This window comes from Mesoplodon densirostris, chromosome 2 (genome assembly GCF_025265405.1).
Source record: "Mesoplodon densirostris isolate mMesDen1 chromosome 2, mMesDen1 primary haplotype, whole genome shotgun sequence".
Classification (NCBI taxonomy): Eukaryota; Metazoa; Chordata; class Mammalia; order Artiodactyla; family Ziphiidae; genus Mesoplodon; species Mesoplodon densirostris.
Window position 1 is genome coordinate 101,812,204 of NC_082662.1, and position 144,179 is coordinate 101,956,382.

Genomic DNA, 144,179 nt, shown 5'->3' on the forward strand with positions numbered 1-144,179 from the left:
TTCACTAAGTCCTATATAACTAATCCTTTTTGTTAACAGTTTTATGAAGCCATACGGTTTTTCACAAGGATTCTTTAATTTCTTACCCAGTTCAGCAGTATGATCTGAAAGTTATCAGAAACCTGTACTTCTCAAAAAGCTCTATGAATCTTCTTGAAGATGTGGCATTTTTGCAAAGATAACAGAGTAAAACAATGACTGTCTATGAATGACAAAAGACTTTAAAAGGCATAGTTAAAAATCTGATTCAATGCAATTGACAAAGAAACTTAGTTATTGCTGTGACATACAACATTTTAAGATAGTAATTAGAATTATGATTGATAGCATTATACCAGGACATATCCAATTTTTAGAAATTTTATATAATTTCTAGAATGTTTATATCAATGACTTTTTATCCATACAATGCAAGCTAAGAAGTTTTATCTCCACTCAGTTGGCAATGCTTCCCATGTAACCCAACATACAGAATAATGCTAATTAGTTTAATCTCTCTCTCTCTCTCTCTCTCTCTCTCTCTCTCTCTCTGGGATGCTTCAGGGACCCTCTGAAGCATTCCAGAATTAACTGAAGGCAGGAGAGAATTTTATGTTTAAAAATATTCTTGTCCTCCTGTAACAAGGAAGAGCCAAATCATGTTGGATCTGTTTCTTTTACTTTAAGCTTTTCTTCCCATTGCTTTTGTTCACTAAAAGGATGTAGTCTAAACACAATGGCCTGCCTCAGGGAACCCTGCCCCTCTGCCTGAATGTTAAACCAGAGTGCCTTTGTTTGGGGAAACATCCTGACCCTGTCCACCTGTGGATGGCTGCAAGAAAGAAGAAATGAACACATCATCTCCCCAGGCTGGCCATTCCAGGGGACATTTGCAAATCTTATGGCCTTTTTACTTACTTCCTTATCTCCTCCCCATCTCTGTTCTATAAAAGAAACTGGCATCCAAACCCCGATAAGATGATTTTTGGAAGCATTAGTTTGCCATCTTCTTGGTCTGCCGGCTTTCTGAATAAAATCATATTCCCTCCCTCAACATCTCATCTCCAATTTATTGGCCTGTTTTGCAGCGAGCAGAGCGAGCTTGGACTCGGTAACACCCCCTTAAAATAAAAATAATTCTATTCCATCTATATATCTATAAAAATACACAAACGGTATTGCATGATGGGTATTGTGCATCATGATGTTTTTCACTTTCACATAATTACTATGGAAGTTTTTTTCATACCTATAGATTTATCTCATTGTTTTCAAATGTTACATAACATTTTACAGGATGAACTATAATGTATTGAGCTAGTGCCCTGTAAACATCTTTTTAAAAATGTTTATCTTTGGGGTATAGTGGCATCGTGGGTGACTTTTTCTGTCCTATATTTAGAACAGTATTAATGTTGCTATACCATTTCTATAATTTTTTTAATTAAAAAAAAGAACCATCTTTTAGGGTTTGTAGTAACAAAATTCAGTAGGGGACTCTGGGAGTCAGTAAACACTGAGAATGGGCATTCAAATCCACCCACTCAGGAGTAGATAATGGTCCCTAACTACATTTTCAATAGAGGTCAAAACCAAATTATTGGAAGTTAAAAGGTGAAGATAATTGCCAGGGCAGGTAATTTGTTAGAGGAGTTTGCCAAAGACTGGTGGAAACAGGAAAGAACCTTTAAAGAGCAGCAAAGTTGGGCAAAGGCTTTGTTCCAATGCGGAAAGGCACAGACGAAACAGGTGTAAGCTCTGCCTCCTTAGCTATTTTGATTATAAGCCTAAAGAAGACTTGATTAACAGTGGAGAGTTGGTAGCAGCCTAAGAGACAGCTTTCTTACCTTTTTCTTTTTGTTGTTTCACTTTGTAAAAAGTGAGTGAAGGTCAAGTGTCCTTATAAATTATGCTCTTGCGAGGTCAGTGACAGGGCATTGGGAAGGGGAGGAAGCCACTTGATTGTAAATCCCTCATGTTTCACCCATAAGCAAAATCTAGCTTGTGTCCATCTTGCTCTTTTGAAAACGTGGGCCGTGGGAAAATGTATGATATTTAAAATCCTGAAATCAGATTTGCCTTGGTGAGGGTCTTTTTGTTTTTGTTTTTTTGGTTTTTGGTGGGGGGGTGGGGTTTGGACGCACCAGGCGGCATGCGGGATCTTAGTTCCCCGACCAGGGATCGGGGCTCGGACCGAACCCCCTGCAATGGGTCTGTGGAGTCCTAACCACTGGACTGCCAGGGAATTCCCCTTGGTGACAGTCTTTTGAAGAAAACGGAGAGAACAAAATAACCAGAGAATAATGATTAGGTTGATACACAGAAATGCCTTAGGTAAAATTACTGAGTTTGACAGTTACCCTTTTCCTGTGTGGTTCTGGAAGTAATGTCCTCATCTTTGCTTAGCATTAGGGTTAGCCCTCACGAATCGGGGTGGGGGCGGGAATTTCCTGCTAGGTCAAAGGGGAAGGTGGTACCTGGCCAGTGGAGATATATTTTGGACAAAGCATTGGATCTTAACACACTTCCCAAATCACACCATTGTGGACAGGGAGTGTTGCCTGCTCTCCCAGTTCTAGCCACTGCAGCACTGACAGTATGCCCTGAGGGGAATTCAGGATGGAGAAAAACAGGAAGCATTCTGTGCTTTGGATATTGGCCCTAGATAGTTAAGATGCATATCTAAGGAGTAATTTCAATGAACCCAGATCCTTGCATCTTCCCCAAATAGAAAAGCGCTAAAATCATCAACTTGAGATACCTGTTTTTTGTGATTAGCAGTAATCTTTTGATGTTTGACTACATGTTTGTTTTCCAGCAAAAAACTCATATACCCTGGCTTTTCCCTTACCTCTTCAGAACAGTTCCTCACAGTTTTCTGAGAAGCTGTCTCCCAGGAGGGCTGTAGTCCTCAGTAAGAGCTCAGAAACAACTTGAAAGTTTTAGGTTGTGCATTTTTCTTAAGCTGACACCATGAAAAGAGCATTCTCTTCTAACACCTAGAACGCTCTCTGTTTAGGCTGAATCAAGGTCTCTGGATGCACTGTGGTGGCCAGGCTGGCTGTGTGTGTGTTGGGGGATGTGGTGGTCGGAGGAGGGAGGAAAAAGTGACTTTTTTCATGTTACATCTTTTGTATCTTTTATTATGAAAATAAATCATTTTATTCAAAAAATTAAGTTGTTGTTTTAAAGACTTGATTGAAGCTGAGAAGAGAAATTTGGTTTTGTTTTCTGGTCAGCATGGCCTCCTGGATTTACTTCATTTCATTCCTACTTCTTCACTTGCTCTGTGATTTCACAGTGTGATGTTTTAGTTTAGGGCCCTCTCCCTGCAAACCAGGCCCCTGACCCAAGTTAACTAATCTAATCTAAACAAGTCATTTATGTGTAACATCTTCTTTTCTTCCACCTCACTTTTTGTTTCCCATCAGCAAACAAAACATCTTGTTAAACAATGATTCTCCACCTCAAGCTTGAGATCTGAGTAACAGGCAGATGCCAGCCCTGCCTGCTATTTATCAGCTGCATGACCTTCAGCAGGGCTCTCATAAAATGCTCTGGAATTTGGTTGCCTCATGTGGGTCCCTGGAAGGTGCACTCACTAGGTCAGAGGTCAAAGGGCGTGGGCTAAATTTTCGTTCTGCCACTGTTGCTGTGTAAACCTGGGCATGCTGCTTGGCCTATGAGCTTCAGTTTCTAAAAATGGCGATAAATCTTCCTTCCAGGGGGGTTATGAAAGTGAGACAAGATATGTAAAAAGGCCTGATGTCCAGGACAACTGGGCTCTCAAGCCATGTTAGTGTCTTTTCCTTCCTCTTCACCTTATTTCCACTTTTGATTTGTTTTAACTTTGTAAAATGGGAATGGTGAACTTTGTAAAGCCTGCCTGTTACTCAGGCCCCCTGCCTTTCATAGTGCTTTGTAAACTGTGAAGCAGAATATGTGATTGTTTTGGCACCAGGCAGACATGGGCCCCAGGCTGTGAATTTCTCTGCCCTCTCTAAATTGTGTTTGAATTCCAGAGGAGAGCTCTGTTTTTCTAGGTGGAAATTAGGTAAACTTTTCCAGGAGCTCACCCCAGGCAGTAAGCTGGGGGCTGGGAGCTCCTTCTGGAAGACCTTTCCATCATTTTCACAGGGCTCAGCATTACAGAGCCACCTGGGGGGAGTCAGGGAAGGGTATTGTTCTTAGAAGCCACCTGGATGCTGGCTTACTCCCTTAGGACGAGAGAAGCTGCTCAGACCTTTGAAACACATTACTGAAAACCAATTCACACTTATATGGAAGCCAAACTGATGAGGACGGCGATGATGACAATGACTATAATAATGATAATAAACCACACCTGCTGTTCACTACGTATACTGTGCTGTGGGAGAAGAGAGGATGCCCTCAGCCCAGTACTTGATTTGACTTTTTTTTGGGGGGGGTATGGGGGCCTCTCACTGCCTCTCCCGTTGTGGAGCACAGGCTCCAGACGCGCAGGCTCAGCGGCCATGGCTCATGGGCCCAGCCGCTCCGCAGCATATGGGATCTTCCCAGACCGACACATGAACCCGTGTCCCCTGCATCGGCAGGCGGACTCTCAACCACTGCGCCACCAGGGAAGCCCCCAACTTAGGAAGCCCCACTTGATTTGATTTTTAAAGCTTTTATTGCATTTCTATCTCCTCTGAAGTTTTATTCCTATGGCACATGGAGGTGTAAAATAAAAGTTTTAAACTTAGACATACTAAGAGGAGGGAAGAGAGAAGACAGTTAAACTAAAAATGAGTAATTTAGTCAATTTAATTAGTTTAGAAATGAGCCAGAGGTACACATGGAGGTTTAGAAGACTTCATTAAGACACTTGGGGGAGTTCCCTGGTGGCCTAGTGGTTAGGATTCTGGGCTTTCACTGCCATGGCCTGGGTTCAATCCCTGGTTGGGGAATTGAGATCCTGCAAGCCATGAGGTGCGGCCAAAAAAAAGAAAAAAATAAAATAAAGACACCTGGCATTGCCACTCAGTGGATTTGTAAACTGTGTTAAACAAGCAACTCTCCCAGCCCCTCAGTTTCCTTGTCTTAAGATGAGGAGGGGCTTCCCTGGTGGCACAGTGGTTAAGAATCCGCCTGCCAATTCAGGGGACACGGGTTCGAGCCCTGATCTGGGAAGATCCCACATGCCGCGGAGCAACTAAGCCCGTGCACCACAGCTACTGAGCCTGTGCTCTAGAGCCTGCGAGCCACAACTACTGAGCCCACTTGCCACAACTACTGAAGCCTGCGTGCCTAGAGCTTGTGCTCTGCAACAAGAGAAGCCACTGCAATGAGAAGCCCGCGTACCACAACGAAGAGTAACCCCCGCTTGCTGCAACTAGAGAAAGCCCACATGCAGCAACAAAGACCCAATGCAGCCAAAAATAAAGAAAGAAAGAAAGAAAGAAAGGAAGATGAGAAGGATTGGTGAAATAATATCAAACCCTTCTTAGCTCTAACTTTCCTAGGCCAGATGCTTACAAACTGAAGTTCTTTAGTTTCAACCTGTCTTGTTCCATGGACAAGGGGGAGGGAAGAAAGGGTCCTAGTTTTTATAGAGCAAGTAGCATACGCCAGCCTCCGCATGAGGGATTTTGTTTACATTAATATATACATTAACTCCTAGCACAGCATTGCTCTGTTAATTTGACCAGTGGTCTTAAAATGAGGGGTGGGAACACATGCCAATAGTAGTACCATCACAAGGCTCTCTTATTTCTATCTTATCAAGAAAACAAGAAAGTAATTGATAAACAGAAATGGGTAGACAGAAGTGTGTATATATATGTGTGTATATTCATTATAAATAACATATATATAAATTATATATTTATATGTGGTACATAATTTAAATTTTACACTGGGGTGCAAAATTTTTTTTAAAAAAGGAGTTGAAACATTATCCTAGACACTGGAAATAAGATAATTACTGTTAATCTACCAAACAGATATTTTACTTGGGGGAAATTGAGAGTTTGTAGTATGTCCAAATGAAGTTTCATGTATAAATCACAGGTGAGCTGTTTCTTAATCCATCTTTTCTGTGCTTCCTTCCCTACTTCCCTGGCGGTCCAGTGGTTAAGACTCCATGCTTCCAATGCAGGGGGCAATTACACATGTAATTCACTAAATCATTCTCATTGTAAAAGAATAAAAAAACTTAGAGCAAAGCCTTCTGGGCCATTCTCCACTCTGCCCTCCTCCCTGCCCCCAGTCCCTGAACTTACCCTCCTACCCAGTCCTCTCCCCGGAGATAACCACAGTTATCATTTAGATGTATATTCCAGCCCTATAAAAAGTAAAGTTTCCTCATTGCTATCCTTAAGTTGTTGCTTTAAGAAAAAAGAGATAGGAAAGAGTAAGGGGAAAGTGGGACTCGGTAACCTACAAAACGTTTTAGGCAGGATGCTTTTCAAAACCCAAGAGCAGAACTGGAACTTGAACCGCACGTGGTTTCCAACATGAGCATCTGGCCACCTCCACCTTGGTAAATACTGCTGATTGACTGGCTCTGGCTCTGGCCCACCTGCCAGTGATGGCCAAACACAGGAAAGCTGACAAATCAATAGCATCTTTCACTTTTTTATTTTTATTCTTTATATTCATCAGTCCCCCGTACTCTGATGATTGCCGAGAATAGGAGATTCTCTTACACACAGTAGCAGGGAGGCAGTTTCTATCCTCTTTCCTTTCTAAAGGACAATGTCAAGGACATGTTGAGGCCAGGTCAGTAAATGTTACATCAGAGATACTGCTGCTATATTTACTCCCACTTGCCTTTCAAGCAAAGCAATTTATATGATGAAAAACAGCAGAGACAAACTGACCTGGGTATCTTCAGAGAAAGAAAATATTGAATTTTAAAGCTGGGTATGATCTTACATTGCAGTAAATTTCTCTGGGGGCTAAATTCCCTTTTTCTCTCTCTTTCCACTTTTTAGAATTCTGTCTGAGGAGAGAGTTAAAGAGACATACTACTTCATCCCAGGCCTACAGACCTGCAGTTGCTATCCAGGGTTTAATTCGTTCTAGGCTGTCATCATAGCCTTGAGATGAGAGAGACTAAACAGGAGAATGACAAGCAGAATTACCACTGGATTTGCTTTGATCTGGAAGTTCCCATATCAGCTTCTGTCCCACGCCCACCCTGAAACCCCCTCTGGACCAATTACTTTTATTCTTCAAACCTCAGTTTTCTGCTCAGTAAAATAGGAAGAATCAATTCTGTTTCACTTGGAGGGGTATTGTTAGGAGAATGAATAAATATGAGTAAGGTCTTGTGGGGAAAGGAAGGTTATTCAGCACTGATTCAATTCAACAGTCATTTCTTTTTTTATTGAAGTATAGTTGATTTACAATGTTGTGTTAATTTCTGCTGTACAGCAAATTGATTCAGTTATATATATATTTATTTATATGTACATTCTTTTTTTTTTTTTTTTTTTTTTTTTACTGTTGGGCCATGCCACGTGGCATGCAGGATTTTAGTTCCCCAGCCAAAGATCAAACCTGTGCCCCCTGCATTGGAAGTGTGAGTCTTAACCACTGGACTGCCAGGGAAGTCCCTATACATTCTTTTTTTATATTCTTTTCCATTATGGTTTATCACAGGTTATTGACTATAGTTCCCTTTGCTATACAGTAAGACATTGTTATCTATCCATTCTGTATATAATAGGTTGCATCTTCTTACCCCAAACTCCCACTCCATTTCCCGCCCCTCCCCTTGGCAACCAGAAGTCTGTTCTCTATGTCTGTTGAGTCTGTTTCTGTTTTGTGAATAAGTTCTTTTGTGTCATATTTCAGATTCCACAAATAAGTGATATCATATGGTATTTGTCTTTCTCTTTCTGACTTACTTCACTTAGTATGATAATCTCAGTTGCATCCATGTTGCTGCACATGGCATTATTTCATTCTTTTTTATGGCTGAGTAGTATTCCATTGTATATATGTACCATATCTTCTTTTTTTTTTTTTTTTTTTTTTGCGGTATGCGGGCCTCTCACTGTTGTGGCCTCCCCCGTTGCGGAGCACAGGCTCCGGACGCACAGGCTCCGGACGCGCAGGCTCAGCGGCCATGGCTCACGGGCCCAGCCGCTCCGCGGCATATGGGATCCTCCCAGACCGGGGCACGAACCCGCATCCCCTGCATCGGCAGGCGGACTCTCAACCACTTGCGCCACCAGGGAGGCCCCCATATCTTCTTTTATCTATTCAACTGTCAATGTACATTTACATTGATTCCATGTCTTGGCTATTGTGAATAGTGCTGCTATGAACATAGGGGTGCATGTAACTTTTTGAATTATGGTTTTGTCCAGATATATGCCCAGGAGTGGGATTGCTGGATCATATGGTAACTCTATTTTTAGTTTTTGAGGAAGCTCCATACTGTTTTCCATAGTGGCCGCACCAACTTACATTCCCGCGAACAGTGTAGAGGGTTCCCTTTTCGCCACACCTTTTCTAGCATTTGTTATTTCAACAGTCATTTCTTGAGTACATATTAAGTGCTGGCAGAGAATACCATCCAGAGTAAAACATTGTACCTACCTTTAAGTAGTTAACAATCTGATAACTGGAAAAAAAAAACAAAACAAGTTTACAAACAATCTTAACCTCAGGCAGCAAATGATAAATTACAAATGAGGGAATAGGAGAGGATTAGGGGAAGTTTCAAAGGGAGAAGCTGCATTGAGATGAGAGATATGAAGAGGACATTCCAGATAGAGAAGAAAGAATAAAAAAAGGTGTGGAGGAGGCAAAACTCAGGATGAATTCAGGGGACAAGGAGTACAGCAATCTGGCATACGCCAGGGAGCCATGGATGGCAAGCTGGGTTCATATTGGAGAGGTTAGGAAGTCTATACTTAATCCTATAGGTGTCACAGATGTTTCGTTGAGGAAAGACACGATTAAAGTACTGCTTTAGGGCAATTACTATGGTGGCTGGGGTGTGGGTTGGGGAGGGGCAGCTTGGAGGGGTAAAAGGAACAGGTGAGGGTGATGGCAGAGCATCACAAAATCTTCCTTGACCCACAATGAATGTCTGCATCACATGCTGTAAAGGAAGAACTTCCCTCCTAGTATTTACATATTCAGCATTTACACTCACCCCAGTTTGGTTTTGGTGGGTCTCTTTTCCAAGCATGACTCCTGGCTCCCCATTCAGGGGGTGCTTCCTGAGAATAGGGCCTTTATTTGTTCTCTCCCTCTTTCTGCTCTCTGTGCCAGCAGCCCCAATGCCCTCTATGCTATGGCCAGCCATAGCCCTCACTCAGGGTGGAAAGACTGGCACTTTCTTTCTGCTTTTGTTTTAGGCATTTTTTAGCATCAACCAGGACATCCAATGAATTCAGAGGGTAAAAAAAGGAAATAATTAGTAGGCAGATGAGGGAGGAGGAGATGTACCAGTGTCATAATGAAAGACTAAGCTTTGGTTTTGGTCCTTTAAAGAAAAATTTAAGACAGCATTTGTTGAGCATTATTATATATCTTGTATTTCACATGCATTATCTCATTGCATTCAGTCGGCAATCCTATGAGATAGTTACTATTATTTACAAGTGAGAAAACTGAACAGAAAAGTTCGATAATTTGGTCAATAGCCCATAACAAGTGACAAAGTCAGAATTTGAATGATGTTTCTCTGCCCATTATCTTAACCACTATAGTCTATTGGTCCTGCATTGTGGACCTAGATACCGAGGTCAATTAGTTCTTCAGTCCATACCCTTCTCCTCCAGTACAAAGGCACTGTTGCTTGAATGTTTACTGAAGGAGTTGATCCCTTCAGGGTTAAGACTTTGTTACTGGAGATTAAATTGCAAAGCCCTAACCTTTTCAATGCTAGGTAGCTCTCAGGGGGATCTCAGTGCTTGGAAAGATTTTAGCCTGCCAGACAAACATCATTTATTAATTAATTCCATTTTCCATAAGACAACAAGACCTCCTACACTGAGTTGATGGGACTCCAGACAAAAAAAAAAAAGAAAAAAAAAGAAATCAGAGTAGCCTGAAAAGAACTGACAATTTCTATCACGATCCTTTGAAATGAAGAGAAGAGCTCTCAGGCCTCCTTGGAACCTCAGGGTAGTGGCCTGTGGGATAGTGAAAACTGAACCCCTGCTGGAAATCCCTGCTCCCACAATTTCTGTTAGATTTGCTTGAGTGTCTGGCATTTTGGAGATTTGATGGGAAGGGAGCCGTGAAAGGGAAGAAAGCAGAGCACCTAAGGAATGAGAGAGGGAGGAAGGGATGGTGAGAGAGAGGGAAGGAGAAATTAAGGGGAAGAGAGACTCTGGGTATTCTCCTGGCTTGAGAATGATGCCTGTAGCTTTTAGCTAATTAACTAAATCAGAGCCTGTTTTGGTTCAGTTGAGAAGGCAGTGTGATAGGACCTAAAGATAGGACCGTGGATTCTTTTTTTTTTTTAATATTTATTTATTTATGGCTGCGTCAGGTCTTAGTTGTGGCACGTGGGATCTTTCTTTCCCCGAGGCCTGTGGGATCTTAGTTCCCCAACCAGGGATCAAGCCTGCGTCCCCTGCATTGGAAGGTAGATTCTTAACCACTGGGCCAGGAGGGAAGTCCCAAAAGTGTGGATTCTGAAGACAGACACATTTGAATTTCAAGTCCTGCTGTTATCACTACCTGCATAACTTCTGAATCTCATGGAATAAAATAGCTATTTCTTAGGATTGTTATACATGAGAGTGGATAAGTTTTAAAAATTCCTGCTATTAATAGGCATTAAACGAAGGCCATTTATTCAAAGTCTTGAGAACTACCATTTTGTATTAATTTAAGAAGCCTCAGAATTAAACAATTTGCATAATTCACACCTTCTTTTGAATTTCAAGTCTGTTATCTCTAAGAAATAATTGTTGAATTAAACTAGAAAGACCTCAGATATTTTTAGGAGATGATAGTGGTCAGTCAAACAGAAGAGCATGACCTTAATGAATTTGCTGATCCACAGGAAGACAGAATGTTGACAAAGCCACCAAATTGTCAGAAGTTTTCATTTAGCTTTTCTAACATCATCTCTATCAGTTTTAGACCAAAATGTAATTCTTTTCAACCAAGGGTCACCAAGAATGAACTAAGTTGCATCGTTTCAAGTTAGGCCTTGAGACAAATATTTCTGGGGGGCTTGGGGTGGGGCGGGGGGCACCAGCCGTCTCGTGGGATCCTAGTTCCCCATCCAGGTATTGAACCCGCACCCTCAGCAGTGAAAGCTCGGAGTCCTAACCACTGGACCGCCAGGGAATTCCCCCCAATTTTAGTTTATTTCTGTTTTTAAGAGTTCTCATTCCAAGATCTTCTGGGTTGGAAGCTTGATATTTCAAGGTCCTAGTTTTCGGTTCAAAGCTTTTTCCTGACTTTCCTGTTTTGTTTTGTTTTCTCGCCTGAGGCCAGATGCTGAGCTCTAGTGCCAGGGTCTTATCCAAACACGTGACCCTATTTCTCTAATATCTCCAGGTGATGTGGGGAAGAAGCAGTGTTGGGGAGTCTGGCTCTCAAGCACTACTGCAAGTGCCTCCTAAGCAAGGCTATTGTGTTGGTGGGGAGTTGTTTTTGTTTTTTAAAATATTCCCAAGTAATAACATTTGCATATTCAATAGCTATTCTTCCTGGATTTCTTAGTTCCTTAATTTCAAAAAGTGTAAAATAAAACCATGTACCTCCATTGTAACCAATTTCAAAATTCAAGGAATGAGCACAATAGGTGTGTGTGCTCTCTTCCCTGTCCCACATGGAGATCTGTCCCCTTGGAAACTGGTTTGGTCAGGTAGGGGTGGATGGATATCTTTGTCTCTCCAGTTCAGGTATTACCCAGGGATGGGCGTTGAAAATCAGTGAAATTTGTCAGATTTCCCTAAAAGTAGTTAGGAATTCTACACATTAATATAATAAAACAGCAAGACCGTCACATGGTCAGGCAGGGTCTCGGCCTGAGACCTCTTTCCTTACATTTTCATTTGGTTAGAGTCAGCTCAGACATCCCCACCTCAGGGAAGCCTTCCCTATCACCTCTCCAATCACTCTGGTTTAGGGGTAGGCTCAAACTTCCTTCTCACACTGTCTTAACCTCTGTGTAGCATTGTCATCCACTGATTACAAGTTGATTGCTTTGCCAGAGCTTTTGTTTCTGAAGAGATTTTTTTCACTCCATCTATAGAAAGTAGTGGAGGACCTGGTATATGATAGATTTTTTTTTTTTTTGGCTGAGTTGTGTTTTCATTGCTGTGCGGGCTTTCTCTAGTTGCGGTGAGCCGGGGCTACTCTTCATTGCAGTGCGTGGGCTTCTCATTGCGGTGGCTTCTCTTGTTGCAGAGCACGGGCTCTAGGTGCATGGGCTTCAGTAGTTGTGGCATGCAGTCTCAGTAGCTGTGGCTCATGGGCTCTAGAGTGCAGGCTCAGTAGTTGTGGCACACGGGCTTAGTTGCTCCACGGCATGTGGGATCTTCCCGGACCAGGGCTCAAACCCATGTCCCCTGCATTGGCAGGCGGATTCTCAACCACTGTGTCACCAGAGAAGCCCTGTGATTGATATTTAATACCACTTTGCTCATGGAAGGAAGGAAGGAAGGAAGGAAGGAAGAAGAAAATGCATTTTGCATTCCCAGTTCATTAAATTTTATCTATTTACTAGGTCTCTTCAATCTGGCACTGAATAATTGAGAATGGCGGGCTTTCATGCACCAAACTAGCATATTTTAAAAATTCTCCCATTCCAATCAAAGCTTTTGATCATAGTCAAATCTAGCTCCCTGCAAGAAAAGTTGAGTGTTCTAATTCTGGTATTGATGCTGGTGGTGACTTGGGCTTTCCTTTTGTTTCAGTTTGTTCATCTGTAAAATGAGTCTGTGTTTCAAAAATGTGAGTTGTAATCCATTAGTAGCTTTTCTTATCAATTTAGTGGGTGGCAACTGGCATTTTAAAATTGAAATCATAGTGTAATTGTTTGTGGTAAGGTAAGGATTGCTTCATGAAACTTAAGGTTTTGGTTATTCTCTATGTATGCAGGTACTAGGTTGTGGTGTAAAATGTACTTCTTACTGTATTATCACAACAAAAAATTTTAAAAGAATTGAATTGGATGATAAATGAAGCCCCTCTAATCTTAATCTGTGTGAATTTGGCAGGACTGCAGTGTAACTACTAAAATAGAGGGGAAAGAGGGGCTGCCAAGAATTAAAGAGAGATCAGAACAGTTCAAAACAGTAAGCAAACTACAGAAGAGGAGGAACTGACAGAAGAGCACCAGAAAGGTTCAAAATAGAAATCCTTCAGAGAATTGTGCAATTTGGCCCTTCCCACCTTCTGAGCCTTAAATCTCTGACCTGTCTGTTGCCTTTGTTTCTATGAGTTGCGAAGAACAGTGGTATTTTCATGAGCTGTTCCCTCTAGCCCTGCCCTTACTCTTCTCCTCTGCTTATATATTATAACTCCTCTTCTTGCCTCTCGGCAGCTCCTCCCCGCCCTGATGCACCCACATGTGTGTGCTCGCACCTCTTTCTGTTCATGCTTGCTGGTCAGCTGCATGTACCCCACATGGAGCCAAGAAGTATGTGTCAGAATGTGGGGTCTGGACAGGGTGGGTGAAGGGGTGGAGTGATTCCCTCAGCATCCCAAATCTTTCCGAGAAGGCAGATCAGTATAAATTCAAAACACATATTTTAATCCCAAACACTGTTTCAATTCACATTAAAAGGACGTATCAATATTTATTATTATTAATTTTTAATCAAGAGGCACCATGAGCTTTAAAAGTTTGAGAATCACTGGTCAATAGAGTCAAAAGTGCCTCCCAGGGCTTCCTTGGTGGTGCAGTGGTTGAGAGTCCGCCTGCCGATGCAGGGGACACGGGTTCGTGCCCCAGTCTGGGAAGATCCCACGTGCTGTGGAGCGGCTGGGCCTGTGAGCCATGGCCGCTGAGCCTGCGTGTCCGGAGCACAGGCTCTGCAACGGGAGAGGCCACAACAGTGAGAGGCCCGCGCACCGCAAAAAAAAAAAAGGTGCCTCCCATTACCCACCAACTCCAATCACCTGTCTTTGTTTCAGGCTATTAAGGCCAGCCAGCATCAAGGAGATGCAACTAGAGAGAGATGGAAATGGGTCTTAGAAACCCTGCTGCAGAACGACTGATGGGAAGGGTTTGGGCCACAGAGCAAGGACAGTTTGATTTCTAAAGTCCCTTGTAGTTATCAGATTCTTAAAAACTAAGATTTTCAGGATTTAATGAACAAATGAGAAGTGAGAGGAGATTTTAGCAGGTACCTACTCTGTTTTGTGGTTGGGGGGCCCAGCCTTAGGACAAGGAGACAAGAGACCTTGGTGTATAAGCCTCAGCTCCCTATTCTGGCTATGGATGCTTCTGGACAGTGCTTAGCTGAAACCCATGAAAGAATGGATTGTTCTCAATGCTTGTGTCAGGAAAACGTGTTATGGATCATCCCTCCAGATTCTTCAGCAAGCTCTGAGTCACTGCTAGGAATTAAAGGTGGGTGGGCTGCATGCTGGCATCCCAGGGTTTCAGTCCTTTGCAACTGACCAATCAGATAACCTTTGACATCTGGCTTGACCTCTCTGTTTCTTATTCTTCCTTTTCTGTTAAATGAGTATTCAGGTAAGCAATAAAGACTTCCACTGTCAAGCACTTTTTAAGGTAACTTACATAAGTTAAAAAGAAGTGGTAGTAGTAGAAAAAGTAGTAGAAATGGAAGAAGCAGTAAATATTATTATTTTATAAATTAGAAAACTGAGGCACAGAAAGTTTAAATACCTTGCCCAAGGGTAACCAGGGATTTGTGTACGTGACTGAGTCTACAACCACCTGAGTCTGTGTGACTCCAAGGTGAGTAACCAGTGTTGGATGCTGGGAGCTGGGGTGAAAGGGACTAAGGAGGAACTGAAGACTGGTCTGGCCCTGCCCTGAAGAGTCTTGGAGTAGTGCTGAGTCACAGCCCTTCTAGGTTCCCCCTTTGGAAATGACTTTAGCCTAGAACTGGAGTCCTCAAATGTTTTTGCTCCTGTATCTTTCTGAAAGAGTTTTGAAAAACCATACATCTCTTTGTACATATTAAACTTGACATCTAACGTTTTTCATTGTAAGCTTAAAGACTTGTAAGAGTTGTAAAATGTAATTACTGGCTTTTGTAAATATCAATATAATAAAACTATGAAATCATTCTTTTAAGTAAATCTAAAGGATTCATAGAAATATCATAGTAGTTTGATATTACCATCATCAATTTCGCTAATTCATACTAAACTCTCTAAATTGGAAGTTTTATATTGTTTTTTTCTTTGAAATCATATTTTGATTCCTCTTTCAAGTAATCTTGTCTTAATATAATTTGGTAATTGAAAGCATTTTACTGATCCTCTATTATACATACTTTTCTGCAACAAAAATACATAAATTGACATTCATTTAAAGATATTTCCAGGGACTTCCCTGGTGGTCCAGTGGTTAAGACTCCGTGCTCCCAATGCAGGGGACCCAGGTTTGATCCCTGGTTAGGGAACTAGCTCCTGGATGCCTCAACTAAGAGCCCGGATGCCTCAACTAAGAGCCCGCATGCCGCAACTAAAGATCCCACACCTGGCAATGAAGATCTTGTGTGCTACAACTAAGACCAGATGCAGCCAAATAAATAAGTAAATATTTTTTTTAAAAGCTATTAAAAAATATTTCCACTGACAGAAGGTTCTAATGTTTAAAAAATATTACTGTTACTAATAGCATTTATCAAAACAACAAATATTACAAATCTTTATAATTAGTAAGCATTATTACTATATAATGCTTATAATTAGTTAAGAAGAGAAATTTTATTGGGAATTTGTCTCTTAAGGAGATGGAAAGAATGGGGAGGTGTTTATGGTTCCTTGGATTAAAATAATTGTGGGATTATCCCTTTGATGTCCCAGAGGATTTTACATCTTAGAGCAAAGAATGCATCATTTGGCTGGATTAGAGAAGAGGGAGAGGTAAACTTCTTTTTTTTTTGAAGTGGCAAGAGGGCAATTGAGAAAGAGATAAGGAAAAGAAAATCAGGGTTGCAGATGTCCTCTGAGGCACACCAATTTTAGGGAAGAACATGAATGAAAACTGAGGACCTGGAAATTGAGTCCTTTGAAACCACTATGGTCCTGTACCCTTTGGAAAGGATTTACATGCCCGAACCCCTAGCAGCCCTGTCTATCTCCATGTTAACTGGGTTCCGATCTCCATGTTAACTGGGTTCCCCCATGTGCCCAGGGGAAGAAACTGGGTCATGGTAGCCATAAACAAACAATGCTCTTTGTTTCCTAGCCAGTGTATTTAAACAACCTACCCTTCCTTCAAGGTCCTCCTGAGTCATTCTGGAGTCACTGGGCGTGGCTTTCTTGCGCTCACAAACTGGTCTGCTGGGCCCTTTTGTGGTTTCTGCCCATTTTGCTTAAGTTCTACAGTCTGGCACAGCAAGCTGCTAGCCCTTTAGATGCCAGAGCCAAGTAGATGGTCACATAAGGAAGCTGAGCATCGACCCTAGATCCATAGGCCTCTTCTGGCTCACACAGTGGCCTCCAGAGGGAAAAGTGACCCCACCCCCCACTAGTGTCTTCCCTGGGATAGAGGGGGTCTTTGCAGGGAAAGTACCTCCTGCTGACAGTTCTTACAGGAGTTTGTGAAACAAACCTTCCCATTTGGTCTCCTTTTTGGTTTAGTAGTGGTGATAAATGCCCAAAGTGGGCTGAAGTACCAGGCGCTCTGAAAGGGGACCCTCATCCCAGCCTGCATTTTATATTTCAGCATTTCCCCAATTCTCTTCACATCCCAATACCCAAATGGCTCCTTCTCTTGTCCTTGACCGTTTGTCTCCTTGGTGAACTCATATTTACTCATCAAATCTCAGTGCAATTTCTTCTTTCAGGATGCCTTCCCTTTCCACTGATGGCCTCAAGGGTGTTTTGCTATCTCTCTGCTCTTACTACGTTTTGGTAACATTTGGTCTTACATATTTGTTAGTTTTTCTCTCCAATTAAACTATGGGCTCCTTAAGGACTAGGACTAGGTATATCAGAGTTTCCTCTGTTATCTTTCTGTACACAAACAGAAGTGAGTAGCTCTCCTTAAGTCACTCTACTAGATGCTTTTAAGTGCTCAGCTCTCTGGAGGATAACCAGCTTATTCCACAACCTCTGTGACTATAGAGGTTCTGGAGTTTGGAGGATGCTGAGGAGGGGACAAAGGCCTCTGGGCACAAGCTATTGAACACAGCCAGGGTTGTGTAGATAGAGTCTCCAAACCCTGCCTACTGTGAAGGAAGGGCCTATGGGATTCTCCTGCCCTGTTGGGATGAAAGAAACAGTTAATGGAGAACCAGCCTATTATCTGAACTCAGCCCCCTCCAGACAATGCTCTTCTTGATACAGTCTCTGCTCCTTTTCCAAGGGGAGGGAACAAGCAGTGGGCTGAGCTATGAGATCTTCTGGCCTGGATTTGGAAGGATCTGGACTGCCTGTTCTAAGGGAGTTCGTTTTATCAGGATTTTATTCAAGCTAGCCCCTGATGCAGATCTGAATAGTCTATTCACTGCATTTGATGTACAGCAGTGCTACTCAAGATGTGGTCTACCACTGGCAGCATTAAAATATCTTGGGAGTGTTAAGAGTGTAAATTCTTGGGGCCCTCTCCAGACTTACTAAATCAGAATTCCTCAGAGAGGCCCTGGAAGCTGTGTTTTAACAAGCTCTCCTGATGATCTTGATGTACACTAAAATTTAGAAAGTACCGTTATATTGGATACACACACACATTCCTTCTCTCTCTCTCTCTCTCTCTCTCTCTCTCTCACACACACACACACACACGCACACACACACACACACACCAGCTGCCTACAGCTATTAATGCCCCTTGGTCATTTCCCTGTGGTTTCCCTCATCAGGGCCCTGGGATTTGTTTTTCTCCACTGTGGATCTTGTTCATTTCCTGCTGCTTCCAAGGGGTTGGGAGAGGAAAGAGCCAGCATGAAGGCAGCAGGGAGGAGGAAGGGGTTAGCTAAGGCAGTGGAGCTTTCAAGAATGAAAAGGAAAATGCTTAGTGACAATGTTCCTTTGTGAAGAGGTAGCTTCATGATGTAGCTGCAAGTCATTAGCGATCGGGCGCGCGCGTGTGCGGGCGCGCGGCGGGAGTTGACCCGGTCATTCTCCAGGGCCAGATCGCCCTCTGCTGCCGACTGATAAATAATACTCCGTGACTCAGGGACTGCCAAGGAAAAGAGGAAGAGTCCCTGGGGCTGGCTGGCTGGGGTGGGAGAGAGGACGTGACTAAGGCCAAGAGATCACAAAGTCACCGCTTCAGGCAGTAGAATAATCTTGTTCCAATCTTGTTTGCAGGAAGGACGAAGAAGCCAATTCAGTGGGTGTTTCCAGGACCCATCCAACAAACAGTGGGGTTCTGCCGAGATCTCCACCGGCTCCGGTGATTACAAACTCTCAGCTTGATTTGGCTCTGCAGCCACTCTTTCCCCATTACCTCACCTTGAAAAAAAAGAAGGGGTGTTTAAAATAGGAAGAGGGATTAAAAATAAAACAAAACACGAAAATTTTTTGGTGTGAAGGCATCTATGGACAGTTGGTCAAGGCTCAGACTTTTTAAAAAACCTCATTTTCTCAGTCTCTTTTTTCCTTTTGTCTCCATGAAAGCATTATGTCTTTCTATCTTTCTTCTCTTGCCAGGGAACACCTAAACCACAGATGTGGAATCAGCCATTCTTTATTGCTCCACTTTATTGCTGTTGGGAATTATGGTTCATGCAGGTCACTGGTGAAAAGAGCAAAGATTGTTCCTGGAATAAAAGCTCAGGCACAGCAGTTGTTCCTGCCAACCACTGGGCAGTGACCCATTTCCTCCTGGTTCTTGTTTTTGCCACTTCCCAGCTGTGACTGGAGCCAGGCACCCGTAGGCCATTACCCCCGTATCCCCAACTCTTGGGACTTCTGCAGATTATAGGACTCCTGCTGGGGAGATACCATGAGGGTCCAGTCTAGAAAATTACTTGAACTACCCTAAAAGGGGTAGGGTGGAGCAGAGGAAGGGAGGAGAAGGAGAGGGTGGGAGATTAGGGAGATGACGAGTGGGGGTGGGAGTGGGGATGGGAGTGTAGGTGGGGAGGAGATGAGAGCAGCAGCCAAAGTTTTCAGAATGTTCTGGTATCATGGAACATTCTGGCCTCTCCTCAAAACATCCTCATGTGCAGAGTAAGTCTATGTGATTCCAAGTCCCTCAACCAAAACATATCTTAGATAAATCTTTGGTTGTTTTCTTGATTTTTGGTCTACTTGCGACCAAATATCTGGATCTTCAGATAACCACATTTCGATGATGGGATCTGTATTATCCCAGATATATGCTGGTTATCTATTTGTATTAAAATCAAGGCACTTTGGGCTTCCCTGGTGGTGCAGTGGTTAAGAATCCGCCTGCCAATGCAGGGGACATGGGTTCGAACCCTGGTCTGGGAAGATCTCACATGCCGCAGAGCAAGTAAGCCCCTGAGCCACAACTACTGAGCCCGCATGCCACAACTACTGAAAGCCACGCACCTAGAGCCTGTGCTCTGTAACAAAGAGAAACCACCGCAATGAGAAGCCCATGCACCACAACGAAGACTAGCCCCCGCTCGCTGCAACTGGAGAAAGCCTGTGCAGCAACGAGACCCAGCGTGGCCAAAAATAATAAATAAAAAATAAATAATATAAATTTTTAAAAATCAAAGCACTTTATACACTGCCTTGTGGTTATGGTACTTGAAGGACAATTTCATCTCTCATAAGTGATCTACTTGTTTGTCTTCATTGTGAGCAGGGTTACATCTCTGGAGCAGTTTGTGCCTGGAGTTGGACTAGAATTCTAAGTACAAGGGGCATAATCGTAGACACTTTGGCTGGTGAGAGTGATCTGGTCTCTGCAAACATAGGCAGCTAGGGAGTTGGGTAGAGGAATTGTTCATAGAGGGTGTGACTGTAACAATGTATGGTGGTTAATTGTAACCAGAATTATTGTGGTGATCATTTCACAGTATAAACAAATAGTGAATCATTATGTTGTATACCTAAAATGAATATAACATTTTATATATATGCCAATTATATACCAATTTAAACAGTGGAGAGTGTGAGTAGCTACATAATATGCAAGGTTCATGGCAAAATGAAAACACAGGACCTCTGTTGGTTTTTTTTTTTTTTTTTGCGGTACGCGGGCCTCTCACTGCTGTGGCCTCTCCCGTTGCAGAGCACAGGCTCCAGACGCGCAGGCTCAGCGGCCATGGCTCACAGGCCCAGCCACTCCGTGGCATGTGGGATCTTCTCGGACCAGGGCACGTGCCCGTGTCCCCTGCATTGGCAGGGGGACCCTCAACCACTGCACCACCAGGGAAGCCCAACAGGACCTCTTGTTCAAAAAGTTATTAAGAATTTCAAGATGGCAACTGAAGAACATTAAATGTGGGCCCCTTGTAAGCGTGCGGGCCTGTGTGATTGCACAGGTTGAAAGCCCATGGAGCCATCTCTGGTAGAGGCTCCCCTTGGGAGGGTGTGGACTAACAAATTCAAAGAGCTGTGATATGTCCCCTCCAGTTTAGGTGTCTCTCCATTTCAGTGTCATGCCTTATGTGAGACTTAAGACTTCTGTCAGACTTTTTTTGACACCCGCTTGCTGGTCTCAGCTCTATTTTGGGGAGGGAAGGGCAGAGCCTGTGTCCATGTTGGGGAGACACACCTTGGGGAGAGCAGCAGCAGTATCCAGTGTTGGGGAGGAGATAGTGCCCAGATGGCATCCTGTGGCCTTGGAGATGTGGAACAGCAGCAAAGGTAGCAAATGTACCTGGCGAGGAAACCTGCAAATGCCAGGATCATGTTGGCTTTCTTCCGTGATTCCTGCCACAAACAAACAAGAAAGAAAAGTGGGATCCAGGGACTTCCCTGGTGGTCCAGTGGTTAAGACTCCACACTCCCAATGCAGGGGGCCTGGGTTCCATCCCTGGTCAGTGAACTAGGTCCCACATGCATGCCACAACTAAGAGTTCGCATACCACAACTAAAGGAGCCCACATGCTGCAACTGAAGATCGCGCGTGCCACAACTAAGACCCGGAGCAGCCAAATAAACAAATAAGTAAATAAACATTAAAAAAAAAAAAGTGGGATCCATTGAGAATCAGCTTTTCATATTCTAGAGAAGATGACTTGGAGTCATTGTATGTGTATATTTAAGAAGCGTGACCTGATTCTCTAGTCTTGGGCTAATGAAGTCTTGGGACACTTTGGTTTGCATAATCAGGCATAATTGGTATGACATGCCTTGTAGCTTAGGGTATAAATATAGTCTCATCTTTTGATTTTCCATTTATCACCTAGCCCCTAACTTTCTTTAGTGGCTGGAAGTCCAATATCTCCTTGGAGACCTTCCCACCACCCTTCTGAATTGTTCAAGAAGGTCTTCTGTAGGTCTGGCCAGGTCCTTACTTGGAAGGAGGAACAGCAGCAAGGAGAGCTTGAGAGAGCAAAGGAGACGATGCCCGGGTGTTCACTGAAGCTGAGAAAGCAGCACCCCCCCAAGTTCTACTTTATTTCCTTCCCCTCTTGGTTAGGATCAGGACTATATCTGTGGGTTAATGAGCCAATTACATCCTTCCTGACTTTTTTTTCTCAGAATTATGAAACCCTGATAAGCTTTCAAAACCTCACTTTTCAGAGACATCAGTCATTAAAATATCAAGACCTAGGCAACACACTGATGACATCTCATATTAAGGAAGTTAATAAAATATGTTTAAAATGTGTGCTTTAAAATGTGTTTAAAATATGTATTTAAAATGTTTATAAGTCTCAATAATTAAAATTGCAGTTTAAAATGAGAATTGACTGTTATAGCTTCTTCCTTCTAAGGAAGGTGACAAAATGCACATTGACAGGGAAATAAATCTCTGTCTTGGTTCCTGATCCTCCCAGGGGCTACTGGGGAAGAAGAAAGGAAAAGAGCTTTCTAAGTGGCCCTGGAGGGTTGGCTCTGGGAAAATGCTCATAGGTTAGCAGAGCATAGTCAGGAGTCTATCTTTGCAGAGAAGGCCTGGGGTTGAGTTAGCGGGTGGACAGGTCAGTTGTTTTGCACAACGGAGAGAGGGGAACTGAGTTTCTGAGAGGTCAAAGGAAGGGGAGTGGGGTCTGAAAATTGGATAAGCAAGGAGGCTTTGGGGGAGAAATGATGATCAAATTCAGTTTGTGGTGTTTGTGTTTCTGTAACGTCTCCGCAAGTCTTCAGTAATGTTTGCTACATGCATAAATGCCTTAGGCTAAAAACTAATGAAACAACAAATAATACTTGCTGTGTATCACATACTATTCTGAGTACTTTACATATACAAACTTATTTAATCCTCATAATAATCTTATGAAGATGGTACTATTATCCCATTTTTATGGATGAAAATACTGAGGCACAGAGAGGGTAAGCAGTTAGCCTAATGTCACTCATGGTTATTTTGAAATGTCACTAGAAATTAACATGCTTTTACTTATTTAAATGCCAGTAATTCAAAGGGTTCAAAAAATTATACATCAAATACCTGATGAATGAATTTTAACTTATCAAGTTTAAAATTAATGGAGAGATGTAACAAGGAGGAGTGTGGGCCAAGACTGATTTTTGTTGATTTGGCTGTTTCGTATTTTTCTTTCCCACACTAAAGAAGCACTGAGACCAAAACTCATCTACACTGCAGACACTGTAAGGTAGAAAGGGTCTGGCATAGCAAGTGTAAAGACATGAACAATGCTGAGAAGAAATTGAAGTCAGAGGGAGTAAGGAGATGGTAAATGAGCTTTTTTTTGGGGGGGGGATTTTTTTTTTAATTCAAACAAATTCACAAAAATTATAATCATCCTCATCAGTTCACTCAGTCCCATGTAATTAATTTTTTTTTCATCTTGATCTTTTGTTAACACTTTTATGAATTCATCAGTTTTCCATTAGAGTTCTGAAAATGCTTATTCATTCAGTTCAGCAGTATAGTCAGTTACCAGAAGGTACATGAGCTTTTTAAAAATGCTCCCCCCACAAAAAAAAGTTTTTAAAAAATTCCCCCAAATCTCTGGGCCCAGAGAATCATATTTCATAGTAGTAAAATAATTTGTTGATGGGATCATGGATCTACTAGCAATTTTCTATCTTTAAGCATAAAGTTATAAACATTTTAACTTAAAAAAAAACTCTTGAGAAGTTGTGGTAAAAAATAAAAGGGTGCCAGAAGACAGGAAACATGAAAACATAAATTTCATAAATGAGAAAAGGGCGGATTCCAGAACCTCAGTAGCAGAATGTTGATCACAGGAAAAAATCTCAGAACCGTGTGTTAAATAGTTATGTTGACACTTCATAAAGAAAGATGTTGGGCTTCCCTGGTGGTGCAGTGGTTGAGAGTCCGCCTGCCGATGCAGGGGACACGGGTTCGTGCCCCAGTCCGGGAAGATCCCACATGCCGCGGATCGGCTGGGCCCGTGAGCCACGGCCGCTGAGCCTGTGTGTCCGGAGCCTGTGCTCCGCAACGGGAGAGGCCACAGCAGTGAGAGGCCCGCATACCGCAAAAAAAAAAAAGAAAGATGTTGACACTTGGAATGAGTTTTCTAGGAATATTTCCTGTCAAATTGTCTCTATTTTATTTTATGATAAAGTTACTAGATGTGTGAATTAGGGCAATACAATAGTTATACTCTATCCTGATTTTAGCAAGACAGTTACAGAATTCATTGATATCATTATGGAAATGATGAAAAATGTGACAAGATTCTAATATGGTGTGCTGGGTTGTATAGGTTAAACAGCTCATGTCATTGTGAACTGATTCAGGGCCTTTGGTCCTATCCTCCTTGGTGTTTCTTTTTAAATTTAATTAATTAATTAATTTTTATTTTTGGCTGCCTTGGGTCTTTGTTGCTGCTCGCGGACTTTTCTCTAGTTGCAGCGAGTGGGGACTACTCTTCGTTGCGGTGCGTGGGCTTCTCATTGCGGTGACTTCTCTTGTTGTGGAGCACAGGCTCTAGGCACTAGGGCTCAGTAGTTGTGGCTCCCGGGCTCTAGAGCGCAGGCTCAGTAGTTGTGGTGCACGGGCTTAGTTGCTCTGCGGCATGCGGGATCTTCCCGGACCAGGGCTCGAACCTGTGTCCCCTGCACTGGCAGACGGATTCTTAACCACTGCGCCACCAGGGAAGTCCCCCTCCTTGGTATTTTAATCAAGGACTTAACAAAGTATTTTTATTAAATTGGTAGATGACAAATTTGGGAGCAATATCTAATGAATTAGCTGACAGAGCCAAGATTCAAAAAGATCTTGCTTTGGGATAATTACTCCAAATCAATAAGAATGTTACTGCATCCTGCAATTAAGTCTAGAAACAGATTGAACAGGTATGAGATTTTGGATGAATGGTTCTAAAGAAAATCCTATGAAAAACCCTGAGGAGAAGGGGTCTTCATTATATTTAGTATGACTACTAAAAACAGACATTTTTTCTATTATTTGTAATAGAAAAAGACTGGAAATGTCTCAAACATCTATTGATAATGAATGGATAAACATACTGAGATACATCCATACCATGGAATATTACTCAGCAGTAAAAAGGAATAAAATATTGATATACATAATAACATGATGGATCTCAAAATAATTACATTGCATGGAATAAGCCAGACAAAAAAAGAGTATGTTTTGCACTATTTAATTTACATAAAACTCTCGAATGTGTAAACTAAGCTATAGTGACAGAAGGCAGATCTGTGATTGCCTGTGGACAGGGTTGGTGGGTGGGGGAGTGAGGGATAGATTACCAAGGAGCATGAGGAAACTTAGGGGGAGCAATTATCTTGATGATGGTTATGGCTTCACAGGTGTGTATGTGTGTTCAAGTTGTACACTTTAACTATATGCAGTTTATGATGTGTCAGTTACACCTCAATTAAAGCTGAAGTTAAAAAAAGAAAATGTGTGAAAGGAAATACAGGAAATTATAAGCAGTAATTACCTCTGAAGTTAGGACTGGAGAGGCGATAATTTAATTTCTCCTTTTTGTGCTGTTTAAATTTTTATTAAAAAAAGATAAAAAGTAACACAAAATGTTTTAAAAATAAAACCATTTACACAAGCAAAAAAAAAAAAAGGCTGTTTTGAACCCAGAAATTAATGGATTTGGTGAAACTTTTCAGAATGGTTGCATGCAGAACAAAAAAGGCCACTGTAAGAAGCTGTTCAGAGGCGGCCTAGTTAGAACTGCAAAGGCTGAGCTATAAGCTCTCTCAAACGTTTCCTCATGTTCCTCTTCCCTTGGGGTCAAAGTCTTTGGGACTCAGCAGTAATCAGAGAATAGCATTCTGCCTCTCTGGGATTAAATTAGAGGTCTTCAGGTTAAGAACTCTGGTTGTTGTTCACTTTCAACAATGTGTACTTAGTACTTAGAACATGCAAGGGACTAGGCGGGGAACTGATTGTCTTTGCTGTTAGTTGTAATCATTGTCATAGCTAACCTGTGCAAAGAACTCTGCCAGAGGACTTTAGTTGCAGTATCTTGTTTAATTCTAACCATCATGTGTGATATGGATATTATTATTTTATTTTATTTTTATTTATTTATTTTTGCGGTACGCGGGCCTCTCACTGTTGTGGCCTCTCCCATCGTGGAGCACAGGCTCCGGACACGCAGGCTCAGTGGCCATGGCTCGTGGGCCCAGCCGCTCCACAGCACGTGGGATCCTCCCAGACCGGGGCACGAACCCGTGCTCGCTGCATCGGCGGGCGGACTCTCAACCACTGCGCCACCAGGGAAGCCCTGGATATTATTTTTAAACCCTCATTTTACAGATGAGGAAGTTGAGGCAAAGAGAACTATCTTACCCAAGGTAATAGAGCTAATGAGTGGTAGAGCTGGGATTTTAAACTAGGCAATCTTCCTCTAGAACCAGTTTACTTAACCATCACTTTATACTGCCTCTTTAGGGATACTGAGATGAAAAAGATAGAGACTCTGCTCCTGAGGCAACCATGATCTGGTGCGGAAGACTGGTGCAGGAACACATGGACCCTAGCATGTGAGAAGCACTATGATGAAGGTGTGTACAGAGGACCATGAAAGGACCAAGGAAGGCCCTCCTGCCCTGCCTCTGGAAAATGGGGAAAGTGATACTTGAGCTCGACCTTGAAGGTGGATTTGCCGTGTAGAGAAGGGGGAAAGAGTATGGCAGGCAAGGGGAACTGCATGTGCATAAGGCACTGGAGAATGAAACAAGAAAGCATATTGGATTTGGAGAATAGTAAATAGTTTGACGAGAGAATAGGGTGGTGTAGCGGGAGCTGAGAATGGAGGCAGATTGTAAGGGTCCTTAAGGGGTGTTGAGGAGGCCATGGAAAGTGTGTGAGTAGAGTAACAGCATCTGAGCTGTGGTGGTGATGCTGGTGTAAATGCCCCTCAACAACTTAACAAGGAGAACGTAAGACTTTTGCCACAAGTTCAAGAGATCCTGAGCTCAAACTGGTTATGACTTTATAAGAAGAGTAGTCACTGCTCTGTTTGTTTATTGTTTATTTGCTTTTGCTTAGGGAAGTCAACCTTGGGGTATGGGTTCTAGAAAGAGCAGGAAGAGGCTCTAGCAAAATACTTGTTATTTTCCTGTGAAATAGAAAGAAACACCAGGCATTCCTTGTCCACTCTTATTGCTGCCTACATAAGAAGTACTTTAGTGGGATGCTTTCAAACAGAAAAATAGACTTGAATAAGGAACTTGTCAGCTCATGATGTTAGGAAGTCCAGAGGCAACTAGCTTTAATTATTATTTTTTTATTTTTTGTTTTAAAATTTTTTGGCGGTACCATGTAGCATGTGGGATCTTAGTTCCCCTACCAGGATTGAACCCACATCCCCTGCATTGGAAGGGTGGAGTCTTCCTGCCAGGGAAATCCAGAGAGGCAGCTTAGCTTTAGATGAGGCTTGATGTGGCAATGAAACAATATCTTTCTTTCTTCTCTGCTGTCGTCTTACTAAAGCTAACTCCCTTTGGGGTCCCAAGATGGCTAAAAACAGTTCCCAGGGTTACCTGCTTTTTCATTCACACTCAGGACGAAAGACAGCATCTTTGTCCCAGTATTCCCAACAATAGTCCTGAAAGTCACGTGATTACAATAGCTTTGATCACATGCACACTTTAAACCAATCATAGTAGCAGTGGATAAAATGCAACAGCTACCTTAGCCTTCAGGGGTCTCCTGCTTGACCTCTGAAGTCAGGGGAGGAGTCAGCTTCCCTAGGACTACACAGATCTCCCCATGTAAAATAGGATTACAGGGAAAGTGAAAAGGGGTCAACCAACAACCATCCTCTACCATCAGGTGTCAGAGATTCAGACGACTCTCTCAGTTAAAGCGAGTTGTCTGAATATATAACCTCATTATATAACCTCATATAATATAACCTCATTCATTGATAACCTCATTCATTGATTCTTAGTAGCCCCCAAAACTTCACACACGTGGCAGTGATTCTCAACACCTTCAGGGATTCAGATTTCTTGGCCTAGCCATCAGTATTTTGTTTTCAGCTCATCAGATGATTCTAGTGAGCAGCCAGGGCAGCAGTAGAGAACTACTAGGTTAATCTTTCGTTATTGCCACTTCTTCAGTCATAGGCTTAGTTTTATGTACAGCTGAACTATGTTGAATCTAACAAATAGAAAGAATATAGGCAAACATATAATAAAAATTAATAATAACTACACTTACTGAGACTTATATGTTCCAGGCATATTACAAGGTGTTTTACATGCATTATCTCATTTCATCCTCTCAATAATAATCCTATGAAATAGAGAATTTTATCTCTTTTCACAGATGAGAAACGTGAGGCCCAGAGAACTTAACTTGGTAGTCCAAGGTCATGCATCTAGTATGTGGTTAAGTTAGGACTTGAACCCAGCTGTATCTGATTCCAAAATTCCATGCACTTAAATCCTGTTACACATTGTTTGTTCCAGAATCATGGCTATAAGAGATCTCATTTATAGTTCCTTTCCCAACACTTTTTAGTCTCTGACATAATTTTTTCTTCCAGTTTTATTGAGATGTAATTGACATACAGCACTGTATAAGTTTAAGATTACAGCGTAATGATTTGATTTACATGCAGCATTAAGTGATTATCACAAGAAGTTTAGTGAACAACCTTCATCTCATATAGGTACAAAATAAAAGAAATAGGAAAAAATTATTTTTATCATGATGAGAACTCTTAGGATTTACTCTCTTAACTTCCGTATATAACATACAGCAGTGTTAATTATTTTTGTCATGTTGTAGTCCCTGACATACTGTTTGTCAGGGCCTGCCAAGTGACATTTAGGCAGGGGTTTTATCTTTAAGCCACCTCTTAGTGTCTCCTGCACAGAATATATATAAAATCTACCACATTTTATATACATTGTATTATACATACAGAGATTACACCTAGTATATGTCTATTGGTATAAAATGGGGGTATAATCTAAATAAATGTTCACAAATTACACATGGTGCACTTAGTGTTTATATCTATAGACACACATATAAAAATTGTGGATGTGTAAGGGGAAGGACAGTGATTTAGAGTTCCACTTTTGACTGCCACTGTGACCTTAGGCAAATCACCCAAATTTGTTAGTCTCCATTTTATCATCTCTAAAATGGGGAGATAATTCTTGCTTTTTCTAACTGTATGATTATCTGAGGATCAAATGAGATCCCAAACCTAACAAGAAGAATCTTGACCATATATTGTTTTGCCTGCTAATGAGCTGTACATTTGAACTCTAGTCAATATATATGATGTGTTGGCATCACCTTTTACAGAGTATTGCATCTCTGTGTATCCCAGTTGATGAGCCATAAATTCCGCCTCCCCTTGTTTTCTCATCTACTGACAAACCTTTGGAATTCTGTGTAATATGCATGGGTCAGAGGTTGTGAATTTAATAGAAAGTAGGTGAAAGGACAGAAGGAAAGGGAAAGAGTGGGAGAGGTATTTTTACAATTTACATACTAACTTTTTTTTTTTTTACTACAAAGTAAGTCACAGTTGGCTAGGATGGAAGGAAATGTGCCTTTTTATACACTGTTGGTGGGAGTGTAAATTGGTATAACATTTTGGACAGCTTGTTGTCAAATCGAAGGTCAACATATCAATCCCATTTTGTGTTAGATAATAAAAAATAAAAAATGTAAGCTCATAGTTATGCCAAGATTTAGCATTAAAAGGAATGAAAAGATAGACAGCATATAGTTAGCAGTGGTTATGGTGGGTGGGAGTATCTGGGAGGGGAAGTTTCACTTTATATTTTATATTCTTCCATATGGTTTGAACTTGCCTTACAAGCATTTCTTATTTTTTGCAAAAAAACAAAAGAAGCCCAGAGCAGAGGACAGCTAGATATGCACTAGCTATGGACAGCTAGATATATCAGCTGTGCTCCTGTGTCTTTATTCTTTGGCTCTTCTCTCTGCAAGGCAGGCCCTCAGTCCCTGGAGCGCGCTGAACCCTGCCCGCCAGGCCCTTCCTGTGTTGTTTTGCAGTCCATTACCAGCTGCTTAAGCAGCAGGTTCCCAGTGGCTGGTCAGCTGGAACTGCTTCAGAAGGACAAACAGGAAGGACACAGCTACCAGTGCAGATTACCCTGCTGGCCTCGTTGACAGGAGAACATTTTTCTAATCTTAAAATGTTGAGGAAAACTTCTTGCTATTAACAACTCCCTCAAGTCTCTGCCTGGAGAGGGGAGTGAGCCGGATTTAGGTGGCCCTGAAGGAACACTTGGAGTTACATCCATTATAAGCTTCTAGACCCAGGTCCTGGCAATTTATCCTCCATGCTTGCTTGCTTAGCCTTCAGTTCCACAGGCTAAATCTCCTGGCCATCCTTATCCTCTAGGTCAAACTGGAGCTTCCACTAGAGAGAACTAAACCGTCTCCCCATTCCTGCAGCTAGCCTTCTCTTACATAAGAGGCCTGCAAGAGCTCAGGGCAAAGAGAGATTAAGGGAGGCAATGAAATAAGGTAAGAACTCAGGTAGGTGGAGAGCAAACCCCTGCTCTCCACCTACCTGAATTGTGTGCTCTTTGGCAAAGTACTTTACCTCTCTGAGCCTAAATTTCCTCATCTGTAAAACAGGGACAATAAACCTCCTTGTCTTATAGGGTTGAAGGTGCTGCTACCTATAAAGGGTTTAGCACTCTCTGCCTGAAATAGAGGAATGCTCAATAAGAGCTACATTTATGTATGCTTGAAGCCTTATTCCCTACCACTTCCCACAATGGCAGTAGTAAAGAGTCTGGGCTCTGTTATTCATTACAAGTATGATTTTGGGCAAACCTCTTTGGGTCTCATGGGCAAAATGAATGTAAAGATTCCCATCTCATATGGATCTTGTGAAGATTAACTGAGATAATGCTCCTAAAACAATAAATTGCCCAGATCACAGGCTTTCAGGAAATGAGGAGGTTGCAATTTGCTGATGAAAAATTACCATGTTTCCTATAAAAAGCGTGAGTGTTGTGAAACCATCCTCCAAATCCCTGCCTGCCCACTCCCCAAGCACATAGAAAGTGAGCCGCTCATTCCAATCTGAAATCTTGTCCTGAACTCCTGTACTGTAGATATTCCTGTCTTCATCCCCTTCCTTCTCACTCTTCCAGCTTCTCTTTCTCTCCCTGCCTAAGCTAAGCCTCTCATTAGTCCAGTTAATAAACTGTTGCTGTCATTTTAGTTCAACCCCCAGGAGCAGGGTCCCGTAGGGATGCGCATTATGCTGGGGAAGTGAGGCGGCACGGGAGCTGCAGGGACATCCTCATTTCCACAGGGGAGTAGAACAAGGAAGCAGAGTTGGCAGCAGATGGACTACCATGGGCCCCAGTCTTTCGGGGCATCATCAGGATAATCAGTGAGCACTTCATTATACAGAGTTAGAGTCTGGCTGTTTGGCAGAGTATCAGGGTCCCATTTAGGGACTGGAAGGTTCTGGCCTGGAGATAATGACCAGCCAGAAGCCTCTGGCTTTCTTCTATGCACTGGCCTTTGGCTCCCCCTTGGGCATGCACACACACACACACACACATACACACACACACACACACACACACACACGCAGGCACGTACGCAAGTTCCCTGGGTTTTAAGTCAGCTAAATAGTTTGTGGTACATTCCAGGCCTGGAAGGCTGGTGAACAGAGTGAAGCTGGAGGGCCCAGAAACGCACGACTGCTCCTGCTGATTGCTGAGAATATCCAAACCCCGAGGGTCCCAAGAGCCCATTAAACCATCACGAGTGCCTCATCCAGAGTGGGAGTAGGTTCCCTCCCAACCTGGGAAGGATAAAGGAGCAGGTCTGGGGAGTGGCTGTGCTGGCTGAAAACAAGCCAAGGGACTGACAAGTTAGCTCAGAAGCTCAAGCAGCCCAGGGAGAGATGGTTTGTTGGGTACACAATGGAGTCAGCATTTTCAACCCCCTTTTCCCCCACCATCAGGGTGTGAAACTGGAGTTTATACCGAGGATGGAGGAGGTGGGACAGTGAGGGTTGAGGGGAAGCCAGCCAAGTTACCCTCTCAGCCAGTTACATCACACATACCTGTTCAAGCATATATTTAGGGAAAAGGGAGTTCAAATCAAACTCATTCCACTGACATCTGTCTCCTACCTGCTGTACTGTCAGCACTCCCATTCGCCACCTAGAATTATGAGCTTCTGTGCTGGCCTCAGCCCACGGTAAATGCAGAGAATGCCTCATTTTCTTTCACCGCTTTGTTTCCTAGTTTCCCACAACCACAAAAACACATGTCCTGTGTATAATAGACTTTATTGTAGGTCTCCAAGTGTGGTTTTCAAAGTGTGGACCAGCTACTTCAGCATCACCTAAGAACTTGTTAGAAATGCAAATTCTCAAGGGTCACCCCACACCTGCTGAATCAGACACTCTGGGGTTTGTGTATTAACAAGCCCTTCATGTGATTGTGATTTGCTGAAATTCAAGAACCATTGTTGTATGTTTGTGTATAACTTGAAAAAAATTATGATGTAGGTAAGGAGACTAAATTAAAAGAGAATTGTAAATAGGACTGTTTGCAAGTCTATAGGAACATAAAAAAGGTCTTTCATGAAGTTTTTTTTTTTTAATTAAGTAATTTAATTAATTTTTGGTTGCGTTGGGTCTTTGTTGTTGTGCACGGGTTTTTCTTTAGTTGCAGTGAGTGGGCGGTGTGTGGGCTTCTCATTGCAGTGGCTTCTCTTGTTGCGGAGAACCAGCTCTAGGCGTGCGGGCTTCAGTAGTTGTGGCTTGCGGGCTCAGTAGCTGTGGCTTGCGGGCTCAGTAGTTGTGGCATGTGGGCTCAGTAGTCGTGGTTCTCAGGCTCTAGAGCACAGGCTCAGTAGCTGTGGTGCACGGGCTTAGTTGCTCCATGGCATGTGGGATCTTCCCGGACCAGGGCTTGAACCCGTGTCCCCTGCATTGGCAGGAGGATTCTTAACCACTGCACCACCAGAGAAGTCCTGAAGTTTTTTTTTTATTATTAATTAGTTTATTTATTTTTGGCTGAGTTGGATCTTTGTTGCTGGGCGCGGGCTTTCTCTAGCTGTGGTGAGTGGGAGCTACTCTTTGTTGCAGTGAGCGGGCTTCTCATTGTGGTGGCTTCTCTTGTTGCGGAACACAGGCTCTAGGCGTGTGGGCTTCAGTAGTTGTGGCTCGCAGGCTCTAGAGCGCAGGCTCAGTAGTTGTGGCACTCGGGCTGCAGTAGTTGTGGCTCATGGGCTGTAGAGCACAGGCTCAGTAGTTGTGACGCATGGGCTCAGTTGCTTCGCAGCATGTGGGATCTTCCTGGGCCAGGGCTTGAACCCTTGTCCCCTGCATATTACTATTATGTCCCCTGCATATTACTATTATGTCCCCTGCATATTACTAGTAATATGTTTGTACTTCTTAATCCCCTATCCCTACTTTGCCCCCCTCCTTTCCCTCTCCCCACTGGTAACCACTAGTTTGTTCTCTATACCTGTGAGTCTGTTTCTTCTTATTTATTTATTTATTTTTGGCTGCATTGGGTCTTCGTTGCTGCACACGGGGTTTCTCTAGTTGCGGGGAGCTGGGGCTACTCTTTGTTGCGGTGCACGGGCTTCTCACTGTGGTGGCTTCTCTTGTTGCGGAGCATGGGCTCTAGGCACGTGGGCTCCAGTAGTTGTGACACGTGGGCTGAGTAGTGTGGTCGTGGGCTCTAGAGTGCAGGCTCAGTAGTTGTGCTACACCGGCTTAGTTGCTCCGCAGCATGTGGGATCCTCTTGGACAAGAGCTCGAACCCGTGTCCCCTGCACTGGCAGGCAGACTCCCAACCACTGAGCCACCAGGGAAGTCCTCATTTCTTTTTTGTTATAGTCACTATTATGTTTTATTTTTCAGATTCCCCATATAAGTGATATTATACAGAGTCTGTCTTTCTCCATCTGACTTATTTCACTTAGCATAATGCCCTCCAAGTCCATCCATGTTGTTTCACATAGCAAAATTTCACTCTTTTTTTTTTTTTTTTTTGCGGTACGCGGGCCTCTCACTGCCGTGGCCTCTCCCATTGCAGAGCACAGGCTCCAGACGCGCAGGCTCAGCGGCCATGGCTCACGGGCCCAGCTGCTCCGCGGCATGCGGGATCTTCCTGGATCGGGGCACGAACCCACGTCCCCTGTATCAGCAGGCAGACTCTTAACCACTGCACCACCAGGGAAGCCCAAATTTCACTCTTTTTTATGGCTGAGTAGTATTCCATTGTGTATATACATATACACACACCGCACCTTCTTTACCCATTCATATGTTGATGGACATTTAGGTTACTTCCATATCTTGGCAATTGTAAATAGTGCTGCTATGAACATTGGGGTGAATGTATCTCTTTGAATTAATACTACACTTTTTTTTGGCCATGCTTGTGGCATGTGGGATCTTAGTTCCCCAACCAGGGATTGAACCCATGCCCCTGCAGTGGAAGTGTGGAGTCCTAACCACTGGACCACCAGGGAATTACCCCAAACCTATGCTTTTTAATTGCTACAACTTTAAAACCTATCTTGGTATCTGGTAAAGCAAGTTCTACATTTGTTTAATCCAAAAGTGTCTTTGCTATTATTTTCCCCTTGCAATACAACGTACATTTGGGGTTTTTACTGGGATTGCATTAAGTCTACAAATTGACCTGAGGGAATCCATATTGTTATAATAATCATTCTTTAAGTGTAAAAGCATAGTAAAACTCTCCATCTACTTAAGTCTTTTAAAAATACTTTTCAATAATGTTTTATAGTGTTCTCTCTATATTGATACTTTTGTTTCTTGCACTTCTTTGTTTGATCTAGGTATCTTTTAGTTTACTCTAAGATTCTTATAGTTTTTACTGCTATTGCATATGCTATCTTTTAAAAATTATATTTTATTATTCCTCACCTACTAGAATAATATTGATTTCAGTATGTTTATCTTGTAGGCACAAACTTGTTGAAACTTTTTACTAGTTCCAATAGCTTACTTGAAGATTTTTTGGATTGTTTTCTTCAGACAATCATATCCTCTGTAAGTACGGGTAGTTTTGTTTCTTCTTTTAAAATCCTTATGTCTTTATACTGGCACAGAAAAAAAAGAAAAAAGACACATAGATCAATGGAACAGAATAGAGAGCCAGAAATAAACCCATGCACTTATGGTCAATTAATCTATGACAAAGGAGGCAAGAATACACAATAGAGCAAAGACAGTCCCTTCAATAAGTGGTGCTGGGAAAACTGGACAGTTACATGTAAAAGAATGAGATTAGAACATTTCCTTACACCATATACAAAAATAAACTCAAAATGGGTTAAAGACCTAAAAGTAAACTTTTGCACAGCAAAGGAAACCATCAACAAAATGAAAAGGCAACCTACTGAATGGGAGAAATTATTTGCAAATATTGTGACTGACGAGGGGTTAATATCCAAAATATATAAACAGCTCATACAGTTCAATACCAAAAAAACAAACAATCCAATCAAAAAAATGGGCTGAAGATTGGAGAAGACATTTTTTCAAAGAACACATGCAGATGGCCAACGGGCACATGAAAAGATGTTCAACATTGCTAATCATCAGAGAAATGCAAATCAAACCCATAATGAGGGATCACCTCACACCTGTCAGAATGGCCATCATCAAAAAGACCACAAATAACAAATATTGGCGAGAATGTGGTGAAAAGAGAATGCGTGTACACTGTTGGTGGGAATGTCAATTGGTGCAGCAACTAAGGAAAACAGTATGGAGGTTCCTCAGAAACTAAAAATAGAACTACCATATGACCCACCAATTCCACTCCTGGGTATATATCCAAAAAAAAAAAAAAAACCAAACAAACAAACCAAAAACACTAATTTGAAAAGATACATGCACCCCAATATTCATTGCAGCATTATTTACAATTATCATGATACGGAAGTTACCTAAGTGTCCATGAACAGATGAATGGATAAAGAAGAAGTAGTATATCAATATGATGGGATATTACTCAGCCATAAAAAAAGAATGAAATTCTGCCATTTGCAACAATGTGGGCGGAACTAGAGAGTATTATGTTTAGTGAAATAAGTCAGACAAAGAAAGACAAATACTCTGTTATCATTTACATGTGGAATCTAAAAAATAAACCAACTACAGAAATAACAGAAAAGAAACAGACTCACAGATATAGAGAACAAACTAGTTGTTACCATTGGGAAGAGAGAAGGGGGAGGGGCAAGATAGGGATATGGGATTAAGAGATACAAACTACTATCTATAAAATAGATAAGCAAGGGACCTCCCTGGTGGCACAGTAGTTAAAAATCCACCTGCCAGTGGTTAAGAATCTGCCTGCCAGTGCAGGGGACACAGGTACGAACCCTGCTCCGGGAAGATCCCACATGCCGCGGAGCACCTAAGCCCGCAAGCCACAACTACTGAGCCCACGTGCCACAACTACAGAAGCCCATGTGCCTAGAGCCTGTGCTCTGCAACAAGAGAAGCCATCGCAGTGAGAAGCCTGCTCACAGCAATGAAGGGTAGCCCCGGTTCACCGCAACTAGAGAAAGCCCGTATGCAGCAACAAAAGACCCAACGCAGGCAAAAATAAATAAATAAATAAATTTAATAATTAAAAAAAAAGTTTATAAAATAGATAAGCAACAGGATATATTGTACAGCACAGGGAAATTTTGTAATAACTTTAAATGGAGTATAATCTATAAAAATATTGAATCACTGTGTTGTACACCTGAAGCTAATATAATATTTTAAATCATCTATAGTTCAATTTAAAAAATCCTTATACCTTTAATATTTTTACTTGCATTCCAACCTCTAGTACATTGTTATATAGAAGCAGTGATAGGCATTCTTGTCTTGAACCTAATGTGAAATAAACAGTTTCAATGTTTCACTATTAAGTATGAAGTTTGCTGTAGGTTTTGGTAAATACCCTTTATCAGCTTAAGGAAGTTCATATATTCCAAGTTGACAAAGAGTTTTCATAATGAATATGTCTAGAGTATTATGTTTTACACACATGTATATCTCATATAGTAGATATTTACATATCTTACATGGTATATGTGACCTATGTTATATAACATATACTGTACTAGTGTATGTATGTGTGCATCGAAGAAGTAAAACCATACAACTATTTCAGTACATATGTCTCTGTACTGAAATAGAGGCAATAGGAGGGATAATGGGAGATGGGACAGTTGAATTTTAAGGGGGTAGTGTTCATACAAAGGTCTGGTATTTATACAAAGGCCTGGAACAAGGGATCCAAAGTGAGCAGTTTTCTTGAGGAGTCTGGAGCTGAGTTATCTCTGCTTATAGGTCACACTGAACTCTAAAAACTCTCCCCAGGTACTTTGGCACCCAAGGATTAATTAGATAATTCTAGGGCAGTGAATACAAAAACTCTTTATTCCATTTTTATGGAGAAACAGATCACTAAACTCTTTATTTTATTTTTTAAAATTTACTTATTTAATTTATTTTTGGCTGCGTTCAGTCTTCATTGCTGCGCGCGGGCTTTCTCTAGGTGCGGGGAGCCGGGGCTACTCTTCGTTGCGGTGCGTGGGCTTCTCACTGCGGTGGCTTCTCTTGTTGCGGAGCACGGGCTCTAGAGCATAGGCTCAGTAGTTGTGGCACACGGGTTTAATTGCTCTGTGGCATGTGGGATCTTCCCAGACCAGGGCTCGAACCCGCGTTCCCTGCATTGGCAGAGTCTTAACCACTACGCCACCAGGGAAGTCCCTAAACTCTTTATTAAAAACATGTATTTGGTAAATCTAGTTGGCTACATGGGGGCTTACACTGTGATTTTCTTTATTGCTATGTATATTTTTCATACTAAGAAAGTTTTAAAAGAAAAAATTTTAGATAACTTTATTGAGTGTAAAATAAGCTCATCATCCAGTCATTTAACAAACATTTATTGAATGTTTATTATGTGGCAGTTACTGTGCTTGCTAGTCCATATGGGAGTACAAGGATATATAAGGTACGTATAAGTGCTATCAAATATGGTAAAAAAATAATGTGCAGAAGGAATTAAGAGCTGGGAGGGACTCCTAGCTGGTGTGACCTGTACCACTTATTGGGGAAGACACAGGATAGAGAGCATGAATTTCTAAAGAGCCCATAGGGAAGCTGTGAAACTATAATGCAGAGTGGTACTAACATGCCTCTCCCCCCTTTATTTTGTGGGTCTCTTGCCTATGCCCAGTTTCTTAGTGGAGGTTGTTAAGCATTTTCAACAGCCGGGAAAGTGAGGCTAAGAGTAAGTTTCACTCTGCTGTCTTGGTTTTTTGTTTTTTTAAAAAATTTATTTATTCATTTATTTATTTTTGGCTGTGCTGGTTCTTCGTTGTTGCGCAGGGGCTTTCTCTAGTTGCAGCGTGAGCGGGGGCTGCTCTACATTGCCGTGCGCAGGCTTCTCATTGCCTTGGCTTCTCTTGTGGAGCATGGGCTGTAGGCGCGCAGGCTTCAGTAGTTGTGGCACGCGGGCTCTAGAGCGCAGACTCAGTAGTTGTGGCACACGGGTTTAATTGCTCTGTGGCATGTGGGATCCTCCCGGACCAGGGCTCGAACCCGTGTCCCCTGCATTGGCAGGCGGATTCTTAACCACTGCACCACCAGGGAAGTCCCCTGCTCTCTTGGTTTTAAAAGTTCAGTTTGGATTGGAGCATTGTCCTTGATTCCAAGAAATATTTCAATATTAAGAAACAGAAAAAGGTTTTTAAAAGCATAATTGTGACTCCAAACCTGCCATGGAAAGAATGATTTCAGTTACTTTCTAGGACTACCCTATGTTCTAGGCATTATCATTTCCTTTTAACCTGCTCAGGTTTTTAATTTACAAGGGTCAGAAAACCCATAGTAATGCCAGCCTACCTCTGTTTCTGGCTAGGTTAGTTTAACCTGTCTGGGCTTGTTTCCTCAGCAGCAATAACTGTCTTGTCAATTTCACAGTAGTAGAGGGATAAAAAAATGTAACAGATGCAAACACTCCTTGAAGAGCCTAAAAGCACTAAATGTAAGTGAACTATCACTGTTATTTTTAAAGTCTTATCCATAATCTTGGGTATAATGCATAGCTGAGTGAGTCTAAGGTTGTAACTGAGTAGGACCTTACATCGCCTTCCCAGGACAGGCCTTTCCCCACATCCTCTGCTTTAGTTCTTCTCTGAATTACATAGATAACAGTATTTGATGCACATTTCCTGAGTTGTTTTACAGGTGTGAAAAACCCCCACCAAACGGATGATATTAACTACTTGATGACCATGAACACATAGCCCAAGGCCTCCTGGAGCCTAAGGACTGATAATGTTAACCCCTGTGACACTGCCCTGTTACCTCACCATCAGCCAATCAGAGAATTGTTCATAAGCTGATCACATGCCCTGCGACTCGCCTCCCTCATCTGGCCTTTAAAAATGCTTTGCCAAAACCCTTTGGGGAGCTCAGGGATTTTTTGGGCCTGAGCCACCGGTCTCCTTGAATGGCCCTGCAATAAACCTTTCTCTGCTCCAGCCTCCGACGCTTTGGTTTGTTTGGCCTCACTGTGCATCGGGCACACGAACTTGCGCTAACAAGGTGGCCAGACTTCACTGTTCCTGGTAGGTTTTCCACAGCCTCTGCTTCAGAATAAAAAAATTCCTTACATCCAGCCTTTACTTTGTTGGCAGTTCGACATCCTCTTTATCTACATGCCCTGCTTGCTTTTTTGAGAGTGAGTGTAAATATAGGACAGCATTCTCCAAAACAGAGGAAAGAAGAGTATTTTCCTTAAAGACATGCCTTGCAAGTGCGGCCCAATCAACATTTATTGAATTCCAAGACAACAGAAGCTGGAGGTACACAGATGCAAAAACAGGGCCTCTGCCTTGAGGAGCTTAAGAGCCCATCAACTGATAGAGGTAACCTGCTTCCCGTTAGGAGAGTGGGAGTTTCCTTCTGCTTGCAGGATTGCAGAAGCCGCAGACCAGGAGGGGCAGAGGAGGACCCAGCTCGGCTCTGGAGGCCGTGGGCTACATGAAAGCTCCCGCGCCCCCTTAGTGTTTGCGACTTGGAAGGCACCCCTTCTGCCATTCCCCTTTCTTGGTACCGGGAGAAGATAAAAGATCCTTTTCTATTACTATAGTAGATACATCTCAAATCAGGACTTAGGACTTCAGCACTTCAGCCCTCACTCCCTCCTAAGGAGCCACTGCACCCTCCAGCGGAGAAACGGCGGCGGAGCTCCAGGGGGCTCCCCAGAGAGCTGAGCACCTTAAAGTCCTCCTTAAGGAGCTCGCTGTCTCCAGCCCCGCCCCTCGTGGAGTCCCGCCCCCGACGCGACCTCGTCCTGTGGCACCGATTGGTTGGCTCCTGTGCGTGAAGACGTTGCGTCGTGGGGCGGGGCGGAGGAGCGTTGTCCGTAGGGCCTCAGCCCTGTGTCCTCGGCCACCGCCCCCGCTGCTGCCCCGTATCCGCCCCTCGCCTGCCTTTAGAGGGTACAGGCGACAGCAGTTTCTTTAGGTGGTCGAACAGCCGCCAAACGTCTCCCTCGAGCTGCCTTTTCTAGCTGGCGGCTCTTCTGGGCTGGGTCCAGGTCGGGGGGTGGGGAAAAATGGCGCCGGCGCCCCAAGGCGTCCGGGAGGAGCCGCTGCTGGAGTGTGGGTCCGGACTGCTTTCCCGGCTGCTCTTCCTCGCCCAGGCAGTCCTCCTCCTGCTGCCGGCCGCCCGGGCAGGCCTCTGCCCCGCGCCCTGCTCCTGCCGCATCCCTCTGTTGGATTGCAGTCGCAGGAAACTGCCAGCGCCCAGCTGGACGGCGCTGTCGAGCTCGCTGCCCCCCGACGCCGTCAGCCTGTGAGTAGAGTTGCCGGGTGGGGGACCAAAGGAAAGGGGTGCTCCCCTTCCTCGAGGAACAGGAGGGAAACGGGCCTGGTCGGAGAGCGCGACCAGGAGCCTAAGTTCTGAAGGGGAATGCCATCGCGATGTTCTGAACTTTTTTTTGTGGGGGGGGGGGTGGTGGTGGTTGGAGCCTGAAAACCTGGTGTTCAGGTTCTGGAGACTTGTACGAAGACCAGGGTTAAAATTCTTGGGAGCAGGGAGTCTCTGATTCCTGGGCTGGGAGGAGTTGGTGCGGCGATACTGTTAAGGGCTCACTGGCCCTGGGCTCCGGCATTGGCTCTTGAATGGTTGGGGCTCCTCGCTCATTTTGGGCTGCATCATCCTGTGCATCAGCTTGAATGGTCCCCAAGCACGTGATTTTATAACCACGATCATAAAGACTTATGAACTGTTTTTCGGCTGTAGTTCAGGTTTTGGCTAATTTTGTGCTGTATTTTTGACAACTGGGTTGAAACTTCATGTGTTAACTACATCCAGTACCACCTTGAACAAATATCTTTACAAATAGCATTTTTGATCTCATTTAGGATTCACCTTGTAAAACAGGGAAGGCGTATCTGTTACAAAACTAAGTGTTTTGTTTTCAGTGCATTTTCTTGTGGCAAAGAACTTAAAAAATCAGTCCTCTTTGTTTATGTATGAGAAGCGAGTACAATGGTTGGATGAATTCTTCCGGAGACTCCACTGCAGAGTGCTCATCTTGACAGGCCTGCGTTAGACAGTGGCACCTGGAGAGCTCATTAGTCTGAGTCAGCCTGGTGGCATTAGGAGCAGCAGTAGGTATTAAATGCTGCAGTTATGGGGCTTGTTAACCACTAACATACGATTATTTCTCTGCCGCTAACTGAGCAATGTATTTATTGACAGACTTCTAACAGAGTCATCTCTAAAAAAAGACCTGTCACACACACACACACACAACCTCGAGGTGTGATTAAAATATGAGGGGATGTTTGGATTTCCATTGGAAATGGAATACAAATAGAAGGTCCCTCTTTGCAGAGGTTAAAGTGTGTATACATTTGCAAATAGCTTATGTTAGATAGGAAAGGAAGCTACCTCATAAATTCCTTGAGAAAATTAAGGTAACTTAAATAACCAAATGCAGTAGCATAGATTTGCAGTGTAATAAGGTGTTTCCTGTTGTTTTATCATAGTGACACCTGTAGCTAATTCTGGTTCTGTTGATGCAAATAACATTTAGAAATTCACATCAGTTGCAGCATAGTCTGAATTAAACCTAGCATAACATCTTAGTAATGCAGTAACTACCTTTTTCTAAGAAATTCTTGGAACAACTACCTGATTATGACAAACTGAATCTGATTATGACAGACTAAATCTGGTGCAGGTTTAAAAACAACACAACTTCATTTAGCTGTAATTGAAATAAATGTGGCCTACTTTTTAAGATCCTCCATTGGTAGATAAATAATAATTAGAAATAGTTTTATGTAAGATACATTTATATTGTGTCTAGGTTTGATTTTTTTTAATCAAGACAAATTGCCTAAAGCCAAATGACATTCAAAATTTTTAAATGTCCTATAATGAAATTGACATTTTCAGTTGAAGTGAAATGCCTTGGAGAGCAATTCTCTTGTAGAAATGTAATTGGATGGAAGTCTTACATTAGCAGAAGAACTCTTAGAATAGTAAAAGATGAGGTTGTGCTGTTTTAAACTGAGAAATGTAATATTTTTCATCAGTTGCCTTCAGCTATAAAACAGGTACATGTGGTTTTCTTTATGTAATTTTGAATTTTTAAAACACATGCAATGCTTTAAATGTATTAGTGATTCAAACTCAAATGCTCAGACTTGCAGCAATCATCAAAAAGATGGTAGACAAAATTCCTTAACTCTGGGTTTTAAAATATGTATCTGCCCCCACTTACTGGCACAGAGCCCCTGAAACCCTTGTAATCAATAATTTCCAAAGTGATAGGAGAACTAGGAGCACCTTTACTTTTTCTATTTGGTCTTTGACCCTAATTCCTGGCACAGAGCTCCTACATCTCTTGGAATCTCCTGGGTGATAGGAGTATCTTTTGACCTAACGAGGTGACTCTTGGTGGGCTCCTGGATAGCTTCAGGATTGGGGTGGGTCACCAAGCTATGCTTAGAAGCTTGGAACTTTCAGCCCCACCCACCCATCCTACAGAAGAGGAGAGGGGCTAGAGATTGAGGTAGTAATTGATCATGCCTATGTGGTGAAGCCTCCATAAAAATTTTCGAAGTATGGAGTTCAGAGAGCTTCTGAATTGGTGAACACACCTACCAGGAGGTATGCTGTGAGGGTGGTGCATCCCAACTCCATGGAGACAGAAGCTCCTGCACCAGACCCTTCTGGATCTTGCCCTATGTATCTCTTCATCTGGCTCTTCATCTGTGTCCTTTATCATGTCTTTTGTTATACAGTTAACCAGTAAACATAAGTAAGTGTTTTCCTGAGTTCTGTGAGGTATTCTAACAGTGCTTGAGTCCAAGGAGGGGGGTCGTGGCAACCTCCAATTTGTAGCCAAGTTGGACAGAAGTTGTGGGTAACGTGGGGAGCTACTACTTGTGATTGGTTTCTGAAGTGGGAGGCCGTCTTATGGGACTGAGAGCTTAACCAGTGAGGTCTGCACTAACTCCAGTTAGTGTCAGAATTGAATTGAATTGCAGGACATCTAGCTGGTGTTGGAGAATTGGTTGGTGTGGGGAAAAAGCACACATCTAGTGTCAGAAGCACTGTGTGTGTGAGTAAAGGAAGAAACCAGTGACAAAAATTTTTTGCTTGAGCAAACTTTAGTCAGGCTCCTGAACCTTATCCTGGGCCATCTGTGCACACCCTTGTAAAATGCAGTCTTAGCAGTATCTCTGCTAAGTTAGTTTAGTAGGAATCCCCCACCCTCAATGTCTGATCAGATTCCTCCTCCTACACCATCCCCCAGGTGATATCTGAGTACCCTGGCCCGTCTTCAGCAAGAATCCTGTTGGGTCTGTTTAGTTAAAAACCCCCTTACTAGATGTTTTCTCTTAGTAATTTTCCATACACCGACCCCACTCTGCTCCTTAGCTATAAGTTTTCTCTTATTCATGGAGTAGTCAGAGTTAAGCCCAATCTCTTTCCCCCACTTTAAAGTTTCATTGTAGTGGTTCCTTTATGTATTGAGAAAGCCCCATCCCCCAAAGTCTTCCTTACCATGCTTTAACAAGTATCATTGAGTATTTTTTTTCCTTTTAACAGTTATGGTGCCACAACTCGGGATAGGATCAGATTCATCATTGGACCCCCGGACCTCTCACCCAGGACCCTAAGTGCGTACCTTTGAAGCCTTTATCTTCACTCCTGACTGATTGATCGGGGATCCATTGTTGAGTCCGACTCCTGAACCATTGCTCCGGACAAACGTCCGTGGAAGCTGGTAAGGACAGATTTTGATTGTTAAGAGTCTGAGTACAGTTGACCTTGAACAACATGGGTTTGAGCTGTGTAGGTCCACTTATATGCATATTTTTTTCCAATAGTAAATACTCCAGTACTACATGGTCCATGGTTGGTTGAATCCATGGATGCAAAACCCTGGATACAAAGGAACTGCACATATGGAAGGCAATTACAAATTATATGTGGATTTTTAACTTTGCAGAGGGTCGGTGCTCCTAACCTTAGTGTTGTTCAAAGGTCAACTGTATACTCCAGAAGTTGGGATAGAGTCCCAGATAAACACAGGCTGGGTTAGAGTCCCAGGTTTCTCTGTTTGTAAGAAAGCTCAGTTAGAGTCCTAAGCTTCTTTGTCTGAAAGGTACTTACTGGGTTGGAAATCTCTCCTTCCTGGCTCTTCTTTTCTTGAGTGGGGATTAGTTATTCCCTGACTCTTTGGGCTGGAAGTCTCTTCTTCCTTGCTCTTTTTTTATTATTCCCTGACTCTTTATGCTGGAAGTCTTTCTTCCTGGCTCTCTGTGAGGCCTCTTTGTTCCCTCTCTTGGGTCCTGCTTTTCCCATGAGAACTTATTAGATGGCTCAAACCCCCTTCTTGAACCCCTGCTGAGTATATTCTCTGTCTCCCTGCATTCTTGTTGGCATGCTTTTGTTGAGGATAATGTGGAACTTCACTGGCTTCTTTCAGAAACTTGTGATCTCTCCACACTGGCTCCGCTAAGACGTCTCCCTTCTCATTGCTTCTGCTCCTCTGCCCTCTCACCACCTTCAATCTTTCCTCCAATTTCCTTGAATACTGTGATATGTCCTTCTCAAAGCCCCTTCATCCTCCATCCCCTGCCAGACCTTTTTCCACCTCAGTCTTTATAGTCACTTGATCTTTGGACCCCCTGCCCTCCACTAGAGGCGGTTAAGAAACTTAGGGACCCCCCAAAACAACTCCTTGAAGCTGAAAAGGAAAAAGGCTAATTGGAAATAGACTGTATGTTTTCAGCAGTTGGATGGGCTTTGGAGACCTGCAGACAGCCTCTAGATGCCTCTAGGTGTCTCCTTGGTCAACGCCTAAAATTTGGTCCATAGCCTCCATAAGATTACATATCGGGGCAAGGGAAGGTGGTCTGTACAAAATTGGTAAACAGGTAACCTAAACTTGTCCCATTTGCCATAAACACAATTCACATAAAAACATAGAGTAGAGAAAAGACAAGAGATTATTATTTTATATAAAGCAGTGAGTTTGTATTACTATGTTTTACTAACTAACTCATGACTAAAATTTTCCAGTGAAAACTTAAGATCTCTATTAGCATCTGTCTGTATATATGTTGTAGAGGTGTGCTGTTTTTCTACTTCTAGATGGTATTACCAAATTAATTTATAAAATCCAATCCTGTTCAAATTAGCTTAGAGATAAATGAGCAGTTACATAAATTAAGTATTCCTGAAACTCTCAGAAACAGAGAAGCTCAGTGTTTTAAGTTTACATGATCTGGGATAGTTTTTCGTAAATAAAGCTAATTTGAAAATTGTTGGTAAAATAAGAACAGGCATGTCTTCAGAGTTGTCAGCATTAAATATAGTGCAGACATTAAATCTAAACTAAGAACAAAATGTACCAAAAAAATGAATTGCTTCCTGTATGTCAAGCACGGCAGTAAAATAAAAAAGGGGGAAATACCATGTATGTAACTTTTTAGGTTTTTGCTTTTGTGATGTTTGCCTAACACGCATGTGTTATAAAAAATAGTTAATAGGGAAATAACTTCAGATGATGGCTGGCTTTGTTTGGTGTCGTGTCTGCCTAAAATAAAAATCAAAGTCATTTGTAAGTAAGATAAACTACTGAAACATTCATTATTGAACCTAAATTTAAGTTTATATACTTTTGGCATCTTGTTTTTACATGTTATAAAGAAACAAGATATTTGGATCTATTAGTAAACATTCTTTTGCTACACAAAAATTGTACTAAGAGGAATCGTATGCCTCTAGCCTCTAGAAATTGCAAAATTGTGTATTCAGAAATATACTAGTCTACTACAGAAAACTGATACACGACAGACCACAATTGCCTACTTCCTAGTTTTCCCTGTTAAAAAAAGTTTATTAATGGTTAAAAATCATAATCAATATATGTAAATGAAACTACTAGAAACTGTAAGAATGAAGAGAAATAACTTTGTATGCAAGGTATGAAGGATGTGTTTTAGTTAAGGGAAAAAAAGATTTTTTCTAAGGTAGAATGAGTTCCAGAATGAGAAAGAGGAAAAACACAGTACAAAAACTGAATAGATATTAGAAAAATGGTTGTAGAAGATTTGCAGAACAGGAATTTTGTGTTTGGTTAAGTTGCTGAGATTGAATGGATTTATTTATAAGTTACAAAAAAAGTGAACTTCAATATCAAAAGTGTACTGGAATTCCCTGGTGGTCCAGTGGTTAGGACTCGGTGCTTTCACTGCCTCGGCCTGGGTTCAGTCCCTGGTGGGTTCAATCCCTGGTCGGGGAGCTAAGATTCTGCAAGCTGCTCAGTGCGGCCAAAAAACAAACACAAAAGTGTACTGATGCAAAACTAGAATCCCAAAGTTTTATTGGATTGTTGGTCTGTTCTTATTAAGAAACTGTAAAAAGGTTTACCTTTTAAGTAGTCTGTCTAGGAAACAAAGATTTTGTGTCTTATCAAAATAATTTCCTGTGTTTCATGTTGTCTTTATCAGGTCTTTGATTACTCTAAAACATTGAGTTTTCTCAATATTAGAAGAGCTAAGTTTTTTTTTTTAAACAACTATGTGACTTTCTGTATTTGCCTTTGAAATCTTTTGTCACTTTGTTTAAATGGATAACTAACTATTGTTTCACAGTGACCTGTGATCTTATTTAGTCAAGTGTTTAAACTTTTCAGTATTTTTGACAACTTCTCAAAATCAAATTCTAAATGGAGTCTTTTTGACTCCATTTAGAATGGAGTCGCGAACTAATTTCGAGACTTTCCAGAGGCCCCTGGAAAATCTCAAAGGATATGTCTCTCACGTTGTAAAAGGATATGTTAAACTAATTAGGTTTATTTGGTATTTTAAATTACATGAGAAGCATAGTCAAATAATGAGGACAAATATTCTTAGGTTATACACGTACGGATATATGTTACTAATAATAGGTATTCCAGAAAAGTATGAAGTTCATAGAGATTTGAAATAGCCTTGTCTGGTTATTATGATAAAATATTGTTTGCCACAGAAATAACTAATTTTTCTTATCAAATGAACTCTCATCAGAACTTTAACCATGGCCATTTTAAGTCTTTTTTCATTCATGGACAAGTTGTTTTACTCTCATTCTTCTCTGAAAGCATAAACCGTCAGCCACAGGCAAGAATGCTCCATGATGCCATCAGTAAGGCCATGCCACGAGATTGAGAGAATTTCCAGGAGTAATGAAGAAGTTGATGGATTTATGAAACTGTTAACCCAAGATCAAGTAGAACAAGAATTAATTACATTGGACTGAATAAACTGATGAGGATGGTTATAATTTTTCTATCACTCTTTGTTTGAAACATTACTCGTTCTTTAATGTTTTGTTCTTCAGATTTAAATAACCTTTTTCGGACTTCCCTGGTGGCGCAGTGGTTAAGAATCTGCCTGCCAGTGCAGGGGACACAGGTTTGAGCCCTGGTCCGGGAAGATCCCACATGCCGCGGAGCAACTAAGCCCATGCGCCACAACTACTGAAGCCCATGCACCTAAGCCTGTGCTCCGCAACAAGAGAAACCACCACAATGAGAAGCCCGCGCACCACAACGAAGAGTAGCCCCTGCTCGCTGCAACTGGAGAAAGCCCCCACACATCAATGGAGAGCCAACGCAGCCAAAAATAAATAAATAAATAAAAAACAAACAAACAAATAAATAACCTTTTTCTTTTCTCTTATGTTATCTATAGCTTACAACAGTAATCTGGTAGATAATACCTTTGTGAACAAAGATGAAACAATTACTTTTTCTCCCTACCTGATTCCTCCAGAATTCAGAAACTTTTAGCCAGTATTCTTATTTTCATGACAATATGGTAGTTTAAGTTCAATAAAAATGTGCTCTTGTAAGAGGATACAATTGGAAATATAGGTTATATTACCATGGCTTTGACTGAAATGTTATATTTAAGAGTGAACTGTCCATAGAATCTGGTTTAAGGGACTAAGGTTGCCTTCATGGAACCAGTGCTCTTGGAAAAACTGGCCTGCTGTCTGGCTTACAGGGTTCTGAGCCTCATAGGTGAGTAAGGAAAGTCACTTCCTGGCAGGCCCAGGAACCTTAGGATATCTTCGGGACATCAAGAAGACAGATATTCACCTGAATCTTTAGGAATGGGAGATGAAGTCTGGTGGCTAGTTCCTGAGCTGGCTTCCTAGCCTTGAGAGCCTTTTAAAAGCCTAATCTGAGATTCCTTATGAAAAGTTTCAGCAAAACCAACTCAAAAAGAGCCTGCCTATATGGTCAGTCACTATTCCTGCTGTACTTACATGAATAATCAGGACAAATCTAATGAGACCAGACTTATGTAAACAAGAAATAAAAGGTTAACTATAGAGGGAAGATTTTTTTGTTTCAGTGTAAAACTGTAGTGCACCCTTGTGGCTTCCATCTTGCACACTGGCCAGTCCTTACCACATTCTCAATTCTGGTTTCCTCCAGTATCTGACTCTAACTCTCCAAACTAATGTTTCCAGTCTTTTTTCCCCCCACCCTCCTGACGTGGCATCACTGAGAACTAAAATTGCCCTTTTCCTGAAATCCTGCAAGCTGAAGCTGGATGACTTGATATAAACTTAAAAAAAAAAAAAAAAGCACAACACATTGTATATGGGTAACCTTTGTGCCTCCTGCTGTGTGGACCACTTACAGAGTTCACCACAACATTTAATGCCATCCATCACCAGAGACATTCAAACTGCAAACCAGGAAACTTCTTCAGGTGGCCACTGCCATCCTCATTCTACCATTTAAAGATGCTTCAAGTTCAAATCTAAGAATCCCAACTGGCTACCCTCTGGAATGAGAAACTGGATCTCTAACTATTAATTTTGGCTTTTATTTTCATAGAAACTCCCCTCATTAAATATCTGACTGCTGGTACCATTGAGCAAATATCCTATAATACCAAGTCCTTACAGAAGGTTCACCTGGTCCTTAATGAGCAAAAGGCTACTGAATGAGAAAACAGACATATTGTTCAGAGGAAAGAAGAATGTCTCTTCTTTCCTTGAACAAGAAAGGGGCCTGACAAAGATTCTTTGAATAAATTTTAATTGACTCCTGAACCACCTTCATCCAGGCTCATCTGTATACTTCCTTGTAAAATGCAGTTTTAACAAGAATCCTGCTAAGTCAGTTTAGCAAGAAACCCTTGATACCTGATCACCCTTGATATCTGATCCGGTTTCTCATGTTTCACCATCCTCCAGGTGGTGTCTGATCACCATGGCTTGTCTTCAGCAGGAATCCACTTAGGTCTATTTAGCCAGAACCCCCCTTACCCTTGTTTCCAGTTTTCCATCCACTGATTTTGTCCACCCTGCTCCAAGGCTATAAATTCACACTTACCCATGTGGTATTTGGAGTTGAGCCCAATTTCTTTCCCCCACTGCAAAATTTCATCATAGTGGTCCCTATACCCTTAGAGATAACTTGCACCACCTTGAATAAAGTCTTACCAGGTTTTAACACGTGTCATTGATTTTTTTTTTTTCTTTTAACACAGAGTTTTTCCTAGATATTTGGTATCACAGGAGTGAGATTTGCTAGAGTGGATCTGGCTGATGGAAACGTGGTTTGGGAAGAGAGAGGATAAAAAGGCAGGGGATCCAGAACCTTTGATTCCTGGGTGACCACATGGTCACCCATGGTATGGAGCAGCAGCTGTGCTGCTCTCAAGTTACTAAAGGTAAAAGTTACCAATGGAATTTAGAGATGGATCCAATTCCTAGCATGTTGGTTCACTGGATGCATAAGGAAAGGGAAACGAGTAAGAAAAAGATGAACTGTTTAACCCCTTGGTTATTGTGGTAACCAAATTATAATAGCTAAAATTGAAATAATGTAATAATATAATAAGTAATATATAAAAGTGAAATTAAAAGAGAGTGCTGGGTCAGACCTTGATGCTGGACCAAGCTCAGATTTCACTAAGTCTGAGCTTTGGTCACTAGCCTCAAAGCTGCCCACCAAGGGAAAAATTAAGCAAGGACAACAGAAAGTACCTCTAAGACCTCTGGCCACCAAGAATGTAGTCAGTGTGGGGGGCGGAGGGCAAAATCAAGAAACTACTGAAATCAGGGAGTACAGTGTGAAGGAGTTGTTTCATTTTGTGGATCAGTAACATCAACTTCCTGAAGAACCTTTATTAAAATGGACTGTGAGGGACTTCCCTGGCAGTCCAGTGGTTAAGACCTCGCCTTCCAATGCAGGGGATGCGGGTTCAATCCCTGGTCAGGGAGCTGAGATCCCACATGCCTCACAGCCACAAAAAAACCCAAAAACATAAACCAGAAGCAATATCATAACAAATTCAATAAAGACTTAAAAAAATAAAAAAACAAAAATGGATTGTGAGAGTCATTAATTTAGGAGCAGTATCTGGTTTTAGATGCTGCAGTGGGGAAAAGCATGTTTGGGTTGATGGAGGATCCGCAGGTCACTATGGAACAATCACTGATGGCCATATGTGATCCAGACACAAAATAGTTTATTCCTGAGGGAACAGCCAGCCTAATGGATTGGGCAGAAGCCACCGTAAGGTCTGTTTATCCCTGAGAAAGAGGACTGTTCGTCGCCTCCAATAAATGCCAAGTGGAAGCAGATGATATGTTTTGTGTATAAGCCATGTGGGATTATCTTTATGATAATTGGGATATTCACTTGCTGAATGTGCCTGTTACCCAGTCCATGGTAAATGCTGTGATTAAGGGGAAACTGTTACATGGGCACCCCATATAACCTTACTGCTGCAAAACCAGGAGACAGTTGGGGAAGCCTTATGTATTGTCTGCCCCAGGTTCCCCTCTGGGTCTTATAAAGATGCTAATAAAAACATTAGGTTAGTTAACAAGAGAATGAGGAAAGGCAAAGGAGAGAGGGAACTGATCTTAGCAAGGTGGACATTTTTAAACAGTTATTAAGAAATAAGGTGAATAAAGCAAATATTGTTAGGAGCAAAACAAAGGAAATAGGGAAGAATCATGGAATTCAGCCCAGCAGAATGGAAGGCTTTAGATGGTTTTAAGAAATGGGATGAATAAAACAGACATTAGTGGGGTTAAAACAAAGCTTTTAATACTTCACTACCCAAGGTTGGGCAGGCTGGAAAGACCCCCTGACCCCTCAATATTAAAGGTCTCTAAAGAAGTCTGCTCTGTTTAGTTTGAAGAAATCTAAAAATCCAAAGACTGAGATTGCAGTGAGAAACTTGACCAGCAAACGCTTAGGTCATTGGTTAGGCAGATTAAATGAGATAAAAATTGACAAAAAGGGACACTTTCCTGGCCGTCCAGTGGTTGGGACGCCGTGTTTCCACTGCAGGGGGTGCGGGTTTGATCCCTGGTCGGGGAACTAGGATCCCACATGCCTTGCGGCACAGCCAAAAAATAGAAAAGAAAATTGACAAAAGGGCCAGGGTCCCTTGGCTCAACCCACGAAGGGGGGACCCCAAAACCTTTTGCAGTAGAGTGGATAAAATGGTCAGAAGGTAGAGAAGTTCCCAGGATTTCCTGATAGGAGATCATCTTGCACTGTGGTACCAAAACCCACTGGTGAGACCTGATACAGCTGAGAACATAAAAATATAAGGGTTGATAGGATTATGAAAGTTGGAATATTTAAGCAGGCTTTAAGTTGTATCTTCTTTACCTGAGTGTTTTATAGGAATGGGGGTTATGTCTGGATGGGGACTGCTTCCCCTACCTAGTATTCTACAACCAAAATTTGTTCATATAAACCCTAATGGAGGCTATAGTTAAGAATGTAAGGTGAAAGTTTGTAGGAGAATGGTGTATTTGATCAGACTTTTACCTGATTGTATAATGAAGATGGACATTGTATCTGGTTGGGGAATGTTTTCTCTACCTAGTGTTGTTAAACAGAGGGCATGTAAATCTACACTTCAAGCAATATTACTAATTGGACATGCTAAATGGGAACCAGTAAGGTGGCCCAAGCCCACATAGCATAGAATAGAAGCTGGAGTGTTGGTATGGGGAAATTCTCTGTGTGATAACCCTGTGTGTACTGGAGTGCCTCCCAGCAACAGCTTCTAGGACTTTGGAGAATTTCCGGTTGAAGGGTAGTTATTGGCTTCCTTTGGACGTTAATTGAAACTGCCAGTATGACTAAAAGTCATAAAGTAATCTTGAAAAGAATCTTGATGTCTTGCATAATGTCTGATAAACACTCCAGTGGGGAGGACAGTGCCCAGAAGAGTTTCATAATAAAATGGCAATGGTTAACACAGGATCATACTGTCTGGGGAATGCGAGGAGGAGATACTAAAGAATAGGGAGCCTCTTTTCCCTTAGGACTGACTCTGGAACTGTGTGAGGAGCTGCTGGATTATGTTGTCACTTGGAAGTGTCCTATAAACAGCTCATAACTGACCAAAAAAGAGCTGCTTGGTTTGTGAATGACAGTTGCAAGGTGAAGGGACAGCATCCTATTTTGAAGGCCACCACTGATAGAAGAAGGTAAAGACATTAGCTCACTGGGTTGAATTGCATGCTGTTTCCCTAGAGTAATGCAAGAATTGAACAGTGGTAAAGACCCCTATGTTTGAGTTTTTACTGACTCACGGACAACGGCCTATGGCCAGACCATATGGTCAGGCAGAAGAGCAGTGGAAACCTGGCCTATTAAAGGGATGCCCTTATGGGGCATAGTCCTATGGGAATTACTGTGGGAATTTGAAGGGTGCATTAAAGTAGGGCTTTGTCGATGTCCACCAGGAGAAGCCCCTTCTAAGTTCAGAAGGTGATTAGAATCACCAGGCAAATACCCCTGTGTGCTCACTTGAGATGGCCACGTGGGTCCATGAAATGAGTGGATATGGGGGCATTGCAGCAATGCAGAGATGGGCTAAATCCAGACGTACTTCTCTTGTACCGTCTGAGGCACAAAATGACAGTAAGTATTGACAGAATAATGTTCTGTCTGCAAGCAAAAGAGACAGAGATGGCAGATGGCTAAGTGTCAGATTCCTCTGGGGGAAAGGCCTTGAATACAGCTAGTAAGTGAGACTGATGTTGGCAGACCTGGGGGGCTACAAATGAGTCCTGATAGGAATAGACACTGACTCTGGACCAGGCTTTACTTACTTGGTGGTAGATGGAAATGTACAAGAGTGCTTTAAAACAACCGGAACAGAAGATAATTGTACCAATTTGGATGGCCGACCATCATCTCTTCAGAGCAAGGAATACACTTTGTAGCCCATAATGTCCAAGAGTGGGCAGAGAGAGAGCCTCCTCAGGGTACTAGTTTGATGGAGAACTAGAATGGGCAATTAAAACATTGGTTATCTAAAATGGGAGAGAAAAAGACACGAAGGGCTGGCTTATATACCATGAAAGTGTACTCATACTCAACATGGGGTGGGGCTAAAGGAGTGGCCCTACTGTATAGAGTCCTCTTTCTGGTGGGTCTGGGGAAGAGGGTGTGGAATGACTATGCAGTTCTTACTAAGGGAGAAGTATTCTGGTGTAGCAAGTGTACTTTTTTCTTTCTTTCCCCTATTAACTTTCTTCCCCCTGCTTGATGCAGTGGTCCTAGGACCAGGCCTGCAAATATAAGTGCTGGAAACAGAGATGATTCCTAAGCAAGAAGCTAACTGTAATTTTAAGTTTGGGGTCAAGATTCCTAAGTACCTGATGGGGTGGGTTGTGCCTTCACCCCATCTCGCAAAATTGAGGTTAACAGTGAATGCCACTATATTGCCTGGTGATAAAAATAGCCCAGGTAGTTCTGTAACTGTGTAACCTTACCCTAAATGAACGGTGGACTGAAGGGGAGGAACTTGCTAAACTAGTGTTGCTGTTTGCTGTCTAGACCAGCACAGTGGCTGAACCTGATGTTCCTTCCAAAGTTGAAAGAGTTTGGGTATACAGGGAGAGGAGGAGCAATAGTAGCTGAAGATCAAGAAACAAGTAAATGGGTTGTGTAGTGAGGGAAATCCAATAATAGCACCTCAAAAGGGCTCAGAGTAGTCGATTATATCTCTTAATTCAGTTACACCAGATGACTGAAAGAGTGAAACCATATGTTTGCCTAGACCACACCTGCATTTGGAACCTGACAAGATTAACTGGAAGCCTGCAAACCCGAGTGGCCTTACCTGAAAATTATTTTTCATACCATATGATGATGGACTGGTCCAGTTATTAATGACTGAATGGGATTCTAACAACATGCCAGTATCTTTTGAGTATATATATTGGTCTCTGCCCCTGGTTCCTGGCACACAGCTCCTGAAACCCTTGTAACTTCCAAAGTGATAAGTATTTGGAGTGCCTTTTGTTCTAATATTTGGTCTTTGACCCTGATTCCTGATACACAGCTCCTACATCTCTTGGAATTTTCTGGGTGATTGGGGTGTCTTTTGACCTGATGGAGTGACTCTTGGTGGGCTCCTGGATAGCTTCAGGATTGGGGTGGGTCACCAGAAAGACCAAGCCGTGATTAGAAGCTGGGAACTTTCAGCCCCATGCCCCCCATCCTACAGAAGGTGAGAGGGGCTAGAGATTGAGGTAGTAATTGATCATGCCCATGTGATGAAGCCTCCATAAAAATTTTCAAAGTATGGAGTTCAGAGAGCTTGTGAGTTGGTGAACACACCTACTAGGAGGTATGCTGTGAGGATGGTGCATCCCAACTCCATGGAGACAGAAGCTCCTGCACCAGACCCTTGGATCTCGCCCTGTGTATCTCTTCATCTGGCTGTTCATCTGTGTCCTTTATCATATCGTTTGTCCAGTAAATGTAAGTAAATGTTTTCCTGAGTTCTGTGAGCTGTTCTAGCAGGTGCTTGATTCCAAGGAGGGGGAACCTCCAATTTGTAGCCAACTCAGGCAGAATTTGTGGGTAACATGGGGATCTACTGTTTGTGATTGGTGTAGGGGGCAGTCTTGTGGGACTGAGCCCTTAATTTGTGGGGTCTGCAGTAACTCCAGTTAGTCAGAGTTGAATTGCAGGATATCCAGCTGGTGTTGGAGAATTGGTTGGTGGGGGGGGAAAAGCCCCAAAATATCTGGTGTCAGGAGCATTGTGTGTGTGAGTAAAGATAGAAATGAATTTTTTCCTAGGCAGAACCTTACTTAGATACTGTCTTTTTAAAAAAGAGTTTATTATTGGTTTACAATATTGTGTTAGTTTCAGGTGTACAGCAAAGTGATTCATTTATATATATACATATATACATTCTTTTTCAGATTCTTTTCCCATGTAGGTTATTACAGAATATTGACTACAAGTTCCCTATGCTATACAGTAGGTCCTTGGTGATCATCTATTTTATGTATAGTAGTGTGTATTTGTTAATCCCAAACTCCTAATTTATCCCTCCCCTCCATGTTTCCCCTTTGGTAACCATACATTTGTTTTCGAAGTCTGTGAGTCTTTCTGTTTTGTAAATAAGTTCATTTGTATCTTTTTTTTTTTTTAGATTCCACATATAAGTGATATCATGATATTTGCCTTTCTCTCTCTGACTTGCTTCACTTCGTATGGTAATCTCTGGGTCCATCCATGTTGCTGCAAATGTCATTATTTCATTCTTTTTTATGGCTGAGTAATATTCCATTGTATATATTTACTACATCTTCTTTATCCAGTCTTCAGTAGACATCTAGGTTGCTTCCATGTCTTGGCTATTGTAAATAGTGCTGCAGTGAACATTGGGGTGCATGTATCTTTTCAAACTATGGTTTTCTCTGGATATATGCCCAGTAGTGGGATTGCTGGGTCATATGGTAGTTCTAGTTTTAGTTTTATAAGGAATCTCCGTACTGTTCTCCATAGTGGTTGTGCCAGTTCATAGATACTGTCTTTTTTTGGAGGGGGGACCACACCACTCGGCTTGTGGGATCTTAGTTCCCCGACCAGGGATGGAAGCTGGGCCTGGCAGTTGAGAGCACCGAGTCCTAACCACTGGACCGTCAGGGAATTCCCTAGATACTGTCTTTATGCTTCTTTTTTAAAAAATAAATTTATTTATTATTTATTTTTGGCTGTGTTGGGTCTTAGCTGATGCGCACGGGCTTTTCTCTAGCTGCGGTGAGCAGGAGCTACTCTTCGTAGCGGTGCCTGGGCTTCTCATTGCGGTGGCTTCTCTTGTTGCGGAGCATGGGCTCTAGGCATGCGGGCTTCAGTAGTTGTGGCACTTGGGCTCAGTAGTTGTGGCTCACGGGCTCTAGAGTGCAGGCTCAGTAGTTGTGGCGCATGGGCTTAGTTGCTCCGGGGCATGTGGGATCTTCCCGGACCAGGGCTCAAACCCGTGTCCCCTGCATTGGCAGGCAGATTCTCAACCACTGTGCCACCAGGGAAGCCCTGTCTTTATGCTTCTATATGTCAGAAACTCTTTCAAATTTTATTTGGTAGTTTAAAACTTGACTGGATTCTCCATGGCAGAGCTCTGTGTCACATTTTTCTGATTTTACACACACAGGCACAGTCACACACACACAGAGAAGAATTGAAAGACCAGGTATGTTAGTCAACTTCTTGTTTTTTCAAGTAAGGACATTAGAACCCCTCTCCTCCAACAATTATTTGCTGTTATGGTCATTTCATGATAGCACCAAAAAATTAGGAAGTACATAATTTTTTAAAAAATTTTTATTTATCTATTTAGTTTTTCGGCCACGCGGCATGCGGGATCTTAGTTCCCCGACCAGAGATCAAACCCGTGCCCCTGCAGTGGAACTGCGGAGTCTTAACCACTGGACCACCAGGGAAGTTCCAGGAATACTTGATTTTAGAGTTAAGGAAAATTCTGTAATTAACTATATTTAGCTTTATGGAAAACTTGTAACCTTGACCTTATTATTTTCGTTTTACTGTTGCCTGCTGAAAACTTCATCATGGATTTGGGAACCACTGCTGTACTAGATTAATTGGAAAGAGATGGCAGATGACACTTAGCCATCTGCCATCTCTGTCTCTTTTGCTTGCGACAGAACATTATTCTGTCAATACTTACTGTCATTTTGTGCCTCAGAGGGTACAAGAGAAATACGTCTGGATTTCATATGCATTTAGTTGTTACTTCTAGTTTCTTAGTCTCTTCTGTTCTCATAATACTTACTGTTTAAGATTTGTCCACATTGTTCTTTGGAGTGGTTGTGAACAGATTAGTTCTTTAGCATAGGAAGAGGGCAATTTATGTTGAATAACTCCAGGAAGTCTTTCAGATTTGCACATAACTTGAACTTTAACCTCTTTAGCTGTTGCTTTGTGTGAGTGACATTGGTAAAATGTTTTCACTGTTAGTTACAGGTGGAGTTAGCCGCGATTCCTTCAGAGGTCCTGAGCTCACTACCAATGACTTACGTGATGTCAAGCAAAAACCGCAGAGCTTTGCCTATACTTCATGTTTCTTTCCTAAAAGGGCAAATAATTTGTAGTATCCTTCCATTCTACATTTTCAGTGATACTGGTAAGGATTGAGATACTCTTTGGAAAATATTCTTAGGTTTTCGAAAGGTTAATATGGTAGGAGAGTTGATTTGAGGATGTTTGTTTTTCTGAAAATGAACTCTTCAGCCTTCTATTGCATGTAGAGGATACAGGTTGTGAAGAAAACTGAGAGGCAGAAACATAACTTTGACATAACTTGATGCTTTTCAATTGGATAATCCAGCTGGGATGTGAAGAGAAGAATCCACTTTAATTGCTTCAAACCACAAGGTGGTGAACTGAAAATGAGTCCCTTTAAAAAAGGTACAGATTAGATTTCCCCTCTGTTAAGGTCCCTCATATTTACCCCACTTGTTACTATCTACCCTTGTTTTATACCTCCTTCTTCCATTTTGTGTTCCATGATATTTTCACTGCATTTTATGGGGAAGTGAGATTGACTGTGGGGCTGAGCACAGTGAGATTGGCTGTGGGTTTAGAAACGTGGTTTACTCTATCATCAAACCAAAGTAGGACTTCCCTCTCTTGGCTTCTAGACCTCCTTAGGTAGGAATCAAGAGGAAACGCTTCTTGCTCTGAATAATATCATCCTATCCCAATTCTACACTCCAGAGTAAAGAAGAGCTGTGCTTATTCCTGGGAAGATTCCCCATGCCTTCCTTGCCCTAACCCTCACATCCTCACCACCAACCAGTATCTGCTGTGAGACCATCAGCCCCAGGCTCATTATGCCCTTTATTCTTGTTCACACCAGTCTCCACAAGAAACTCAGGACTTACAGGTTAACTCTCTTCTCCATAGAAAGCCCCAACCCTCTTCTTGGCTTTATTTTTGTCTTTAGTAGGCATCATCTTCTGACATGCTACATATTTTACTTTGTATTTTCAATAGAATGTAAATGTCACGGGGGCATGGATTTTTATCTGTTCACTCATTGCTATAGATGAACAGTGACCAGCAGTAGGTACTCAAAGGTATTTGTTGAATGAATGCAGCAAATAATTGAATTAAAGAAAACCTTTTGAGGGAGATTAGGAGAAACTCTCAAAGAAATTAAAGCAGTCCTTTCTCAATTGCTTCTCTATTTTTTGTTTTTCATTTTTTAAAAATTTTATTGGAATATAGTTGATTTACAATGTTGTGTTAGTTTTAGGTGTACAGCAAAGTGATTCAGTTATACATATATATATATATTCATTCTTTTTCAGTTTCTTTACCCATATAGGAGGTTATTACAGAATACTGAGTAGAGTTCCCTGTACTGTGCAGTAGGTCTTTGCTGGTTATCTGTTTTATATATGGTAGTGTGTGTGTGTTAATCCCAAGCTCCTAATTTATCCCCCCTTCCCCCTGCAACGTTTCCCCTTTACTTCTCTAGTTTTTTTTTTAAATTTATTTTTGGCTGCATTGGGTCTTCGTTGCTGCGCGTGGGCTTTCTCTAGTTGTGGCGAGCGGGGGCTACTCTTCGTTGTGGTGCATGGGCTTCTCATCGCTGTGGCTTCTCTTGTTGCAGAGCACAGGCACACGGGCTTCAGTAGTTGTGGCTCGCAGGCTTAGTTGCTCTGCAGCATGTGGGAACTTCCTGGACCAGGGAGCAAACCCATGTCCCTTGCATTGACAGGCGGATTCTTAACCACTGCGCCACCAGGGAAGTCCCTCTAGTTTTTAAAATATCTTATTAGATGATTTCTTTTCAGCGTACCTCATTCCCCATAGTAAACATTTTGAGTGAATCAGTATATTATCTTAGCTAATTATTTGTATTTTAAGATCATCTTTTTAAAAAAAATAGAGAAAAATTTCTGAATATAGGCATACTAAGTTACTACTAATTCTAACTCCCATCTCACTCTGGGATGTTTTGTTTAATTGCACCAAAATTCAGAAAAACTTTTGTGTGGACAATCTTTCATTTATTCTGATTGTCTTTGTTTTTTATAGGACCTTGCAGCGTCTATTAGATATTTACTAAATATTAGTGAATAATCAGTTGCACAAAGTGTCATTATAGCTTGCAGCCATAGTTTGAGGGATTTTTAATAGTTTACAACTTCATTCCAACCTGTACACCAGCCACCTATTTCTAAGTTGGGATCCTTCAAAGGCATTTGGATGTCTTTCACGTACCCTATCTTTCTAGGCGCTAGCAGAAACACCAGTTTTATTCTTTAAAAGAAACAGACCCACTGGTAAATCCCTAAAGCACATTTAGGGGAACGGGGAATACACTGCTATAGTGTTTCCAAAATTCAATATCTGTTGTCCTTGGCTTGCATACTACTGTTATATCGAACTGTTTCACTTCCAACAATTATTTCAAAGCATATACAATATGCCTTTCTTGCATTGCATTAAGGATTTTAACATATTTCATCTTCTTTATCCTGGTCTGCCTGGGAAAGTGATAAACAGAAGATGTGAGCCCATGAAATTTATTGTAATCTTCAAGGCATTTTTGTTAGTTCAGAAAATAGCTGAAGAAGAAAGCCTATAATGACAGAGGCTTAAGAAATCTTATCTAATACATATTTGGTAAAGATCACTTAGTTCTCATTGTTAACACAAGTCTACACTGAATTATCTTGATATTTTACATTGAGCCCAGCATAATTTACCAACTTAAACTCCTTTTGACACTGAGAGTGCCTGTCTTATCATACTTTCCCTAGCATTGATTATCATCATCTAAATTATTTTTTGCTAATTTGCTAGGGGAAAAATCATATTGTTTTAATTGCTTTTCTTTGTACAGTTTGTTTGATTCTCTTAATGTTAACTTTGTCTTCACTGCTTCCCTTGCCCTGAATGGCACTCGATTTTAGATGTTAGAACCATTTGGAAAGAGGAGAGTAGTGTGCTCAGTATATCCCTAAGGAGTTTTACAACGTTGACCTTCACCCTTTTTGACAAGATCTTTCTGGGCAAGGGAACAATAATTAAGAGATGAAGAGAGACAAACAAGGCTACTACTGGAAAGTGGTAAAGAAACCTTTAGGTCATTTTCTTTAGGTCATTTCACCTTGCTGTAGTCTCCCATACCTAAACCCAAATCCTGACTCTCCTTCCCAGTGAGATATGTAGCCAAGGAGCTATCTAACAATGTACTAGTATGTCTTGCTGCGTTTACCTAAGACTTCATTTTTAAAATCTTATTTTAGGGAACATACATAAATTATAAAAGAGCATATATTCTCGTTAAAAGAAATCAAGCAATACAGAAGAGAATTAAATAGAAATAAAAGCACCCATTCCTTCTTCTACCCCTTCTATCCCACCCTCCTGTGGTACAAATAGGGATTTACAGGAATTTCATCCTGATAGTAAATATAATTTAGTGGCATTTTGGTGTCAGTGAGACTTTAGTTTAAGGTGATCCTGTAAACTCCAGGAGGGATTATATAAACTCCCCAAATGTCTGTTTTGTTCCATACTACTTAGTGCAGTGCCTGGCATATGGTAGATGTCAAATATTTGAGGACAGTTTCATTGTAAGGCGAGAAAAGGAAAAGAATTGAAAGAATCTTAACAGAGCATCGTCTGGCCATCAGGCTTTGGGGTATTAGATTTCTGGAGAAGTGCAAGGGTTCTCAGCACTGGCTGCATGTTAGACTATCACTTGGAGAGCCTTAGCAAAATACCAGTGCTTAGGTCTCACACCCCAGTGATTCTGCTTTGATTGGTCTGGATGAGACCCCAGCATCAGTGTGTTAGGATCTTCCCTGGTAATGCTGATGTGCAGCAGTGGTGAAGAACTACTGAACCATAAACAGTTGTTGCTTACTGAATGTTAATTGAGGAGATCTGTGCTTTACTTAATTCTTTAAAAGTTCTTTATGCTTTGGAGGGCACTTTTATTTTTATAGAGATTATTGTCCTAATTATGTTGTTATATTAAAAATATTTTGCATTTCCTTATATACAACATATATAGTAAGCACATGGATAATCAAAGAATTACTTAATTACTTGTACATTAAGATAATCAATAGGCTTCCTGATGCTAGAAAATATATTTCCCTCATCTTAGAACCATGACATTTTATATGGTATACTTCCTTTTTTAAATGCCTTTTAATCCTAATGGAAAACTGGCATTTAAGCAGTAGAGAAAACAAATCATATTAAAAAGCTTAGCAAAAATGTTTTTAAAAAAATCTGAATGCATTTGTATGATGTTTTCTTTTCTGTGCCAAACTAAATGACTCAACTTGTTTATTCTGTGTTATTCCAGTCATCAAAAATGTTAAGATGTTCAGCTGATGCAAACAAAAAATAAAAGCTATTTAGGGACTTCCCTGGTGGCCCAGTGGATAAGACTTGGCACTCCCAATGCAGGGGGCCCATGTTCGATCCCTGGTCTGGGAGCTAGATCCCGCATGCTGCGACAAAGATCCTGTGTGCTGCAACTGAGACCCGATGCAGCCTAAATAAATAAATAAATATTTAAAAAAATAAAAGCAATTTAAGTAAGTAGATTCCATCCAAATTATTAATTTCATGTTTGGGACAAAAACCAGAGGAACAGAATATTTAATGTAAGCTTTCTTTACTATGCTGTAAACCTGTTTTTTTTAAAGTGTGTATTCTTTACCTTTCCTTCTCTTGCCCTTCCCCAACTTTTCCCCAAAAAGGAGACTATAACTGTGTTGTTTGTAATAAACTTAAATGCTGGAATAACTGTCAGAATAACTTGTAGTGATGAGTAGTTTTAAGGTTAAACCATAAACAGTGCAACATTAATGAAATGTGGTGTAAATAGATTTGTAGCTAAACACTTCTTAACTTTGGCTTTCTCTTATACATTTTTATTTTTTGTATATCCATTTCAAAATCACTATGACATCTTAGTTATACAATCAAAATCTTGGCAGATGGCAGCAGGAAAAACATAGCCAACCCTGAGCATAATTATGCTTATTTGAGGAGATATTAGACTTGGTGCCAGGTTAAACTACATGGGTGTTAAGAGATAATAATGAGAAACCCAACTAATGCATGGCTTTGATTAGACCTTCCTTCTCTGCCAATAACGTAAGTGATAAGACAGTTTATATTAAATTTAATATCTATTCACTCCCCAAAATATAATAACTTAATAATTATAATATGGTCTATCCAAATATAAAATAGTCTGATAAGAAGATGTGAACCCAGTTCATAGTCAGAAAATGCTCACTAATGATGATGGAAAGTATCTTAGCTTTCTGTATATTTTCATGTATAAGCAACAGCCTTTGTTCTGCTACTGCTGAATTATTTTTTATTCTAAGTTGAAAAAACATTAAAAACATGGGATTAATATACTGTGGTTTTGTACTGCTTGCTAAAAATTCAGCTGTTCATTGGCTTGAAATTTGAAGGCCAGACACTGGGTTCTAAAATGCAATTTACTGTTTCATAGATCAGTCCAAAAACTAAATCTAGTATGTGTGTTCCACTATCTTTCTGAGGTATACTACTGATTAGGAATGCAAAATACATCTAATTATTATTTTTTCCTTTGTCTAGTGTCATAATTAATCTGATTGGGTCAGTTTAGAGCATTATTCTGAAAACATTCTGTAAGAACAATTCTAGTCTCTTAGAAAAGTAACAATTAAAATCTTCTTTCCTAGTCACATTCTGGGCTAAAGATAGATTTTATGTGTGAGTTTATTTTTAAATAATACTTTTCCGTGATAAACTATTAAAACAGTACAAAAGCATATAAAATGGGAAAGTAACAAGTTCCTTGTTCCACCTAAGGAAAATTCACTGTTAACTGTTTCTTGGGTATACTTCCACAGAGTTTTACACATATATCTTTTCCCTTTTCTTTAGAAACACCTCCCCACCACAAAGCTGTACTATGCACTATGTATAAATATCTGTTATTCTTTTATTTTTTAATTGAAATATAATTGATTTACAATATTATGTTAGTTTCAGGTGTGCTACATAATGATTTGACAGTTGCATGCATTTTTAAAAATTCGCATGCATTATGAAGTGATCACCATGATTAGTCTGGTGTCATGATAACCATCTGTCTCCATACAAAGTTATTACAATATTATTGACCATATTCCTTATGCTATTCTTTTTACTGGCTGCAGAGATTTCCATTGTATGGAACTTTCATAAGTTATTTAACTGATCCCATTTTATTGAACATTCAGATTTCTTTTTATTTTATGATTTTGCTATTACAGTAACTTCCTGGTAGATATCTCTTAATAATTATATGACTCTATATAGAATAGAATTCTTAGGTTATTCTAAAACATCATATCTTGTGATATAGGTTTATACCTCAATAATTTGACCAAATCTTTGGTGGGCTGCCTTGTTATTGGCATCTTTCTCAAGAAATTGGAATTCAGAAGCAATATTTATTACTTTAATAAGCTAATTTAGGGGAGTAGTTCCAATTAATTAAGATTTTACCTTGGGAAGTGGATTATGCCTGTGTGTACAAAAGATAAATACATAGAAAAGGTGAGAGTGCTGGACCATCATTCTATTTCAAATCTAGTATTATATAATCTACTATTTACACACTGACCTGGAGTCTAAGCATCTTATTTATATCCTTTTAATCACCTGAGCAATCCATTGAGGTAGGTACTAGTATCCTCATTTAATGGTAGATGAGACTGAAGTTTAGAGAGGTTAAATGACTTGCCCCAGGTACCAGAACTGGGTTGCAAAAACTCTATTCTTAAAGGTAGCGTAGAATTCATATTTCTTGTTTTGTTGTTGTAGTCCCCACAGTGAAGCAATGTTTTCAGTCATTGAGAACCCAGGGAAAGATAATGGAAGAAAATAAGATATGCCTCTTATTCTTGAAAATTAATGCTCCCTTTTTCCTACCACATCCAACTTTTTGGATTCATATAAAAAGTGTTGTACAGTGTAAATAAGTAATGCAATTGAAGGATGAAACTTTAATTTGGAATAGCATTATGCTTCATGCTGTAATACAAGCTTTTGAGAATAGGCTGAACTGTGAACTTCAACGATAACAAAATTTCTGATAAAGGGGCCCTTTGCAAAAAGTTAAAAGATAATAACATATTATATTTCCAATAGTTTGGGTATGACAATGTTTTATGTATATATCCAGCATAATTTGCCCTTTCTTTTGTGAATGGAAATCCCTGTTTTGCTAATTAGAGTGTATCCAGTGTAATTTACTTTAAAAAATATACTCAGGATTATCATTTCGCTCATTTATAGTACTGTGATTTATTTATTATATATTTGTTTTTGGCTATGTAGGTTCTTCATTGCTGTGCACGGGCTTTCTCTAGTTGCGGTGAGCGGGGGCTGCTCTTCGTTGCAGTGAGCGGGCTTCTCATTGCAGTGGCTCCTCTTGTTGAGGAGCACGGGCTCTAGGCGTGCAGGCTCAGTAGTTGTGGCTCGGAGGCTCTAGAGTGCAGGCTTAGTAGTTGTGGCGCATGGGCTTAGTTGCTCTGCATCAGGTAGGATCTTCCCAGACCAGGGCTTGAACCCGTGTCCCCTGCATTGGCAGGCGGATTCCCTTTTTTTTTTTTTTTTTTTTAGTGGGGAAGGAGGAGAGAGGGGAGGAGAGGGGAAGGGAAGGGAGGAGAGGAGGGAAGGAGGGAGGAAAATAAAGTGTCTCCAGCAGGCAGATTCTTAACCACTGTGCCACCAGGGATGTCCCAGTACTGTGATTTAACAGGCTGATTATCTTAAGTACTCTTGGAGTATACTAAAGACAGGGATCCCAGAACAACTCAAAATTCTGTCTGCTTTTAGGTTTACTTTTCCTTTATCACTAACAGCTTTATACCAAAAGCTATCTCAAAACAGCAGATTCTCAAAAACAAAAAAGATTGATGATGATTCAAAAGTGTACATGTATGACTGGGCAGAAGAAATCTTCAGCATCTCCATTGCTACAGGACTTCTTTGCAATTAGCTTGCAGAACTTGATTCTCCTCAAACTGTTGTGTGATTGCTCTGCATATCCTATAAATTATTTACACCCTGATGGTACAAAATGGCTACATTAATGGCACCTCTGGCTCCACATGGTATCAAGAACTTTAATAATTCATCTTTTATTACAGCTACATCCCTGTAGATTAGCATGAGTGGGAACTGAGTATAACACTGAGCTAATAAGTAAGGCCTGAGAGACCTTTACTCTCCAAACATCGTATCCATAAATATTCAGATATCAGTGCTGTTAAAAAATAAAGATTATTGACTGTTAAAAAGCTAGACTCTAGGTTGTGTTTGTCAAGCATTAGATTACTTCAACTATTTAAGTGCATTTTAAGGATATTTCAAGGGGAAAATCTTTGAAAGACATTCTCCATTTCAGGACTTGCACTTAAAAAACAAAAACAAACAGATAAACTAGCATTAGTTTATGTGAACTAAATGAAATTAATGACTGGCCACTGGCAAGAACAGAGACTTTCATTTTGAAAATTATTCAAATTCTTAATCTAAGAGTTTTACATCTGATATTTGAAATCTTCAAATTTATCTTCTTCAGCCTTTTTGGACTACTTAAAAAAAATAAATTGGAAATTTCTTATGGAGAGCAAGAGTGTGTCTGTGTACCTTTGTATACCCATGTCATATTAAATGCCAGAGTGAAATTTAGGTATAAAAGAAAGTTAATTTACACATTTTTCAGTGAAGGATAGTAGTTGAGTTGATGTTGAATTTATGTTTACCATTTTGAAGTGACTCCACAGAGTACTACAAATGTTGCTTTCAAAAAAGACAAAAAGGTTACTAAAGTTGACAGTGGTTGTAACCTTAGCACTTAGCACAGTGTCTGGCACATGGTTCAGTCAATGCTTATTGCATGAATACCTGGTGATCAGATCAATCCATATAATTCAAGTTACACATCTGGTATTTTGAGAAAACAGCTATATGATTTATACTAGTTGCTTTCTATGATAGTACCACTTTGGGAGTGTATTTCAGCTTACTTTTAGTGTTTCTTAATCTGTTCAATGTGGATTTGTTGCAGAAAAGTCCAGAGAGCCTCATTATATGCGGTTCTGACCTATGAGGCATATATATATATATATATATATATATATATATATATATATTTTTTTTTTTTTTAATTAATTAATTAATTATTTTTTGGCTGCGTTGGGTCTGTGTTGCTGCGCGTGGGCTTTCTCTAGTTGGGGCAACTGGGGGCTACTCTTCATTGCTGTGTGCAGGCTTCTCATTGCGGTGGCTTCTCTTGTTGTGGAGCACAGGATCCAGGTGTGTGGGCTTCAGAAGTTGTGGCACGTGGGCTCAGTACTTGTGGCTCACGGGCTCTAGAGCACAGGCTCAGCAGTTGTGGCACGCAGGCTTAGCTGCTCCGCGGCATGTGGGATCCTCCTGGACCAGGGCTCAAACCCGTGTCCCCTGCATTGGCAGGCGTATTCTTAACCACGGAGCCACCAGGGAAGCCCGAGGCATATATTCTTTTTTTAAAAAAATAAATTTATTTATTTTATTTATTTTTGGCTGCATTGAGTCTTCGTTGCTGCGTGCAGACTTTCTCTAGTTGTGGCGAACAGGGGCTACTCTGTGGCAGTGCGCAGGCTTCTCGTTGCAGTGCTTCTCTTGTTGTGGAGCATGGGCTCTAGGCGTGTGGGCTTCAGTAGTTGTGGCACATGGGCTCAGTAGTTGCAGTTTGCAGGCTCTAGAGCGCAGGCTCAGTAGTTGTGGTGCACGGACTTAGTTGCTCCGTGGCATGTGGGATCTTCCTGGAGCAAGGTTGGAACCTGTGTCCCCTGCATTGGCAGGCGGATTCTTAACCACTGCACCACCAGGGAAGCCCTGAGGCATATATTCTTAAGAAAGCATTAGTCTGTAGAGAGGCTCCAAATTATTTCAGGTATCTTTTGGATTCCATCAAAAAGCGTTAGAGGTTTTTCAAACACACAGAGAAAATTATTCTTTCACCCAGTAGAGACAGTGGACAGTTTTCACCGATACTGAATATATAGTGGTTTATACTATGTATAAGTTGAGTTTAATCTGATTGCTTTAGATTTCTTTAATAATGGTTTTCTTTAAAATTGATTTTCTGGTCGTCATTGACATCCATGAGAGAAATATAGGGGATAGTACAATCAAAAGTTATACTGCCAAGGAGGTAGGGTTTGGAAAGGCATTAGAGGCACTGATTAAAATGAAAGCCCTGGGCTTTCCTGGTGGCGCAGTGGTTGAGAGTCCGCCTGCCGATGCAGGGGACACGAGTTCATGCCCTGGTACAGGGGGATCCCACATGCCGCGCAGTGGCTGGGCCCGTGAGCCATGGCCGCTGAGCCTGCGCGTCTGGAGCCTGTGCTCCGCAACGGGAGAGGCCACAGCAGTGAGAGACCCGCGTACCAAAAAAAAAAAAAAAAAAAAAAAATGAAAGCCCTTAATCTGTAAAAGGAAAATTCCAGAAAGCATGAGATGTACAAGTAAATGATGCAGTGGTAGCCTACTATACAGATGATATTAGCTCTCTGTTTGCCAGACCAGCCACCTTGGAGTAGAATATGGAGTATCTAACTTAAATTAGAGCAGTCGCATTTCTCCTTAAGTTGAAACACCACAGTAAATAAACATCTTTTCACTCGTGTGAAATTCTGTGTTTGTTGTTCTGTAGCAAGTGTGAATTGGATGACAGTGTCTGCATATAAGATTTTTATGTGGAGTGAATTCATGTTTTTCTCTCTTAACATTTCCCAACACACCCCTCCATTCATGAGTGTCCTTGAGCTGATACCTGGTGCCACCCATATATATCTTAGAATAAAGGATTTAGAACTGTGTGAAAAAGTGACAGTTTGATCTAGCTTTAGTTATATTATGGTGTAAATTAAGCTCTTAAATGAAAGTGGCTAGGTTTTACAGATGGACAGGCACGAAACTAGCTGAGAACAAATTGTTGTGCTGTGATAGAGACATCGTTCAAAACTGCATGCATCTGTCAACTGCCCGTGGTGGTACAGTGAGATAAAGTGGTCTGTAATGTTTCTCTAGTGTATCCCTATTGCTAGCCATATTGTAATGTGTAATGCATCTCTTGGGCAGACAGCTTGTGTGGGCTAGATTCCACCTCAGTCTTGAAAAGATGCCAGAAAGCAGCAGGGTGAATTTTTAAGCCTATTTAAATATTTAGACTCATGACTAATTTGAGTAAAATCTCTGCTGTATCTAATAAACTACTCACTAGAAGTGAGATGGAATTTCAAGTTTTTGACTTCCTCACTTATTAGCTGTGTGACCTTGGATTGACAAATTATTAATCTCTGTTTCTATGTCTGGAAAGTGAGGATTGTAGAAGTATTTGCCTCATAAAGTTGTTGTGTGGATTTAGGCAGATTTATATGTGTAAAGTGCATAGAAGAGTGCCTGGCACTTAATAAATGTTAGCTGCTGCCACCACCACCACCATAATCATTAACGTAACTTGGAGTGAGATGAATTTCCCTTCTCTGAAGCTAGATTGCTTTTTTTGCTTTTAAGGAAGACTACATCTCTATCAAGGATGTGGTCAACCCCAATTCTAATACAGAGCTCACTGTCTTGACTTGTGAAATCTAATCCATCTTCAAGTTTATCTACAGCTAAAGTGTAATATATTATATATTATATATTATATAAAGTATATATTACTTTAAAAGTATATATTACTTTATATTATGTTACTTTAAAAGTATATATTTCTTTCAAAAGTATGTAAAGCATACTGCATTATAATAAAGTGTAACATAATCACTAGAAGGGATAAAGAAACTATAATATCTCTGTGGAATGATCTACAAGACGTGTTGTTAAGTGAAAAAACCAAGGGGCAAAATAATGTGTAAATTATTCTACCGTTTGTGTAAAACTTTTCTGGTACATGCATAAAGTATCTGACAGGCTGTAAAAGAAATGGTATATTTTCACTTGTTGCTGTTGGGGAGGGAAATTGGATGGCTGGAGACAAGGGTGGGAGACTTTTTACTGTATATCCTTTTATACTTTTTGATTATTGAACCATGTGAATGTATTTCCTAGTTAGTAAAAACAAAAACAAAAAACCCTCATAAAAAGGAAAAAGTAAAAGAGCTATTTTGAAATCTACATAAATTTTTATTCATCCTTTATAAACATTTCTTTTTATCTGTACTACTTAAATTCACATTTGATAGGGGTTTTATTTTATTTTATTTTTTTATTTTTTGTGTTTTTTATTTTTTTGTTAGTTTCTGCTTTATAACAAAGTGAATCAGTTATACATATACATCTGTTCCCATATCTCTTCCCTCTTGTGTCTCCCTCCCTCCCACCCTCCCTATCCCACCCCTCCAGGCGGTCACAAAACACCAAGCTGATCTCCCTGTGCTATGCGGCTGCTTCCCACTAGCTATCTACCTTACGTTTGGTAGTGTATATATGTCCATGCCTCTCTCTCACTTTGTCACAGCTTACCCTTCCCCATATCCTCAAGTCCACTCTCAACTAGGTCTGTGTCTTTATTCCTGTTTTACCCCTAGGTTCTTCATGACATTCTTTTTTTTCTTAAATTCCATATATATGTGTTAGCATACGGTCTTTGTCTTTCTCTTTCTGACTTACTTCACTCTGTATGACAGACTCTAGGTCTATCCACCTCATTACAAATAGCTCAATTTCATTTCTTTTTATGGCTGAGTAATATTCCATTGTATATATGTGCCACATCTTCTTTATCCATTCACCGATGATGGACATTTATTTTAGGTTGTTTCCAGCTCCGGGCTATTGTGAATAGAGCTGCAATGAACATTTTGGTACATGTCTCTTTTTGAATTATGGTTTTCTCAGGGTATATGCCCAGTAGTGGGATTGCTGGGTCATATGGTGGTTCTATTTGTAGTTTTTTAAGGAACCTCCATATTCTTCTCCATAGTGGCTGTACCAATTCACATTCTGATAGGGCTTTTAGATTCCTATTTTTGTTTCTTTTTTTTTTTTTTTCCTTTCCTTTAAGTGTGCTTTCCAGGGCTAAGCTAAGAATGATCTCTTGTCTTCCATTTAGGGATTTGAGTCATAATCGGTTGTCTAGCTGGAACATCAGCTTGGAATCTCAAACATTACAAGAAGTGTAAGTTAGTTTTATTTATTTAAACTTACATTAAATTATTTGAGGTGATTTGATGAATTATGAATTTCAGGATGTTTAATGCAAAAATGTCAAAAAATTGAAGGAAAGAAGACTTTAGATTAAAACACGTTTAAAAGCCTAAACTTGTCTTTGGCTTTGTTAGTATCACAAACCCTCTGTGTATTATGCCATTGCATTGGTGATTTCAAGTTGTAAACTGTGTAGAAATACTATTCTACTTCCTTGGGGCCTAAAGTAAGATTTTCCCTCTTCAGAGTGAATATATTTTATTTTTTTTTGCCAGAGTTTCAGCCAGTGAAACTCTGTATTGTGTAAATTTTTTTTTTAATGTTTTGACTCGTCTAAGGTGGAAGCATCATGTCTGAAGTAGGTTTATATGAAATACAATATTTTTGGTATCACCTGGAATATGGTAGTTAATATAATTCAGTTTTCCTCTTCATTGAAGTTTTTCCTTTAGTACTGAGATGTATTATTATGTAGTTTCTGGAGAGAAGTTTCTAAAATGTTATTAATATCAGTTATTGCATTGTGGTATTCCCAGAGGCACAACTGTTGAGGCCTGTTTACCTCTATACTAAACACCCTCAGAATCCTCAGATGAATTTTTCTTTTGAATTTCTTTCTGACAAGGGGTACTTTGTGCTCTCATTGTCTCTACATTCTCTCCTTCCCTGCCTCAAATTGGCTGCTCCTAATCTGCTGTGGACTGAATGAACAATTGACAAGCTTATTAGCTGAAAGAGTAGGTCCTGAGGAAAGGAAAATGCTCAGTGGGAAGTGCATGGCTTTATTATTTATTACATGGACTTTGTAACTTCAGTTGGTTACTCGGAGGCCTTTTACTTCTGGCTTCTTTTCTGTATTCTAGATTGTTGAGGTTATTCAGTGATTGAAAAACAGGTTGGTGAAATGTGATTGCATTAGATTTGCTACTAAAACAATTGAGATAATCTGTTAGGTCTGTGGTCTCAAGCAACTTTCCCTAACTTTGAGTAACAAAAAAATATGTGTGTGCGTGTGTATTTTAAAAATTTATTTAATTAACTTATATATAAATTTATTTTATTTATTACGAATAAATATATATAGAGAGATATGAATTATTCTTTCTTTGTTTAAGAAGGACTTAAATTAGCTGTCATAAAAGTAACCATTCAAAGAACCTTGCTGGGATTAAAAATATTTAATGTGCAAAGTATTTCCTAACCTTTCTAGTATTGGTATCAAATCATAGATCTATACCATGAAAACATTTTTTTATTAATTTCTCAGTAGAAAATATTTAGTCTAACTCATTCTGGGTCATAGACTTTTTTCAAATTTGGCATTTATCCTAAAGAATATGTACTAGCCAGAAACTAGAACTCGAGGTAGCATTTCCCTCACTAAATTTTTATATCTATTTTCCCCCCTATTCAGGAAAATGAATTATAATGAGCTAACTGAAATCCCATATTTTGGAGAACCAACCACTAATATTACTCTTCTCTCATTGTAAGTAAATATAATTTCAGGTCTTTTACTTAAATTATGCATAGTACACAGATTTTTGGTTTTGTTTTAGGTACCCTTGTTGTTGATCCTAATTATTTAACATTTTTGTGGTTTACGGTGGATCACTGGCAATATCTTCAATATAATCTTTGTTTTATAGAGTCCATAATATAATCCCAGAAATAAATGCAGAAGCGTTCCAGTTTTACCCTGCTCTCGAGAGTTTAGATCTCAGCTCAAATATAATATCAGAAGTCAAGACATCTTCATTTCCTCGAATGCAGCTTAAATACCTGTAAGTAAAATAGAGTTTAGACTAGATTTAATTTGAAGTGCATGTTTGTTTTTCATTGATATTTATCTTCCCAGATATGTCTTATCTATTGTGATTTTGATATGCTTATTTGAAACAAACCTAGGTTAGTTTTTTTGGGTTTTTTCTGCCCTTAAAGAGTACACTATTTTCAGAAAATATTAAGTATCCAGGGTAATTTTTGAGATTTAATTCTGGATTGTGTTTTACTAACAGTTATGTAAAAGGTAGATGGGAGTAGTTTGTTAAACAGTGCTTAACCTGTGTAATGGTGGTGTTAATTAGCGTGAGTGCTAGTGTTTTACAGTTTACAAAGCATATTCACGCATACTGTTTCAACCCAAATGAAGTAGGTATTATCCTTATTTTGTACTTGAAGAAACAAAGCAGTTAAATGATTTGTAAAGTTGCATACGGTTGCTAAGTGGTAGAGCTGGGGCTCTGTCATAGACTTGAGGCAGCTTTACAGTGGTAGAATGTTTAGTTTCACTGAATTTTTTTTTGTTGTTATCTTGTTCATTTTAGGAATTTGAGCAATAATAGGATAACCATCTTGGAGGCTGGTTGCTTCGATAATTTGTCAAGTTCCTTATTAGTGGTAAAGTTAAACAGGAACAGAATTAGCATGATTCCACCCAAGATCTTCAAGCTACCTCACCTCCAATTCTTGTGAGTAACTAAATAGATGGATTATAAGAAGATTGTTTTTTCTAATAGTGTCTGTTTCTTTTTATTATTATTAGGGCAAATCAGCAAACCAATTTTCTGACTGTAAAACTATTTTTGTTAAAGGGAACTTAAAAGAAACAGGATTAAAGTTGTGGAAGGTCTCACATTCCAAGGTCTAGACTCCTTAAGATCTTTGAAAATGCAGCGGAATGGAATTAGCAAACTCAAGGATGGAGCTTTTTTTGGCTTGAATAACATGGAAGAATTGTAAGTACTATGAACTAGAATAGGAGATTGTTAGGAAGGGAGTTGGGGGCTGTTTAGTGCCGAACAGCTAGGATTGTAGCTTTAATTATAACAAAGTACTTTAGCTCTTCCTCCCTTTTCTTATGTGAAATAAATTAAGATTTAAGCTTTGTTATCTAACTGGTATTTTTGTCATCATTCTTCCAAACATTTCATCTGAAAAGTTTATTCCCTTAATGTTTGGCTGATGAAAATTATTAGGATTTATCCAGAACAGGTATACTATATCTCTTGGTGAGTTGATTTTATAGATATGATATTTTAGACAGTCTTACAGGCTTCTTGCACTAAATCTTAAGAAACATGTACATATTTATGAATAGAATTTGTCTGCTCACTTGGGTTGAGCAAAGGTATATGCCTCTCTGTGCAAGACTTAATGAAGATTTTTGGAATCTTCTCATTGCATGCCTTGTTGGTTTTTTTTTTTTTTTCTTAAAGATTTAATTTTGTTTATTTTAGGCTGCATTAGGTCTTTGTTGCTGCACGCGGGCTTTCTCTAATTGTGGCGAACGGGGGCTACTCTTCGTTGCAGTGTGCAGGCTTCTCATTGTGGTGGCTTCTCTTATTGTGGAGCATGGGCTCTAGGCATGTGGTCTTCAGTAGTTGTGGTGCGCGGGCTCAGTAGTTGTGGCTCACAGGCTCTAGAGCACAGGCTCAGTATTTGTGGTGCACGGGCGTAGTTGCTCTGCGGCATGTGGGATCTTCCTGGACCAGGGCTCGAACCCGTGTCCCCTGCATTGGCAGGCGGATTCTTTTTTTTTTTTTTTTTTTTTTTCTTTTTGCGGTATGCGGGCCTCTCACTGTTGTGGCCTCTCCCGTTGCGGAGCACAGGCTCCGGATGCGCAGGCCCAGCGGCCATGGCTCACGGGCCCAGCCGCTCCGCGGCATATGGGATCCTCCCAGACCGGGGCACGAACCCGTATCCCCTGCATCGGCAGGCGGACTCTTAACCACTGCGCCACCAGGGAGGCCCGGCAGGCAGATTCTTAACCACTGTGCCACCAGGGAAGTCCTGCATGCCTTGTTTTGAAACATATTTCCTCCTTTCTTTCTCTAATTCTGCAGAGAACTGGAGCATAATAACCTTACAGAAGTGAACAAGGGGTGGTTGTATGGCTTGCGAATGTTACAACAGCTCTATGTGAGCCAGAATGCTGTTGAAAGAATCAGCCCTGATGCATGGGAGTTCTGCCAAAGACTGTCTGAACTGTAAGTGTGAGATGGCATTTCAGTGGAAGCTGTGAGACTAGAGCAGATTGAATAAGTCATTCCCGTGGCCAGTAATGAGATCTAATATCCCTCTTTGTTAGAAGTTTGAAAGCCCTAAATTTATCATGTAAATAGAATAAGAATATGAAAGTTGAACTAGAAGAGAGTGAATTTTTTACCTTCCATGTTTCCTGTTTTTAGTGATTTGTCCTATAACCAGTTGACCCGCCTGGATGAATCTGCCTTTGTGGGTCTGAGCTTACTGGAGAGATTGAACTTAGGGGACAACAGAGTCACTCACATTGCTGATGGTGTATTTAGGTTTCTTTCTAATCTTCAGACACTGTAAGTATATCTGTCCTTTTTGGGGATTTTTTTTTTACTAATTTTTTTAAAGCACTAAAGCAAAACAACTAATCAGTGTACATATTATGTATGTTAATATTTTGCAGTTCTTCTCTCCTATGCCTTGGGGCAAGACAGTCTTGCTTATCTCTATCCCTATATGTAAATTTTATGTATCTCTAGCCATTGCAGTTTGTACTTTAATTCTGAGTTAACTAAACAGCAAAGCATCTCTTATTGTGCCAGTTACTGTGGAATAAAACACAGTTGCTAGTGTCAGGAATGCACATTTTCTTACTCCTCTGACCTTGAACTACTAGTAGTGTACCAGATCTACCACTTCTCATTCAAAAGGATGCAGGACATATAGTGGGAACAGCTCTGGCAGGAGACCTCTTCACTTTTAGCAGTTTGCTGCATGACTTTGGACAGAAAAAACTAACATTTATTAATGATCTGATATGTGCCAGGTGCATTCAGAATACTGGGATATTATTGCTCTTTTCCATATTGAGAGACTGAGGTTCAGAGAGATTAAATGATTTGTTTAAAGTCATATACCTTGTAACTGTTTGGGCCAGGATTAGAACCCAGGTCTTTTCCCAGGTCTTTTTTATACTAAAGCTCATGTACTTTTTTTAAAAAAAGAAATTTATGTATTTATTTATTTATTATTTATGTATTTTTGGCTGTGTTGGGTCTTTGTTGCTGCGTGCGGGCTTTCTCTAGTTGCGGCGAGCGGGGGCTACTCTGTTGCGGTGCGCGGGCTCCTCATTGTGGTGACTTCTCTTGTTGCGGAGCATGGGCTCTAGGCATGTGGGCTTCCATAGTTGTGGCATGTGGGCTCAGTAGTTGCAGTGCGTGGGCTCTAGAGCGTAGGCTCAGTAGTTGTGGTGCACGGGCTTAGTTGCTCCACAGCATGTGGGATCATCCCGGACCAGGGCTCGAACCCGTGTCCCCTGCATTGGCAGGCAGATGCTTAACCACTGCGCCAGCAGGGAAGTCCCTCATGTGCTTTTCATTTTACTGTCAGAAGAACAAAATCACTTAGCCTTTCCTGTTTTTTTTTTTTAATGTCCAGTGAAGGATGGATATAGGATTAGATGGTTGCAAAAGGCAGTTTCAACTCTAAACTTCTGTTGTTCTGTAAGTTGAATGTTTTACCCTGATCATGGAATATAATTGAATGAAGAGGTATTTTAATGAAATATAGTAATCTCAAACATAGAGCAGAATAAGAGAAAAAGAGTAATTAGTAGAATTTGTAGATTCTTAAGGTTCCTGAATAGGGGACTTTTTGGTCATCAGGTTTAGTTGATAAATGGTCTCAGAAAAGAGGCAGGTTCCCAACTTCGGGACCTAACCATAAGTGACAAAGTAAGCATGATAATTTTGTGAAGGTGTCTATGCGTGCACAAGTGTGTGTTTGATGTCTTTTTTCTTTTTTTTTAACTTAATGAAGTAGTCCTCCTTTAGATTTGGCCTTGAAAAAGTAAAAGTGATTTCCTTTTTTTTTTTTTTAATTTTTCTCTTTTCTACGTTATCAAAGGTTAAATTAGATCAGTGCAAACTCAGGAATTTATATTAGATGCAGCTGTAGTCTTATGGCAGTGCATGGGATGGCAGACAGGTTCTTTTAGTACACCACTGATTATTACCTTTAGTATTAAACTTTAGGAAAGTAATTGCAGACGTAAATGATTATCTAATGCTACAAAGATAGTTAAGGCAGAATTAGGAACAGATCTGAGATATTCCGGCTTTAGACCAATGCTCTTGCCAGAGTAGATATACTTCTTACTCCCTTTGGTGAGTGAGTTCTATTTATGCTGTTCTGTGGAGGAGAGGGAAAAGTCCTGCAGAGTTGAGACATCAGTTGTTTCAGTGTTTATTCTTTAGTAAAATAAAATGATCTTTCTTAGCTTTCACTTCAGGTAAAGACATAGCTAAATGGGAAGAGTGATCACCTGTCTCCTTACTGTTATTCACATAACTTTACATACGCCTTTTTTTTTTTTTTTTTTTTTTGTGGTACATGGGCCTCTCACTGTCGTGGCCTCTCCTGTTGCGGAGCACAGGCTCCGGACGCGCAGGCCCAGCAGCCATGGCTCATGGGCCCAGCTGCTCTGCGGCATGTGGGATCTTCCCAGACGGGCACACGAACCCGTGTCCCCTGCATCGGCAGGCGGACTCTCAACCACTGTGCCACCAGGGAAGCCCTACATATGTCTTATAAAGCAAAAAACTTTGTGCTTTATTATGAGATGACTTAAGGAAGCAAAAGCGATTAAATATCTTTAACTGGTATTTCTTCCATCATGACATGGTGTGGTGCAATTGCATTTTGTCTGAGAATGGAACAGTGGATTTTAAAAGATCCATACTTTTCCTTTTAAAGAAAACAGAGTGATCACTCTAGCACATGGGTATATCATTCTTACTTCCCAGGGGGCATGTTTAATTGCTGTTGAGCTGTGAAGCTCTGTATTGACATTACTTTTTATCAGCCATTTTAGATTTAAGGGCTCAGGAGAAGGCTTGGATCACCCCAAAATCCCATTAGTCTGAAATAAGATTTGTAAGCCGTACCCCCTGCATCTTGAAATCCTCCTGCTCTTTGTAGGGCCCTGACTATAATTTTTAATATGCTAACACAATTATGGGCTATTAGCTAGTAAGATTAATACTCTTAGCAGGTTGCTTAATTTATTTATCAAGGTCGGCTTAATTCTTAGCTTTCGAGAATTAGTTCTTACATGCTCATGTCAGGTATTCTTTAAAAAGAAGAGTTGAGTGTTTATCATAAATAACTTAACCTTTACTGTAAGGATCAAAATTAAAATTAGCATTGCTATGTCAGGATGATGCCTGATGGTGTAATGGTCATGTTGACTAACATAACCTGTCTATCCCTGACATTTTCGTAGAAACTTAAGAAACAATGAAATTTCGTGGGCCATAGAAGATGCTAGTGAAGCCTTTGCTGGACTCACAAGTCTCACTAAATTGTATGTACTTATGATATTTATGTATGTCTATGAAGGTATATTTTAAAGAACCAATTGTAAATGTGATTGGATTGTGTCTATTTGCTGTGGCTAGAAAGTCAGCCTTCTGATTCACCCACTAAAGGAAGAAGCTTTGTTGTTTATTAAGGTTTTTGTTTTTTGGTTTGTTTTTCATTTTGTTTCTTTGTGGTGGGGCACTTTCTGAAAGAACATTCCTAGTGTCACTTAAAGAGAAGTTATTTATGGAACTAGAATTTTGATTTAAGTAAAAGAAATGCACTGAAACCAGAATTGAACCATGATCTGTTTAATCATGTGAGATTTATGGGTAATTTAACAAGAGAGGATTCTCTCAAGTAAGATTTTAGGTCTTCTCCCATAAGAATGTCTCCCAGGCTTCACACTTGTCTGAGTTTCTTTGACCGGATGATCTTTTGCTGAGAAGCGAGAAACTGGGAATGTAATCCAGTTTATTATATGAAAACTACAGGTGTATCTGTGGTCAGGATGGTTGTTTATAGATACCTCACTGAGCGCTGACATCTTAATAGACACATTTATTCTGTGCTTCACACTGGTTAATAATGAAGGTTCACAACTTTCTTAAAAATGCATGTTAAGCTTATTTTCACTTGTTATAGGTAAATGTTTATTTTAATAAATTTAATTTTGTTTAGTGGAGAGCTTTATTAGAAAGGTCTGTTTGTATTTCAGAATCTTACAAGGAAATCAGATTAAGTCAATTACAAAGAAAGCATTCATTGGTCTTGAATCCCTTGAGCATCTGTAAGTATTTTTCAGCCATTTTGCTCAGTATATAAATAATCTTTGCTCTTAGCAGAGGTTTTCATGACCATTTAAAGTGTTTATATAACTTAATTGTAGAAATGGTGACTGGTAATGTTTCATTTCTCTTCATTTCAGAGATTTGAACAACAATGCTATAATGTCTATCCAAGAAAATGCTTTTTCCCAGACTCGCTTGAAAGAACTGTACGTAACTTAAGTCTTTTTTTGTCAGTAATTAGATCATTATCCACGCTTGTGCTTAAAGTGTGATGAATGTGACCCAGATGTTTCCCAAAGCACACAATTCAGGCAGGAAAAAAGAAAGTGTTAACATTCAGTTATTTTAGTGGCTGGATGTAATTTAAAAATAACTCAACATTGGAAACTCCAGAGTGTGTGGCTCCAAGACCTTCTGTTTTTTTCCTGTATTGCTGATGCATATAGTTAAAGAGACCTCAGCAACGCTGCTTATGCTTTATGTTTACCCTACTGTTCCTTTTTTATTCCCCTCTTCCTTTTTGGACTATTGGAGACATGTGTTCTCTTGGGGTGAGTTACAATTAAGGTATTATGTAATTTTTGGGGGTGATCTAGCACTTTCAGTATAATGGTCACAGAGGATGTCTCTAATCTGCTCAAACTACTGAAATGTTCCAAAACTGTTGAATAGTTATGATAGAAAAATACATATCATTTTAACATTTTTCATTCATGATTTTAAAAAAATTGTTCTTATTTCCCAGGGGGGATTTCCCAGGGGTGGGGTGGTTAGTTGGGCGTTGCTCTTAATTTTAAACTCTGGTGATTCGGATATTGAGGCACTGGTAAGAATCAACGGGCTATATCAACTTATCTTGCCTTGCCTGAAGGCTATTCAAAGGGAGGTCTGTGGCCAGAGCTGATTCATGACGAGAGAAGGATAGAAATTCAGAACAAGCTTTTTAGAAACTTATAGAACAGTTTGACCTTACTGTGACACTTCTGTTGAATTTTATAAAAGCATTGATCTATAACAGATTGGTAATTTAAAAAACTGGTCCTTCTCCACATATAGTTTGAGATGCACTGGAAGTATGTGAGTTCAAATTGCCTAGGTTTAGATTCTTGCCCCGTTCTTTACAACTGTGTGTTTAGCCTAGGACTCAGTTTCCCTTCTCAATATGGGAAGAGCACCACCCTCAGGCTTATGTGAAGATAAAATGAGATAATTTGTTTATGGAAGAAATGTTTATTGTCATCTGCTATGTAAGGTACTGTTCTAAATGCTAAAAACTCAGTAGTGAACAAGACAAAGTCTCTGTCCTCATAGCATATTACAATAAATTCTATTAGGAAGATAAATAGTAAACCAGTAGGTATATAATATCTCATCAGATAATAAATGTTCTGAAGAAAAAGCTGGGTCAAAGGTGTACAGCGTGACAAGGATTGCTATTTTGAAGTAGTGAGGGAAGGCTCTTCTGAAGATAACAGCCTTTGAGCCAGGCCCTTAGTGAGATGAAATGGCAAACCATTTTATACTGGGCGAAGGGCATTCCAGGCACAGGGAAGAGCAAGTGAAAAGGCCCTGAGGAAGGAGCTTGCTTTTTGTGCTTGAAGAACAGCAGAGACACTGGTGCGGCTGGAAGACAAGAGCAAGGGGAAGAATGGTAGGAGATGAGGTCGGAGACATAAGCAGGCCTGATCATGTAGGGCCTAATAGGCCATGAGGAGTTAGGACTTCTTTCCCCCTAAGTGCATTAGAAAGCTTTTGAGGGTTTTGAGATGATGCTCCACATAGAGCCTGGCATATAGTAAAAGGTGAATAACTAAGATAATAACAAAAGTTAAAATGTTATGGAGATCATCTTTTGTTATTTTCTGCCAGATTTTTTTTTAAAATAAATTTATTTATTTATTTTTGGCTGCATTGGGTCTTTATTGCTGCACACAGGCTTTTCTCTAGTTGCATCCAGTGGTGGCTACTCTTTGTTGCGGTGCGCGAGCTTCTCAATGCAGTAGCTTCTCTTGTTGTGGAGCACGGGGTCTAGGCACACGGGCTTCAGTAGTTGTGGCTTGTGGGCTCTAGAGTGCAGGCTCAGTAGTCATGGGTCATAGGCTAATTGCTCCGCGGCATGTGGAATCTTCCCGGACCAGGGCTCGAACCTGTGTCCCCTGCATTGGCAGGTGGATTCTTAACCACTGCACCACCAGGGAAGTCGTCTGCCAGATTTTTAAAGTGGCTTGCTTATTTATTTATTTATTTTGTCTCTTGAGATATTTTGAGTTATTTCTCCTAAGGCTTACTTTAACTTGAAAAGGCACAACTTACTGCATATCAGTATTACCTTTTTTTGGTTGTGATAATCTGAGGGCCAGCAAGAAAGTTTTAACTCCTGTTAAGAGAAATCAGTTTAAAATATAATTTTTATAGTAGGTGAAAGCAAATATCATAGTTTCATTCTTCAGAGAATCATTTGGTGATTTTTTGAGTTGGTTTGAACAAGCTGCTAATGCAGGAACTCTAATGCAGCTTATTTCCTGAGAAGTTTTAGTTGCTCTTGGTTACTTTAAATTTAAGTCATATTTATAATACGGAATTTCACATTAACATTTATTAAAGTATCTCTTAATACTTTTTGGTATCCTTCACAGTGCTTTGCATAAATATTGGGGGGAGGTGGGAGAGTCAAATATGAATTAAAAATTTTTTTCCATTAAAATTATGTAATCATGGTAGAAAATTAGATAGTTAAACCAAGAGGGAGAGAAAGACCCCAAATCCCCAGTACTCAAAAGACAACCACTGTTGATATTTGGTATATATCTATCCATATACTTGGGGAGAGAATGCAGGATATACTCCATTAGGTACAGCAGAGTTCATTAGCATGTGAAGGGTGGAAAGATGCAAAAGAAACAGAAGTGAAGGGAACTAATGTGAATCTTGTGTTATCTGTGGCCAGACACTATGCTAAATGCTTTATTTAAAAAATTTTTTGAGGTAGGTGTTCTTAATCCCATTTTCCAGGAATAGAAACTGAGATTTTGGAGGCATTCAGTATCTTGCCTAAGGTAAGTAGTGGAATTAGGATGTAAGCCCATGTCTCATGAGGTAACTATATTATACCTAAGAAAGCATAAGTTAGACCATATCATTCCTCTATTCTTAACCTTCCGGTGTCTTCCCAGCACACATAGGAAAAAAACAACTCAGGTTCTTCCTTAGTTTATAAAGCACTTGCATGGCCTGGTCCTTCTTGCCCATCTCTCTGACCTCATTCCCGTCACTGTCCCCTCACTCACTATGCTCTGGCTTCAGTGGCCTCCTTGCTTTTCACACTAAGCGCACTAAGTATCTGCATCAAGGTCTTTGTGCATAGTTTCCTCTGTCTGTGACACTCTTACCTCAGATCTTCATGTGATTTGCTCTCTCGATTCTTTCAGGTCTTTGCCCAAATGCCATCTCTTCAAAGAATCTTTCCCTGACTGCTTTATCTAAACTGGTAGCTGCTCTCTCTGTGTCTCTGCCCAGCTTTGTTTTTCTTGACAGGACTTAACTTTCTGACACTATACTTTGCATTTGTTTGTTTATTGCTTGGTTCTAAATACATAAGCTTTGTGAGAGCTGTAGTGCGACAGCCTAGAACAGTGCCTGGCATATAGTAGACTCAAATATTTCTCAGTGGATGAATGCATATAACATAAGCATTCTGAAATGCAAGAGGTAACTTTTGGCCTGCTTAATTAAAATTGCCCTTGATAAAGTATGCCTTTTGGGGTACCCTTAAAGACTGTTTGAAACATCTTTGGAATCAGATCTTAGGTATTTTTGTACCAAACTTTAAAATTACTTGAGGATTTTGGTGATGAATGCAAAGCAGGTTATAATGTTGTCAGAATCACTTGCTTTCCCTACTTCCAAGTGGATGAGACATTTAAGGGTCATTAAAATAAAACACTGACTTTTCATGTATATTTTATAGGCCTATTATAACCACAAACCATTTTTCAGTGGTTCTTAGTTTAGATTGCAGTACACATTGCCACAGGGCTGAAATGTTTTTAGTCTTGATGAAATAATTTGAAAATAATTATATCCTCTCCACAACAAAGATGTCCCTATGTCCCAATATATATAGTACGCTCTTTCCCAAATCTCTCTGGGAAAAATTTTAAACGTCAAAAGTTTAAAGGACAGTACAATGAACATCCATATGCCATTTACCTGGATTCATCAGTTGTTAACTCTTTGCTAAATTTGTTACCTGTTGCTCTTCCTCCCTCCTTCCTTCTTTCCCTTTCTCTCTCCTGTCTCTCTCCCTCTTTCCACACACACTCATATACATATATACACTTATTATTTTGCTTAACCAGTCGAAAGTAAGCTACAGCCATCATGACACTTCACTCCTAAAATATCTCAGCATGTATTTCCTATGCAGGGTTATTTTCTTATATAACCACAGCACAATTACCACACCTAATGCAATTAACATTGATAAAATAATATTATCTAATATGCAGTCCATGCTCAGATTTCCCTTATGTCCAAAAATGTTCTTTGTGTATATATATTTTCTTAATGAAGGATCACGCTTTACATTTGGTTGTAATGACTCTTTAGTCTCCTTTAATCTAAAATAAATCCTTTATCCTTATTCTCCCCACCCCTTTTATTAGTGTCTTTCATGACACTGTCATATTTGAGGAAACAAGGCTGACAGTCTAAATTTGTTTTTTCGTGGTTAGATCCAGGTTAAACATTTTTTTGGCAAGAAAAATGCTTAGGTGTGTAATAAGCTTTTTTTTTTTTTCTCTTATTTATTTTTGGCTGTGTTGGGTCTTTGTTGCTGCACATGGGCTTTCTCTAGTTGCAGGGAGCGGGGCCTACTCTTCGTTGCAGTGCGCTGGCTTCTCGTTGCAGTGGCTTCTCTTGGTGTGGAGCACAGGCTCTAGGTGCGTGGGCTTCAGTAGTTGTGGCACATGGGCTTAGTTGCTCTGTGGCATGTGGGATCTTCCCGGACCAGGGCTCGAACCGCGTTCCCTGCATTGGCTGGCAGATTCTTAACCACTGCACCACCAGGGATGTCCCGTGTAGTAAGCTTTTAATGCTGGAGAAACTTGGAATGAAAAGTAAAGGGCACTCCTTTTCCTTTTGTTTCTGCAGAATTCTGAACACAAGCAGTTTGCTCTGTGACTGCCATTTGAAGTGGTTGCTTCAGTGGCTGGTTGATAATAACTTTCAACATGCTGTGAATGTAAGCTGTGCACACCCTGAATGGCTAGCAGGGCAAAGCATCCTGAATGTGGATCTGAAAGATTTTGTCTGTGGTTTGTATTTTTGTTTTAATATTTTGTATATTACGCACTTACTATCTTAACAACGGAATTAAAAAAATTTTAAATAGAATGCTTTCCCACTAGCATGTCTATTTCCGTTTCTTTAGATTCTTCTCTAATATTTTTATATTGTAATTGTAGCTTAAATTTTGTGTTCTTCGACTTAATATATCGTAAGCAGTTTTTTTCCTCTGTGTGTTCTTAAATGATCATTTAAAATACTGTCCGTCTAATAGCATCTTTATGAATGTAGGCCTTTCCCTTTTAGGGAGATTATTAACCTTAGAATAAATATCTAGTAGTAAGTTACTGAATCAAAAAGTGTGAGTTTTTTTTCATGAATTCATTCAAAAGCATGATTTTATATTTAGTAGATCTTGAAAAGTGCTACCAGGTGTTTTCAAACAGGTAGCACTAGTTTATGTTGTTACCAGCAATGTATGATTGTACCAGTTTCATTTGGTTTCTACTTTTTTTTTTTTTTTTGCGGTACGTGGGCCTCTCACTGTTGTGGCCTCTCCCGTTGCGGAGCACAGGCTCCGGACGCGCAGGCTCAGTGGCCATGGCTCACGGGCCCAGCCGCTCCGCAGCATGTGGGATCTTCCCGGACCGGGGCACGAACCCGTGTCCCCTACATCGGCAGGCAGACTCTCAAACACTGCGCCACCAGGGAAGCCCGGTTTCTATTTTTGATGCATTTTCCTAAGACAGAAGCAGCAGGGTTTGGGAGTTTTTTGGAGGGGAAGGGGGACAGAGACAAGTTGTCATAGACAAGTTGTCTTGATTCTAGCACTTAATTATAATTTCAAGTATACATCTATATTGTTTTTTCTCAATTTGTAAATTTTTCTTTTACATTTACATTTCCTTTAAAGTAACTAATTCTTAGCTTTACACAGTGGAACTTTTAGATTAGTGTATCTGTGTTGTATATCACTAGTAACTCTGATCATTTAGATACGTGTATATTGCCAGATGTATTTCCACAGTCTACTTAAAGATGCTTAGGACATTTGGAGGTTCAGGCACATAAAATACTTAAGTTGTTTTTGCAAATTTTAAGGAAGAAAACAAAGAATCTAGTAATGATTGAATTCTGCTTACATTGCCATGAACGCCCTTCTGACTTTACTTAGTTTTAAACATAAGCATACACCATACAATTTATCTTCTTTTTTTAGTTATCACTTTTATGGCACAGTGAAATGTTACCCAGTGAAGACATTGGTTAAGAATTCATATACCTGCTTCTCTGAATCAGTCCAATAATATATTATTATTTATGAATCTATAGTTTATTAGCCAGTCCTAAGCCAGTCTTCACTTGGACATTTGACGTGTTTGGAATTTTTCACTATTTTAGGTGAAAGTTATGCACAAAGTACTTTCCAATAGTATGTTTTATTAATAGGAATACCTATTTTTATATATGTTATATATATACACAAACACACACATACACATACACACAAGGGGTAATAGAATTAGAGCTTGTTTTAAAATTCTAATTTAGGTTTCTCCTTTTCTCAGTAACTGGTAATACTTAAGAAGTACATTCAAAGCATAAGTGACAGTAAGGGGTGGTAGAAAGAGTGCTAAGCCCTGAAGTCTGAAAACCTGGGTTCCAGTCCAGGCTTAGCTGCGGACTTACATATCTTAGAGCAAGTCATTTGACCCTTCTGGGCATCATTTTCCTCATCTTAAAACAAGGGAATTGGATTCTACCTCTATAGTCCCTTTCAACCTTAACATGACATTTTGTAAACATAACATGCAATTTTACATTATTTGTTTTAAAATTGAATCTATAGAAGCAAAAATATTATAACTGACTTGGCTCCTGCCCCATTTTTTTCTCCTTAGATGATTTTCTCAAGCCGCAGATAAGAACCCATCCTGAAACCACAGTTGCTCTAAGAAGCATGAACGTGACTCTGACATGCACTGCAGTGAGCAGCAGCGATTCATCCATGTCTACTTTGTGGCGCAAAGACAGTGAAATCTTGTATGATGCTGATATTGAGAATTTTGTTCGTTATCAGCAACAAGCTGAAGAAGCTCTGGAATATACTAGTGTCTTACATCTTTTCAATGTAAATTTCACAGATGAAGGAAAATATCAGTGTATTATTACTAATCACTTTGGTTCTAACTATTCTCATAAAGCCAAACTGACTGTGAATGGTAAGAAATTATGCTCCCTGATAGTTTTGTGGTTAGAAGGATTTTTCATGTTTAATTTTTGAATCTTTGACCAAGCAAATTAGGATAAACCTGACATTGCGGGGGGAGTCCTTACTGTTTTTGTCTTTAGGGTTATGACAGTGTACAGACTGGATTGCTAATTTACCCACTTACTGTCCCTAATCAGTCTTTGACTGAGGGGTAAAGGTGAATTCTGTGGCTCTAGGAGATGGGCTACTTTCACTTTTATTTATGCTTTTGAAAAAAAAATTTTTTTAATTCTCCATTTTCTTTCCAGAACCATAATTCTGTTCTAAAAACTATGAAATTTATTCCTGACATTGTTCACAGGCTGTCCAATAACGGGGAGTATTGAGAACATTTCTGGGTCCAGTGATCATTATCATTGTCTAAATGTAGTCACACAAAACCATTTTTGAAAATAATGCTCTTTTTCATTGAGGTTGTGAAAGAAGAAAACAGCTTGATTGATCTATCGCCTGTTAGGCTGAATAACTACAACACTTCAGGCTTTGTGCAACCAAAAGATGTACATATGTCTTGCTCCTGGGTTGTTTTATGAGATGTTTGAAGGCATACATTTTTTTTATCATGCAGTTTCCTTGACAGCTTTGTAGATGTTTGTTTGGGAAGCACCATTTAGTCTCTTAAGTAAGGGAGTCATAGTAAATATTAAGTTCTAAAATATATGTTCAAAAAGGTTTGTGGCTTCTGCTTTTTCTGTCCCTATCAAGGAGATCAGGTAGATTTGCCACGCATTCTAGAAGAGTTAGTCATCACTGTACTCCATGCTCTGAGGTTCTGGGAGAAAAGATGGCCTCTGAAGTAGTATTTATTGTCAATGCAGGGAGCATGTCTTCTGAAAGAAATGGAGCATTACAACAGTTGGTATTTTGCCTAATAGAGTCTCCCTTGTATGTATGTATGAGTGTATGTGTGTATATATATATATATATATATATATATATATTCCCCCCCACCACCCACTTTCTCTTGGTGATCTTTTTTGGAACAGAGATGCCATCTTTTCTGAAAACTCCAATGGATCTAACTATTCGCACTGGTGCCATGGCCAGATTAGAATGTGCTGCAGAGGGGCATCCTGCACCTCAGATTTCCTGGCAGAAAGATGGTGGTACTGACTTTCCTGCAGCTCGAGAGAGACGCATGCATGTCATGCCTGAGGATGATGTCTTCTTCATTGCAAATGTGAAAATAGAAGACATGGGGATCTATAGCTGCATGGCACAGAACATAGCAGGCGGTCTCTCTGCAAATGCTTCATTAATCGTGTTAGGTATGTTTATTGCTCCTTGGGTCCCTGCTTTTATGGGAGTCCTTTTATTATGGATTGACTCTTGGTCTTAATGGCAAGAAGAATCTATGTTTGAGATTTTAGTTGGGATTCTTATATCTTTGTTTCCTTGTTCTGCCAATTTATGCAGGGTTATGTCAGCCTAGGATATTAGTGGATCAGTAAACTGAAATCTGGGGAAATTCTGAGGGCAGAATTAGAGATTTTTGTCGCATGAATTGAAAATTCAAATCCCTTTGTCCTGTTATATTTCCCTCTGTAAGTTTTCTACTTCATGTATATGTTATTTCTACTATTCAGTAGTGAGTTTGCACTTTTATACTGCCTCACATACCTGCTTCACAGAGAACTTGAGACAATGCAACTTTCCCCCCAGTTCATTTATTTTTTTTTTAATTATAAGGCGAAAAAAGTGATCTGTCTTCTGGTTAGTTTTCCTGTTTTCCTTCCAGTGTGCTCCTGTTAATCCTGTCCTCTGGTAAAATGTCTTTTCCCCATAGATTTCCCCTGACAAGCCAGTTTGTTTTCTTATGAGAACACTTTCTTTTCTTTTTAAATTGGGGTATTGTCATTTACAGTGTTGTGTTAGTTTCTGCTGTACAGCGAAGTGAAGTAGAGTTCCCTGTGCTATACAGCAGGTTCTCATTAGTTATCTATTTTATACATATTAGTGTATATATGTCAATCCCGGTCTCCCAATTCATCCCACCCCCCACCCTCTTCCCCCTTTGGCGTCCATACATTTGGAGAACACTTTTAATTCATGGGACTCAAATTCAAGGCAAATTCTTTTTTCCTCTAGATGTTAAGGTTTTTTTAAAATGTGTTGGTTTATGTAATTACTTGTGTAATCAGAAAAATAAGTTTATTTAAAAAATTAAGATATGTAGAAAATTGGAAAAAAAGAGGGAAAGTCGCTCAGACACTTAAAGATTTTGACATATTCTGGACTTTTTAAACACTCATCTTGGGACTTCCCTGGTGGTCCAGTGCTGAAGAATCTGCCTTACAATGCATGGGATGTGGGTTCAATCACTGGTCAGGGAACTAAGAGCCCACGTGCCTCAGGGCGACTAAGCCCGCTCACCACAACTACTGAGCTCGCGCCTCAACTAGAGAGCCTGCCTGCCGCAAACTACAGAGCCCGTGCTCTGGAACCCACGTGCCACAACTACAGAGCCCGTGTGCCCTGGAGCCCGTGCACCACAACTAGAGAAGAGAAAACCCACATGCCACAACTAGAGAGAAGCCCATGCGTGTGCTGCAAGGAAAGATCCCGCATGCCTCAATGAAGATCCCGCATGCCGCAACTAAGACCCGACACAGCCAAAAATAAATAAAATAAATAAATAAATAATAAATCTTTAAAAAACCCCACAAAACTCATCTTGGGACTTCCCTGGCAGACCAGTGGTTAAGACTCGGCCTTCCGGGACTTCCCTGGTGGCGCAGTGGTTAAGAATCCACCTGCCAATGCAGAGAACATGGGTTCGAGCCCTGGTCCGGGAAGATCCCACATGCTGCAGAGCAACTAAGCCCACGTGCCACAACTACTGAGCCTGCACTCTAGAGCCTGCGAGCCACAACTACTGAAGCCCGTGCACCTAGAACCCATGCTCTGCAGCAAGAAGCCACTGCAATGAGAAGCCCACACACCACAACAAAGAGTAGCCCCTGCTTACTGCAACTAGAGAAAGCCTGCACGCAGCAATGAAGACTCAGTGCAGCCATAAATAAATAAATAAATAAATTTAAAGAATTAAAAAGATCAATGAAAGAAATACTTATAAACAAAAGCTTCGCCTTCCAATGCAGGGGGTGCGGGTTCGATCCCTGGTTGGGGAGCTAAGATCCCACATGTCTCACGGCCAAAAAACCAAAACATAAAACAGAAGCAATATTGTAACAAACTCAATAAAGACTTTAAAAATGGTCCACATTCCAAAAAAAAAAAAAAATCTAAAAAAAAATCATAAAATAAAACACTCATCTTTATGTGGTTATGTATACCTACTTTTTTCCATTTAATATTGTATATTGTATCACAGGGTTACCTTGTCATTAAGTCTTCATGAAAATCATGTGGCTGTGGTATAATTTACTTACTCATTTTTCTGCTAGATTTTTTCCCTTTACCTTTAAAAATTACAACTAATTTTGTAATAAGCATTTTTGTATATAAATCTTTGAATTCTTTGCTTAGGATAGCTTGCTCCAGGTGGAATTTCTGAGATGAGATTTAGATTTTTTGAAGCGTTTGCATTTCTGAAACATTAACTTCTAATCCTCCCATGAGCATATGAAAGTGCTTATTTCATCATAACCTAATTAGTCTAATTCAATTAGGAATAAAACTGCCTAATATTTTTTAATGTATCTTTCTGTTAGAGACACCCTCATTTATTAGACCTCTGGAGGACAAGACAGTAACCCGAGGTGAAACTGCAGTATTACAGTGCATAGCTGGAGGGAGTCCTGCCCCTCGCCTCAACTGGACCAAAGATGATGGACCACTGCTGGTGACAGAACGGCACTTCTTTGCTGCAGCCAACCAGCTTCTCATCATTGTAGATGCTGGGCTAGAAGATGCTGGGAAATATACCTGCATTATGTCCAACACCCTTGGGACAGAACGTGGTCACATTTACCTAAATGTGATTTCAACCCCCAATTGTGACTCTTCCCAGAGTAGCATTGGGCACGAAGATGACGGGTGGACCACAGTTGGCATTGTCATCATTGTTGTGGTCTGCTGTGTTGTGGGTACCTCTTTGATCTGGGTCATTGTTATTTACCACATGAGAAGGAAAAATGAAGACTATAGTATCACGAACACAGGTGAGTGGTACCCCGTTGACCCTTGTGGCTTATACCTCAGTCAGGAATGTAGTGTAGGATTTGTTGTTAAATATAAAAAACTAAGGAGCTTTGATAATTTATGTGTGATAGAAGGAAGAGTTTTTCTGTTAAAATGTCCTACTTCCTTGATGTAATGGAACCGCTCTAGTGAATAAGCTTAAGAATTTGTAGATAGTCCCCCAAAACTTTGTTCTTATAAACAGTTGCAGGTGCACCTTCTTTCTTTAATACCTAAGGCTCATTTCCATTGTAATTTTCCTTTGGGGAAGAGTGGAGTCGTTAAGACAGATATGAGTCTTTCACACCTGTCCCCCACCCTGAAATCCTGTAAGAGAAAAAGTACAGCCAGATAGATTGCTAAAGTGTGTCTATGGATAAGATTTCAGACTTCAGGGTTTTTTTCTTTTGGTAATACTTCTAAAATGAAGCTTCGGGGAGAATTCTAGTGAGAAATAATTTTCAGAGAAAATTGTAGGAGTTGTTGAGTTCCTAGGTACATAACATTTTCCTGGCCATTAGTACCAAAGTAGGATACATTTGCAAGATAGTGTTCTGAGTTTTGGCTTAAATTGCCTAACTTTATTTGAGAGTTACAGATGTCTCTTTTACAGACGAGCTCAATCTTCCTGCAGACATTCCCAGCTACTTGTCTTCCCAAGGAACACTGTCTGAGCCACAGGAAGGCTACAGCAACTCTGAGGCAGGCAGTCATCAGCAACTTATGCCTCCTGCCAATGGATATTTACACAAAGGTGCTGATGGTAATGACTTTTTATTATCTGTGCTTATAATTTCAGCCTTCGCTGTTTAGTTTTTTTTTAACTGTATAGTTTTCCCCAGTAACCTGAAGCAATATTTTAAAGTAAGCTACTCAGTGAAAACATTTGCCCCATGCAAAATAGGATGAAAATTGACTAAAGTCTTTTTTTTTTGAATTTTATTTTATTTATATTTTTATACAGCAGGTTCTTATTAGTCATCAATTTTTACACATCAGTGTATACATGTCAATCCCAATCTCCCAATTCATCACACTACCACCACCACCCCCCGCTGCTTTACCCCCTTGGTGTCCATATGTTTGTTCTCTACATCTGTGTCTCAACTTCTGCCCTGCAAACCGGTTCATCTGTAGCACTTTTCTAGGTTCCACATATACGTGTTAATATACGATATTTGTTATTCTCTTTCTGACTTACCTCACTCTATATGACAGTCTCTATATCCATCCACGTCTCAACAAATGACCCAATTTTGTTCCTTTTTATGGCTGAGTAATATTCCATTGTATATATGTACCACATCTTCTTTATCCATTCGTCTGTCGAGGGGCATTTAGGTTGCTTCCATGACCTGGCTATTGTAAATAGTGCTGCAATGAACATTGGGGTGCATGTGTCTTTCTGAATTATGGTTTTCTCTGCATATATGCCCAGTAGTGGGATTGCTGGATCATATGGTAATTCTATTTTTAGTTTTTTAAGGAACCTCCATACTGTTCTCCATAGTGGCTGTATCAATTTACATTCCCACCAACAGTGCAAGAGGGTTCCCTTTTCTCCACACCCTCTCCAGTATTTGTTTTTTGTAGATTTTCATATGATGCCCATTGTAACTGGTGTGAGGTGATACCTCATTGCAGTTTTGATTTGCATTTCTCTAATAATTAGTGATGTTGAGCAGCTTTTCATGTGCTTCTTGGCCATCTGTTTGTCTTCTTTGGAGAAATGACTATTTAGGTCTTATGCCCATTTTTGGATAGGGTTATTTTTTTAATATTGTGCTTCATGAGCTGTTTATGTATTTTGGAGATTAAGCCTTTGTCCGTTGATTTGTTTGCAAATATTTTCTCCCATTCTGAGGGTTGTCTTTTCGTCTTGTTTATGGTTTCATTTGCTGTGCAACAGCTTTGAAGTTTCACTAGGTCCCATTTGTTTATTTTTGTTTTTATTTCCATTACTCTAGGAGGTGGATCAAAAAATATCTTGCTGTGATTTATGTCAAAGAATGTTCTTCCTATGTTTTCCTCTAAGAGTTTTATAGTGTCTGGTCTTACATTTAGGTCTCTAATCCATTTTGAGTTTATTTTTGTGTATGGTGTTAGGGAGTGTTCTAATTTCATTCTTTTACATGTAGCTGTCCAGTTTTCCCAGCACTGCTTATTGAAGAGACTGTCTTTTCTCCATTATATATCCTTGCCTCCATTGTCATAGATTAGCTGACCATCGGTGCGTGGGTTTATCTCTGGGCTTTCTATCTTCTTCCATTGATCTATATTTCTGTTTTTGTGCCAGTACCATATTCTGTTGATTACTGTAGCTTTGTAGTATAGTCTGAAGTCAGGGAGTCTGATTCCTCCAGCTCCGCTTTTCTCCCTCAAGACTGCTTTGGCTATTCAGGGTCTTTTGTGTCTCCATACAAATTTTAAGATTTTTTGTTCTAGTTCTGTAAAAAATGCCATTGGTAATTTGATAGGGATTGCATTGAATCCATAGATTGCTTTGGGTAGTATAGTCATTTTCACAATATTGATTCTTCCAATCCAAGAACATGGTATATCTCCCCATCTGTTGATAGCATCTTTAATTTCTTTCATCAGCGTCTTATAGTTTTCTGCATACAGGTCTTCTGTCTCCCTAGGTAGGTTTATTCCTAGGTATTTTATTCTTTTTGTTGCAGTGGTAAATGGGAGCGTTTCCTTAATTTCTCTTTCAGATTTTTCATCATTAGTATATAGGAATGCAAGAGATTTCTGTGTGTTAATTTTGTATCCTGCAACTTTACCAAATTCATTGATTAGCTCTAGTAGTTCTCTGGTGGCATCTTTAGGATTCTCTATGTATAGTGTCATGTCATCTGCAAACAGTGACAGTTTTACTTCTTCTTTTCCAATTTGTATTCCTTTTATTTCTTTTGTTCTCTGATTGCTGTGGCTAGGACTTCCAAAACTATGTTAAATAAGAGTGGTGAGAGTGGACATCCTTCTCTCGTTCCTGATCTTAGAGGAAATGCTTTCAGTTTTTCACCATTGAGAATGATGTTTGCTGTGGGTTGGTCATATATGGCCTTTATTATGTTGAGGTGGGTTCCCTCTGTGCGCACTTTCTGGAGAGTTTTTATCATAAATGGGTGTTGAATTTCGTCAAAAGCTTTTTCTGCATCTATTGAGATGATCATATGGTTTTTATTCTTCAATTTGCTAATATGGTGTATCACATTGATTGATTTGCGTATACTGAAGAATCCTTGCATCCTTGGGATAAATCCCACTTGATCATGGTGTATGATCCGTTTAGTGTGTTGTTGGACTCTGTTTGCTAGTATTTTGTTGAGGATTTTTGCATCTATATTCATCAGTGATATTGTTCTGTAATTTTCTTTTTTTGTAGTATCTTTGTCTGGTTTTGGTATCAGGGTGTTGGTAGCCTCATAGAATGAGTTTGGGAGTTTTCCTTCGTCTGCAATTTTTGGAAGAGTTTGAGATGGATGGGTGTTAGCTCTTCTCAAAATATTTGATAGAATTCACCTGTGAAGCCATCTGGTCCTGTACTTTAGTTTGTTGGATGGTTTTTAATCACAGTTTCGATTTCATTACTTGTGATTGGTCTGTTCATATTTTCTATTTCTACCTGGGTCAGTCCTGGAAGGTTATACGTTTCTAAGAATTTGTCCATTTCTTCCAGGTTGTCCATTTCATTGGCATAGAGTTGCTTATAGTAGTCTCTTAGGACGCTATGTGTTTCTGCAGTGTCTGTTGTAACTTCTCCTTTTTCATTTGATTGATTTGAGTCCTCTCCCACGTTTTCTTTCTTTTTTTTTTTTTTTTTTGCGGTATGCGGGCCTCTCACCGCTGCGGCCCCTCCCGTCGTGGAGCACAGGCTCCAGACCCGCAGGCCCAGCGACCATGGCCCACAGGCCCAGCCGGTCCGCAGCATGCGGGATCCTCACGGACCGGGGCACGAACCCGCGTCCCCTGCATCGGCAGGCAGACTCTCAACCACTGCGCCACCAGGGAAGCCCCTCTCCCACTTTTTCTTGATATGTCTGGCTAATGGTTTATTAATTTTGTTTACTTCTCAAAGAACCAGCTTTTAGTTTTTTTGATCTTTGCTATTGTTTTTTTTTCCATTTCATTTATTTCTGCTCTGATCTTTATGATTTCTTTACTTCTGCTAACTTTGGGTTTTGTTTGTTCTTCTTTCTCTAGTTCCCTTAGGTGTAACGTTAGATTGTTTGCGATTTTGCTTGTTTCTTGAGGTAGGCTTGTATTGCTATAAACTTCCCTCTTAGAACTGCTTTTGCTGCATCCCTTAGGTTTTGGACCGTCATGTTTTCATTGTCATTTGTCTCTAGGTATTGTTTGATTTCCTCTTTGATTTCTTCAGTGATCTCTTGGTAATTTAGTAACGTATTGTTTAGCCTCCATGTGTTCGTATTTTTTATGTTTTTTTTCCCTGTAATTGATTTCTAATCTTATAGCGTGGTCAGAAAAGATGCTTGATATGATTTCAATTTTCTTAAATTTACTGAGCCTTGATTTGTGACCCAAGATGTGATCTGTCCTGGAGAATGTTCCGTGCTGACTTGAGAAGAAAGTGTAATCTGTTGTTCTTGGATGGAATGTCCTATCAATATCAATTAAATGTATCTGGTCTGTTGTGTCATTTAAAGTTTCTGTTTCCTTATTAATTTTCTGTTTGGATGATCTGTCCATTGGTGTAAGTGAGGTGTTAAGGTCCCCCACTATTATTGTGTTACTGTTGATTTCCTCTTTTAGAGCTGTTAGCAGTTGCCTTATGTATTGAGGTGCTCCTATGTTGGGTGCATGTATATTTATAATTGTTATATTTTCTTCTTGGATTGATCCCTTGAAAATTATGTAGTGTCCTTCCTTGTCTCTTGTAACATTCTTTATTTTAAAGTCTATTTTATATGATATGAGTATTGCTACTCCAGCTTTCGACTTCCATTTGCATGGGGTATCTTTTTCCATCCCCTCACTTTCAGTCTGTATGTGTCCCTAGGTCTGAAGTGGGTCTCTCGTAGACAGCATATATATGGGTCTTATTTTTGTATCCATTCAGCAAGCCTGTGTCTTTTGGTTGGAGCATTTAATCCATTCACGTTTAAGGTAATTTTCGATATGTATGTTCCTATGACCATTTTCTTAATTGTTTTGGGTTTGTTTTTTTAGGTCCTTTTCTTCTCTTGTGTTTCGTAGTTAGAGAAGTTCCTTTAGCATTTGTTGTAGAGCTGCTTCGGTGGTGCTGAATTTTCTTAGCTTTTGCTTGTCTGTTAAGCTCTTGGTTTCTCCATCAAATCTGAATGAGATCCTTGCTGGGTAGAGTAATCTTGGTTGTAGGTTCTTCCCTTTCATCACTTTAAGTATATCATGCCAATGCCTTCTGGCTTGTAGAGTTTCTGCTGAGAAATCAGCTGTTAACCTTATGGGAGTTCCCTTGTGTGTAATATGTCATTTTTCCTTTGCTGCTTTCAATAATTTTTCTTTGTCTTTAATTTTTGTCAGTTTGATTATTATGTGTCTCGGCGTGTTTCTCCTTGGGTTTGTCCTTTATGGGACTCTCTGTGCTTCCTGGACTTGGGTGGCTATTTCCTTTCCCATGTTAGGGAAGTTTTCAACTATGATCTCCTCAAATATTTTCTCAGGTCCTTTCTCTCTCTCTTCTCCTTCTGAGACGCCTATAATGCGAATGTGGCTGCGTTTAATGTTGTCCCGGAGTTCTCTTAGTCTGTCTTCATTTCTTTTCATTCTTTTTCCTTTATTCTGTTCCACAGCAGTGAATTCCTCCATTCTGTCTTCCAGGTCACTTATCCATTCTTCTGCCTCAGTTATTCTGCTATTGTTTCCTTCTAGTGTATTTTTCATTTCAGTTATTGTATTGTTCATCTCTGTTTGTTCTTTAATTCTTCTAGGTCTTTGTTAAACATTTCTTGCATCTTCTTGATCTTTGCCTCCATTCTTTTTCCGAGGTCCTGGATCATGTTTACTATCATGATTCTGAATTCTTTTTCTGGAAGGTTGCCTATCTCCACTTCATTTAGTTGTTTTTCTGGGGTTTTATCTTGTTCCTTGATCTGGTACAGAGCGCTCTGCCTTTTCATCTTGTCTATCTTTCTGTGAATGTGGTTTTTGTTCCACAGGCTGCAGGATTGTAGTTCTTCTTGCTTCTGCTGTCTGCCCTCTGGTGGATGAGGCTATTTAAGAGGCTTGTGCAAGTTTCCTGATGGGAGAGACTGGTAGTGGGTAGACCTGGCTGTTGCTCTCCGTGGGCAGAGCTCAGTAAAACTTTAATCCGCTTGAGTGCTGATGGGTGGGGCTGGGTTCCCTCCCTGTTGGTTGTTTGGCCTGAGGCGACCCAACACTAGAACTGCATGCTCTTTGGTGGGGCTGATGTCGGTCTCTGGGAGGGCTCACGCCAAGGAGTGCTTCCCAGAACTTCTGCTGCCAGTGTCCTTGTCCCTTGGTGAGCCACAGCTGCCCCCCGCCTCTGCAGGAGACCCTCCAACACTAGCAGGTAGGTCTGGTTCAGTCTCCCTGGGGTCACTGCTCCTTCCCCTGCGTCCCAATGTGCACAGTACTTTGTGTGTGCCCTCCAGGAGTGGAGTGTCTGTTTCCCCCAGTCCTGTCAGAGTCCTGCAGTCAAATCCCGCTAGCCCTCAAAGTCTGATGGTCTAGGAATTCCTCCTCCCATTGCCAGACCCCCAGGTTTGGAAGCCTGACGTGGGGCTCAGAACCTTCACTCCAGTGGGTGGACTTCTGTGGTATAAGTGTTCTCCAGTTTGTGAGTCACCAACCCAGCCGTTATGGGATTTGATTTTATCGTGATTGCGCCCCTCCTACTGTCTCATTGTGGCTTCTCCTTTGTCTTTGGATGTGGGGTATCTTTTTTGGTGAGTTTCAGTGTCTTCCTGTCAATGATTGTTCAACAGTTAGTTGTGATTCTGGCGTTCTCGCAAGAGGGAGTGAGAGCACGTCCTTGTACTCCGCCATCTTGGTTCAGGCTCTAAAGTCTTAACAGAGGAGAAAATCTTCTGTCAGAAAGGAGTAACACATCCTTAAACAAGGGATTGGAGAACACAGCAGAGGCTCCCAAACCAAAGTATTGTTGTGGGAAGGAGATGCTCTAGAAACTTTCTTCAGGTGTCTTTTATCCTTTTCAGGCATGAGCACCCTTCAGACCATATCCAGGAGAGGTTGTATCTCCTGCTGACACGTACTAAGGTTTAAAGGGCATTGATGATTCTCAGCTTATATTGGAGAACATCAGAAAGATATAAAATAGTTAAGTAAACCTGACTTCTCAACACTACTTTTCCCGACTCCACTCTTCCCATAGGGAGTAACAGAACACAGGGAAGTGAATTAAGGGGTAGAACTGGGTTTGACTCCCAGTTCCTCTTTCCAGCCATGTGGTCACCAACAAGTTACTTAAAATCTGAGCTTTAATTTCCTCATTTTAAAAATGAACAATATTTTATAAAACATTTCTCTCATGATTCTTAAATATTCTTTCCACAAACCTGTGTAGTACTTGAAGTACTATACACAAGCAAGCTCTATTCCATTATTTTGGCTTTCCATGGAAAGGGGGGTATTTCTAGCTTTTTTTCTTTTTTCTTTTTGGCCATACCGTGCGGCTTGTGAGATCTTAGGTGGCCTCTAGGCGTGCAGGCTTCATTAGTTGTGGCACGCGGACTCAGTAGTTGTGGCACACGAGCTCTAGAGCACAGGCTCAGTAGTTGTGGCGCACGGGCTTAGTTGCTCCGCAGCATGTGGGATCTTCCCGGACTAGGGCTCGAACCTGTGTCCCCTGCATTGGCAGGCAGATTCTTAACCACTGCACCACCAGGGAAGTCCCCCTGTAGCTTTTTAAAGAATACTTAAAAGCCTCTACTTTTTGAAATTTGTAGGAAATAACACTGCTTTCTGGGTTAAACTTAATTACTTCCTGTTCTTTTCCAGTTCTAACATTCTGTTGCTTGAACATGAATAAGTAACTCTCTATTTCTCACTTTCCTCTTTTTTTATCATTCAGTTTTCAAAGCACATAATTGTTCAGGGAGCTCATTATTAAACTTTTACTTCTACCAAACACACACTTGTCAGGCAGGACTCTTGACCATCAAAGGCTTTCTCTAGGGGTCCTTTTATCAATTAGTGTTGCTTAACCTCTTGACTTAACAAAAGTTATGTGGGCTTTTGTGAAATAAAGTCATCAGAACTCCTTTTTCTCTGCTTTAGTTTGCTTAAGCCAAACATGTGTCTTGTAGCACAGTGCTAGCCTTATCTTGGCTCCCTTGATTTAAGCATGACCTTATCCAGGCTGGACAAAGATGGCTTAATGTACTACTCAAGAGCATGGGTGCTGGAGCCAGAGGGCCTGAGTTTAAATTGCAGCTCTTCACTTGGGCAGTATATCTTTGGGCAAGTTACCTGACCTCTCTGTGTTGTAGTTACTCTGTCTGTAAAATAGGTCTAATAATAATACTTACCTCTTAGACGTGTTATAAGGATTAAATTAGTTAGTTCACAGAAAGACCTTGAAACTTCATCCGGTTTATAATGCAAGTTTTGAACAAATGCCAGATATGATGACAACTGTTAGAGAAAACTAATAGTTGGCAAAACTGATTCCTTAACTGAAGGATGTTTGGTTTCTTTCCCATGTTGTCATTAGGTGGCACTGGTACCCGGGTTATCTGCTCAGATTGTTATGACAATGCTAACATCTACTCCCGGACCCGAGAATACTGTCCATACACCTATATTGCTGAAGAGGATGTTCTAGATCAGACACTGTCCAGCCTTATAATCCAGATGCCCAAAGAGACTTATTTGGCACATCTTCCCCAAGATGCCACCACCCTGGAGAGCCTGGTATCATCAGCAGATAGAGAGATATCTGCCTTTCCCACCAACCATGAGAGGATAAATGAGAAGAAACTTTCCTCCACACAGAAGAGCAGTGGTAAAGGGCACAGTGTTTTTTGTTATTTTGGTTTGTTTTCACTTTCACCTACTTGAATTTTCCTTCTGTCATATAGGTAGCACTCTAATTTGACAGAAGCAAACAAGTTGGTATAATGGAGTAATTAGCTACCATTAGTTGGTATAAACTAGAGCCAAAGATTTTTAGAGATTAGATTTAGAAAGAAGTCTGGATCTGTAGGATGAAAACAGCTTTTGTGGGAGTAACAAGATCTTACTTCTAAAGATTCAGAAGCCATGTAGAAAAAGTTTCTATAAAGAAGTTTCATACAGGCACTACTTTTTTCTTCCATGTTTATTTAAATAATGGAGACTTGAAATGCTAAGGATATAATGATTTGGGCATAATTTGAAGATTTTCAGTGAGAAGATTTAAAAATGTTTTATTTGGTTGCTGTTCTATCAGGTAAATGTTGAATTTCAGTATCACTTGGCAGGTATTTGCTTTCATCTGTGAAGTATTACAGTCAGGGCCATAATTGGGAAAGCAGTTTGGGGATAGTAGCCCAGGAAAAGAAACACATGTTATATTGTGCCAATGAGGCATTTGAAACAACCCAGTCAATAAAGCAAAGCAAAACAAAACTCTTTCTAGACCATGAAGGGCACTACTGAACATGTCTTCCTGTCCATCCAGGCTTTTTATCCACTGTCACCCTCCTGTCAGCCTGAAATGAAAGAGCACTGGAAATAGGGTGGGGTTTTGCACTGCAGGTTTACAGTGGAAGACATTGTATAGTGGTGCTTCCAGGGATGGTTCTGGCTGGAGTGAATGAAATGACATGGACTTTTAAGATGGCTCTGTTGTTCTTAGTTAAGAGACCACCTCTAAAGTTTTCTAAAGAGGGTACAGGTCAGAGAAAAATAATCCTGTTATTGAAGTTAGTCTCTTGTCTTTAAAATTCTGTGTCCATGAAAGAAAGGCACCAACACTAAATCCATTTCCCCGTGTCCTAGAAGAGATATATACACACAAAATAACTTTAAGTAGAACTAAAAATGCAGTATCTTTCCCCAACTTTAGGGATGTCTTAATTGTTAATCTGGTCTGTAAGTGAGGAAATCAGCAAATGAGAGTGCTTTGGTGCATTGCTTGTTCCTTAGCTAGGGTGCTCTAGCTCCTTGCTACTCAAAGTGTGGTCTGTCAGCATCAGCATTACCTAGGAGCTTGTTAGAAATGCAGAGCATGGGTCCCACCCCAGACCTAGAGAACCAGAGTCTATATTTTAACACAATCTCCAGGTTATTTGTATGCATATTAAAGATTGAGAAACCCTACTCTAGCTTACTTTGCACATGGGTTTTATTTTTATTTCTGAGTGTTTTTTTCTAGAATGTTTGGCTAGCTTTTTCCAAAATACATCCCCATGAAGTTAATATAACTTTCAGTAAATGTTCTCTGGGGAAAGAGCCCACCACTGCAGTAAATAATAATGAGAAATGCATATTTTTGAAACCAAATTACAGATAACCTGATTTAAAATACCAGCTTTTGGTTATTATTTTGATGTTAGAGTTATTGGCTTGCTAGAAGCTGGAGGGGAATGGTTTATTTTTAAAACGATTTTTTAAAATAAATTTATATATTGTATCTATTTTATTTTTGGCTGCATTGGGTCTTTGTTGCTGCTCGCAGGCTTTCTCTAGTTGCGGTGAGCGGGGGCCACTCTTCGTTGTGGTGTGCCGGCTTCTCATTGTGGTGGCTTCTCTTGTTGCAGAGCACGGGCTATAGGCACGCGGGCTTCGGTAGTTGTGGCACGTGGGCTCTAGAACGCAGGCTCAGTAGTTGTGGCACGCGGGCTTAGTTGCTCCGCGGCATGTGGGATCTTCCTGGACCAGGGCTCAAACCCATGTCCCCTGCATTGGCAGGCGGATTCTTAACCACTGCGCCACCAGGGAAGCCCAAAATGATTTTTTTTAAGATAGGCATTTAATTGTTATTTAAAGATACAGTGACTGCACTGAATCAATAATTTTTACCTATGTATTGTGCAACTTTCATTACTATATAGATACTAATTCTCTTGTAGTCTGTTTCCATGTGTCTAAAGAGTTTTAAGTTTTATAGCAGTAGAAACACCAGTAATAGGTGAAAGCAGATGACACATAGCATGGTTTCAGTAATTAATTGGTAAAGTTGTTGAGTAGAAGGGTTTGAAAGACCATGGTTTCAGTTTTTGTTTTGTTTTCTTTTTTTTGTTTTTGCTAAGAAAATGGCAAGTATACATTTTATCTTAACGTCCTTATTCAGGAATACTAGGTTATTTCTTATTATTTCTTTGAAGACTTGGGTAGAAGAAAATTAAGTTTTAGAAAATTAATTTAAAACTTCCATTCACCACTGATAATTATTACTGTCTCTCGTTCTCAGAACCCTTGCAGCGGCCTCTGTGGAACATAAGCAAAGAACCAGGTATGCCTCATCCTCCTTTATCGCAGCAGTCAGTCTTTGAGTCACCACAACTCCATCAAAACGAGGGCCTGGCAGAGAGTGATCCAGACTGTTCCACTTCCCCCATGCCCTGTCACAGGTTACACGACCACAGTTTTGATTTTAGTAGGACTCAGAACATTCAAGATGGCAGTGAGGGCACATGAAACTCACTCCAGAATGAAATCTGGGCAGACTCAAATTAGTTGATTTTGTATTTACTACCTCAGAGTTCGGAAGAAACCCCAAAGTCAGCATTTGCTTTGCTCTTTGTCTACAGTTACATCTGACCACATCAAGGGGGGCCAGACATTTGTTTGGGCTTATACTTGACGAAGAAAGGGTAATCGCTGACAGAAATGGGTACATCTAATAGAAAATGTGCAACACAGGCGGAGGAAGATAGAGGACAGAGTGCTGTCTTATGGTTCTACTGGGATGTGCCCAGGTGCTCATTGCCTGTTAGGGAAAGTCTCATTGCTGCTTAACACCCTGGATTGTCTCAACCTACAGAATGATCCTGAGTAAACAACGCTGTTCTATTTTGCCTTCCAAGGAACAAAAATAACTTTGGAACCCCCCAGGAAGTGTGCCTGGGATTCTGCAGTGGTTTTAATCCTATAGTTGAGAGTGGGGCTTTGATATTCAAGGTCTTCGACAAGAATCCCAGACTTGACCAACTATTACTAGGTCGAGGGTTTTGTATTCCTGTGAATCTCTCTCTTTCTCTCTCTCTCTCTCTTTTTTTTTTTTTTTTTTTGGTCCCTATCGCCCAGGGATCTCACTGTATATATATGTGCATTTATAAATAATTTTCGTATTCATTGGTCATATGTGTTGCAATGTAAATATTTTTGATATGCCAAAATTATATATATTATTCAGTTATAATATTGACAGCAGCTTCTCAGACCACAGATTTTGTACAACTTGGTTTAGTGAATCCAAAGACTTTGTTTAAAGTTTTAAATACGTATTTGTTAAGAAGTATAAGTATAGAAGCAAGGTACCTAGTGATTGCGTACACACAAACACAATCTTGGTGTAATTAACCACTTTCTTTATGCCTAAAGATTTGTACAGCTAATCATTTGTCATCTGTTTACAAGTGCCAGGTAATATAATCTTTCAAGCATAAAAAGGCTTTTTTGAAAGACTAGCAGTCTTGTCATTGTCATATGCACATAGATAAAGGAAAACTTGTTTGGGGAATATCTTTCTTCAGCAAAGTACTTAGTTGATGAGGAAACCAAAGATTGCTTTTTTTTCTGTGTGTGTGTGTGTTTGTTTTTCAAAATAATATCTCTTCTACCAATGCACAGTATGTCTTAAGAAGGGAAGACTGCTTTTGGGAGTAGAAGAACGTGCAGAAATTCTTATACTGTAAAGCTTTAGAGTAGTCCTTGTTTTGTACAAGTGATTATTTAAGCCAAAAAGTTTTCTTGAATTTCTAATAGCAAAAAGTTTTTTGTAAACAAAAGACTTAGTGCTCTAATAAAGTGTAATGGACTAAAGCTCTTCTTTCTTTCTGCTTTCAGAAAAAAAGAAAGGCTGTCGGAGTCTATCCTCTAAATTTAGTGAGGACTAGTTACATACTAGATGACTTCAACCACTTAAATGAAAATAATCTATTTCTAAGTCATTGTGCATTTCAAGGGTTTTAAACTCACATAATTTCTCAGCTCTTTGCCAGGAAGTTTAGCTGAATTTCATACTGTTTTTCAATCCTAAGTTTTTCTCCCATAGGCAGCAGCACTTTTCTAGCTGTTTTATGCCATCATGCCTTTGTCTTTTTCCTTTTTAAATTGTCAGCCTCTCTTCATTTTCACTTTGAACTCCTTAAGTATCACTATTTTCTTCTCCCTTCAATTTCTGATCCATCTTCTTAATTACTAGGTTGTAGTATAATTTGTACTGGACTGACTTAGAATCACGAAACCTGATTTAGTTCCTAGCTCTGCTGCTTACTAGTTGTGTAATCAAGGGCAAGTCCGTTTACATCTCAGCCTGACTTTCTCATTTATGAAATGAGGGCATTTTACTAGATGCTTTAAAGCCCTTTCCAGCTGTAACATTCTATGAATCTGTGATCCCTCCTGGAATCAAGGAGGATTATCTACTCTAATAAAAAGCTGCTTTCATGAAATATTTTTTAGGGTAGAACAGGAGTGATGCTGCTTACTCTGACTTGAGCCAGATTTATTTCCTCTCTAGCAGGAGTAATGCTATAAGAAATCCTCATAAGGAGAAGAAATATTCAGCTTCTAAAACAGTGTCAGTAAACATAAAGAATCTTGAGTAGATTGAGAACCATCCATTGTCCTCCAGAACACCAGGTCTGAATGCTAGTATTACAGTACACCAGAGTATCAGAATCAGTTGAGAGGTGTGCCACAACGAATTTGTAACTAGTTTGTGACTCACTTACCTTTCTAATGTATTCAAGGTCATCTCTCTAATTATAGTACTCTTACTCACATTCTGATGGACTTTCTTTCGTGAAAAATGTGGAGTTAGAACAAGGCTGCAAGTGAACATCAGCTGTTACATGTGAGAGGCCAAAAAACAGGCTGCAGACCAGTGCTCTAGAAAACTTGAAATACATGCTTGCTGCCTCTGCTTTAGCAGTGGTCTTTCTACTGCCAGTGGTGTCAGGCTGGCCTCCCGAATAGCCAGGTTCTCTGTCAACCCGAATGGTTGAGATGTCCTCCCAGGTATTGCTAGCTTTCCTGAATTACTAAAAAGCTTGCCTAAAAAACGAGTCAGGAATTTATTTAACTGTGAATAGCCTATCCCTGGTCTTAAAAAATAGTAAATTTAATAAATTCTAATCTTAGGAGTTGGAATTCCTGAAATTTTTCAGTATTGCATATGTAGAGCATATAGCAAATGCTCTACCATAAACTGGATTAGTGGCTCATCCGTGTTTCTTCCCATCAGTGTAATGTCTGCCTGCCACCAATTTAATCAAAAACGTTGCAAAAGCAAGGCAAACTAAAATGTTGAGAGAAATATTGTTCCAATGACCACTTCATATCAGTAGGGATACATAAATTCTCTTAATTTGTTTGTGCCCCTCGTAGACTGATTCTGTAAGTATACCTGGAAGAAGAAATAACATTGTGCTTATACTCCAAGTCTTCCTGCCACAGAGTCTATGCCTGACCCGTTGGCTGCCTGTCACTCAGTAGCCTCTAAAGTGCTTTCCCTAGATGTAAGTTAATCTGTAGGATAGGAAATACCAGAAACCCAGCCCAGTGTGCCATTCCCTCTAATGTGCCATCTTAGAATGCTTTAAATGTGTACTTCCTCTGTAAGGTAACTATCATGTTTAAAAACAGTTGCCTTCACATTGCGCATTGGCAGGTTGTAAAAGAAACATTAAGATGTTAAGCAACTTAGACTCTATTATCCATTTTCCTAAGAAAAGGGAGAGATGATAAAAGTCTTTAGTTACTGAAAAGGTTGTCATATAAAACAAAGATTAGATTCACTCTTTTTATTCCAGCGGACAGGGGTCATATCAGTGGGGAGGAAGTTACAGGGAGATGCAGTACACGCTTGCCAATAATTCTATATAAGCTAACACTCTAACAATTAGATTTGTCTGACATTTGGAATAATCAGCCTTTCATGGAAGAAGTATATACAGAAGCCGAATAATCATCTGTTAATAGCATTGAAGAAATTTCTGCATTGAAATCAAATATGGGCAAGATGACTTTTAGCTGTCTTTCAATTTTATCATTGGAAATCTTCAGAAGTAAGACAGGCTTAAAACTTTGTCTTTCAGAACTCTTTATATACAGTAAGTGTAGAACACTTAAAAAGATTTTTTTTTTTAACTAAAAGATTATGTTCTTTGATTGACAAAAGGAGCCTGTTTTCTGTTAATGGCTGAAAACATGAAACTCTGGGCTTATTCTTCTGAGAAAATCTATAAGGTTCCTAACCCAAATGGTATGACCATAATAAAAACTTTTAAAGCCTATAATGTATTATAACCTTCCCTTTTACTCTTTAATTTTTATTCCTGTTTCTTTGAATCAGTGGGACTCCATTTGGAATGGGGTTGGAATTGTGATGTTCAAGTTTATACCCAGTATTTTACCCAAGTGTGTTATGGCATCTTCTTATCATTTTAATATCCACAGAAATGCCAAGAGGGTAATGGAGTATCCGAGGTAAACTGGCTGTCATTTTATGCTACAGCCTCCATTTCTTACTTTGCTTCTTGATGCAGATTACTGAAGTAATTGTGAAACAGTTGGACCTTAGAAAGTTGAGCTAAGATTTTTAGGCAACCTGTAAGTAATGTTTCATTTTTCTCTTATGTGGTCTCTTTCCCAGTTCACTGTGGCAGATGTTTTTCCCTCTTCCTTCTTCTAATTTAAAACTTTTTTGTTCGTAGTACAATCTAAGCCAACATCAGTTAGCCTTAATTTTCTTCCTTCCTTCCCCCCTTCCTCCCCCCCTTCCTCCCTTCCCCCTCATTTGTTGACAAAAATAAAATGTTCTGAGTTGAGATATGTTACAAGCTTCTCTTAACAAAACAACACCTGAAAGCCCACAAATCATCTGGAGGTTTTGTGGGTAGTAAGGGGTAGGGGTGTGTGTGTGTGCGTGCATGCATGGGTGAGGAGTAATATTTGGACCTGCTCCTTCAAGGTTGTGTGTTGAGTGTTTCTTAGCAATCCTAATAATCTCCACCAATAGGTGGGGTGAAAGTGAATAAAAAGCTTGATTTGAGCCTGTTTTCAAATGTAAGGAGTAGATTGATCTTTTGTCAACTCTGTCTTTAAAGAGAAATTGATCATCAGGGGGTCAAGTGCTCTTGGAATATCTTTTGGCTACTTAAAGTGGCCTCTTGATCCACTGAGAGACTACTTCTACCCTCTACTTCCCCCTGTTCTCCCTTTTTACCCCTATCAGAGGATGTCAGTCTGAGCAGCCCTGGTACTAGATGTACCTAAAGAGAGTTATAAGCCAAGTTGTTGTGTTCAGTGTGGCTATTTCCTAGTGTCTTATTTATATTTTCTCACACACGAGAATGTATATTTTATAAAGCATGTGTTTGTCTACTTGTTTGTCTACTGTAATGTGTCTTCAATAAAGCTAAAATACATTATGATTTTCTGGTCTTCTCTTGCCTAAAGGACAGGAATGAAATGGTTCATTTTTAAGTTTGTGATCCTTTTGAGAGGGTCTCCAAATAGCTGTGCAAGTTAAAATGGGAAAGAGTGGGCTTGCCTGGTGGCGCAGTGTTTGGGAGTCCACCTGCCAATGCAGGGGATGCGGGTTCATGCCCCGGTCCGGGAAGATCCCACATGCCGTGGAGCGACTGGGCCCGTGAGCCATGGCTGCTGAGCCTGCGCATCCGGAGCCTGTGCTCCGCAACGGGAGAGGCCACAACAGTGAGAGGCCCGCGTACCGCAAAAAAAAAAAAAAAATGGGAGAGAGTTGCCCTTCTCTAGTTCCTGCCGTGTTTAAGAGTCACACACACAGCCTCGAGCCTGCCACTGGTGCACCCTGCACTGTGAGCTGCTCCAGGAAGGCACTGTGCACTCTCTTCTTTCTCCTTTGTGCTACCCACCAGGGTGCTGTACACTTGGCAGGATGAAAACAAACACACCTAACGGTTTGTTAGAAAACAGTGCTTTCTGCACCGAGAAGAATTTGAAGGCAGTGTTTCTAATCTGGTAAATCTTTAACAAGATACTTGAAGAATGTCAGTATTCTGGTCAGCTTCCTCACTGTACCATGTTAGGGGCTATTTCCTTTGAGTCTGTCAGCTCTTTGAAAGCTGAGCTGACAATACTGATCCCATCGTCACCTGTGCTGCACTTTATTCTTTATGAGGCACATCCCACAGACATTATTTTATTTCTGACTCTCACAGCACTCATAAGATGTCGATTGGGCAGAGGATTTTAATCTCCACTTTTTGTAGTTAACAAAAGTGGCTCAGATTATCACCTACACAATGTCAAAAAGCTCTTAAAGCCCGAATTTGAATGCAGAATTTCTGACTCATATTCAGGATTTTCCCCACTGTGATACCTTCCAGTTCTGAACAGAGTATTATGTCTCCAGTCTTTATAAACATTGGAATAAAAGCCTCTGGACATTGATCACTTTCAATATGGTGAAAGTCTGGACTGGAATGTATAATGGAAGTTGATTTTTACTTTATTCCTGACTATCGTTTTCTTACTAGGTGGAATGAAGAAAAATGCCATGGTTTTTCATATTTTTTGTTTTGAAGTGAGATGTACTAGGGCCCAAGTAGTAGGGTCCTGCTGAGTTGTGAAAGATATTTATTCACACTCAGGTATTTAGAAGCTTGTAACCTAGTGCTGAAGTTGTCTGTGCTGCAGGGCCAGTTGCCATGGACCAGTACTTTTGTAAAATATAATAAGAATGAATTTCTAGAAAAATAAAGGACACGAAATAAAAGTGTAAAGTTTTTATTATAGATTTAACATATAAAAGTATTCTGTCAAACTGCTGTTAAAGTTTCTAAGTGCTTATTCTGTGCTTTGTCATGAACTGTAGCAAAGAGTTGGCAGATAGGCAAGATCTGCAGACCATTTTTGGAGTAGCACTGCTGCAACCATGTAGTAACATGGTTATGTGTCATGATGGGGGTTGGTCTTGCTCATTTCTGGAGGTTCCCTTTAAACTTGCTGGTTTGCAGTGGTTGAAACGGAGAACTAGGCTTCTGTCTAGAGTCTTCCCTGACTAGAAGTAACAATTACAACACCTTTCAGCTCAGCTACCTCCCCCTGCTCTAAAGCTCCTCACTTGTGTGGTAGAGTCCTTTGTAGATGCTGCTTGTGTTCCAGTCCTGTTGTCTTTCTTGCCAGTGCTTTCAGGATGGGCTGCCTGTGACTTTTGTTGTAGGGGAAATTCTGTCATCAGATAGGCTAAGGAAAGCAGAAGTACAGGGGTGGTCATACTGGGAAGGAGATGGTCTGATGCTCTGGGGGTCTGATGTGGACTTGTGTAATCAAGGCTCTGTTGGGGATGTTGCATCTGCCACCTCTGCTGCTTTGTTCAGCCAATCAAGAAATCTTGAAATCTCTAGGACCAAGTTTGGTCACTTTGTTTATTTAGTTCACAGGCCATCATCAAGGCCAGTTGCCAGAGCTCTTTGACAAAAAGAGACAAGTAGGAAGCATTAATCACAATTATTGCTAGGAACAAATAATGCAAAATTAGCAAATATATTCTGCCTACCCCTTCCAGGTATTGTTAAGCACTTTACATACTCAGCTCTTTATCTTCACAATAGTGGTTTGAGGGAGGTAGTCTTATTCCCATTTTACAGATGTTGAAACAAGCAACTTGGCCAAAATCACATAATTAGCAGGCAACAGAACCAGGAGTTGAAATTATGCTTTATGATTCCAAAGCACAGGTTCTTTCCCCATGTCAAAGAAAGGAAAAAATGTGAGCTTTCATCAAGACCCTACTTTGTCATTTAGTCTTTGTTATGGGCTGAACTCCGTGCCCTTCAAATTCCAGGCCCCTCAAATCGAAGCCCTGATCTCTGCTACCTCAGAATGCGACTGTATAAGATCATTAAAGGTAATTAAATTAAAATGAGGTCTTTAGGGTAGGCCCTAATCTAATATGACCAGTGTCATCATAAGAAGAAGGAAATTTGGGCAGCAAACCTGCATGTGCACAGAAGAAAGACCATGTGCGAGAAGGACACAGCAAGAAAGCAGCCATCTGCAGGCAAATGAGAGACCTCAGAAGAAATCAGAGCTGCTGACACATTGACTTTGGACTTCCAGACTTCAGAACTGTGAAAAAGTAAGTTTCTGTCATTTAGGCCATGCAGTCTGTGGTATTTTGTTACAGTAGCCTGAGCAAACTAAATACAGCCTTACAATAACCCAGACAGGTTGGCAGAATTTTCTTATAACTCAGGCTAAATGAGTTGCTTACAGTCACATGATCTGAAGCCCATGGTCTTCTGCTGAGCTGCTGCTGCTTCTCTCACCCCAGTCAATGCTTTGTATACTGAAATGCACTGTAGAGAAACTGGAAATGAAACTGATGAACATGCTGGCATGCTTGCAGTTCTGAAGCACCACAAATCCCCAGCCACACAAGGGTTCAAACAAAAGGGACTGCAGCACTGCACGATGCTTTGCCAGAACACAAAAAACTGACACGTGTTTACAGCATAAATGATTGTAAGTTGAGTGCATCTGGGAACAAAGAAGCAAAGGATTTGGAGCATTCAAGAGTAAGTGCTTTTAAGCTTCTATTTTATTCTTCTCTCCCAAGGAGAAACCGGCTTTTTAAATCAACAAGTACAACCCCATATGTGGAATGAGTGGCTGCTCTTGAGTCATATGCCAGATCAAATAGTTTAATTGTGTGTCCCTTTAAATGTTCCATCAAAGCCTATGTGAATTCCTCTCTCTCAGAAACAATAGGCATCCACCAGAGGGCTGACAGCAGAAGCAAGAAGAACTACAATCCTGCAGCTGTGGAACAAAAACCACATTCACAGAAAGATAGACAAGATGAAAAGGCAGAGGGCTCTGTACCAGATCAAGGAACAAGATAAAACCCCAGAAAAACAACTAAATGAAGTGGAGATAGGCAACCTTCCAGAAAAAGAATTCAGAATCATGATAGTAAACATGATCCAGGACCTCGGAAAAAGAATGGAGGCAAAGATCGAGAAGATGCAAGAAATGTTTAACAAAGACCTAGAAGAATTAAAGAACAAACAGAGATGAACAATACAATAACTGAAATGAAAAATACACTAGAAGGAAACAATAGCAGAATAACTGAGGCAGAAGAATGGATAAGTGACCTGGAAGACAGAATGGAGGAATTCACTGCTGTGGAACAGAATAAAGGAAAAAGAATGAAAAGAAATGAAGACAGACTAAGAGAACTCCGGGACAACATTAAACGCAGCCACATTCGCATTATAGGCATCTCAGAAGGAGAAGAGAGAGAGAAAGGACCCGAGAAAATATTTGAGGAGATCATAGTTGAAAACTTCCCTAACATGGGAAAGGAAATAGCCACCCAAGTCCAGGAAGCACAGAGAGTCCCATAAAGGATAAACCCAAGGAGTAACACGCCGAGACACATAATAATCAAACTGACAAAAATTAAAGACAAAAATTATTGAAAGCAGCAAAGGAAAAATAACATATTACACACAAGGGAACTCCCATAAGGTTAACAGCTGATTTCTCAGCAGAAACTCTACAAGCCAGAAGGCATTGGCATGATATACTTAAAGTGATGAAAGGGAAGAACCTACAACCAAGATTACTCTACCCAGCAAGGATCTCATTCAGATTTGATGGAGAAACCAAGAGCTTAACAGACAAGCAAAAGCTAAGAAAATTCAGCACCACCAAAGCAGCTCTACAACAAATGCTAAAGGAACTTCTCTAACTACGAAACACAAGAGAAGAAAAGGACCTAAAAAAACAAACCCAAAACAATTAAGAAAATGGTCATAGGAACATACATATCGAAAATTACCTTAAACGTGAATGGATTAAATGCTCCAACCAAAAGACACAGGCTTGCTGAATGGATACAAAAACAAGACCCATATATATGCTGTCTACGAGAGACCCACTTCAGACCTAGGGACACATACAGACTGAAAGAGGATGGAAAAAGATACCCCATGCAAATGGAAGTCAAAAGCTGGAGTAGCAATACTCATATCATATAAAATAGACTTTAAAATAAAGAATGTTACAAAAGACAAGGAAGGACACTACATAATTTTCAAGGGATCAATCCAAGAAGAAGATATAACCATTATATATGCACCCAACATAGGAGCACCTCAATACATAAGGCAACTACTAACAGTAATAAAAGAGGAAATCAACAATAACACAATAATAGTGGTGGACTTTAACACCTCACTTACACCAATGGACAAATCATCCAAACAGAAAATTAAGGAAACAGAAGCTTTAAATGACACAATAGACCAGATAGATTTAATTGATACTTAGAGGACATTCCATCCAAAAAGAGCAGATTACACATTCTTCTCAAGTGGGCACAGAACATTCTCTAGGATAGATCACATCTTGGGTCACAAATCAAGGCTCAGTAAATTTAAGAAAATTGAAATCATATCAAGCATCTTTTCTGACCACAACGCTATGAGATTAGAAATCAATTACAGGGAAAAAAACATAAAAAACACAAACACATGGAGGCTAAACAATACATTACTAAATAACCAAGAGATCACTGAAGAAATCAAAGAGGAAATCAAAAAATACCTAGGGACAAATGACAATGAAAACACAATGGTCCAAAACCTACGGGATGCAGCAAAAGCAGTTCTAAGAGGGAAGTTTATAGCAATACAAGCTTACCTCAAGAAACAAGCAAAATCTCAAACAATCTAATGTTACACCTAAGGGAACTAGAGAAAGAAGAACAAGCAAAACCCAAAGTTAGCAGAAGAAAGAAATCATAAAGATCAGAGCAGAAATAAATGAAATAGAGACAAAACAATAGCAAAGATTAAAAAAACTAAAAGCTGGTTCTTTGAGAAGATAAACAAAATTGATAAACCATTAGCCAGACTCATCAAGAAAAAGAGGAAGAGGATTCAAATCAATAAAATTGGAAATGAAAAAGAAGTTACAACAGACACTGCAGAAATACAAACATCCTAAGAGAGTACTACAAGCAACTCTATGCCTATAAAATGGACAACCTAGAAGAAATGGACAAATCCTTAGAAAAGTGTAACCTTCCAAGACTGAACCAGGAAGAAATAGAAAATATGAACAGACGAATCACAAGTAATGAAATCGAAACTGTGATTAAAAATCTTGCAACAGGGGCTTCCTGGGTGGCGCAGTGGTTGAGAGTCCGCCTGCTGATGCAGGGGACACGGGTTTGTGCCCCGGTCTGGGAAGATCCCACGTGCCGCGGAGCGGCTGTGCTGGTGAGTCATGGCCACTGAGCCTGCGCGTCCGGAGCCTGTGCTCCGCAATGGGAGAGGCCACAACAGTGAGAGGCCTGCGTACCGCAAAAAAAAAAAAAAAAAAAAAAAAAATTTTTAATTAAAAAAAATCTTGCAACAAACAAAAGTCCAGGACCAGATGGCTTCACAGGTGAATTCGATCAAATATTTAGAGAAGAGCTAACACCCATCCTTCTCAAGTTCTTCCAAAAAATTGCAGAGGGGCTTCCCTGGTGGCGCAGTGGTTGAGAGTCCGCCTGCCGATGCAGGGGACACGGGTTTGTGGCCTGGTCTGGGAAGATCCCACATGCTGCGGAGTGGCTAGGCCCGTGAGCCATGGCTGCTGAGCCTGCGCGTCCAGAGCCTGTGCTCAGCAACGGGAAAGGCCACAACAGTGAGAGACCCGCGTACTGCCAAAAAAAAAAAAAAAATTGCAGAGGAAGGAAGACTCCCAAAGTCATTCTCTGATGTCACCATCACCCTGATACCAAAACCAGACAAAGATACTACAAAAAAAGAAAATTACAGAACAATATCACTGATGAATATAGATGCAAAAATCCTCAAGAAAATACTAGCAAACAGAATCCAACAACACATTAAAATGATCAAAGTGAGATTTATCCCAGGGATGCAAGGATTCTTCAGTATATGCAAATCACTCAATGTGATACACCATATTAACAAATTGAAGAATGAAAACCATATGACCATCTCAATAGATGCAGAAAAAGCTTTTGACAAAATTCAACACCCATTTATGATAAAAACTCCAGAAAGTGGGCATAGAGGGAACCTACCTCAACATAATAAAGGCCATATATGACAAACCCACAGCAAACATCATTCTCAATGGTGAAAAACTGAAAGCATTTCCTCTAAGATCAGGAACGAGAGAAGGATGTCCACTCTCACCACTCATATTCAACATAATTTTGGAAGTCCTAGCCATGGCAATGAGAGAAGAAAAAGAAAAGGAATACAAATTGGAAAAGAAGAAGTAAAACTGTCACTGTTTGCAGATGACATGACACTATACATAGAGAATCCTAAAGATGCCACCAGAAAACTACTAGAGCTAATCAATGAATTTGGTAAAGTTGCAGGATACAAAATTAATGCACAGAAATCTCTTGCATTCCTATACACTAATGATGAAAAATCTGAAGGAGAAATTAAGGAAACGCTCCTATTTACCATTGCAACAAAAGAATAAAATACCTAGGAATAAACCTACCTAGGGAGACAAAAGACCTGTATGCAGAAAACTATAAGACACTGATGAAAGAAATTAAAGATGCTATCAACAAATGGGGAGATATACCATGTTCTTGGATTGGAAGAATCAATATTGTGAAAATGACTATACTACCCAAAGCAATCTATGGATTCAATGCAATCCCTATCAAATTACCAATGGCATTTTTTACAGAACTAGAACAAAAAAATCTTAAAATTTGTATGGAGACACAAAAGACCCTGAATAGCCAAAGCAGTCTTGAGGGAAAAAAGTGGAGCTGGAGGAATCAGACTCCCTGACTTCAGACTATACTACAAAGCTACAGTAATCAAGACAATATGGTACTGGCACAAAAACAGAAATATGGATCAACAGAATAGGATAGAAAACCCAGAGATAAACCCACACACCTATGGTCAACTAATCTATGACAAAGGAGGCAAGGATATACAGTGGAGAAAAGACAGTCTCTTCAATAAGTGGTGCTGGGAAAACTGGACAGCTACATGTAAAAGAATGAAATTAGATCACTCCCTAACACCATACACAAAAATAAACTCAAAATGGATTAGAAACCTAAATGTAAGACCAGACACTATAAAACTCTTAGAGGAAAATATAGGAAGAACACTCTTTGACATAAATCACAGCAAGATTTTTTTTTTTTTTTTTTTGCGGTATGCGGGCCTCTCACTGTTGTGGCCTCTCCCGTTGCGGAGCACAGGCTCCGGATGCGCAGGCTCAGCGGCCATGGCTCACGGGCCCAGCCGCTCTGCGGCATATGGGATCCTCCCAGACCGGGGCACGAACCCGTATCCCCTGCATCGGCAGGCGGACTCTCAACCACTGCGCCACCAGGGAGGCCCACAGCAAGATATTTTTTGATCCACCTCCTAGAGTAATGGAAATAAAAACAAAAATAAACAAATGGGACCTAGTGAAACTTCAAAGCTGTTGCAAAGCAAAGGAAACCATAAATGAGACGAAAAGACAGCCCTCAGAATGGGAGAAAGTATTTGCAAATGAATCAATGGACAAAGGATTAATCTCCAAAATATATAAATAGTCATGCAGCTCAATATTAAAGAAACAAACAACCCAATCCAAAAATAGGCAGAAAACCTAAATAGACATTTCTCCAAAGAAGACATACAGATGGCCAAGAAGCACATGAAAAGCTGCTCAACATCACTAATTATTTGAGAAATGCAAATCAAAACTGCAGTGAGGTATCACCTCACACTAGTTAGAATGGGCATCATCAGAAAATCTACAAACAACAAATGCTGGAGAGGCTGTGGAGAAAAGGGAACCATCTTGCACTGTTAGTGGGAATGTAAATTGATAGAGCTACTATGGAGAACAGTATGGAGGTTCCTTTAAAAACTAAAAATAGAATTACCATACGATCCAGCAATCCCACTACTGGGCATATACCCAGAGAAAACCATAATTCAAAAAGACACATGCACCCCAATGTTTATTGCAGCACTATTTACAATAGCCAGGTCATGGAAGCAACCTAAATGCCCATCAACAGACGAATGGATAAAGAAGATGTGGTACATATATACAATGGAATATTACTCAGCCATAAAAAGGAATGAAATTGGGTCTTTTGTAGAGACGTGGATGGAGCTAGAGACTGTCATACTGAGTTAAGTTAGGCCGAAAGAGAAAGACAAATATCATATATTAACGCATATATGTGGAACCTAGAAAAATGGTACAGATGAACCGGTTTGTAGGGCAGAAATTGAGACATATATGTAGAGAACAAACTTATGGACACCAAGGGGGGAAAGTGGCGGGGGGGTGGGGGTGTGTGTGTGATCAATTTGGAGATTGGGATTGACATGCATACACTGATGTATATAAAATGGATAACTAATAAGAACCTGCTGTATAAAAAAATAAACATAAATATAATAAAAAATACAAAAAACAAAAACCAAAACAATAGGCATGTGGTTAAGGTCAGCAGTGATAGAGGGTAGCTTGAATTATTTATTCTTCTCAGCAAGTTCCAGAGACAGGTGCGCGAGTATATGTTCCATGACACAAATAGCTAGTGCAGAGAAGAAATACAGTTATCATCAAACAGTGAATTACTGCTGCTTCCACGGCCCTGTTCTTTATACAGATAACCTGGGTCTGGTTCAGGGACCACACCAATGAGCTCTTCCTGAAAAAAGAACTTAAGATTCAAGTGTGTAAATGTTCATTGCAGCTCTATTTACAATAACCAGGACATGGAAGCAACCTAAGTGTCCATCGACAGATGAATGGATAAAGAAGATGTGGCACATATATACAATGGAATATTACTCAGCTGTAAAAAGAAACGAAATTGAGTTATTTGTAGTGAGGTGGATGGGCCTAGAGTCTGTCATACAGAGTTAAGTAAGTCAGAAAGAGAAAGACAAAAATCTGTATGCTAACATACATATATATGGAATCTAAAAAAAAAAAAAAAAAAAGGGTTCTGAAGAACCTAGTGACAGGACAGGAATAAAGACACAGATGTAGAGAATGGACATGAGGACATGGGGAGGGGGAAGGGTAAGCTGGGATGAAGTGAGAGAGTGGCATGGACATATATACACTACCAAATGTAAAATAAATAGGTAGTGGGAAGCAGCCGAATAGCACAGGGAGATCAGCTCAGTGCTTTGTGACCACCTCGGGGGGGTGAGATAGGGAGGGTGGGAGGGAGGTGCAAGAGGGAGGGGATATGGGGATATATATTTATACATATAGCTGATTCACTTTGTTATACACCAGAAACTGACACAACTTGTAAAGCAATTATACTCCAATAAAGATGTTAAAAAAGATTCAGGTGTGTAATGTTGAGAACTTTTGACTTTTAGAGAAGCACAAAATCACAATAAGTTCCAGATTTTGGGGAAAAGCAATGCATCATGTTGGCAGGAGTTTGGCATCCTGGGCCCCACTTCTCCATAGCACCAGTTTTCTCTGACACCTTAGTCACCTGTCTTACCTCTGAGTATGTACCATTTCCTGAAGGCCCTTTGAGCTGGAAAGACTTTAATACCCAGGGAGGCAAGTAGTTTGAAAACTACCTCCTCATCTTCCCCTGATGAATGTCTTGGTGTTTCTTCCTTTGGGTAGTCTTAATTTAGAGAAGGCCCTAAGAACTGGCTGGGTATATTTCTTCCCCCCAGGAAAGGAATTCTATGCAGAGAAATTCCAATTTACAGAGATAACTGGTTCATTTTCCCCAGGAGTCCTTTCTTGTGTCTAATTCAAGTTCTAGCATATGTAAGATCTGTTAGTGAAATGGTTACTGGGGGTAGTGAAAGAATTTAAGAATGGCATAGAATTTCTTCTGTAGCTCTTGAAGGCTTTTAGAATACCTTTGGTTTAAAAAGCAAGCCTGTTTTCTTTCTGTCCCCACTAAACCTCCGGTCCTGAATGTTTTCTTCCATATTGATCATCCTACTCTTCCCCCACCCATCCAGTAAGAGAGTTTGGGCAGAAGAAACAAGAAACTAAACTCCTAAGTCCTGCATCTGCCATCCATGGTGGAAATGCCCTCTTTCAAGCTAGGCCGTGTCTGTGGTTTTCTGCAGAGACAGATGACTAGTATATGAGGATTCCCTATGAACAGCCAAAATTTGAGTTTCCCTGGGCCCTGCATTTACTATGTGGTTTTTAAGTCACTGATTTGGACTTTGATGTAGAACAGAGCTGTTCCAATCCTACCTTCACCTCTTACAAGTTGTAAAAGCTTAAGCCAGTTCCTTGTACCTTGTTCTCCTTTTCTGTAAAGTGGAAAGAATCATGCATACCTTGTACGGTTATTGGGAGGAGCTAATGCATTTAAAGTTCTAAGCACGGTGCCCAGCACAGCTCAACAAACGTTCACTATTGGCTATTGTTATGGGCACTCAGAAAGGAGCCCTCTCCTCCGCTCCTGTCCCATCCCGTCCCCTCCCCTCCCTTCCCCTCTTCTCCATTCTATTCCCCTCCCCTTCCCATCCCATCCCATCCCATCCCATCTGGAACAGCTCAAGATGGGGAATGTCAGCAGTTTCCCCAGAGTCATTTCAGGGGTATCCCTGGAGATTTGGGTTCCTAGCTAGATTTTATTTAGAAACAAGATACAATCTCCTGGGGCTTCCCTGGTGGCGCAGTGGTTGAGAATCTGCCTGCTCATGCAGGGGACATGGGTTCGACCCCTGGTCTGGGAAGATCCCACATGCCGCGGAGCAACTAAGCCCGTGAGCCACAACTACTGAGCCTGCGCGTCTGGAGCCTGTGCTCCGCAACAAGAGAGGCCGCAATAGTGAGAGGCCTGCGCACCGCGATGAAGAGTGGCCCCCGCTTGCCACAACTAGAGAAAGTCCTCGCACAGAAACGAAGACCCAAGACAACCAAATAAATAAATAAATAAACAAATGTGGGGTTTAAAAAAAAAGAAAAGAATTTTAAAAAATTAGGAAAAACTTGGGCTTCCCTGGTGGCGCATTGGTTGAGAGTCCGCCTGCCGATGCAGGGGACGCGGGTTCGTGCCCCGGTCCGGGAGGATCCCGCATGCCGCGGAGCGGCTGGGCCCGTGAGCCATGGCCGCTGAGCCTGCGCGTCCGGAGCCTGTGCTCCGCAACGGGAGAGGCCACAACAGTGAGAGGCCCGCGTACCGCAAAAAAAAAAAAAAAAAAAAAAAAAAAATTAGGAAAAACTGAAATTATAGTATTAAAAAAAAAAGATACAATCTCCTGAAACTGATTAAATGAAAAGTGCCTTCAGCTAGGAACCAGTTGGACTGGGATTCTGATCAGCTCTGCCACTCAGAGCTGTGATCTTGGGAAGTCACTTAACTGCTGGGTCTTGATATCATCTGCCAAGAGAGCATTTGGACTGTCATCAGATGCTCTCAGAGGTCCCTTCCAGCTCTGAAATACTGTAATTTTTCTGGGTGAAGAGACCATCCTCACCACTGTCCCTATTGTGCCTTTGTTTCTTCCAATTTTTGTTTAGTTGTTCTCCTTCTCTCTCCAGGAGGAAACTCATTTTATCAGAGAATAATAATTACAGCACTTGCATGGGATTTTTTAGGGGACAAAGAGCCTGTCTAGCTTAAATGAAAGGAATGAAGTGGGAAACAAAATCAAAAGAAGTCTTTTTGTTTAATTGAGAAACATTGAGCCTCCCAGAAAGTGTATTGTGTGAACTGACCTCCAGTGAGCATTATTTCTGAATGAGGGTCATCCTTGGTCTACAAATTCCACCTTAAAGTGTAGTCCTAATGACTGTGTAAGAATTCCTGCAACAATCTGTGGCAAACTGAATTGCTTTTCAGAATATTCTCTTCAGTACTTAATACATTCACTTCATGCCAAGAGAGATGGTGACCTTGGGAAAACTGGAAGCAGAGCATTTGAATTCAAATCTTGGCTACTTCACTTACAGGAAAATTACTCACCTTCTTTTAGCCTCCACTTCTTTCTCTGCAAGGCAGCAATGATAATAATACTCATCTCAGGATCTCACATCGAGATTGCTCTGAACACCAAGTGGAATTGTTTCTACCGGGGAGAAGCAAATTTCAGTTTTAGTAAATCTAACTTATTTGAGAGTATAGGTGAAGGAAATGACAACTTCACTTCCTCTGGGCTCTTTGGCCAGTCAGTGGACTGCAGTTTATCCATGAGAAACAGCTGTAGCTTTTTAATGGATCCTAGTTTTCCCCAGGCTCCTCAGGGTTTACCCCGAGTTTGAATTGTCCTTGGTGTGAAGAGGGACCAGCAGCTGCTTGCAGGCAAAGACGTGTTGTCGCCCCTGTGGGTATTCCGTGGATACTGCACACAGTGCCATCTTTAAGCAGCATAAACTAGGACGCTTTGATGGACAATGAGAGCTTGAATATTTTATGTATCTTGTTTTCCAATTATACTTGAGTTCAGTAAGCTCAGTAGTAGGAAACTAAATTGCAGGTCTGGCAAAAGATTGAAGAGAAAAACCTAAAGTAAGAGGGTTTAAAAAAAAAACCTCCTTGCTCAGTTTGAGAGCTTTGGCTTACTTTTCTTGATACTTTTCTGCTACCATCTGGCTTGAATTTTCTTCAGGCAAAAATAACTCTGTACTGATTTTGAAGTATTGGCTTATCTTTGATGCCTTTGTAGACTCACCCAGCTACTTCTGAATAAATGGGCCACGATAAATGTGTGTTCACGCTCAGTGTAGGGTAGCTGATTCCAGAAATGTAAGCAGAATCAGCAAAGTCTCCCCAAGAGGAGGACTTACCCACTGAAAAACCATTTTCCCAAGCTAGCCAGAGAGTCTGAACTTCGGGGTAGGAGAGGAGGAGCAGGTGGTTGGGGTCCGGGCTGCAGGGCAAACTGGAGGGTTTTCTTGGCGTGTTTGCTCTGTGGGTCTAGAATTTACAGTATGTGAGAAACAGTGACATTCTCACACTGGTCCCTAGCCATGGAGGAAACCCTGTCCGGTGAGAAGCTGAGACATTTCAGCTCCTGACTCAGCAGACGACAGGGGGCCTGGTGAAGGGACTGTTGGGCTCCTCTTACTGGTCCTCTGCCGTTTTCTTGCCTTTTAGTCCTTTTAACATCTCTTTTCCGCGTTTCCCCCTGCCAAGGCAAATTTTGAAACGTACCTACAAGTCGTTTGAGCTAGAGCTGGCCTCTAGGTGGCACTTCAGCACAGAGAATGGCAGTGGCTGGCGTCACCTCGGGCCAACATTTCTCAGGGATATTCATTATATAAGGCGATTCATGAGAATCGGGCTCCTCGGGTTGCACAATAGAGGGGAGACCTGGCCTTTGTCACGTTCAGGATACAACCCTGAAGAGATCACGGGTGGCAGGGGTCCGCAAAAGCACCTAGCTCCCAGCAGCATCACACAGGTTTAGGTTCCTGCCACGCAGAGCCCAGAGTAGCTTGGCCTGGGCAGCAAGGTTTGGGCTTGGCCGGCTGGGAGAGTGAGCCCAGGGCTTCAGGCCTTGTGCCCTCACATCCAGGAGGCCTTGCCCAGGCTCCCAGACCCAGACGGAGCACTTAGCTTGGTCAGCTGACTGCCCAAGTTCTCCAGACATGGCAGACAGTTCCTGGGTTATGGCCCTCCCCTCCTCCCAGCATACCTCATTCTCACCCTCTGCTGTTTACAAAACACTTTCCCCTGTGTGATCTCATTTGCTGCTCACAGACTCCCAGGGAGGAGGGAGAGGGTGGGGCCCTCCCTTGGTTTCCGGAGCCTTGAGAGGACACAGGGCATCATAAAGACCCTTTTCCCTGTCTGTCTCTACCAGCAAATAGTGAGTTCCGTGGGGGCAGCTACTGAATTCAACTTAGTGGTTTCAGGGTTTAGCAGTGGTGCTTGGCACAGAGAGACGCTCAGAATTGTTTAATGAATGAAAAAACGTCTACAGATGAAGAAAGCAAATCAAGGGACAGTAGGTGGTAGAGTCCAGTCTAGAGGTTAGGGCTTCGGGCTTCTAGGACCAGTGACATTGCTGCACTAGGTACTAATTACATCATATTTTTTTTCCAGTCAAAAATATGGTTTGCTATTACAGGGACCTATGCAGATCTGTCTCCACGTCTGGCACTCAAGAACATGAACATTGTAAGCTGGGTCAGGCACTGGGGCCCCAGTCTGCTATCTGTCAAGGGGACACCAGGAGATGCAGGTGGGTCTGGGGGGAGTGGCTGGCCTTTGTGAGGACTTCCTTAAAAGTATGAGGGCATGTTAGGCACTCTGAGCTTCTCATCTACCAAAACCCTTCTATCGGGAATTCCCTGGTGGTCCAGTGGTTAGGACTCCACGCTCTCACTGCCAAGGACCAGGATTCAATCCCTGCTTGGGGAACCAAGATCCCACAAGGCGCACAGCGTGCCCCCCAAAACAAAACAAAACAAAAAAGCCCTTCTGTCTTTGATAGACTATCTTGGGATCAAAAGCTCCATCCAGGGCTTCCCTAGTGGCACAGTGGTTGAGAGTCCGCCTGCCGATGCAGGGGACACGGGTTCATGCCCCGGTCCGGGAAGATCCCACATGCCGCAGAGCAGCTGGGCCCGTGAGCCATGGCCGCTGAGCCTGCGCGTCGGAGCCTGTGCTCTGCAACGGGAGAGGCCACAAAAGTGAGAGGCCCGCGTACCGCAAAAAAAAAAAGAAAAAAAAAGGAAAAAAAAAAAGCTTCATCCAGTTATTATCCACCCATCCCCCTGCCACTCCAATCTATGAATTAACACTTTCTTTGTTGTTAAATGTACATATTTCAGGTAGTTTAGGACTCTGCAATGAGACTACATGAGTTCAAGTCCTGGCTCCATCACTTCCTAGCTGCTGGCCTCGAGCAAGTCATTTAAGCTCTTTGTGCCTCTATTTCTCATCTTTGGAATGATGAGAATAAAATATTTAATTCATAGCATTATGGTGGGGATTCAGAGAGTTAATATATATAAAACACTTTAAACAGTCCCTGGTAATAATTAAAGGCCAGAGAGTATTTGGTTGATCTCTCTTAATTGTATTCTGGATTTGAGACTGGTTTGTGTTCACCTTATGGGGACTCTTGGTGATTTTGTAGAATTCCCTGGAATTCCTGCGTTCTAGCTGCCAGGCTCTCAGTTTGCTCCCACACAGTTAAAGCTCTTTTGAGATCTCAAGAAGAGAGAAAGTAACTTGAAATGCATTTTTCTGCTGATCGGAGCAGTGACATTATCTTTGTCTCCACAGAGCCTCCCCTGGTGGCTCCCGTTGAAGTTCAAGGGCTTTCTTCTCCACAGTGGTGCTCACCACATAGCACATAGTAGGTGTTTAATCAGCACTTATGGAAGGAGGAAAAAGAAAGAGTATACCGTGCAGAGGATAACATTAGTACAGAGTAGTTTATATGGACAAGGTCCCTATGGAATTGAGACTTGTGCCCTGAGACCTACTGACTAAGCATTAAAATCATCAAGGAAATGTGATCAGCTTGGAGGAGAAGGAGGGGGCGGAGGAGAGAGAAGAAACCGGAGCAGCCTGCTACCTGACTGAAGATATCAGTGTTTCCAATGATGATGGTTCCATTTGTTCAGGCCAAGTTGAAAACCTTGCCGCTGCTGAGGGACATCAAAGGCATCTCCGATTGCTCTTTGCCCCAGAGATTCATCTTTCTAGGGGTAGTTTGTCATTTGTCTGGTAGCCGCTCAGGTGCTCTACTTTATGGCTAGAGCCTATCCAGCTCACCAGACACTTCTTTGGGTTTTGGCAGGAGAAAGAGACGGGAGGTGGACAATGCTCCAGGACTGTTCTTAGTTGAAGCCCTTCTGACCTTGGCAATCTTATTCTAATTCTTATGCCAAATTAGACTTCTAATAGAGCCTCTCCCATAGCCCAGATCCTCCAGCCTAAAAGACTTGGAATAGATAGGCTGTAACTAGAGCCTAGTTTAAGGTTCCATAGAGAGTTGAAATTGAAACTCAACAGAGCTTTTCTAGTAAACACATTAGCTATTTAATCAACTAGGTCATTGACGGTAAGTAGGACTGTCTCAACTGGCATGCCAACTTTGATTGATGGATAATACCTGCCTGGGGAACAGTGTTGAGAAGGATTCTGAATCTACATCATCACATCTGGGGCTTAGGAGCAAGTGCTGTGATCAGTCAACAGTGTCTGTCCTAGATGTGGGAAAGGGGAGTAGCCCCAAGAGGGGTAGATATTTACCTGCTAAAGTTGCTAATGAGAAGAGGAGGCTGTTTATTTGGAAGCCGGGAAAACAAAAATGTTTGAATGGCCACCCATGCTCATGTAAGTAAATCAAGATGGACCTTGAGAAATTCAACGTTGGGGGAAAATGTGGTACCAGCTCAAGAAGGAAGGCAAAGAAGGAATAAGCGTGGTGATAGACTAGTGTTCTAGTTCCGCATCACTGTAGGACATTTACAGTATTCAAAAACAGCCAGATGGAGAGAGAGCAGGCATGACAACCTTAGGTGGTTGTTCTGAGTTGGAGTTCAAGACCTGGGCAGACCCCAGAATAGAAAGTCAAGTCATTGATAAGCAGGTGGAAGATCATAGAGAGTGTGTTTCCCAAGCTGACTTCCATGAATCACTTAGTATCCATGAGATGTTATCAGTATTTTGCTGTGAAAAATAGACAGTGGTGGGGAGAGGATGTTCCACAGTGTTCAAGTTTGGGAAACCCTCTGTCAAAAATATTCAAGAAAGTCAATTGTAGCCCAGGGTGGCTCTTGGCCAGAGGGGGTTCTGGAAGAGAAATGCAATAAGCTATAAAAGCAAAAATGTGGGTTGGTTTTGGTGCTGAAAGGCCTTGAATGACAGACTGAGGAGCTAGGGTTTGATTGGTGGGCATGGAGGATTGTAGACTGGAGATGTAATGCAATCAGAGTTGAGGTTAGGAAAATGTTGATGCCATGAAGGAGAGATTGAAGAGAGGAGAGATCGAAGGGCAGAAGATTAGCTGGGAAGCTGTTTTATGGTCCAAGCATGAGGTATTAACAGCCTAAACTAGGGCAGCAGCAGTGGGAATGGAAAGAAAGGGCCAAAATCAAAAGCCATCTCACCAGTAGTATGGTTGGGACCAGGCTGACTTCAAGCAGCACTCAAGGTCATGAAGGTTGTGCTGAAGGGCACCAAATAGCCTTGCTCTACAACTCTGAGAACAAAGCCCTCAGGGTTGGAGGTAGATTGCTGAGATAGAGTGTTTGATTAGGCAGAAAGTATAACTTCTCACCTCTAGGGTTGAGTAAACCCTGGGAGAGCATCAAGGGCATTAGCATTATTCTTCTGGAGCTCTCTCACAGGCAAGCGGCCATCTGCCCTGGGCCCCTAAGGTGCATGATCACTGCAAGCTCCTTTTGCTCCATGAGTCTATGATTTTAATTTAGCACATGAATATTGGAGAGGGCCTTAGAGCATAGCTAGTCAGTGGCTTTCCAACCTGACTGAACATCAAGATTCTCCAAGGAGCTCATTAAAATGCAGATTCTTGGTCTCCCTTTCCAGACTTGGATTCAATTGCCAGAATCTGGGAATCTGCATTTGATGATGTCCTGAAGCGATTTGGATGCATAGTCAAAGTTAGGAATTATTTAGTCTCTTCTCTTCATTTTGTAGGTGAGTAAACTGAGGCCCAGATTGGAGCAAGGATATGCCCAAGGCCCCAGGCCCTTGCACCAAGGCACCAGTTAGTGGCAGGGATGGACTAGTACTCCATGCCTAAGGCTCCTCCTGTGTATTGTGAACTAGTACTTGGTCCCATTGCTAGTCTCTAGGCTGAGGGTTACACAGTGATTCAAAGTTCAGAAACCTTTTCCTATCACCTCCCTGCACTGTGAGACCCTCCAGGAGATGTGTTGCTTGAGTCTAGGATATACACACAAGAGTGCTGAGGGCAAAAGTCATAACAATAATAGTAGCTAACATTTACTGTGTGCCAGGCATTGTTCTAAGCACTTTGTATGTAGAACTCTTTTAATCCTCACAATAACCTCATGGGTCAATATTATCCCCATTTTACAAAAGAGGAAACTGAGGCATAGTGAGGTTAAGAGGGCAAGAAGCTGCTTTCTTTTTTCTTTTTTTGGCTGCATTGGGTCTTCGTTGCTGTGCATGGGCTTTGTCTACTTGTGGTGAGCAGCGGGGCTACTCTTCGTTGCGGTGTGCGGACTTATTGCAGTGGTTTCTCTTGTCGTGAAGCACAGGCTCTAGGCGTGTGGGCTTCAGTAGTTGCAGCATGTGGGCTCAGTAGTTGTGGCACGCGGGCCCTAGAGCGTGCAGGCTTCAGTAGTTGCGGTGCATGGGCTCAGTAGTCGCAGCGCGTGGGCTCTAGGGCATATGGGCTTCTGTAGTTGTGGCTTGCGGGCTCTAGTAGTTGTGGAGCACGGGCTTAGTTGCTCCACGGAATGTGGGATATTCCTGGAGCAGGGATTGAACCTGTGTCCCCTGCACTGGCAGGCAAATTCTTAACCACTGTGCTACCAGGGTGGTCCCAAGGAGTTGCTTTCACTATGTCCTGTTCAGGTGACTGTTTTCCTTTGCCTTGGGGTGCTCCTAGCCCCTACTTCTTTTATTCTACACTCAGAGCTGGCCCCCTCCCCTGCCTCCTTGTCCCCGGGGAGCCATTCAGCACAGTGCCGAGGGAATTTGGCTACAGTGTTGCCCTCAGTGTCAGGCTCTGCTATGGGCCTCCCTTTACTGAGGGGCTGCAGTCAGAGAGCCAAGCCATCAGGAGTGTTTAAGCAGCTGGCAGCATGCCCTGGCCACCAGCCCTGCCAGTCAGCCTGGAAGGGGCCTGCACGTCAGCTGGGCAGGCAGTGGGGAGAGGCTGCTTCTCCTGACAGCTCCAACTTGTGCTTAGATGGGCAGGCATATATCCGGGGAATTCATTCATCCGTGCAGGAGGAGGGGCCAGAGCAGAGGCGTAGGGTTGTGTGTGGTGCCTTAAATGAGCTTTAATTGCAGCTGATACATGGCCTCAGAACTGCTGTTGAAACATTGTCTAACTCTGTTACTCAAGGCCCTTGTGTTAGGACTCACTTGATAAAAGTTCCTCTTGGGCTTAGTGAACAAAGTTTATCTCATTTGGAAGTTGGGAAAACAAAGATGGTTTTCTAAATCTAGATGGACCTTGCAGGTCCTGGTGGTGAGTTCTCTTGGCTGTGTTTTTATTTTTGCAGTGGCTGCTAGGAAGCTCAGGTTTCTATCTGTTGCTTAAGTGAACACTGCATCTGATTTTGAGTTCTTGATGAAATTAACTTCCCCTCTCTAGCTTTCATGGTTATTAATCTCAATCAATTTTAATTTGCCATGTTTCTAACTATAATATATGAAAGTATCAGTTTCATTGCCTCTTATCTGTTAATCTGACATTTTTAATAGGTTATTTTTGGTTGCTATTTAATTTTTATATCTTTGTTGAACTTTTTTTCATGTTATTTTCTTCTATAAACTTTTGTGCTTTATGTCCTCTCCTCATTAATCTAAGTGATATTAGTGCTTACTTATGATCTGTATAATTTCTTTAAATATTAAAATTACCCTTGTGTTGTAAAAAAATTTTTCTTTAAATTGCCCAGTAGTGTGTGTGCTTTTATTTTAAGCTACCTCAAATAGTTTACCAGAAATAGCAGGGCAGAAAATGAATGAATGAATTAAATTTCTTATTTTTGTACCACAGTGAGTGTTTATGGAGCAGTCTTTTTTTTTTTTTTTTTTTTTTTTTTTAATTTTTTGCAGTACGCGGGCCTCTCACTGTTGTGGCCTCTCCCATTGCGGAGCACAGGCTCCGGACGCGCAGGCTCAGCGGCCATGGCTCACGGGCCCAGCCGCTCCGCGGCATGTAGGATCTTCCCGGACCGGGGTACGAACCTGTGTCCCCTGCATCGGCAGGTGGACTCTCAACCACTGCACCACCAGGGAAGCCCTGGAGCGTCTTTCTGACATTCCACTTTATCTGCATTTGGTTTCTGGTGATAAGAGCAATAGCACTGATTGAGTGGTTATTATGTGCTGGACACTGTTCTTTACACATGTTAACTTATTTCATAACAATATTATGAGGTAGGTATTATTATTATCCCCATTTTACAGATAAGAAAGCTGAGGCCCGGATTAAACAACCTGCAGTGCTCACACAGCTAGCAAATGATAGAGCCAGGATTCAAACCTAAAACCTTGAAGACTATACAGCAGTGGTTCTTAATCAAGGGGTTATTTTACCCCCCAGGGGACATAGGAAATGATTGGAAACATTTTTGGTTGTCACAACTGGGGAACTGCTCACTACTACATAGTAAATAGAGGCCAGGGAAGCTGCTAAACATTCTGCACTGCACGGGGCAAAGAATGATCTGGCTCAGATGTCAATAGTGCCAAGTTTGAGAAACCTGTGTAGACCACCCATTATATCATCTCTTTAGGATTCCCGAAAGCTCTTTTACCTGGTTCTCCATCTTTGATCTGCCTGCACAACTGAAATGCCTCACAATGGGGTGGGCTGCTGTATCCACAGTGGCCCATCCCACGGAGGGGAGCACAGGAGTCCTGAGAGCACACCCTGGCTCTTGGGGAGCCTAAAAGGTAGAAACCTCATGAGAAAAGAGTGCTGACTGCCAGAAGCACAAAGCACAAGGCTTTAGGTCCATTGTCATTGCTGGTCCCAAGAGGGGCAGAGGCTGCGGAAGGAGCTTGTGGGTTTGTTACCTTAGGGAGGAGTGCCCCCTCCCCTAATAGGAACCAGCCAGAAAGCCCCAGGTCACTGAAGGCCCAAAGAGAGTGCTTCACATGCCCCACATACCTGCTTCTCCCTCTGCTCCTGGCCCCCAGGCACTAACCCCATCCAGCCCTCTGAGAGCAGATCCTTCTTAGCCCCTCCATCTCATCTAGATACTGACCCAGCCACCACTGGAAGCTTCCTGGGGTGGGATGAGTCCTGTTTCCCTTGAACCCTCACACTAGCTCACTGCAGGTCCCTCGTGGGGAAGTCTCAGTTGCATCCTTCCAGAGGACACAGCAGGAAGAATGCTCCTAATCCTGGCAGCTCGGGCATCACTTTGGAAGGCAGTCCTGTTGTGGAAAGAACACTGCACAAGGAATTGGCAGACCTAGGCTGGTGGATCTGTGTACTCAGGGGCCTAGCATGGGAGTCAGTGTGAGCCTGAGTTACATTTGTCTCCTCCACGGTGCCTGGCATGGGGCTTTGCATGGGGCTGGCTGTCAACAGTTATTTTTTTGGGTGGAATAAATGCATCACTGCCCTGCTCTGCTCTCTGATCTGGACAGATTGATACCACCTCCACAGACAGATTTGGGTGGTGGCGGCAGTCTGCTCCCTGGCAGAGGATGCAGGATACACGCGATCCACGTATGGAACACGACTGAAAGGCTTACCAGCTTCCTCCTGCCTGCTGTGTGGGTGCCTGGACAGCGTGGTCATGGTGAGTCCTGCTCTTGTCTGCGGGCTTGTCTCAGCCCACCTCATTCTACCTCCCAACCACGCACACCTGGGCTAGAGGACCTTTGCGGTGAGGGGCTGGTGAATTAAACGGAAACTAATTAGGGGACTACTTTGTGCCAAATACCGGGCCAAGTGTTGCGGACACAGCAATGAATAAGAAAGACATGGTCCCTGACTAGTGGGGAATAGAGATTTTGAACTAGTAAATATTAGTGGGATGTGTGTAATGAGGAAGTATAGGGGAGTTTGTTGCTGTTTATTACTGATATATAGAAATGCTAGAAATTCGATGGATATAATTTTCATCTCAGAAGCCACATTAGTGTCCCATTCCTCTATGTGGTTCCCGCCCATAGGCAAAGGTGGTGGTTATGTGTATGGCCTGATTCATTTCAAGTTATGTCCACCCCAAAATATCTGGCCCTATGGTCTATTATGCTGTAGTTAAAAGAGTACATGGTCTATTATGATATAGTTAAAAGAATTTTGAAAAGATCTGGTTTTGAATCCTGTCTCTTCCTCTTCTGGTCTGTTAGTTAATGTTTCTGAGACAATCTCCCCCTCTGTAAAATTAGAATAACAATAACCATCCCCAGAATTCCAGGAAATGCCTCTTGAGTTACTACATGGAGTCAGCCTTGGGACAGCCCTCATTTTCTCTGACTGAAAATCCCTGCAACCAGAGTGAGGTGCGGCCACAGCACAAGGTCACGTCCTAAGAGGCAATAATTCAAAGTCCACTTTAGTTGAGGGAGGAACAAAGGCAAGGTCTGGTCCTCTACGCAATGGGCTAGTTTGTAGACCACCCTTGAAGACCCTAGTCCAGGATTCCCAAATGGTAGAAGTCAGACAGTGACAGGGGGAGTGAACATTTCTAACTTTACTATCTAGTGTTGATTTTAATGTGTTTTGGGAAATACAACCAGCAAAACAAATGCATGATTTTATGAATATTTTTGTTTAGAATGCTGCTAGGTTTAAATAAATGCATTAATTTAAAGAACTAGGTAGATAATTGTTCAGTTGGCACAATGATACAGCAAAAATCATGAAGGCGGCTCACAAATGACTGGAGTATGGAGAACACTGGTCTCATAAGCCTCTTCGTGTTAGTGCTGAAAAAACTGAGGTCCAATAGGGTGAAGTTTACGGTTGGCAAGAAGCAGACCTGGGGTTAGAACTGAATCCTCCAGAGCCCAGTGTGGTGTTCTTCTTAGTAGCCCAGGCCACCTTCCCCCCTTGAGCTCCCTGCACCAGAAGGTGTTTTTTTTTTTTTTTTTTTTTTTTTTGTGGTATGCGGGCCTCTCACTGTTGTGGCCTCCCCCGTTGCGGAGCACAGGCTCCGGATGCGCAGGCCCAGCGGCCATGGCTCACGGGCCCAGCTGCTCCGCGGCATATGGGATCCTCCCAGACCGGGGCATGAACCCGTATCCCCTGCATCGGCAGGCGGACTCTCAACCACTGCGCCACCAGGGAGGCCCCAGAAGGTGTTTTGATTAGGGCTCTTCTGTTTTTTTTTTTATTGCGGTACGTGGGCCTCTCACTGTTGTGGCCTCTCCCGTTGCGGAGCACAGGCTCCGGACACGTAGGCTCAGTGGCCATGGCTCACGGGCCCAGCCGCTCCGCGGCATGTGGGATCCTCCCGGACCGGGGCACGAACCCTCGTCCCCTGCATCGGCAGGCGGACTCTCAACAACTGCGCCACCAGGGAAGCCCCTCTTTTGCTTTTAAATAACAGCTTTATTGAGATATAACTCCCATACCATAAAATTCACCCTTTTAAACTGTGCAATTCAGTGGGTTTTAGTATATTCACAGCATCGTACAACCAACAGCACACTCAATATTAGAACATTTATTAGCACCATATCCATTAGTAATCACCCTCCCCCTCAAGCCTCTGACAACAACTAATCTACTTTCTATCTCTATAGGTTTACCTGTTCTGGACATTTTACATAAATGAAATCATATACTATGTGGTCTTTTGTGCTGGCCTCTTTCACTTAGTGTATGTTTTCAAAGTTCATCCATGTTGTAGCATGTATCAGCACTTCACTCCTTTGTAAGGCTGAGTAATATTCCATTGTATGGATATACTACATTTATCAGTTCATGGACATTTGAGTTGTTTCCACTTTTGGCTATCATGATGAATGCTGCTAAGAACATGGGTGTACAAGTTTTTGCATGGATATATGATTTTTCTTGGATATATACCTAGAAGTGGAATTGTCTGGTCATATGCTATGATTGGGGTTCTTGATTGCAGACTACAGAAATTGCCCCTGGCCCTCTTGAACAAAGAAGAAGTTATCAGCAAGATAGTGGAGGCTTCCAGAATCCACAAGGGGAAAGGCTGAAGGTCCGGGCCTGGAAAATGGGACAAGAGCCACAGGTAGGTCAGTGGCCAGGCAATTGAGCCTTAGGCAGGGCCACCCCATGAAAGTGCTCAGGTCTGCACACCACTGTAGCCTGCCAAAGGGAAATTAAGGAAACAGTATGAAGTTGAAGTTGGAGGGAATGATGGACATCCCCCCAAAGACAAACATCTACTACAACATGGACAGATTATAAGGGGGAAAGGCCAGGCCTCCTACAGTAGCAGAACATTGCAAACCTGGGACAGGAAAGGCAGGCAGAATTAAAGGCAGGCCGAGGTAGGAGTAGGTAAGGAGAGCAGGTGAGAGAGGCTCAGCTGTAGGATGGCCTCTGGTTGGGCTCCAGACTGATCTGCCTCTCCATTTCCCCCCATCTTGACTTTTCCTCCATTCTTCTGTCCTCCCTTGCTGGCTTCTTCTAGCAAGATTTTGAAGACACTGAAAGGAATATATATACACACTGGAAGAATTCACTAGGCTGTAAGCTCCACAAGAACAAGGGACCAAGTCTGCCTTTCTCCCCACAATAGCCTCACTGCCTAGAACAGTGCCTGGCACAGAGTAGATACTCAATAAATACCTATTGAAATCATGAATGAATATGGGCAAAAAGTAGTTGAGAAAAAAAGAATCCCACGTCATATAGATTGAATTATTACTCTCAATTCTTTACTCTTTCCTGTTTCAGTTACTATACATACATGTCCTTTGCCATTTAACTTTGCAGTACCTGTTACAGAGTAGGTGAAGAATATGTCCCTGCTCCATTGACGTTGGGCACAGCCATGTGATTTGCTTTGGCCAATGAACTGTTAGTGGACATGAAGCCAGCAAAAGCTTAAATGTGCTTGTGCAATTTACTTGGTCCCATGCACTCCTCCATCCATCTTGAGAACCTGGGTGGCCCCCGAGTAGCCACTGGCCCAAGAAAAATGAGGAGGTTTGTGGAGCCATTCTGAACACAACCTGCAGCTGGAGCCAAACCCAGTGGGTCTCAGGAGAGCCACAGCTGATCCACAGACCTGCGAGTGAGAAAAATGAGTGTATAAATGACTTTAGAGTCCAATAGACCTAGGTTGAACTTGAGCTTATTAATTCTGAGAAAGCAACATACTGTATGATTCCAACTACGTGACATTCTGGAAAAGGCCAAACTATGGAGACAGTAAAAAGATCAGTGGTTGTAAAGGGTTCAGAGAAGTGAGAGAGGGATGAGTATGTGGCATACGGGGATTTTTAGGGCAGTGAAATTATGCTGTATGATATTGTAATGGTAATATACATCATTACACATTTATCAAAACCCACAGACTATGCGATATGAGTGAACCTGAATGTAAAGTATGGACTTTAGTTGATAGTAATGTATCAATATTGGTTCATCAGTTGTAACAATTGTACCATACTAATGCAAGATATTAATAATAATAGAGGAAACTGAGTCAGGCACGGTGGTGGTGGTAGCGAGGGGGTATAGGGGAATTCTTTGTACTTCTCAATTTTTCTGTAAGCCTAAAACTCCTCAAAAAAAAGTCTATTAATTAATTTCAAAAAAGCAAAACCAACCAACAAACAAAATTCTATCATCCTGTACTTAATGTCTCCATGTCTGTTTCCATGTCCCTAAAATGGGGATGACGCCTACCTTATGGAGTGTTGTGAGGGTGAACATATTTAGCTGCAGAGCCTCTCACGGCAGGGCTTGGTAGATTGTTGGCTGCCCATGAAGCATCCATTCCCTCTCTCACAAATCCCAATTTTTACGTAGGTTTCGCACACATCCTCCTGTGCTTCCTGCGAAACTGATCTCACCCTGAACTTCGGAGCTGGTCTTGATTGGTGTAGGGCGATCCCAACCCTCTCACCACCATTATTGGTTCAGGAACTCAGGTATGTACTGGTCAGCAGAGAGCACGGGTCCAGCCCCAGCCATGTGCTCAGGAACGGGTGTGTGGATCAGTCAGGTTCTTAGCTGCAATAACAGAAGCTGACTCTGGGTGATTCAGCACTTTACGAATTTATTAAAAGGACAATGGGTGGCTCACACAATCATAAGGAGAGCTGGAGAGCCAGGCTCCAGGCCAAGCTGGCCCAAACCACTCCACAGTGCAGAGCTACAAGACAACTGCTGCCACCACCAAGCTCTGGATGCGGGCGCTGCAGACCCGTACCCCAGAGGATTCTGTGCCAGGAGCTCAACTTTACTGCAACCTCTGACGCCTGCACTGTAGGAGGGAGAGAGGAGGGAGGAGAAGCAAGCTCTGTACTTTTCTTCTTGCATCACTAGCTGGAGTAAAACTCCTGTGTCTGTGTCAGGAGAGCAAAATCTGGCTTCCACCTTGGGGAGGTGGGACTAAAGATTTTAAACTTGTCCTAATAAAGGATGAGTGTTCAAGAGAGCCAGAGTGGTAACAATATGACAGATTCTGCCACAAGTTTGGCTCCAGTTTGAGAAAATGAGGCACAGCAGCACTGTTTGTTGGGACTTCTTAGGAAGAATCTTCCTCATGCATTAGACGGACACAAGAAGAGACTCTCTTTTCCTCTGGACATTGTGATGTGTTGGTGTGGTGTTTGGAGTGCAATAAATCATTTTGGCATGAGGGAAGCCAGCCTGAAAATGAAGCCAATACACGGAGGAGGGAAGAAATAAGAGAGGAGCAGAAAGAGCAGAGCCACTGTCCTCGTCTGCTTCTGAAGCCATCCAACCTCTGCATTTCCAGCTACATGAGCAAGTGTGGCTTGGATTTTCTGTTGCTTGCAGCCACATGCATCCTAATGGATGCAGTAGCGATTACACACACAAAACTACTAGAGGCAGCAAAAGGCAAGGAAACCAGTGAAGACCTGGGTTCTAGCCCTATTTCTGCCTTGCTCCTCTTAGCCAAAGTATTTAATCTCTGAGCTGCAGTTTTGCCTCTTTCACAGAGCTGTTGTAGAGTGAAATCAAGGCTGGAAGATCCCTGTGTAGACTAGTATAAGTGCAGCGGATTATTATTCTTTCCCACAGGCTCTTGTGATCAAATGAGACAGGGGCAAAAACATGGTAATAAATGAACAAGCAAACAGCTGTTTTCTCAAAGGCTTTAACATTCCAGGTCCCCATTGGGCCCAAGTTTTCATGTATTCTCTATACTTGGCAGCCGGGTGGGAGGTAATGGGAGGTTAGGAAAGAGAAGGAAATGCTTTGAAGTAGAATTAGGTCAAAGCTGATCACTAAACTGCATGTAGATTTGGGGAGTTTGCTTTTCCCTTTCTCTGTATTCTTAAAGATGCTTCAGGAAAACTGTAGGCTTTTGTTCAGGAGGGGAGGGAGGGAGGGAGGATGCCAGATATGCCTGATGTTTTACCTTTATTCTCTTATATTATCCTCACAGCAGCCCTTGGAGGTAGGGATGTTTGCTTCCATTTTCAGGTGTGGAAACGGTTTAGAGAGGTCAAGTCACCTGCCCTTGGTATGAACTTGAACTTAGTCCTATCAGATTCCAGACCGCGTGCTCTGTTCAGTATCCCTCACCAGCCCCCAGGAAAACATGAAAACACACTCCACTTGGGTATTGAGCTCCAGAGGTTTAAACTGAAGCTTAGAGAGGGCTGAGGGAAGGCACAGTTTCCTTGGGTTAACTTCAAACGTTCTTTTCCCCTGAGGGAGGCACCGGTGGTCATATGTGTAAATACCGAGGATGTCTTTGAAGGACATGTGAGGGTGGCAGGGAAGGGAACAGGGCCTCTGGGGGATGGTGGAGAGAGAGGCTCTAACTTTTCACTGTTGGCCTTCTCTTTGGTAAACATTGTACTATGTGCATGTATTATCTACTGAGAAAGTAAATTACATATTTGGCGTTTAGGTATTTGTCTGCTGCTTTCCAACAGTGACCTGGTCTAGTCACTCTTTAATATTTCCTCCTTTGTAAAATAGGGATAAAAATGTCTACCTCTGCGACCTGCTCAGAAGGTTAGATCATAAAATGTGCAGGAAAGGGTTTGGCACTGAGTAAATGCTCAATAAACAGAGGCCATTTCTCGAAACTGCAAAGCTCTAGCCATATGAAAGCTACAATTAATAGGCCATTATTTGTTGTCCAGGGCATTTACACAGATAATTTTGGAATATTTAAATTTTCAACCTGTACTACCTCTTGGGTCTGAAATAGTTTGGCAAGTTCACCATGAGAATAAGCCATATGTTACAAGAGAACATAGGTGTGAGGTCAGACAGATCTGACTTCAGAACCTAAGGCTGTGTAACCCTGAGCAAGGCGCTCAAGCTCTCTGAGCTTTAGCTCCCTTGTAGCCCTGGGATGATTGGATTCTCATGGGTGGTCTTCGTTCCTCATCAAATGCCCACATCCCAAACCAGATTCAACTCCATAACACATTAGTTAGAAATCTATTGGGGGACATAGGGAAAAAGACACAGATCACACACTACGTAATAGACACAATCAAATTCTCCATCAGACACCTTTCTTTTCCATCCATCCTCCCAAATTCCTCTTCCCTGCCAATCATTTTCTTGTTCTCTCCTTTTCACCTCTATAACTTTTAAAAACTCTCTCTGTTGTCGGGAGTAGTTCGTCTCTACCCTCAGCAGGTGAGCCCCACTCAGCAAAACAAAGACCAAGCAGAAGACACACTTTTGGTTCTTGAGTGTGTCTCTTTGGAGAGGGGATGGGGGCAGCCTCAGTCCATCCTGCCATGTGTAATTGGGGGATAATAATACTTGCCTTGCCAGGTTGTTGTGAGAATGAGCAGAGCTGGAATTCATGTCCAAGTCTTCTGACCTCAAGTTCAATATCCCTTCCCACAGCTACAACAGAATATTATAGAATCTTGGTTACTAGAAACTCATCTAGCTTGAACTCTCAATCTAACTTTTTCTAATTTTGTTGTTGTTATACGTTCAGCTTTTAGAAGAGACAAAGAGCTAGTCAGGAATGTGAAAGTAAAAATTCAGTTTCCAGAATAAGTGCTGGGATCAGTACAATTTTATGCCAATGTCTTATTCTCTCTGTATCTGTGATGCCAACCAGGGAGACCTGAAGTTAGAGTGATGACCCCCGAAGCAGAGCGATATCCTCCATTGTCAATGAGCCATCTTACTGTGCTTACTCACCTCCACTTAGTTGGACAAGAAGTTGGACTGAGATGTTTCAAAAATCATCCACAAGACTTGAGATGTGATGAGGTTTTCTTCTTAGTCTGACTTCCCACTTTCTAAAAACCCTCTAGCAAGTTGGGATTTCACTGTATAAGACCTCTCAGAAAGTGAAAGGAGCAAGGGTGACCAAGCCTATCAAGAAGCTCAGCAGAGGGCTTCCCTGGTGGCGCAGTGGTAGAGAGTCCTCCTGGCGATGCAGGGGACACGGGTTCATGCCCCGGTCCGGGAAGATCCCAAATGCCATGGAGTGGCTAGGCCCGTGAGCCATGGCCGCTGAGCCTGCGCGTCTGGAGCCTGTGCTCCGCAACGGGAGAGGCCACAACAGTGAGAGGCCCGCGTACCGCAAAAAAAAAAAAAAAGAAAAGAAGCTCAGCAGAGAGGCAAGCTGGCTGAGGCAGGCAGCAGCGGGGCCAGGAGTAGATTGTGTATAAGTTTCCTAGGGCTGCTGTAACAAAGTATCGCAAACTCTGTGACTTAAAACAACAGAAATTTATCCTCTCAGTTCTGGAGGCTGTAAGTCCAAAGCCAAGGCATTGGCAGGGCTGTGTTCTCTCTGAAGGCTCTAGGGGAGGATCCTCCCTTGCTTCTTCCTAGCTTCTTGTGTTGGCAGCAATCCTGGGCACACTTTGGCTGGTAGATGCATAACTACAGTCTGTGCCTCAGACATCACATGGTGGTCTCCCTGTGTGTCTCTGTGATCTCTTCCTTTTTATTTCTTCTTTTTTTTTTAAATTGAAGTATAGTTGATTTACCATGTTGGGTTCGTTTTAGGCTTACTTTTTTCATATTATTTTCCATTATAAGTTATTACAAGATATTGAACATAGTTCCCTGTGCTATACAGTAGGACCTTGCTGTGATCTCTTCTTATAAGGACACCGGTCACTGGATCAGGCCTGCCCAATCCAGTATGACCTCATCTTAACTAATCACATCTGCAAAGACCCTATTTTCAAATAAGGTCACATTCACAGGTCCTGGGGGTCAGGACTTCAACTTTTCTTTTTGGGGGACACACTTCAACTCACAACAGAGTGCTCTTCCTATCTTCCAAGTTTGTCAGCCAAGGTACCTGCTGAAATGATTCAAAAGCTAACACACAACTAACAGTAACTGAAGGGAGGAGGCTGGCGGGAAGGCGAACTTGTGGGCATTTCCAAAAATGGGGCAGTGGAGGCCTTGAGTGTCAACTCAGTTCTTAATCTCCTCCTCCAGTCCTGGTGGAGGCACAGTTTCATAACATCTGAAGTACAGGATACTTTGCTAGTCTTAACCTAACCCATAACTTCAAAGTTAATGTTGGCAAATTGGCTCATTCATCATTTATAAGATACAGTTTCACATGATGGTTAACATCCCCTTCCAAGGTAGATGTGCGTGTAATTCATTCCAGTTTTTAAGAGACATCTCCCAGAATTATCAAATTTATTGTCAAATAACAGTTCCAAAAAATTGCATCTGATGCTGACTCAGGCCTGGCAGGGAGAGTTGCCACTGGCACTGAGCTCTGGCACCGATTTGTGACTTCCCAGCGGGAGAACCCCAGGGATGGAAGCCCACAGGCGTGATCTCCCTCTTAGATTAAGATTTAATAGGATGGCCTCCCCCACCCAGGCTGCCAACCCGGATCAGTGCCACAAGCCAACTCTTGGCCTTGCTGTGCACAAGGGCAGTGAGGAAGACTTGGCAAAATTTTAATTAACTGAAGATAAATAAACATACAGAGAGAGCATGAGTCCATTAGCTGGCACCACCACCTGGAGAGAAAAGACCTCACTAATCACACGCCACAGCAGGTGAAAAGACCTGCAGACCGGCAGTGTCCATTTGCTCTCAAATTGAAAACCATATTTTCAAGATAAATATGCATGGGGTCTCTGTTTGTCATGTTGTTTCTCCTGTAAAGCAGGAAAGCTGGGATATTAATGAGCAACTGTTTTCGATATTTCAGCCCAGGAAAGCTGAAAACACAAGAGCAGCAAAACAAGGCTGGAATGGCCCTTCCTGCGGAGGAGAGAGAGAGGGAAGTTGTTCAGGAAGCCAAGCAAAGGCAATCAGAAATTGAGGACCCATCTCCAAGGGAAAACACAAGTAAGGCAGTCAGCCTCGGCTGGATCAACTGAATCTAGAAGTGGTGGAAGATCAGGTGTGGCAGAGGTATGCTATGTGCTCAGAGTCAAGGAGTCAGCAAGGTTAGATCCTAGGTAGGCCTGCAATTCACCAACCTTGGTTTGGATTGCAAGATGGACAAGAGACAGGGCTGGAGCTTAAGTTTACAACATTCTAGAGGAAGATTTTATACAGTTCTAGAACCTCGTCAGAAAGCAGGCACTTCATTTACTCATTACAGTATTTATTCATCACTTACTGCATAACAAGTGCTATCCAGATCTGGAGGCACAGCAGTGAGGAAGATTTAACGAAGTCTCTATTCTCACGATGCTTGCATTCTAGCTGGAGGAAGGGACTGACAAAACCAGAAAAGATCAGGTGGCAGCTAAGTGCAGAGACCTGAATGGCCAGAAAGAGCTGGCTGTGCAAAGACCTGGAGAGCATTCCAGGGGACAGCAAGTGCAAGGCCCCGTGGGAGGTGGGGGCTTGGTCTCTTGGAGGAATGGAGGAAAGGCCAGTGTGGTTGAAGCTCAGTGAGAAAGGAGATGAGTAGTAGAGGAAAAGAATAGGCAGGGACAAGGTAAGGAGATTGGATTTTATTCCAAGTGCAATTATTTATACTTATTTACACGAAAACTGCCATTCCCTCTAGATTACAAACTTCAAGAGAGCAGAGACTATATCTGTCTTGCTTACTCCATACCTAATTTGTATTCCAGGGCATGTACTGCCTGTCTTTTTTTTCTTTCTCCTCCCTCCCCTTCTTTCTTCCTTCCTCCTCCTCCTTCTTCCTCCTACTATTACAGGTATATAAGTTCTCCCCCACCCCCAACTAAGTAGTGAACTATTTGATGGCTTGAGTCTGGTCCTCTTCTTCTGACCTTTCTATAGTGTGGTGGGCCAGCCTCCAAGATGACCTCCAGTAATCCTTGCTTTCTTGCATGGTCCTCTTTCACACTGAATCAGGCCTGTCACTGTGTGACTAGTAAATAAGGTAAGAGGGATAGTGTATGACGTTCAAGGCTAGGCTGTAAAAGTCACTACAGCATCTGACTTGGTCTCTTGTTTTCTTGCCTGGGGGGAGGCCAGCTGCCATGCCATGAGGGCACTGAAGCAGTGACATGGAGAGACCCACATGGAGAAGAACTGAGTCCCCTGACCAGAGCCAGCAGCAGTTTGGCAGTCAGGTGAGTGAGCCCCTTGGAAGTGGATCCTCCTGCCCCAGCCAAGCCTTCAGATGATTGTAGCCCCAGCTGACGTATGACTGCAACCACATGAGAGACCCTGGGCCAGAACTGCCCCCTGCATCCTTCCCAAATTCCTGACCAACAGAAACTGGGAGAGATAATAAATGATTTGTTTTTTTTAAGCCATTAAACTTTGGGTGACTTCTTAGGCAGTATTAGATAACCAGGGGGCATAGCATAAGGTCGTGCACAAAGTAGTAGGGTGGAAACACAGCTATGAGGAAGGCCCTTTTTCTGTGGGACAGAGGGTCAGGGAGCACCTGAAACAAGGGGAGGGCTAATGCTATGCCTGAGGGCATCTAAGAGTCAGGTCTGAAAGAAGGGACCACTGATGAGACCATTCAAGAATAAATGTGGAGGGCAGAATTGTTCAGCTATTATCTCCTGCAGAGAAGCCAAAAGCCAGGAGATCCAACCAAATTATATCTGCAAGAATCTAGAACCTGTGTAACTTCCCCAGGTTTGTTGTTTTTGTTACCCTGGTCTAGTTTTGCAGAGTGAAAAGCTCTTGAGTGTTTGTTTAGGGTAACACATCACAAAGAATCAGGGAGAGGGGTGGGAGGAGGCAGCTACCAGGAGGGGAGGCAAGCGAGTGAGGCCCTGGGACCTGCTGAGGGAATCAAGTCAGGACAGAAGGCCGACTGGGCCTGAGTCATGCCCCCAGGGCTTAATAGTTGAAAGTCCACTGCACATGCATGTTGCACGGAGTGAAAACGTTTCAGTAACATCCTGGGGCATAGGCACAGCCGTTTCCAAATCTGCCCTCTTCCTAAGGCTCTTTGCTTTTGTCAGAACTGGCACCTCGCAGGTGGAAATGTGGAGTCATCTCAGTTAGCTGTGTGAGGCATATGCCCAGCAAATTATTTATCCTCAAACAACCCCCTCCTGACAACTTTGTCTGGCTGCTTATTTGTGTAATTAATTTACGTCGTTCAGTTGAAGTCTGTTGGATTATTTCAAAATAAGTTTTATCTGGAACTCCCATATATGAAACCAATAAAAGCAGTGCCCTTGCAGTTAAGGCGGGAATGGGAACGGGTGCTGGACCCTGCCTCCCCTCAGCTTCCCCTCACTTCCCAGGAGCCCTAATGTTCTCAAGATCATAGCTTGAAAGTCACAGATCAAGGGTATTCTAGAGTCTGCCACAAGGTTTTATAATGACCTGACATTTGTGATTACTTATGCTGCTCTTTTCTTCCATGACTGGAAATAAATAGATTAATCTTCCTCAGATACCACCTTAGCACATACTTCCCATGCCTAACACCTCTTGTGCGATCCTGCTTCTCAGAAGGTAAAGTGCAAACTGTTTTCTCAGTGTTGTCTCTGCTCCTGGTAACTAACCCCCTCTCCACACACACTCCCTCTTCACAGTCCCCGTGTGTCTTCCCTTCAGGCCCCGTGTTTGCATCTCCTCCACTGGAACACCATCTCCTCCCCTATCCACATGGGCAGTGCTTAGACGCCACATCCTGGGGACTTCTCTGCACTCCCCCCCACAAAGGATTTCCCTCATCTGTATTCCTTTGGCAAACACTATCTGGACCAGCTAGCTGATGACCCTTAAAATTACTATGGATCAAAAATCACAGAAACATGAGGATTGTCAGGAACCTGAGGGATGGTCTCTTTCAAGCCCTTATTTCACTCATCAAGAAAATAAAGCCCAAGAGCTGAAGTAACTTGTTCAAGGTCACACAGCTAGTTAGTGCCAAAGTCACACAGAGAGTCCAGTTCTTCAGGCTAGGTTCAATACTTTGGGAGCCTCTTGAAGGCAGAGACTGTGTTTTATATTTCCTTGAATTCCTTCATGTAGTAGGTGTTCAATTAATATTTGTGACAGTGTTGATTGATTGGTGGTTGAGGACTTCTCTTCACCTTAGTGGTTAATCAGAAGCCAAGGCTGAGGATGAAGTCTCAGAGGCAGCAGCTGCAGAAGACAGTCTTTGTTACCCAAACTACAAGTGCCAGATCCTGCATCTGGAGGGCAAGCGAAAAAGAAGGACAAAGAAGCGTCCCTGACCCTGAAACTGTGTTTCTCTGAATGTTAACCTTCTGGTCTGTAAAATCAGGATAGTATGAGGATTGGGAAAATGTATGTAAAGTACCTGGCACACCTAGGGACTCAGTAAATGTTTGCTATTTTTAAAAAATCACATTATTCTTGTTTCTAACATTTTATTGCAAAATTTTTCAAACACATAGCAAAGTGCAAAGAATTTTACAGGGAACAGCTGTCTACCAGCCACCTAGATTCTACCATTAACATTTTACTAAAATTGCTTTCTCACACGTTTATCCATCTATCCATCCATGAAACTATTTTATTTTAGTGGTGCATCTCAGTGTAATTTGCAGACATCAGAACACTTTCCCCTAATTACTTCAGCATGCATATCATTAACTAGATTTCAATCTTTGTTTAGTTTTTTCATTTGAGGTAAAATTTAGATACAATGGAATACACAAATCTTAAGGGTACTGTAACCGAGTTTTGACAAATGCAAGTGCCTGTGTAATCCAAACTCCCATCAAGATGTAGAGAACACTTCCATCACCACAGAAAGTTCCCTCACATCCCTTCCCATTTCATCTCTCCCCCGACCCATAAAGGCAACCATTGTTTGGATTTTTTTCCCACCCTTAATTACCTATTAGAGAGCATCATATAAATGGAATTATATAGTATGTACTCTTTTACATAAGGCTCCTTTCACTCAGTATAATATTTTTGAAACCCATCCATGATGGTGTGTGATGAGTGGTCCATCTTTCTTGTTGCTGAATAGTATTCCATTGTATGAATATACTACCATTTGTCCACTATCATGCTATGAATTTTTAAAAAATCCTGCCATGAATTTTTTTAAAGTTTATTTATTTATTTATTTATTTATTTATTTATTATTAGTCATCCATTTTATACACCTCAGTGTATACATGTCAATCCCAATCTCCCAATTCATCCCACCACCACTCCCACCCCCTGCCACTTTCTCCCCTTGTTGTCCATACATTTGTTCTCTACATCTGTGCCTCAATTTCTGTTCTGCAAACCGGTTCATTTGTACCATTTTCTAGGTTCCACATATATGCGTTAATATACGATATTTGTTTTTCTCTTTCTTACTTACTTCACTCTGTATGATAGTCTCTGGATGTATCCACGTCTCTACAAATGACCCAATTTTGTTACTTTTTATGGCTGAGTAATATTCCACTGTGTATATGTACCACATCTTCTTTATCCATTCATCTGTTGATGGGCATTTAGGTTGCTTCCATGACCTGGCTATTGTAAATAGTGCTGCAATGAACATTGGGGTGCATGTGTTTTTTGAATTATGGTATTCTCTGGGTATATGCCCAGTAGTGGGATTGCTGGGTCATATGGTAATTCTGTTTTTAGTTTTTTAAGGAACCTCCATACTGTTCTCCATAGTGGCTGTATCAATTTACATTCCCACCAACAGTGCAAGAGATTTCCCTTTTCTCCACACTCTCTTCAGCATTTGTTGTTTGTAGATTTTCTGATGATGCCCATTCTAACTGGTGTGAGGTGATGCCTCATTGTAGTTTTCATTTGCATTTCTCTAATAATTAGTGATGTTGAGCAGCTTTTCATGTGCTTCTTGACCATCTGTATGTCTTCTCTGGAGAAATGTCTTTTAGGTCTTCTGCCCATTTTTGGACTGGGTTGTTTGTTTCTTTAATATTGAGCTGCATGATCTGTTTATATATATTGGCGATTAATCCTTTGTCCAATGATCCGTTTGCCAATATTTTCTCTGATTCTGAGGGTTGTCTTTTCGTCTTGTTTATGGTTTTCTTTGCTGTGAAAAAACTTTGAAGTTTCATTAGGTCCCATTTGTTTATTTTTGTTTTTATTTCCATTACTCTAGGAGGTGGATCAAAAAAGATCTTGCTGTGATTTATGTCAAAGTGTGTCCTTCCTATGTTTTCCTCTAAGAGCTTTATAGTTCCTGGTCTTACATTTAGGTTTCTAATCCATTTTGAGTTTATTTTTGTGTATGGTGTTAGGGAGTGTTCT

General features: G+C 41.3%; 1 protein-coding gene across 3 annotated transcripts; it reads left to right on the top strand.

Moving 5' to 3' along the window:
• Positions 1–40,048: 40,048 nt before the first annotated feature.
• On the top strand, positions 40,049–107,174 carry LRIG2 (leucine rich repeats and immunoglobulin like domains 2). 3 transcript variants are annotated; one of them, XM_060090284.1, is made up of 19 exons: positions 40,049–40,499; positions 70,679–70,744; positions 72,188–72,262; positions 72,423–72,557; positions 73,101–73,244; positions 73,368–73,511; positions 74,619–74,762; positions 74,964–75,107; positions 78,035–78,115; positions 78,830–78,901; positions 79,040–79,108; positions 84,054–84,217; positions 86,090–86,410; positions 87,447–87,728; positions 90,135–90,584; positions 91,217–91,366; positions 99,305–99,595; positions 101,987–102,028; positions 102,327–107,174. In XM_060090284.1, the coding sequence occupies exons 1-19, from the start codon at positions 40,261–40,263 to the stop codon at positions 102,377–102,379; spliced, it is 3,066 nt and encodes a 1,021-aa protein (XP_059946267.1). In that variant the 5' UTR covers positions 40,049–40,260; the 3' UTR covers positions 102,380–107,174. The 3 variants fall into 3 exon arrangements, with proteins under 3 accessions (XP_059946267.1, XP_059946266.1, XP_059946268.1); XM_060090285.1 differs by adding an exon at positions 43,776–43,953 and having other exon boundaries at positions 40,410–40,499; positions 101,987–107,174; XM_060090283.1 differs by having other exon boundaries at positions 101,987–107,174.
• Positions 107,175–144,179: the final 37,005 nt, after the last annotated feature.

What these genes read in the sequence shown, in the direction of transcription:
- LRIG2 (XM_060090283.1), top strand. Translation starts at nt 40,261, where the DNA reads ATGGCGCCGGCGCCCCAAGGCGTCCGGGAGGAGCCGCTGCTGGAGTGT. An exon ending in TCTGAAAGATTTTGTCTGTG is followed by an intron (nt 84,218 to 86,089) that starts GTTTGTATTTTT and finishes TTTTCTCCTTAG; the next exon opens with ATGATTTTCTCAAGCCGCAG. An exon ending in TTTACACAAAGGTGCTGATG is followed by an intron (nt 91,367 to 99,304) that starts GTAATGACTTTT and finishes TGTTGTCATTAG; the next exon opens with GTGGCACTGGTACCCGGGTT.